This window comes from Theropithecus gelada, chromosome 7b, assembly GCF_003255815.1.
Source record: "Theropithecus gelada isolate Dixy chromosome 7b, Tgel_1.0, whole genome shotgun sequence".
Taxonomy (NCBI): Eukaryota; Metazoa; Chordata; class Mammalia; order Primates; family Cercopithecidae; genus Theropithecus; species Theropithecus gelada.
This window is the reverse complement of record NC_037675.1, coordinates 70,435,005-70,569,811: the sequence shown is the minus strand read 5'-3', so window position 1 is coordinate 70,569,811 and position 134,807 is coordinate 70,435,005. Positions and strand designations below refer to the sequence as shown.

Genomic DNA, 134,807 nt, shown 5'->3' with positions numbered 1-134,807 from the left:
TAGTAGTGCTTCCCCATATTATATTTTTTTGTGCCTAAGGGATGACATCAATATGTTAACTTTTGTAGAAATAAGACTTTTACAAATAGCAGAATCTTTATAATACAGTAGTCTATGATGAAATGGTGATTGATGATGAAGATGTTTGACTTCACTCAAAGGTTTGCTTGGTCTTGTCAAGAGTATTAAAAATAGAATCTATAAATAACTTGCACTTTTCTTTGACAAAAAGACAAGCATTCAAACTGTGTTGCCTTTTTCGATGATACTAAGGTGGCTGTCAGTAGTATGCTATTTATAGATACTAATAAGTAATATTTTAAAATTCCATTTCTTTAATGTAGGGTTGATATTTTCACAAGTGGGGAAACAACTGCTTTTGGGAAAGCTATTGCAAAATTTTTCAAAATATATATTTGGAAATGTGTATTTGGAAATGTTTCCATTTTGGTGTGACTTTTTTTGCTAAAAATTATATAAGTATGTAACTTATAGCAATGCTCATATATAAAAATATAGTGTTTTCTGATTAATCGCAAAGGCAGCTGACTATCATGGAAGATAAAAATTAGCTGAATTTCAGTAAAATCCTTCACAAATTGGTGAATGAAATTGAAAAACTAATTCCATTATTGAGTAAGCCCAGACAATAATTCATCCATTTAGAGTTCATATTTTTGTCAGGTTTTATTTCCATCAAAACCAAGTAATAAGCTAAACAGATCATAGAAACAAGCCTTTGAAATTATTATTATTATTATTATCATCATCATTGAGATTGAGTCTCACTCTGTTGTCCAGGCTGGAGTGCAGTTGTGCAATCTCAGCTCATTGCAACCTCCACCTCCCAGGTTCAAGCAATTCTCCTGCCTCAGCTTCATGAGTAGCTGGGATTACAGGCGCATGCCATCACACCCAGCTAATTTTTTGTATTTTTAGTAGAGATGGGGTTTCACCATGTTGCCCAGGCTGGTCTTGAGCTCCTAACCTCAAGTGATCCGCCTGCCTTGGTCTCCCAAATTGCTGGGATTACAGGCATGAACCACTGTGCCTGGCCTCAAATTATAATATTGTAATGTGCTAAACCACAATATCAGAAATAACGCAGGGTCAATAAAGTTGCTCTTAAAAATAAATTAGTTACAGCAAAAAAAAAAAAAAAGGCTTTTTTTGGTTGGGCAGGTGGCTCACGCCTGTAATCCCAGCACTTTGGGAAGCTGAGGCAGGCAGATCACCTGAGGTTAGGAGCTCAAGATCAACCTGGGCAACATGGTGAAACCCCCGTCTGTACTAAAAATACAAAAAGGAGTTGGGCATCGTGGCACACACCTGTAATCCCAGTTACTCAGGGGGCTGAGGCAGGAGAATTGCTTGAATCTGTTAGACAGAGGTTACAGTGAGTTGAGACCATGCCACTGCACTCCAGCCTGGGCAACAGAATGAGACTCTGTCTCAAAAAAAGAGGTTTTTTTTTTGTACAGATAATAAACATAATTTTTATATGCATACATAAATGTGTATATTTTAAGTAAAGAAACAGGTAACATAAATATATGTATCAACATAGAAATAAAAATTAGAATATGGATGATTTTACATACAATGTTGTAGCACTGTCTGCCAGTCTCTGGTGGTGGTTCTTCACGCAGGCAAGAAGGAAACATATGTGTGTGTGTGTGTGTGTGTGTGTGTGTGTGTATGTTTCACACATAAATCTATCTATATATTCACACACACAAATATATATACTATACAATTACATATATGTGTATATAAAATAATATACATAAATATAAATATATGTATAAAATATAGCCAGGCAGGGTGGCTGGCACCTGTAATACCAGCTACTCAGGAGGCTGAGATGGAAGAATCACTTGAGGCCAGGAGTTCTGCAACAGCCTGAGCAACATAGCAAGACTCTGTCTCTTAAAAAATAGATAAGTAAATAAAATAAACATAATGCAACAAACACCTACACCAACACACATGCAGATGCACTTACATTTATACTAGGGGCTCTCTTGCCACATACTGGCAGGGAAGGGGAACAAAATGGCCATAGGAGTCTTTCTCTGTCAGTTCCATGTGACCCCACACTGCTAGCAAACACGAGGCCACCGCCTTTTAACCAGAACCAGCCCAGGTGGCATCACCCTCCAGTGGGAAAGCGGTTCACTTCTCTCAGATCTGACAGTCAGTACAGGTGGTCTTCTTTGGAACACTTCAGGTGGGGTCCATACAATGGTGTCCCAGTTTGGGTGGGTAGAGAAGAAGCTTTCTGTACAGAGGAAGGAAGGCTAGGTCTGAGCCCTCAGAATGTACTGGGGGCAGAGTGAGTGTGGGTGGGGTAAAATGGTACCAGGCTGGAGAGACAGTCAGGCCAGGGTTTGACTGCCCTGACAGCCACTGGAGGATTTTGGGGGCCAGGAAAATGAACCTCTGACACTGAAGGCTACACAGTCCTTAGTAAGCCTGTTCTGGCCAGTTCCAGCTGGATCTAGAGGACTCTCCAGGGCTTCAGCAGGGCCAAAGAATACCTGGATTACAGAAACCTGAGGAGATAGGTGCCTGAGGCCTCTTCCACAAGTTTGAGAAACACAGAAAACAGGTATTTGGCTTGACAAACACCTATGGACTTCAAAGTAGGTGTCAGACAAAGAAAACTAGTTAGAGGCAGACCACTGGGCCCTGCCACCCCTAGTCAATGGATGACACCTGTTCCCAAAGTAGGGCCTGGCTTGTAGGGCAAGATAGGGCCATCACAAACAAAATGTTATATTTTAAAATGCTGTGTTTATTTCGGCATCATCATCATTTTGTCCTTTAACTTTAAAACATTTTTGTCATTTTAAAAGGTATACAACATATTAGTACTGTATTACATGCTTCTAATGTATGAATAACTTAGGGTGCATGTTGAAAAATATTTAAAGGAAAGTTTGTGATTCAATAATGTAGAGATCATTATTCAAATGCAGGGTTTCTCAGCCTGGGCACTATGTACACTTTGGGCTGGAGAATCTTTTCTTGTGAGGAGTTTTCCAGTGCATTGTAAGATACTTAGTAGCATCTTAGGCCTCAACCCACTAGATGCCAGTAGCAGCACCCCCTCCTCTACAGTTTTGACAACCAAAAATGTCTCCAGACACTGACAAATGTTCCCTTAGGTTAGGAATGCCAGATTTAACAAAATGAAAAAGTGAAAACAAAAAATCAGAACACATTTATAAAAAATTCTTTTTTTTTTTTTTTTTTTTTTTAATTGAGACTGAGTCTCACCCTCTATTACCCAGGCTAGAGTGCAGTGGCGTGATCGCAGCTCACTGCAACCTCCGCCTCCTGGGTTTTAAGCAATTCTCTCTGTCTCAGCCTCCCAAGTAGTTGGGATTATAGGTGCTCACCACCACACTGGGCTAATTTTTGTATTTTTAGTAGAGATGGGTTTTTCCCATGTTGGCCAGGCTGGTCTTGAACTCCTGACCTCAGGTGATCCACCTGCCCTGGCCTCCCAAAGTGCTGGGATTACAGGTGTGAACCACCGCACCTGGCCAAAAACTTCTTTATTCCAATGTAACCGGTTGGTTTATGCCTTATCTGACAACCTTAAAGGAGAGGGGAAGAGGGGCAACATCCTTCCCCAATTGAGAAGCATCATTCTTTTTTCTTTTCGTTTTTTTTTTTTTTTTTGAGACAGAGTCATGCTCTGTCGCCCAGGCTGGAGTGTAGTGGCACAATCTTGGCTCACTGCAACCTCAGCCTCCCAGGTGCAAGTGATTTTCCTGCCTCAGCCTCCTGAGTAGCTGGGATTACAGGTGTGTGCCACCACACCCAGCTAATTTTTGTATTTTTAGTAGAGATGTGGTTTTACCACGTTGGCCAGGCTGGTCTCGAACTCCTGACCTCAAGTGATCCACCCACCTCAGCCTCCCAAAGTGCTAGGATTACAGGCGTAAGCCACCGCACCCAGCCTCTTTTTTCTTTTTTTAAAGCAATGAAGTCTCACTACGTTGCCCAGGTTGAAATGCAATGACTATTCACAGGTGTGGTTATAATGCATTGCAGTCTTGAACTCCTGGGCTCACACAGTCCTCCTGCCTCAGCCTCCCTAGTAGCTGGAGCTACAGGTGTGTACCACATCTGGCTCAAGAACTGCCATCTGAATGAATTATTATGCCTATAATATTCCCTACAACATTACTCCTCTCCCAGCCTCATCCTACGTTCCCTTCCTTCCCCTTCCAAATTCTTCCACTGTGTTCTCTGGAACTAATGATCCATAACCTGCAAAAGTCCCTGCCATTCTCAAGCATTTCCCCCAATTTCTTATCTTTATCAAAATCTGGTGCTCTCTTAAAGATATTTTCCCTTTTGCTCACCTAAATGGTAGCTTTTTGTGCTCTCAATTTGCACATACCTCAAAGATGAGAAGTGTAAGGAAATTTGGAATAAGCAAAAATGTAACTGGTATTTCCAGTGATAAACTATACATTCTTTAGAGCACACCTTTCCAAGGCACCTGATTCTACCCTTTTATTGCTTGTGAGGTATTGTACAACTCTGTAAATTGTAAATAACTGACAGCAGTGCAAGATAATTCTTAACTTTAGACATGCAAGTACATTCTGTCCGGTGGCAGTTGAATTGACTTGCCTCTCCTACAGTGGGATGAAGCCAGTTTTACCTACATTTTCCAGTTCATTTCTGTATGCCTGATCTATCAATGTGGATTCACCTTGGACATTTAACTGGTTCTCTCATTAATAATGAGTTAACTAAAACTTTTAACACATTTCATTTTATATTTTAATGGGAGTCATAATTTTACCTTAAAAAAAGTTTTTCCTTTAACAGTAGTGGGGTTGTTATTCATTTGCTTCCCATTCCTATTTCCAGACTACTGTTCTCTCTGTACTCTAAAAGGAAAAGCCAACTTCTCTGAGGTCTGTGCCACTCACCTGCCCCTCTCTCTTCCTCATCTCATTGCTTTCATCTACTGCCCTTCCTGTAACTCCCTGCTCAGTCAGGCAAAGACGGCGGCCTATGATTCCACTCCACCACAAGCCCTGCCATTATCCTGGGTGACTTCAACAATCAAAAGGATGATCCATCCACCAAGGCCCTTGAGGCTCATTCCCTTGATCTCCTCAACATCCTTCTTATTAACTCCACCTGAGCAGCCCACGCCTTTTCATCATCCTTGGACCTTGTCATCATCTGTAACCATGCCACTTCCAGAATCTCTAATTCAAGCATCTTCTTTGACCACAAACTCCTCTCCCTCCAACTTGTCTGTGATGGGGTTCAGGACGCACTACCCCAAAATATGGCACCATGCCATATTGAATATTTTAAGCTGAAGGAGTTTGAGAAAATGGCAGAAGCAGGAAAGTCACTCTCACTCCCCTACTACCCCTTCTCCCCATGAGGCAAGTAGGCCTTAAAACCTAGAAAGGGGCCAGGCACAGTGGCTTACGCCTGTAATCCCAGCACTTTGGGAGGCCAAGTTGGGTGGATCATGAGGTAAGGAGATCAAGACCATCCTGGCTAACACGGTGAAGCCCCGTCTCTACTAAAAATACAAAAAAATTAGCGGGGCATGCTGGTAGGTGCCTGTAGTCCCAGCTACTCGGGAGGCTGTGGCAGGAGAATGGCATGAACCCGGGAGGTGGAGCTTGCAGTGAGCTGAGATCACACCACTGCACTCCAGCCTGGGTGACAGAGCTAGACTCCATCTCAAAAATAAAAATAAAAATAAAAACCTAGAAAGGATTTTCTGACCATCCCTCAAGGCAGGTCATAAGATCTTCATTGAAAGGTACCCTAACCTGGAGGAAAGGAGCATTTTTATCTCCAAAGATACAGGGTCTGAGAGAAGAATCTGAACAAACAGGCCTTTCTAAGTCCTGTTCTAGTTTATTACCATTAAATAATACTTCCTTTTTCCAACTATATTTCTCTGTGACTATTGTTCATCAAATTTAGCATAAAAATACACCAGTTTAGCCGGGCATGGTGGCTCACGCCTATAATCCCAGCACTTTGGGAGGCCGAGGTGGGCGGATCATGAGGTCAGGAGATCGAGACCATCCTGGCTAACACGGTGAAACCCTGTCTCTACTAAAAATACAGAAAATTAGCTGGGCGTGGTGGTGCGTGCCTGTAGTCCCAGCTACTCGGGAGGCTGAGGCAGGAGAATGGCGTGAACCTAGGAGGCGGAGCTTGCAGTGAGCCAAGATGGTGCCACTGCACTCCAGCCTGGGCGACAAAGCGAGACTCCATCTCAAAAAAAAAAAAAAAAAACAACAAAACAAAACAAAACAATACACCAGTTTAACTGTCTTCATTTCCTTATGTGTGTTTTTCTCTTGCTAATCTGTCTTTTGTTATAGGAGCCTCAGCCACGAACCTAGGATGGGTGAGGGAAATACATTTTTTCCTTCCCTACATTTAACTACTCCTAAAACTTCCTTTGACCTCATTGGGACCCTCATTCATTGACCTTCATCAGTTCTTTCTATTCCTTTCTTATTTTCTTCCCTGATCTAGCTTAGATTCTGTGGTCTATAATTTCACTATTTTGCCAAGACCCTAAATTCTATTGTTCCTCAATTGTTTTTCCATTTAATCCACCTGGAAACTCCCAAACTCTAATGAACCTAATTATCTGCTTTCTATATGACCCTGGTTTTGCGCACTGTTCTAAATCATACATAGAACAGGGCAGATTGGTTCCAGGGAAACTCCAAATGAGCCCTTAAATCACCCAAGCTGGGTCACCTCACTCCCCCAGTTTTCACTGTTTATTCAAACCTTCCTTCTCTCACCAACTGTGGTTCCCCCTTCTCACCCCACACCCTCAATAGAGTACCTTGCCTTCCTTCTTCACAGACAAAATAGAAACCATCACATGGCAGGCCTCATGCTCTTAATACCTTACCATTACCTGCCCCATCCTGTCCTCCTTCCCTCCTGTTTTTTGTTTCATTTTTTGTTTTGAGATGGAGTCTCACTGTCACCGAGGCTGGAGGGCAATGGTGCCATCTCGGCTCACTGCAATCTCTGCCTCCCAGGTTCAAGTGATTTTCCTGCCTCAGCCTCTTCAGTAGCTGGGACTACAGGCACCTGCCACCACACCCAGCTAATTTTTTGTGTTTTCAGTAGAGGCAGGGTTTCCCCATGTTGCCCAGGCTGGTTTTGAACTCCTGACCTCAAGTGATCCACCTGCCTTGGCCTCCCAAAGTGCTGGGATTACAGGCCTGAGCCACCACGCCCGGCTCCCATGTTCTTAATGCCTTTACCTGAGTCATTCTGTCCTCCTTCCCTCCTGTTTTAATGGGGGAGCTGCCCTTCCTCCTAACTGGGGCCAAATTATTTTCCTGTGCTTCAGATCCCATCTTCTTTGTCTTCTCAGAACTCCTCCCTGTAGATGACAGTCATCCTTCAGTATCTGTGGGGGACCAATTCCAAGACCCCCTCAAATAAGTCCCTTATATAGCATGGCATGGTATTTGTATATTATGTACACACATCTCCCTACATACTTTAAATCATTTTTAGATTATTTATAATAGCTAATATAATACAAATGCTATGTAAATAGTTGTAATACTGTGTTTTTTAGGGAATAATGACAAGAAAAAATACTTTGTACATGTTCAGTACAGATAAAAGCATCCTTTTTTTTTTCTTTCAAGTATTTTTGATCCACGGTTGATTAAATACACAAATGTGGAGCCCATGGATATGGAGGGCCAAGTGTATATGATTTGGTTTCATCTATGTATTTTCAACTTTTCCCTCTGAATGAGGTCCTTCTCAATGGTTTTAAAATAGTCTCATTTTCTTCTATTAAACAAAACCCTTCTTGGATCCTACACCCCCTTCAATTTCCTATCCTTCTACTCACTGTTCAGCCAACTCTCCCTGGGGGTCCTGCCCTATCACACTCCTGAAGGAGCTTTGGTTGATATCACTGGTATCTCACTGGTGAGATTTTTGTATAACAAATTCAATATTTTTCAGTCATCTTATTTAACTTGTCAGCAACAACTGACACACTCAACCATTCCCTCTTTCTTGAAATGCTCATTTGTCCCAGCTTCTGAGACACAAGGCTCTCCCAGTTTTTTCTTATACTTCTGGTCACTCCTTCTGACTCCTTGGTAAGTTATCTTCCTATACCCAAGCATCAACCCTAAGCATCCCTGAAAGCTCAGTCCTAGGCCCTCTTTTTTTTTTTCACTTGAGATTTTCCCTGAATATTCTCATCCATGCCTGAGGCCTCACCAACCACCTCTCTATCAACAACTGAAATGCAAGTCTCAATCTTGATTGAGACTTTATATTTGATTGAGAATTTATATTTATATTTTCTGTACCCATAAAATATAAATTTACCTATGTACAAATTTATCTCAGTACCATAGTCTTCCTACTTCTACTTGGTCATATTTTACTTTAGAGAGGGACATTGCCCAATTTTATTATTTTAGTAGTGTTTAACACACAGAAGATGCTCAATAAATATTATATATCCATGGGACCATATCTGGAAAAGAAATCTTTGGTAAATGACTACATACCTGGTACAATAACCAATACTTTTTTTTAACAGTTCCTTGTGCCGTTCACCAGGGGTTATATGTGGAGTCCTAAAATTAAAAATAAATAAAAATAGCTGGGCAAAGTGTATGCTCCTGCAGTCCTAGCTTCTTGGGAGGCTGAGGCAGGAGGATTGCTTGGAGCCCAGGAGTTCAAGGTTGTAGTGCATGGCCATCATGCCTGTGAATAGCAAGTGTACTCTCTAACCTGGGCAACATAGTGAGATCCCATCTCTAAAATAAAACAAATACAATTTTTAAAAGCTGGCTCATGATGATTTTGACAAGAAAACTCCAAATATACCAAATCCAGATGGTTGGCATAGAATAGTATAAGTAAATATTGAATAAGCATCAAATGTGTAATCCTGATCGAGAATTTCTGTCCACTTTCACTCCAAAAAGATAAGTAGATTTCTTCATTCATCATGAAGAAACATGCATGACAAACTGAAACCAAATGTTTGCAAAGTAAGTTGGAATATGATTAGACAATTCTAGTAATTAATAACTTTCCGACCTTAATAACTGAATCCAACTACTTCACAGCTTGGAAATGTACTTTAAGACTTGTGAAAAATGCCTGCTTTAAAAACTAATTAGAAATCATCAACAGAGGAAATGTGAGAAGTTCACAAACAAGAAAATCAATACACTCTTAAATAACCAAAGGGCAAAGGAAAAAAAAATCACAAGGAAGATTAGCAAATACTTTGAGATGAGTGAAAACAAACACATAATATATAAAAACTATTTGGATGCAGTTAAAACAGTGCTTATGAAGAAATTAATGGCCATGAACACCTATTTTTTACATTTTTAATTTTTGTGGGTACACAGTAGGTATATATATATTTTTACAAGGTACATGAGATGTTTTTGATACAGGTATGCAATGTGAAATAATCACATAATGGAGAATGGGGTATCCATCCCCTTAACCATTTATCCTTTGTGTTATAAACAATGTAATTTTTGTATTAACTCTTTTAGTATTTTATTTTATCTTATTTTATTTTATCTTATCTTATTTTATTTTATTTTGATAGAGTCTCACTCTATAACACAGCTGGAGTGCAGTGGCGTGATCTTGGCTCACTGCAACTTATACCTCCTGGGTTCAAGCAGTTCTCCTGCTTCACCCTCTTAGGTAGCTGGGATTACAGTCATGCGCCACCACGTCCAGCTAATTTTTATTTTTTGTTTGTTTTTCAGACTGAGTCTCACTCTGCTGTCCAGGCTGGAGTGCAGTGGCGTGCGTGATCTTGGCTCACTGCAACCTCTGCCTCCTGGGTTCAAGTGAACCCATCCTTGCATCCCAGGGATAAATCCCACTTGGTCATGATGAATGATCTTCCTAATGTATTGTTGAATTCAGTTGGCTAGTATTTTGTTGAGAATTTTTGCATCAATATTCATCAGTGATACTGCTCTATAGTTTTCCCTTTTTAATGTGTCTTTGTCTGGTGTTGGTATCAGGGCAATACTGGCCCTGTAGAATGAATTTGGAAGTATTCCCTCCTCCTCTATTTTTTGGAATAGTTTAAGTGGGATTGGTAATAGTTCTTCTTGAAATGTTTGGTAGAATTCAGCAGTGAAGCCATTGGGTCCTGGGCTTTTCTTTATTGGGATACTTTTTATTATGACTTTAATCCCATTACTTGTTATTGGTCTGTTTAGGTTTTGGATTTCATCATGGTTCAGACTTGGTAGGTTGTGTGTGTATAGGAATCTGTCCATTTCTTCTAGATTTTCCAATTTATTGGCATATAGTTGCTCATAGTAGCCATTAATGATCCTTTGAATTTCTGCAGCATCATTTGTAATGTCTCCTTTTTCATTTTTGAATTTATATCTTGTCTCTTTTTTTCTTGGTGTGGGTAAAGGTTTGTCAACTTTGTTCAACTTTTCAAAAAACCAATTCTTTTTGTTTCATTATCTTTTGAAATGTTTTCTTCCATTCAATTTCATTTATTTCTGCTCTGATTTTTATTATTTTTCTTCTACTAATTTTGGGTTTGGTTTGCTCTTGCCTTTCTAGTTCTTTAAGATGCATCGTTAGATTGTTTAAGTTTATCCTCTTCTTTGATGTAGGAACTTATAGCTACTAACTTCCCTCTTAGTACTGTTTTTACTGTATCCCATAGGTTTTGGTATGTTGTCTTTCCATTATCGTTTGTTTCAAGAATTTTTTATTTTTTATTTTTTTGAGACAGGGTCTCACTCCAATACCCAGGCTAGAGTGCAGTGGCTTGATCTTGGCTCACTGCAACCTCCACCTCCCAGGTTCAAGCAATTCTCCTGCCTCAGCCTCCCGAGTAGCTGGGATTACAGGTGCCTGCCACCATGCCTGGCTAATTTTTGTATTTTTAGTAGAGATTGGTTTTCACTGTGTTGGCCAGGCTGATCTCGAACTTCTTACCTCAAGTGATCTGCTTGCTTTGGCCTCTCAAAATGCTGGGATTACAGGCCTGAACCACCATGCCCAACCCAGTTTCAAGAACTTTTTAAATTTCCTTCTTAATTTCCTCATTGACCCACAGTAATTTGGGAGCATGTTGTTTAATTTCTATGTATTTGTGTAGTTTCCAAAATTATTCTTGTTACTAATTTCTGGTTTTATTCCAATGTGGTCAGGGAAGATGTTTGATCTTATTTCAGTTTTTCTGAATGTTTTAAGACTTGTTTTGTGATCTAACATATGGTCTATCTTTAAGAATAATACATGTGCTAAGGAAAAGAATGTGTATTCTGAAGATGTGGGATGAAATGTTCTGTAAATATCTATTAGATTTGGTTTATAGTACAGGTTAAGTCCAATATTTCTCTGTTGATGTTCTGTCTGGAAGATGTGTCCAAAGCCAAAAGTGGGGTGTTGAAGTCTCCAGTTATTATTGTATTGGGGCTTATCTCTCTCTTTAGCTCTAATAATATTTATGTATATATCTGGGCACTCCAGTGTTGGGTTCATCTATATTTAAATTTGTTATATCCTCAAGCTGAATCAATCCCTTTGTCATTATATAGTGACCTTCTTTGTCTCTTCTTATAGTTTTTGTCTTGAAATCTATTTTGCCTGAGATAAGTTTGGCTACTCCTGCTCTTTTCTGGTTTCTATTGGCATGGAATATCTTTTTCCATCCCCTTAGTGTATCTTTATAGGTGAAGTGTGTTTCTTGTAGGCAACAGAACAATGGGTCTTGTTTTTTCATCCATTCAGCCACTCTGTGTCTTTTGATTGGAAAGTTTACTCCATTTACATTCAAAGTTGTCATTGATGAGTAAGGAAATACTCCTGCCATTTTGGTATTTGCTTTCTAGTTGTTTTTATTTTTTGTGTGTATGCACTGCATGTTTTTTGGTTTGAGGTTACCATGAGACTTGCAAATACTATCTTATAACCCATTATTTTAACATGATAACAACTTAACACTGTTTGCATAAGCAAACAAGCAAAAAGAAAACTACTGAAAATTCTATGCCTTAACTTCATCCCCGTTTTTTAGCTTTTTGTTGTTTCTATTTATATCTTATTATACTATGAATGTCTCAAAAAGTTATTGTAGTTATTATTTTTATTGGTTCATTGTTTAATCTTTGTACTTAGGATAAGGGTAGTTTATACAACACAGTTACAGTGTTAAAATACTCTGTATTTTTCTGTGTACTTACCATTACTAGTGAGTTTTCTACCTTCAGGTGATTACTTGTTGCTAATTATCATCCTTTTCTCTCTGTGTTAAGTAACTCCTTTAGAATTTCTTTGGTTTTTATTTTTGTTTGTTTGTTTGTTTGAGACTGAATCTTGCTCTATCGCCCAGGCTGGAATGCAGTGGCATGATCTCAGCTCACTGCAACCTCCATCTCCTGGGTTCAAGCAATTCTCCTACCTCAGCCTCCTGAATACCTGGGATTACAGGTGCCTGCCATCATGCCCAGCTAATTTTTGCAATTTTAGTAGAAATGGGGTTTCACCACGTTGGCCAGGCTGGTCTCCAACTGCTGACCTCAGGCAATCTGCCCACCTTGGCCTCCCAAAGTGCTGGGATTACAGGATGAGCCACCACACCCAGCCCCCTTTAGCATTTCTTGTAGGATAGGTCTGGTGTTGATGAAATCCCTCAGCTTTTGTTTGCCTGGGAAAGTATTTCTCCTTCATGTTTGAAGGATATTTTACATGGTTATACCACTCTAGGATAAACATAATATTCCAATTTAAGTAATTAGAGAAAGAAGACTAAAACCAAAGCAAGCAGGAGGAAGGAAATAGTGAAGGCCAGAGCAGAAACAAATGAAATAGAGAAAAACAATAGAATCAATAAAACCAAAAGTAAGTTCTTTCAAAATATCTACAAAATTGACAAACCTTTAGCTAGACTGACCAAGAAAAGACAGAAGACTCAAATTACTAAAATTAAGAATAAAAGAGGTGACACCACCACTAACCTTACAGAAATAAAAGGAATTATAAGGGAACACTGTGAACATGATAACAAATTAGATAATCTGGATAAAACGGACAAATTCCTAGAAACACACGAACTACCAAAACAGAATAAAAAGAAATAAAAAATCTGAACAGAAGTATAACAAGAGATTGAATCAACAGTCAAAAACTTTCCCACAAACAAAAGCCCAGGGCAGATAGTTTCCTTTGTGAATTTTACCATGTTTTAAAAAGAATTAACATTAATCCTTCACGAACTCATGCAAAAAATAGAGGATGGACTTCCCAACTCATTCTATGAGGCCAGTATTACCCTAATACCAAAACCACACAAAGACATCACAAGAAACAGACACTATAGACCAAAATTCCTTATAAATATAGTCACAAAAAGTCCTCAACAAAATACTAGCAAAGTGAATCCAGCAACATACAAAAAGGATTATACACCATGATCAAATAGAGTTATTTCAGGAATGAAAAATTAATATATGAAAATCAATCCACAAAATATACTATATTAATAGAATAAAGGATAAAACCATATGATAATTTCATTTCAATACACAAAAACACTTGACAAAATTCAACACCTTTGCATGATAAAAAAAATTCTATAGGGATTGAAGAAAACTTCTGCAACCTAATAAATGGTATCTATGTAAAATCAAAAGCTAACATAATATTTAATGGTAACTAGAAGACTAAAACTTTTCTCCTTAATATCAGAAACAAGGCAAGATGTTTGCTCTTGATACTTCTGTCCAACATTGTGCTGGAGTTTCTAGCCAAGCCAATTAGGTAAGAAAAAGAAGTAGAAGACATCCAGATCGAAAATGAAGTAAAACTGTTTCTATTAACAGATGACATGATCTAGTACATAGGAAATTTAAGGAATTCATAAAAAAATTAAAATTAATAAATGAGTTAAGTTTAAGGGTACAAGATCGATATACAAAAATTTGTTGTATTTCTATACATTTAGCAGTTCAATGGAGTAAAGAATCATCTTCTAAACAAGTGGTGCTGGGATGGCTGGGTGTCCACATGCAAAATAATGAAGTTGGACCTCTACCTCACACCATATACAAAATTAACTGGATCATAGACATAACTGTAAGAGCTAAAAAGTATAAAACTCGTAGAAGAAATATAGAAGTAAGTATTTGTAACCTTGGATTAGGCAGTGGTTTCTTCTTTAAAAAATTGACCATGGATTAGGCATATGATACCACAAGCACAAGTGACAAAATAAAACAACAGATAACTGGAGCTCATCAAAATTGAAAACTTTTGTGCTTCAATGAATACAATCAACAAAGTGAAAAGACAACCCAAAGAATGGGAAAAAAGTATTTGCAAATCAATTATCTGATAAAGGACTTACATCTAGAATATGTAAAAAACTCTTACAACTCAGCAATAAAAAGACAATTCAATTTTTAACGTGGACAAAAGGTCTAAAGAGACATTTCTCCAAAAAAGATACACAAATGGCAATAAGGCTGGGCTTGGTGGCTCACACCTGTAATCCAGCACTCTGGGAAGCCAAGGCAAGTGGATCACTTGAGCTTAAGAGTTCAAAACCAGCCTGGGCAATATAGTGAAACCCCATCTCTACTAAAAATATAAAAAATAGCCGAGTGTGGTGGAACACACCTGTAATTCCAACTACTTGGGAGGCTGAAGCACAAGAATCTCTTGAACCCAGGAGATGGAGGTTGCAGCGAGCTGAGATTGCACCACTGCACTCCAGCCTGGGTGACACAGTGAGACTCTGACTCAAACAAACAAAAACAAATGGCCAATAAGCATGAGAAAAGATGCTCAACATCAATAGACATCAGGGAATTGCAAATCAAAACAATAATAAGAAACTACTTCACCTACTAGTATGGTTATAATTTAAAAAGTTGGACAATAACAATAATTGGCAACAATGTAAAAACACTGGAACCCTAGGCCAGGCATGGTAGCTCACGCCTATACTCCCAACACTTTGAGAGGCTGAAGCAGGGGGATCACAAGGTCGGGAGTTCAAGACCAGCCTGACGGACATGGTGAAACCCCGTCTCTACTAAAAATACAAAAATTAGCCGGACGCAGTGGCGTGCACCTGTAATCCCAGCCACTCAGGAGGCTGAGGCAGGAGGATTGCTTGAACCCAGGAGGTGGAGGTTGCAGTGAGCCAAGATTGCACCACTGCACTCTAGCCTGGGCAACAGGGTGAGACTCTGTCTCAAAAAAAAAAAAAAAAATTAGAACCCTCATACAACCTGTGGAATGTAAAATGGTCAGCTGATATGCAAAATAGTTTGGCACTTCCTCACAAAGTTAAACATAAAGTTACCATATAACCCCAAAATTGTCCTACTACATAAAATACCCAAGAGAAATAAAAACATATGCCCACAAAAAAGTTGTACACACGTTAATAGTTGTATTATTATTCATAATAGCCAAAAATTGGAAGCAGCCCAAAAGCCCATCAACTAATGAACAGATAAAACAAAATGTGGTATATCCATATAGTGGAATACTATTTGGTGTAAAAAAATAATGGAGTACCTTGAAAATATTATGCAGGCTGGGCGCAGTGGCTCAAACCTGTAATCCCAGCACTTTGGGAGGCCAAGATGGGCGGATCACAAGGTCAGGAGATCGAGACCATCCTGGCTAACATGGTGAAACCCCATCTCTACTAAAAAATACAAAAAAAGAAAAAAAAACTAGCTGGGCGAGGTGGTGGGCACCTGTAGTCTCAGCTACTCAGGAGGCTGAGGCAGGAGAATGGCGTAAACCCGGGAGGCGGAGCTTGCAGTGGGCTGAGATCCGGCCACTGCACTCCAGCCCAGGCTACAGAGCGAGACTCCGTCTCAAAAAAAAAAAAAAGAAAAAAAAGAAAAAAAAAGAAAATATTATGCTAAGTGAAAGAAGCCAGATACAAAGACCACATATATTGTATGATTTCATTCCTATGAAATATGCAGAATATGCCAGGCGTGGTGGCCCATGCCTGTAATCCCAGCACTTTGGGAGGCTGAGGCAAGTAGATCACTTGAGGTCAGGAGTTTGAGACCACCCTAACCAATGTGGTGAAACCCCATTTCTACCAAAAATATAAAAAAATTAGCTGGGTGTCAGTGCACGCCTGTAATCCCAGCTACTGGGGAGGCTGAGGCAGGAGAATTGCTTGAACCTGGGAGGTGGAGGTTGCACTGAGCTGAGAGCATGCCACTGCACTCCAGCCTGGGCTACAGAGCCAGACTCTGTCTCAAAAAAAAAAAAAAAGAAAAGCAGAATAGGCAAATCCATCAAGATAGCAATTAGATTAGAGGTTGTCAGCAGCTGAGGGGAGGGAGGAATGGTGAGCGACTGCTAATGTATATGGGGTTTCTTTTTTGGAGCGGTGAAATGTTCTGGAATTAGATGGTCATGGTTATACCACTTTGTGCATACATTAACAACCACTGAATTGTACACTTTAAAAGCATGAATTTTATGTCAATTGTATCTCAATAAAGTTATTAAAAAATAAAAAGATATATGTCCTATGGATCTTGTTGGAAGAATACGAATTTAAGTACATCAGTTTCTTTTCTCCCCAACATTAAAAGTGACCGTTGTCTATTTGAGATGATCAATAAATAATTTACCTTTTAAAATTTAAATGTTGGCAGGCCGAGGTGGCTCATGCCTGTAGTCACAGCACTTTGGGAGGACAAGGAGGATAGCTTGAAGCCAGGAGTTCAAGATCAGCCTGGGCGACAAAATGGTAAAACATTTTTAAAAAAATTAGCCAGGCATGGTGGCATAAACGTGTAGTCCCAACTACTCAGGAGGCTGAGGTGGGAGGATCACTTGAGTCCAGGAGTTCCATGCTGCTGTGAGCTATGATTGCACCACTGTACTCCAGTCTAGGCAACAGAGAGACTGTGTCTTTAAAAAGTTAAAAATAAATGTTACAGTTAAATTATATGTATATTTGAGGCATTGATCTCTGCATGAATTAACATCTCGTATTATGAAGTTATTTTAAAGTTGAAAATATTTTGAATAAAAAATTTCTGAGCATATTAGTGTCCATATGTAGTACTTAATATGCTAAAATTTAATAAAAGTTTCAGAAGGGCTTAGTATTTTCTCAGTTAAAAAAAACAAAACAAACAAAAAAACAGCCAGGCTAGGTGGCTCATGCCTATAATCCCCGTACTTTGGTAAGTGAAGGCTGGAGGATCATTTGAGCCCAGGAGTTTGAGAGCAGCCTGGGCAACATGGAGAAACCCCAGCTACAAAAAATACAGAAATTAGCTGAGTGTGGCGGTGTGAGCCTGTAGTTCCAGCTACTCAGGAGGCTGAGGTAGGAGAATCACTGGAGCCTGGGAGGTCAAGGCTGCACTGAGCAAAGATCATACCACTGCACTCCAGCCTGGGTGACAGAGCCACACCCTGTTTCTAAATAAATATTAAAAACACAGTTTCTAATGTTTGAGCATTTCCTTAGCATTCAATCAGTTTTTAAAGATTCCTTACTCTAGCCGGGCGCGGTGGCTCAAGCCTGTAATCCCAGCACTTTGGGAGGCAGAGACGGGCGGATCACGAGGTCAGGAGATCGAGACCATCCTGGCTAACACGGTGAAACCCCGTCTCTATTAAGAAATACAAAAAACTAGCCGGTCGAGGTGGCGGGCGCCTGTAGTCCCAGCTACTCGGGAGGCTGAGGCCGGAGAATGGCGTAAACCCGGGAGGCGGAGCTTGCAGTGAGCTGAGATCCGGCCACTGCACTCCAGCCTGGGTGACAGAGCGAGACTCCGTCTCAAAAAATAAATAAATAAATAAATAAATAAATAAATAAATAAATAAATAAAGATTCCTTACTCTTTCTTCAGCAATATTGGAGTTAAACAAAATATAAGTCAAAGAGTAAATACATTTCTGGGAATTCTACATTTGACCAGTATTCAACCCATGGTGAAGCAATTAAGAGTTCTTGGGTTAAGCAATTTCCATATCTTTGTTTTTCCAGAATGAATTTCCAAATCAGTGTTTCAAGGCTTCCTGAGCATGAACATTAATACACATAAATTTCTGGGTTTAGGTAAGAAAATTATGAGTTTTTCACTCTTCTCCCTCTTCCTTCACACATTCTCTGCAGTGGTTCAATTTACTCAGAAGTAATTTCATTTGCTATTTTAAAGCTAAGTACGCTGGCCTTTTCACAATAAATGCCTATATGAAAAAGACAAAGCTCATGTGGTCATCAAAGATGATTAAATGTTTGTGGTATTGCAGTTTTGTTACAGGTGTGGTGGAAAAAAAAAGTTTGTGGTATGTAGTTATGTACAATATTATTAGTTTGCAATAAATGACATAAGGGACTATGTTAAATTCTTAATAAAAGCAAATTGATATCATGGAGTTTCATCTTTTGAAGTTGGTTATAAGTAGGTGGCCAGATTGAGCAAATAAAAAATTCAGGATGCCCAATTCGAGTTTCAAATAAACAATAATTAGTATATCTCAAATATTTCATGGGGTATACTTAAACATTCATTGTTTATCTGAAATTCACACCAAACTGGGTATCCTCCATTTTATCCGACAACTCTAATTATAGGAACAGGAAGATATTTCACTCAGGCTTATAAAAAGCTGGCCAGACTAGCAGTAGGATATAAACAGACTAGGTGGTCCTACCTTTCTGTCACGGTTGGTCACCCAACAGTTAAGGAAGTTTCCAGCAAAGTCCTAGATTTGGGCTGGCATGTGACCAGACACTGGTCTATTTTTATGCTGAGGTAAATGGGACAATTTTTCCAGGAATTCAGTAAAAACTGTAGAGAAGGGGGTATGTGCTTAAGAAGGCAGAGGAGGGTACGTATTATATACTGCCACAGTAAAGGCCACTTCAAACAAATCTCCCCCACCCCAAGCAACTAGTGTAGGTATAAATGATGGCCTATTAACTGGAAGAAGTCAGAGAGGGTTTTGAATGTGTGGACTGAGGATGCCAAGCAAAGGAACAGTGAGCAGGGAAACTGGCCTTGGAACGAGTGGATCCCACTGGAATGAAACAAGTCAAACTCAACATATCCAAACCCGAAAGCATGACCTTTCCCTCCAAACTCTTTCCCACTCCCTAAGTTCATTCATGAATTCAGCAAGTATTAAAGTGGTCACTAGTGCCAGCAAGTGCTGGCTCCAGGCATACACCCTTGAGCAGACGTAGTCCCTGCCCCCGGAGAACTTATAGCAGAGTGGGGCAGACTCACATCGTCACAAAAATAAATGATTAATTACACATTTTGACATTTCTATGACAAAAGGATGTTTGGTGCTATACATTTCCTATTTAGGGGAACAATATTCCGTTAAAATTCACATTTTAGGAATTTGATTTTTCTTTAAAAATTTTTTTTGCCCTTTTCCACAAATTCTGATGGAATTTGGTTTCTGTTTAGTAATGCTTGCTAGAATATGTACTTTTATATGAAACACTTGCATATTTGTTATTAGTACGATTAATCTTATTGTCACTGAACAAAAAGTAGAAGTTAATTTTGCTTGACGGGTAAACCTCTTCCATGTCCAGCCGATCCTTTTTTTAAAAAAAAAATTATTATCATCTTCCCCAGATCAGAGATGTACAGCCCATCGTTCAATGATGATTCTACTCAACTGCTCCTGTGCCACCTCTGGTCCAGAGGATGTAATTCCTGCTAACTTGAAAGGGCAGAACTGACAAGTGCCTATTTCAGTAGCTTATTACCACTTAATGACAGAGGATAGCTTCCAGGAAAAGTACTATAATACATCGAAAAGGGGACTTTTAACTGTATCTGGTAGAATTCCAAAGCACTTAACACCCACTAGGGTCAACGCGGTGACTCCCATCCTACTGAAGTGCAGCCACTTCTGGCCTGGAGCGCAGCTGCTGGTTAACAGCTGTCCAACCTCAGCGCTCCCGACTCGAGACCTTTAAGAGGAGCTCACCGCACCCAATTTAATAACATATATCGTTAGTTTCAAATCACGCTTCTTGTGTCCTGCAAATTTATCTGGAACGGAGAGAAGTACCTCGTGCTTCTCGGGACTTCAACAACTCGGTTTTGGCAATTTTCTTCCCACTTCTTTATCCCTTTCTCCCTTTCTCTTTCCCCCCATGTACCACTTTTTAATCTGCCAGACGGAACAATTTAGCCTTTTTCTACTGAAGGACCGGAGGAAGAGAGACTTAGAGAACTGGACTTGGGGAGGAGCGGTGGTGTTAAACATTTACCGGGAGAGGGGAAGGGCCGGGTGCGCGAACAAAACCCCCTGGCAACCTTCCTCCAAGTGTGCAGCCCTAACTCCCGGTTCCCCCGCCTCGGGCAGGGCCGGACTGCCCAAGGCAGAGGCCAGCAGAGGAAGGAGGACCGGAGCCCCCATTCGCACCTTCCCCCACTCCAGCCGCATTTCTCCCGAACTCGCACGGGCGCTGGCCTCCGGGCAGCCGCCGGCCCGCGGATTCCCGCGGGAGGAGGGCGAGCCGAAGCCCAGCGGCCACCCGGATTGTTACGCGCATTCAACTCCACGGAGTGCGAGGCGCTGGGGTGCAGCGGTGTCTCTGCCCGGCGCCACCCGGATCCCCGCGTGGGAAGCGGCTCAACGGCGAAAGCAGCAGGCGCCCGTGGTCTCCCGGCCGGCAGCCCGCGTTCTTCCGGCCAGCCCCCCGCAAGGGGGAGGGGCGCCGACGCCGCGTTCTCGGGGCCCCGCGGCCGGCGGAAGGGCCGCGCATCGCGGAAGCGCGGCAGCAGCTGAAGATCAGCTGCTGGAGGAGGCGGAGAAGCAGAGGGAGGAGCCTCGGGGGGAAGGAGAGGGAGGGGACCGTCAGGAAGCCGCGAACGCCGCCGAGTGTCTGCACACCTCGTTCTGCCTGCCATGGCTGGTTAAAGAACCATCCGGATCGCAGCGCGGGGGGAGGGCCGGGTGGGGGGAGCGGCGGCCGCGCGTGAGGCCGAGGGAGGGGCGGCGGCGCGAGCGGCGGCGGCGGCGGTTCCAGCATGAAGAGGAGAACTGGCCTGGGGGGCAGCATGAGGTCAGTGGTGGGCTTCTTGTCCCAGCGGGGCTTGCATGGGGACCCCCTGCTCACTCAGGACTTTCAGAGGAGACGCCTGCGGGGCTGCAGAAACCTCTACAAGAAGGACCTCCTCGGCCACTTCGGCTGTGTCAATGCCATTGAATTCTCCAACAATGGAGGCCAGTGGCTGGTCTCAGGTAAATCAACCCCCTTCCCCTCCCCGCACCCTCCCAGCCTCCCCCTCTCGCTCTCCCCCGTCACCCTCCTCCTGCCCTCTGTCCCCACCCCCTCCCTTTCTCAACCCCCTTCTGCGGTAGGAAGGTTTGGTGTCAAATTAAAACCATTGCAGGGGGAGGGGAAGGAGAGGATGTCTTCTATAAAAAAGACCTAAAATGGTTGACAGCTCCTTAATTCGCTTTATCCCAAGTGCAAAGTGATCTCTTCTGATGCCTGCCCCGAAAGTGTGGGTCGGGGAGGGGGGCGAGGTTACCGCTCGACAAAGTTTGACGGCAAACTCTTCCTCCGCGTACTTTAAAAGGTGCTGGGGGCATTTTGGGGATGTGGAGGGGGAGGAGGCCGAGGAGCGCCGGAGGCAAGGGGGAGCTGCAGCTCCAGTCGCCGGCATCAAGGAAAAGGGGTCTTGGGGCTGGAAAGCGGGCGGTGACAGACCCGGACGCCGAGGGGCCGGGGGCTGCGACCCGGGGGCTGGCGGGGTCTGCAGAGGGGAGGTGACTGGCGACGGTAGGGCAGCGGTGGGCCGCCCCCCTTGGCACTCTTAGGGGCCCAGCACCATCGCCTTCGTTCGGTTGTGGCCTCTTCTGCGTCTTGTTTTTAATACGGTTTGGAGAGTGGCGAGGGCTGTGGAGGCTAAAGGGCACCAGCCTGAACTTGAATGCGCAACTTGTGAGGCAGGGGGTAGGGGGGGTCCCCGGGAGACTTGTTGGCGGGAGCCCGGCGCCCCGCACCCTGTTTCCCGCGGCCACTGTTGCAAGTGGTCTCTGCTTCTCCTCCCTGTCGCCCAGACCGGCCTGGTTGCCCCCGGGCTCTCCCTCTGGTTTGGGGAAAGTGGCGAAATCGAGGCCGGGGCTCCGGCCGGGCGGTGTAGGCCTCGCTCTCCCGGGGCTCCTAGCGACAGGCAGCTGAATCGATAGCCTATTGCTCCCGGGGAGGCCCGGGCCCCGCGGGCCGCGGCGACAGCTGCCCCCGGGGAGGTGCGCCTGCTGCCGGTGGGGGCGCTCGCCGCCGTTGTCCCCTCCTCCCTGGGGTCGCGGGCCTAGGGCAGGGGCGGGTGGGAATGGGCCTACGTGAGGGCTAGGGGGCGGCTCCCCGAAACCTGGCTCAGGGGAGGGGGATGAAGACGACTGACTGGGCGTTCCTGCTTGGCTGCTGCCCTCTTCTGTCCCTTTTCCTATATTGGGAGGGATGAAGGGGGAGCCCAGCCCTGGACGTGGCGCTTAGCTTCACCCAGGTCGGTCCCCGAGTGGCTTTCTAATTTATGTCAGCAGCTCGCCAGAAACTTCTGGGATCATGGCAAAGCATCCGTCTTCGCGAGTAACCGTCTGAAGTGACACGGGGCGTACAGTCCAATTTGGGGGTAGCAAAGAGAAAGATCTTCTGTGATCATTTTATGATAAACGTTCTGGGGTCTGTCCAGAACTGACGTGACTTTTGTACCCCAGATCGTTTTCTCTTTGACTAGGTAGATTTTGGCCCTAGATCATCTGCTGAAGAAATCTGATCTTTCAGACGAAAGCTTCCTTCCCCCACACCACTATGTAAAATTTTATCAAATAAATTTCAAGAGCAAAAGTGAGGGAAGACTTCTTCTTTAAAGACCTAGCTCCCAGTTTCCCCGCTACTGTTTTTTATGTATTCATAAAACTCCTGATGTATTCCAACAGAGAAGTTCCCAGACATAAGTAAACTTTACCTACTGAGTGAGGGAATTTGGGGGTACTCTTTTGGAGACAACTGAACTAATCATGTTAACGGAATTGTGAGTAGTCACAGGTTGCCCAGCTTGACACGCCTTTATTTATGTATTTATTTGAGACAGGGTCTCACTCTGTTGCCCAGGCTGGAGTGCAGTAGGCTATCACTGCTTACTGCAGCCTTGACCTTCCAGGCTCAAGCTAACCTCCCACCTCAGCCTCCCAAGTAGCTGGGACTACAGGCAGGTGCCATCATGCCCGGCTAATTTTTAAATTTTTTTTTTTGTAAAGGTGGAGTCTCCTTATGTTGCCCAGGCTAGTCTTGAACTCTTGGCCTCAAGTAATTCTCCTGTCTCACCCCATAAAGTGCTGAGATTACAAGCGTGAGCCACCATGCCTAGCTCAAACTTTTTTAAAAATAACAAATTTATTGAGATAATTTCCCTGCCATATAATTTATCTATTTGAAGTTACATTTTGAAAAGCACTAAAAAGTTCCCTCCATTCGCTACCAGTTATTACTCCTTTTATCCTTGGGCAGGACGCTCCCCTATATCTTAAATGAACTCTATTTTCTCTAGTCTTGGCCAGGTCACTTCCTTTATCTTAATTTTAGCTTGTAAAAGAGGAGAGTCCTTTCCACAAGGGAGGCTCCGGCAGACCTTTCGATTCTGGGTATTTATTTCCTTACTTTTCTAGGCTTGTGGTGCCCATCTCCATCAGTACTTCCTGGGTTCCAGCCTTCTTTGCCCCTTGCTCCTCCTCCTTCCCCTCATACTCCCTCTAGCTCAGTTCTTCCTGTTTCCTCTTTATCTACTCCTGTTCCTGTTCTTAATCCTATCAGCAGGCTATTCCACCGCTCCTCCAGTTTGGCTAAGATACACCTAGCTTTTCCTGTTTGTTCCTTGGATATAGAGTTTTTGTTTAAAGCCTTTTTAGCTATTTACCTTCCATTATGAGTATACAGCTGTGTTAACAGAAAGTTCCTCCTGTTTGCTTCAGATAAGGAAGCCCCCTTTGGGAGTCCTAATATACCTTAACTTGTTAAAGCTAATTACATTTTGTTCTGGGAAGTCCTTCGATAATTTTCCCAAGTTTAAAACTAGTGTCATGTTTATATATATTTTTTCTTATCTATCTTTGTCTCTCATTAGCAGTCAACACCTGAGCGGGGGGAGCACAGTATTCTGAGGCTAATGCTATGTATCCCCAATGTTGTAATGTGGTGGGATGCCAGACTCTGGGATGGTAATGAGATTACTTTTATGCATTTTGTTGTTCTTGTGTCTTGTCTGGATTGGAAAGCCCTTAGAGAGCTGTGATTAAAATGATAGATTGTTCATTGTTTTCATTTCATAATTGTTTGGGCAGGCTCACATTTCTGGTAACTGACACATACTACTTGACAGAATTAACTTAGACCCAGAGCAGAAATAATAATTTGCATGATTCCTGTGGCTGGGTAAAGTACTATTAGTTAATAATACATCACTTTTCTGTTCCAACAGTATCCCCTGTTCCAGGGCACAGTGAGGCCAGCAGATATTGAGTAAACCAGAGAAAATCAGGAAGAAGAAAAGGTGCTGTGCTTGGAAGTGAAATTATGACAGCAACAAGTGGAGAAATGGTTATTTGACATGTTAAGATATTTTAACCTAAAAAGTAGTTGATTTTTCTTGTTGATGACCAGAAAAAGGCATCGCTGTGATACTGTGTTAGGCAGTGTGGTATAGCAGACGTGTGGCTAACATCATCGCTGTGTCATTTGTTTATTCTGTGACCTTAGTCAAGTTTCTAAGCCTCTCTGAATGTGTTTTCTGAGGTATACAGTTCGAATATCGGCACCTACCTGAGGGGCTTGTGAGAACTATGTTAGTCAAGGTATAGGTTGGGTGCTGAACAGAGTGCCAGGCCTGTCAGAGAAAATACTGAGTTTGTTTTGTTTCTCTTTTGTATTCGTAACACGTGGTGTCATTAATAACAGACAATTGTTCTTACAGTATTGGTAATAGACCAGTGCAGATTAGGCAGACAGGATAGTTTTGTGACTTTTTGATGTGGAATGAGGAGGCGCAATGTGGTGTGGAAAGTGCTTGGGATTTGATGTCATGTGATTTGAGTTGGAGGCTCCACCAGTCACAAAGTGTTTGAATTTAGGTAAGCCCCTTCACTACTCATCTGTAAAATGAGGATAACGATTGCCCTCAAACTGGTAGATGAATGGGGATAGTGAATGGTCAATGAAATGTTATATGTGAAGGTGCTTTATGAACTTGGTTTTGAGTGAACATTACTTTTTTTTTTCTTTTTGAGATGAAGTCTTGCTCAGTCGCCCAGGCTGGAGTGCAGTGGCACGATCTTGGCTCACTGCAACCTCCGCCTCCTGAGTTCAAGCAATTCTCCTGCCTCAGCCTCCCGAGTAGCTGGGATTATAGGTGCGTGCCACCACACCCGGCTAATTTTTGTATTTTTAGTAGAGACGGGGTTTCACCATGTTGACCAGGCTGGTCTCAAACTCCTGATCTCGTGATTCACCCACCTCGGCCTCCCAAAGTGCTGGGATTACAGGCGTGAGCCACCCTACCCAGCCCGTGAACATTACTTTTTATAAAGACTAACTTATACTTGATGATTGTAGTCTCTTCTTAGAATATTTATGTGTGTTAGTCCTTTGAGGGATGGCGAACAACATTGTATGTTGAAGCGACACAAGAGATCCTAACAACATCAATGAGGTTACAGTAGTACACATATTTAGGGTATATCTCAGGTTTACCTTTTAGGTCTTTGGTTGCATCTAGTACTCTAAATTGCTCTCGTTGCCTCCTCTTATGCTTTTCCTTTTTCCTAGAATGGGATCCTTTATATGTTTGTTTAAAGTTTTTTTTTTTTTTTTTTTTTTTTTTGCGAAGAAAATGAACATCTTTTAGAGCTCTGATTAGATGACCAATCAGAATGTATCTCTATGTGCATTCGACTTGGATTGTTACTCCGCCTTTTTATATGTTGTAAAGGGTTTGTGCAGATCATCTTAGCAGTAAACAAAAACAAAGATTTGGCTGTTTGGAATGAGAGTGGCTATAATATTACTTCCCCTGAATCGAGATTTAAGGCATTGGAACTTGTAGAACTAGCAGAATAACCCGTAAGTATGAAGTTTTGAGTTATAGTGACTAAATATAGGAAAAGTGCCTTCAGAAGTTTTTCAAATAGCATGAGCAACTATGATGTTTCAAGGTATTAATTATGTAGGAGTTGTGAATGGGGAGAGGCATTTAGTTGCTTGGTCGTAATACTTACAAAGGGGGTAACTATTTAGCCTATTTCTAGTTCAAATGGGTTTCTGACCATATTGATCATTTTAAGGATCCATAATATATAGAGAGAGACTTTGGAGTATGAACCCTGAAGTCAGACTGCCTGGGGTGAATACCAACCCAGCTACTTGGTCACTTATCCTCTCTTGTCTGTTTCCTCACCCATGTAATAAGGATAATAATACCCTACAGGGTTGTAGTAAGGATTGAATGAAATAACATTTGTAAAGTTCTTAGCACAAGGGCCTAACCCATGCCGTTGCTGCTGCTGCTGCTGCAACTGTTGTTTCCCTTGAATGTCAGGAAGGGCTTTTAGGAGATTGATACTTTCATTATCTAGCATATACTGCACATGGCACAGTACACCATGAAAAATTGAGAAAGATCTCCATGAGGTGAACTGTTCAAAATACTTTGTGAATAAGCTTAACCAGTACTGTCATCAAAGAGTATTTTTAAGCATTGAATAATAGCTATGATTATACCTATATGCTTAATTTGAACCTGTTAATTAATGGTCATTTCCTGTTTCCCAATCACTAGTTTATATCATGTTTTATGAAATCAGTTTTTTGTAAATAAATTAGTCTAAAAGCACATTATCTGCAGGTAAGGTGTTTGGCTTTAGCCAGTTAAATAAAGCCTGACTTTATTAAAGCTGTTCATTTAATTAGAATGAATTTCTTGGTTCTGTGGTTACATATCAGGAGAAATATGGCCAGTGGTAGAGCCGGTTTCTGACTTTGAAAAGCTTTCATAGTATAGACGTTTTAACAAGGTAATTGAGGAATTAATTTTCAAATTTTCTTCTGGCCTTTTCTATTTACTGATAATTCATTGCTGTGAAGGTATTAAATTTTATTATTTGGTCTATTTATTAGTTCAACAAATAGTTTTTGAGTGCATACTATTTGTAAGACAGGAGCTATGAGAGCAGGAATGATGAATCAGATATAAATTATGTTTTCAAAAAGCTGGCGTTTTAGGAGTGTTCAGTTCTCATTTGTAACCTTTCATGACCTTTTAAAATGTATCCCCTCTACCTTATTATACTTTAATAGATATTTGTTTTTTCTCTGGTTTGCTATACTTAATACAGCAAAAATGCCCATGCCTGTGAGATTTGATGCGAAAGAAAGAAGGCCTGTAGAGATGGCCCTGAGGAACTTTGCTATGAAAAATTGTAAGGATCATGTCATAAGGATAAAGTAATGTGAATATTTATAGATACACATTATTTGTCCTACTTGTTCTTTAGTCAGCTAGTTGATACCTATCAAAGGTTGGCAAATTTAGATTTATGCCAGGGTTTGTTACTTCTGCTTTAAAATAACCTAGTGAGATTTAGCTGATGATCATTAGTCACATTAGACATTATTATTAACACATCAAAAAGTTGTCCTTGTGTTCAGTATTGTTCAAAGGATCATTTTTAATTTGATTTATGCCAATGTGTTTTTGATTGCTAAGATTTCCTAAAGACTCAGTGTTCAGCCTGCTTCCAGACGGGCGAGGAGACTCATGGTCTGGTTCTTGGACTTGCCTAACAGCATGGCTCCTAAACGCCAGTCTCCACTCCTGCCTCAAAAGAAGAAACCAAGACCACCACGTGCTTTGGGACCGGAGGAGACATCGGCCTCTGCAGGCTTGCCAAAGAAGGGAGAAATAGAACAGCAAGAGCAATTGAACACATTGATGAAGTACAAAATGAGATAGACAGACTTAATGAACAAGCCAGTGAGGAGACTTTGAAAGTAGAACAGAAATATAACAAACTCCGCCAACCATTTTTTCAAAAGAGGTCAGAGTTGATCACCAAAATCCTAAATTTTTGGGTAACATTTGTCAACCATCCACAAGTGTCTGCACTGCTTGGGGAGGAAGACGAAGAGGCACTGCATTATTTGACCAGAGTTGAAGTGACAGAATTTGAAGATATTAAATCAGGTTACAGAACAGATTTTTATTTTGATGAAAATCCTTACTTTGAAAATAAAGTTCTCTCCAAAGAATTTCATCTGAATGAGAGTGGTGGTCCATCTTCAAAGTCCACCGAAATCAAATGGAAATCTGGAAAGGATTTGATGAAATGTTCAAGTCAAATGCAGAATAAAGTCAGCAGGAAGAGGCAGCATGAGGAACCAGAGAGCTTCTTTACTTGGTTTACTGACCATTCTGATGCAGGTGCTCATGAGTTAGGAGAGGTCATCAAAGATGATATTTGGCCAAACTCATTACAGTACTACTTGGTTCCTGATATGGATGATGAAGAAGGAGAAGAAGATGATGATGATGAAGAGGAGGAAGGATTAGAAGATATTGATGAGGAAGGGGATGAGGATGAAGGTGATGAAGATGATGATGAAGGGGAGGAAGGAGAGGAAGATGAAGGAGAAGATGACTAATAGAACACTGATGGATTCCAACCTTCCTTTTTTTAAATTTTCTCCAGTCCCTGGGAGCAAGTTGCAGTCTTTTCTTTTTTTTTTTTCCTCTTGTGCTCAGTCACCCAGTTCTTGAGGTCTCTTTTCTGTACTCCATGGTTCTCAACTTATCTGGGGGGAAATACCTTGAGCAGAATACAATGGGAAAAGAGTCTCTACCTCTTTCTCTTCGAAGTTCATTTTTATCCCTTCCTGTCTGAACAAAAACTGTATGGAATCAACACCACCGAGCTCTGTGGGAAGAAAGAAAACCCTGCTCCCTTCGCTCTGCTGGAAGCTGGAGGGTGCTAGGCCCCTGTGTAGTAGTGCATAGAATTCTAGCTTTTTGGCCGGGCGCGGTGGCTTATACCTTTAATCCCAGCACTTTGGGAGGCCGAGGCAGGCAGATCACAAGGTCAGGAGATCAAGACCATCCTGGCGAACACGGTGAAACCCTGTTTCTACTAAAACTACAAAAAATTAGCCAGGCGTGGTGGCGGGCCCCTGTAGTCCCAGCTACTCGAGAGGCTGAAGCAGGAGAATGGTGTGAACCTGGGAGGCGGAGGTTGCAGCGAGCTGAGATTGCGCCACTGCACTCCAGCCTGGGCGACAGAGCCAGACTTTGTCTCAAAAAAAAAAAAAAAAGAATTCTAGCTTTTTTCTGTATGTTTCCTTCTCTGTATGTTGGGCTAAGAGAGTACACTGTGTCTCGATATGAATGTGGACAGTTAGCATTTACCAACGTGTATGTGTCTACTTTCTCTTGTTTAAAAAAAAAAAAAAACTTTAAAAAATGGGGTTATAGAAGGTCAGCAAAGGGTGGATTTGAGATGTTTGGGTGGGTTAAGTGGGCATTTTGACAACATGGCTTCTCCTTTGGCATGTTTAATTGTGATATTTGACAGACATCCTTGCAGTTTAAGATGACATTTTTAAAAATAAATTCTCTCCTAATGATGACTTGAGCCCTGCCACTCAATGGGAGAATCAGCAGAACCTGTAGGATCTTATTTGGAATTGACATTCTTTATTGTAATTTTGTTCCTGTTTATTTTTAAATTTTCTTTTTGTTTCACTGGAAAGGAAAGATGATGCTCAGTTTTAAACATTCAAAGTGTACAAGTTGCTTTGTTACAATAAAACTAAATGTGTACACACACACACACACACACACACACACACACACACAAGATTTCCTAAAGAGAGCAGTAGTCCTCAGTTACGTATTCTGGCCACCACATTGAAAGGAAATGTCAGCCCAGGTACAAGCATGTGCTTATTCACTGATTATTGATGGATTTGGTTGTAAAGTACAGTTGGAGTCATTTAGATCAGGGAAACTTTATTGACTAGTAAAACTTGTCACACAAATACCTACTGCTCTCTGAATTCCAAGTTAAGAAGTAGGTACATTTATTTTCTCATGCATTGATAAGGCAAAGAGAGCATAAGTTTATAAGAGCACTTCCATTGCTAATAAACGTGGCACTTAATTTTGATCTCTGTTTTCTTTTTATGGTCTTAAGAAAGAAGAAACTAATTGCTTTTCTTATTTTAATCTGAATTTAGATACTCAAGGGTGAAATGAAAGTCTTTTAAAGTTAAAGGAAATAAAATCCTAATTCAGATGAAGATTACCTAGGTTAAGAAGGAATCAGTTCTGTTTTCAATTTTTGTTGCCTCACATTATTTAAAAAATATTCTTACATATAAAATAACTGAATATTAATTAGTTTGAATTAACCCTTACATTATTGTGGGAATATGAAATTCTATTTCTTTTCTACTCAATTATCTGTCCTTTAAATTTTTTGATTTTCTTATGTTGCTATAGTATGGGAAAGTAAAATTTTTTTTTAATTTTCAGTTATAAAAATTAGGTTACCATTTGCCAAAGTTTGGGTATGTTAGATGAATTTAGGTAATCTTTGAGTGAATATTTAAAGTTTGGTAATTTATATTAGAAAAATTAACTAAAACCATAAAATACTTTTAACGGTTTTATTACTTAAAGTGAGGTTAAATTTTTAAGTAAATTAAGGCCAGGTGCAGTAGCTCACACCTGTAATCCCAGCACTTTGGGAGGCAGAGGCAGGAGGATCACTTGAGCCCAGGACTTTCAGATCAGCCTGGTCAACATAGCGAGACCCTATCTCTACCAAAAATTTTAAAACTAACTGGGTATGGGGGCATGCGCCTTTAGTCCCAGCTATGCTGGAGGCTGAGGTAGGAGGATTGTTTGAGCCCGGAAGGTCAAGGCTGCAGTGAGCCATCATTATGCAAGTCAATTTAAAGAGAAACAATAAAGGTGTTATGTGGATAGGGCAAAAATGAAAAGATGATCAAGATTGAAGCTTGTGAAATACTGCATTAGGTAACCCTTTTATATCTTCTCTTTTCTGCATGGAATCAGAGAAATGGAAGGATTTTCATTTTACGGGAAAGGGAGCTGAGATCTAGACAAGGTGACTTGCCCAGAGCTGTCTGCATTGTCTTTGGCTCTCAGGACTCTAAGTAGGACTCATTGCTCCCAGGCAGGTGCTGTTTCTCTCTTTTCCCTCTGTAGGCAGGTCACATTTTCTGGATCTGTCCTAAAGAATTGAAAGCTGAATGTTAGCAATTTCTGGAGCACATGTACAACTCTGGTTGCTTCTCTTAAATGATAAATTATATCTCTGTGTTTTGCTGTAAATAAGGGTAACTTGTTTTACTTATGTTTATTTACTCATTAAAATATTTATTGAGTAGCCATTTTGTGCCCCTGTAATCTTTTTTTTGTTTTTTGTTTTTGTTTGTTTGTTTGTTTTGAGACGGAGTCCCGCTCTGTTGCCCAGGCTGGATGAAGTGCAGTGGCGCGGCGAGATCTCGGCTCACTGCAAGCTCCACGTCCCGGGTTCACGCCATTCTTCTGCCTCAGCCTCCCGAGTAGCTGGGACTACAGGCACCCGCCACCACGCCTGGCTAATTTTTTGTATTTTTAGTAGAGACAGAGTTTCACCGTGTTAGCCAGAATGGTCTCAATCTCCTGACGTTGTGATCCACCTGCCTCGGCCTCCTAAAGTGTTGGGATTACAGGCCTAAGCCACCACACCCGGCCTTGTGCCCCTGTAATCTTAATAACAATGAAAATCATTATTTAACTTTTAGCTTGTAACATGTGCCAGGCCTTCTGCTAAGCACTTTACATGTCTCATTTGCCACTTGGAAAATAGCCAGTGTTACCTGTAGTGTAGAAAGGCAAGGAGATTTGAAGGTTTTGTATTAATTGTCGTAAGTGAGTGCTAAAGAATCAAGAAAGGACATTGATAAATTACTGCTGAGAGTTCTATAATCCAGAGAACAAGCAATGCATTATGGAAAAATAGATATTAGAATTCATTATTTGTGGTTAAAATGAAGTGAAATATGGCTGGTCCGAATGCAGTGGTGCTTACAACTAATTGATCACAACCAGTTACGGATTTCTTTGTTCCTTCTCCACTCCTATTCCTTCACTTGACTAGTCATAAAAAAATGAAGTGCAGCCGGGCGCGGTGGCTCAAGCCTGTAATCCCAGCACTTTGGGAGGCCGAGACGGGCGGATCACGAGGTCAGGAGATCGAGACCATCCTGGCTAACCCGGTGAAACCCCGTCTCTACTAAAAAATACAAAAAACTAGCCGGGCGAGGTGGCGGGCGCCTGTAGTCCCAGCTACTCGGGAGGCTGAGGCAGGAGAATGGCATAAACCCGGGAGGCGGAGCTTGCAGTGAACTGAGATCCGGCCACTGCACTCCAGCCTGGGCGACATAGCGAGACTCTGTCTCAAAAAAAAAAAAAAAAAAAAAAAAAATGAAGTGAAATGTAATTCTAGGGGTGAAAAAATGATTTTTTTATTACCATGAGCCATTACTTTATAGAAAATTTGGTTCCGGTAACTGCTTTTCAAGTTTTTGTTTTTCAGTTTTAGTTCTTATTAGTCGCCACTGACATTATAATATAAGCTTCCCAAAATGTAACTAATTGTTTCACATCCCCTGCTGATCTGCAGCACTCCCCAATGCCTACCAAATTAAGGAATGCCTCGCCCAGTGTTCAACTGAGACGTTGCTGTTTGTGAAAAAAAAAAAAAAAAAAAAAAAAATGTTTAACAGATTTTCTAAATAGCTAATATTTGATGTCATTTATTTATCAAATGTTATTTGGGGGCATTTCATGTGCCAGGCATATGTAACACTTAAAAGAATCTTTCGTAAGTTAGGGTAGTATTATTATCCTTATCTTAAATATGAGGGAACTGAGGCTTACAGAAGTTAGGTAACTTATGAAAGTTCCCCTTTATGGTGGAGCTAGATTTCCAGGCTGGGTCTGAATATTTTCTGAGACATGCTAACTGCTTTGAAATTTCTACAATGTTATATACATTTTTAAAGGATCTGATTTTTTTCTCCTTCATTCTCCTCTCTTGATGTTATCACTCTTATATTTTGCTCTCTGCAGTTTTTCGCTTGTATATGTAAATGGAGGAAGATGGGTGGGATTGCGAAGATGGGAGTGGGCTTGGAGCCAGTAAGCAAGGTTCTCATCACAGCCACAGTACTTACTCCTCAAGCAGATCTCTCTTGGTGCTAGCACTCACCCCACCTATATTCTGATGTTTGCAGTCATCTAAAGTCTCCTTCTTCCTCACACTCTGTGTATTCCATACATAAACCATATGAGTAACTCCCACGGGTTTAACTCCCTACTTTAGTCTAATTAGGAGTAGGTATACTCTAGTTATCAAGTTGGTTTCTGTTGTCTACTAGCCCAACTAAAAGTAAAAACAATATATGTGTATTTACTGAGCCTGTAATTTGAGTTTAATATCTGTCCAAGCCATGCTGAATGATTACATTTGGCTGAATTTCAGTCAACAAATAGGTGTCTTTCCTCATATAGTTATACATGGGGAAAAAATACCTGTCTGGGGCACAGATGAATACTGTGCTTCAGGATAAAGTGCTTTTTGGAAGAAAGTGTAAACCTAATATGGGCTGATTTGCCCAGAGAGCGCTAGTGTGGAAGCACTTTTTCATGCACATAGTATCATAAAGGGAAGTGTAACTGCTAGACCAGATGATAAGCCTGTTTAATCCTTAATGAGCTTGAAGCATAGTGTTTTTATAAGTAAGATTTACTTCTGTCACCACAGCTTCACTCTGCTTTTGTGGAAAAGAAGGCATTTCACTTTCATGGTCATTCACTGAATGGGTGAAAAGGAAGGTTGCTGCATTGGTTCTGGTCTTGGACTCAGTTTGCTCTTCCTGTCAGTTTTCTTAAATCAGAGATTTAGGGAAAGACTTGACAATAGTCATTTGTCACTTTAGTTACCTGATCTTCCCATGCCTTCATGTTCACTTTCCCTGCCACTTTATTCATTCCTTGCAGTGTTGAATACCAGATATTTTTTCTTTTCTTTTTCTTTTTTTCTTTCTTTCTTTTTTTTTTTTTTTTTGAGACAGGATCATGCTCTGTTGCTCAGACCAGAGTGCAATGGCAGTTACGGCTCACTGCAACTTCGACCTTCCATGCTTAAGTGATCTTCCCACCTCAGCCTCCCAAGTAGCTGGGACTGCTGGCATGCACCATCGAGCCCAGCTAATTTTTAAATTTTTCTGTAGAGACAGGGTCTCACTATGTTGCCCAGGCTGGTCTTGAATTACTGGGCCCAAGTGATCCTCCTGCCTTAGCCTTCCAAGGTGCTGGGATTACAGATGTGAGCCACCATGCCTGGCCAGAATACCAGAAATTCTATCATATACCTCTCGGGATACAGAGTTGATAATTCATAGATCAAGTCCATGTGTTCTAGTACTGTTTTCCTATTAGGGCCAGTTTAAAAAATGAAAGTTATATTCCAGAGGGCTGGGATTATGTAGGAGTCATTGAGAAAATGGCATCTGAGGAAATTGACAGGTTTATAATGGATCAACATAGCAGAGATAATGTTGGCAGGAGGACTGATTCCCATATTCCCTTCTGCCTCTGCTGGGGCTTCTGCCAGTTGATAAGATGAGGTAAGATTACCTTATAAGGTTCATTAGGTAACTCTATGTCCCCTGCCTGCCTTGTTGACTGTTGGGATCCTTCATAACCAAGCCGATCATATATCCTGATTTACTTGGGATCATCTGAAACTCCCCCATTGTCCCAGTGTAATTATTAGTGTTCCTTTCATTCTTAAAAAGGTCCTAGTTTAAAGGATAAGTTATATGGTCACCTACTTACAATCATTGAACTGTCTGGTGTGCAAGTAAAACCAAAGCCCCAGTCTCTTAGTTCCTCACATTCACCATGGGATGCTTCTAGGAGAAAAGCCTTTAAGCATCCATTCTCCCTACTTCAGGTCTTTCAGCTTCCACTTTTTTCTTTTCTTCTTTTTTTTTTAATTTGAGATGGAGTCTTGCTCTGTGGCCCAGGCTGGAGTGCAGTAGCGTGATCTCAGCTCACTGCAACCTTCACTTCCTGGGTTCAAGTGATTCTCCTGCCTCCATGCCTGGCTAATTTTTGTACTTTTAGTAAAGACGGGGTTTCCCCATGTTGGCCAGGCTGGTCTTTGACGGAGTTCAGTCCCTAGGCGGGGGTGATCCACCCGCCTCGGCCTCCCAAAGTTCTGGGATTACAGGCGTGAACCACCGCTCCTGGCCTCAGTTGCCACTTTTAAGGTACCAGATAGAGGCTGAGAAGCAGAGTGGTTAGTCACTTGCCTTTTTATTAGAAAGGAGACAAAAAAGGCCAAAACCATTATGAACATGCCAGATCCAGAGCCTTATGTTACTCCATCCTTTCTATATACATCATCTTGTAGTTCTTATTATACTGTTTACTTGTACTTTTTTTTTTTTTTTTTTTACAGTCTTCCAATGGGTTTTTGTTCTTTGTAGAGTTGATTTTGAGAAAGGTATTTTGAGGAATGATTCTCCACTGAATTGAAGTTTTTTCTGAGGAGTGTTTAACTAAAAGTAGATGTGATATTGATATTAAGACCATGTTACAATTATCTGTAAAATATGAATGATAAAAAATAAGAATTAAATAAGAGAAAAATGTTATAGGCTTAATTTTTTGGGATAGCTGTCCAGCACCAGAGTATATTTGGAGTAAAAGTTGGTGCCCTCAAGTGGCCTTGAGAAGAATTTTCAGGAATTGCAGTTTTTCAGGTATATGGCTGTCCAATGTCTTTGTCTTCTCTCTTTCTCTCTCTCTCTTTTTTTTTTTTTTTAAAGACAGAGTCTCATTCTGTCTCCTAGGCTCTTGACTCACTGCATCCTCCGCCTCCCGGGTTGAAGCAATTCTGGTGCCTCAGCTTCCCAAGTAGCTGAGATTATAGGTGTGCACCACCATGCCCAGCTAATTTGTTGTAGTTTTAGTAGAGATGGGGTCTCTCTGCATTGCCCAGGCTGGTCTCAAACCCCTGAGCTCGGCCTCCCAATGTGCTGGGATTACAGGCGTGAGCCACTGCACCCGGCCTCTCTATCTCCTTCCTTCCTTCCTTCCTTCCTTCCTTCCTTCCTTCCTTCCTTCCTTCCCTTTTTCTCCCTCCCTCCCTTCTTTCCTTCCTTCCTTCCCTCCTTCCCTTTTTCTCCCTCCCTCCCTTCTTTCCTACCTTCTCTTTCTCCTTTGTTTCCCTTTCCCTCCCTCCCTCCTCCTTCCCTTCCTTCTCCTTTTCTCTTCTCTCTCTTTTTTTTTTTTTTTTTTTTGAGACAGGGTCTTATTCACTCTGTCAGTGGTGCTGACAGGCTGTAGTGCAGTGGCGTGATCTCAGCTCACTGCGACCTCCACCTCCCGGGTTCAAGCCATTCTCCAGCTAATTTTTTAGTGTTTTTAGTAGAGACAGGGTTTCACCATTTTGGTCAGGCTGGTCTTGAACCCCTGGCCTCAAGTGATTCACCTGCCTCAGCGTCCCAAAGTACTGGGATTACAGACATGAGGCACTGTGCCCAAGCCGCCTTTTCTTTTTTTCTTTTCTTTCTTGTAAGACAGAGTCTTGCTTTGTTGTTCAGGATAAAGTGCAGTGGCATAATCATAGCTAACTGAAGCTTCGACCTCCTAGGCTTCATTGATCCTCCTGCCTCAGCCTCCCAAGTAGTTAGGACTATAGATGTGCATCACCACGTCCAGCTAATTTTAATCTCTATGTTGCCCAGGCTGGTCTTGAACTCCTGGCCTCAAGCGATCTTCCCACCCTGCCTCCCAAAGTGTTGGGATTACAAGTGTGAACCACTGCACCTGGATAGAATGTCTTTCTTGTTTTCTTCTTTCTCTCTCTCTCTATTTCTGTTTCTTTCCTTTTTTGAGACAGGGTTATGCTCTGTTGCCCAGGCTGGGGTGCAGTGGTGTGATCACAGCTCACTGCAGCCTCCACCTCCTCGGCTCAAGTGATCCTTCCACCTCAACCTCTGGAGTAGCTGGGACTGCAAGCATGTGCCACCACACCTGACTAATTTTTTAAGTTTATTTTTTCTAAAGACGGGGTCTCACCACGTTGCACAGGCTGATTTTGAACTCTTGGGCTCAAACAATCCACCCACCTCAGTCCCCAGGGTGCTGGGATTACAGGCATGAGCCACTGTGCCTGGCCCTAGAATGTCTTTCATGTTGTGAAATGTTTAAGTGATCTGGTTGGAGTCCTGTTTTCACCACTCTTATTTGTGATCTTATGCTTCTGATGTCTCTGTAGAATCATAGAATTTTGTTGCTGGAAAGGACTAATAATCATCTAATAGAAGTCTTTAATTTTACATCTAAGTAAACAAAGGAGCAAAGAGGTAAAGTGATTTGCTCAGTAGGTTACAGCTAGTGAGTAGTACAATCAGGATTAAGCTCTGGGTCTTCTGACCTTTTCCCTCAAAAGGGAAAGTTACAAGGTTCTGCATTTATAAAGGACTTGCTCAAGTAAAGTGTTAAACTCCTAAGTGGCTTACTCTGCCAGTACATTCTGTCTGCAGTTTCATTGCCTGTGAACATGGTTTTGATTAAATTGGTGATGCCCTATTATTTTACAGATGAGTAGGTAGAAATTTTTCAGGGTGGAGGCCAACTGTCACTCTGGTTGAGTCTCCAGTTTTAATTCTCAGCCTGCTGAGCTATAGTTCCTTACTTTGGAAAGTCTTTGTTTCCTTCCAAGAACATTACTCAGAAGGAGGAATTCTTTGCAAATCCAGATGCCTGTCAAAATCATGTTACACAACTTCCCCCATTCTGAATTTCCATTCAAGTCTTGTATCTAAATTCCAGTTGTATCTTGGTGTTACAAGTTAAAGCTAAGTGACTAATTGGAACCTTTGAGGATTGCTGTGTTCCTTTTTTTTTAAATAGGTGTCTTGACTACGTTGATGGCTTAGCACAGATACCTCATTTATATCACTTGCTGCCACAGATGACTCAAGTGTGTGCTTTGCTTTAGACGTACAGTAGTCCCTCCTCATCTGTGGGGGATGAGTTTCAAGCCCCGCTATGGATGCTTGCAACTGCAGATGGCACTGAACCCTATGTATACTATGTTTTTTCTTATGTATACATACCTATGATAAAATTTAATTTGTAAATTAGGCACAGTAATACATTAACAACAATAGTAATAAAGTAGAACATTTACAATATTATACTGTAATAAAAGTTATGTGAATGTGGTCTCTCTCTCTCAAAATATCTTGACTGTAATATTTTCAGACCCTGGTTGACTTCCGGTAACTGAAACTAGAGAGTGAAATCATGGGCAAAGGGGGTTACTGTACTGGCGAGAAACAAGTGAAGTTTGAGTGTTTGGCAGCTAGCCCCTGATTTAGTCTCAGAGTTGACTACTTTGTTTAAATCTGCTGGTGGGTGGCTGGGTGTAGTGTGCATTCCTAGAAGTGTTAGGGCCTTCACTGATTCAGTCTTTTTAGAATTGCCAAAAAAGAGACAAGAAAGCTTTATTATGTTGTTAATTTTGTGTATACAAGGAATTTTGCAAAAGTCCAGACAGGAAGTGTTCTTATGTACAAAACTAAAAAAGGAATAATCAGAAATTGCTCATAGAATGGATGAAGAGTATTTGATATAATCAGGAGAGCGTAATGTCCAGGTTAGTCCTCTATGGCAGAAGAGGTAAGACTGGAGATGAAAACAATCTGTGATCTGGAAGTACCTGGCAATGCATCGTCCACTAACTTAGTAACTTTCCTTCCTGGTGTTGAGGGCCTAAGAACCCGTTTTTAGTATCACCCAGCTCTATTTAAGGAACTTTTATTCTTGGACATAAGTCACTAATTCCATCCTTTACTATGGAGAATTGCCTGTTGAAATCATACAAGTCATCAGCATATGGTACTTATAAGATAGGCCCCCCACCCATTCCTAATTTAAACAACCGTTATGTATTAACTATAGGAAATTTGGAAAATAGATATTTAAAGGAAAAAAGAAGTAATTCCACTTAGGAAGACCATTGTTAATATTTGGAACATGTTGTAGCCTTTTTGATACACATTTAGTATACATATAGTAGGCCACCTCTGTTATTTTGTAATATTAAAATTAATATTTTAAAACAATATTTTTTCATATATCGTTGCATATTCTTTTAAAGCAGGGTTTCTCAACGTGAACATTACTGACATTTTGGGCTGGATAAGTCTTTGTTATGAGGAGCTGTCCTGTGCACTATAGGATATTTAGTAACATTCCTGGCCTCTACCCAGTATATGCCATTAGCAGTTGTGACAACCAAAAATGTCACATATTGTCAAGGATGATTTTCCCTGGGGGAAAAAAATCACCTGGGTTGAAAACCAGTGTCCTAAAGTAACAGTTCTCAAACTGAAAAAATGCTAGTTTTCATAAGCGAAAAAACATTAAATAGTAAAAACAGTATATTTTCCAAAATTAAAAAAATAGCGAGGAGAGTGTCATTGTTACATTTTCCCAAATTTCTGTGTATCTGTCATAATAAAAGGCATTCACATTTAATCTGTTGCAAAATATTGCTTTAGCTGAAGTATATAAAGAAAATTATAGGCTGGGTGCTATGCCTCATGCCTGTAATCCTAGCAGTTTGGGAGGCTGAGGCAGGAGGATTTCTCTAGTCCAGGAGTTCGAGACCAGCTTGAGCAACATAGCAAGACTCTATCTCTACAAAAAAGAAAAAAATTAGCCAGGCATGGTGATGTGCACCTGTAGTCTCTCAACTACTCTGGAGGCTGAGGTAGGAGGATCACTTAAGCCTGGGAGGTTGAGGCTGCAGTGAGCTATGATAGCCCCACTGCACTCCAGCCTGGGTAACAGAGTGGGACCCTGTATCCAAAAAGAAAAAGCTTTACACATCAGTATTTATAAAAGGGAAGAGCATGTTAATGACTTAGATAACTGTATTCTTCCTTAATACTGTATCAAAACTCAACAAGTGGAAGTTTCTTAAAGATTAGTTGCAATGTAGAATATAAAACCATATCAAATAATTTGTCATAGCCTGTTACATTGTTACATTAAAATCCATTAATCTGTCTTAAACTTTGGGTCTTTCCTCCCATGCATCGTTTTATAATGTCATACATTGATCATTTGGAAAATACTGGTTCACTGAGTTTTTCAGATTTTCCAAATCTTGACACATTTCATTGTATATTTTAAAAAGTCACATCTGTTGACATTACCACCAGCCTCATCAGAAGAGCCTCTATGTATTGGGAAGTGGTTACATTCACCATGGTGAATACAATTTTTCCAAAATTTTTATTTTTACTTGAAAGCTTGAATTTTATCATTGGCCGCAAATACTGCCAATTATTTTCCTTGAAGTGACAGGCTCGTCTTACTCATTTTTGAGAAAATATTACCAAATACCCAATTCTGAATAACCATAGTTTTTCAGTAATTTCAAGTAAAATGTTATTCGTGAAAAAAGCAGCCAGTTCAGTTCACAATGCAAACTATCTCATACATACGTTTTCACAAAATAGGTATTGTTTTTCAGTGTGCAGTAGAAGTGTTTTATGTGTACTTTCCATTTTGTCATACAAAGTATTTAGATGTGTACTCTGGTTGAAATTTGATACAATTATTTTTACTGCTTCATAAAGGCACTCCTGAGTGAATGTGGCATTTGTGTCTTATTGTGAACGAGTGGCAGTTAAAGAATACACTGATGAATAGTACACTTTGCTGTCACTGCCGTAGTGCCAAGGCACCAGTGGTTTTACCCACCATTGCTTTTGCATTGTCAGTACAGTTTCAACACAGTGAAAAAGGCAGATAACATTGTAGTGTTGTTGCGAAAAGAGTTTTGACTTTGCAGACCTTCTGGGATCCATGGAACACACTTTGAGAACAACTGTTCTGAAGCATATTATGACATCGTATCCTTTCAAGTGTCTATATCAGAATTTAACCAATTCTGTCTTGTTTCTTCTATTTTTTTTTTTTGCTTTTATCACAATCCTTGTAGCTAAATTCAAGGGCAAAAATATTTTCCCTTAGAATAATATCTTTAGAAGTGGAATTCTGAGTCAATGGGTATGAATATTTTTTATATTTTTAAGATACATTTGATATATATCACCCAATCACCCAATTGTCCTCCAAGATGGTTAAACCAACTTATTTACACTTGTACCAATGTATTATGAGACTGCATCGTGGCTACAGATGGGCATTATTTTATCTTAACCAATTCAGTCAGAATATTGGCATCATCTAAAAAGCGTATTATGACTTCTTATACAACTGGCCTTGATTACTAGTGAGTCTGAATATTTTAAAGTTTTGGCCATTTTGTAGTCTTCCTTTAGACCGATTACAGTGCAACTGATTAGGTTGTAACTTTCTTTGTTAAAACAGTCACATTCTCCTAATTCCTTTTGAGATTATTCCCTAGTTAACCCTGTTTGTATTTGGGTGTATATCAAATTGCAGCCTCTGATTTAGAGTCCCTCTCTTAAGGAGGTCGTAAATGTGCCTTTCTCTAAATTTCAGAAGTTTGAGCCCCACGTTTTTGACTTTTGTTATATTTAAGGAGTATCACCTGTGCTATTAACATTTTTTTCTAAGTTGATTTTCCTTATAAACAGTATTTGAAAGGAAACTTGATATTACTATAAAGTCTACTAAGTCACAGTTTTATGTGCTAGTTTTTTTTTCTAGTACACCTTAAAATACATAATTATTAAAATCATTCCTGTCTAAAATCATCCAGTGGCCTTTGTTTACCACACTTTAGGAAGAGCAGGGGCTTTGGACTCAAACATCTTGGATTTGAATCCCACTCTGCTTGTAACTAGTGGTGTGCTCTTGGGCAGGTGAGTCTAACCTCTTTGTGCTTCAGTTTCCTCACTGGCAAAATGGGGATGTTCAAAGATGAACTCTTAGGTGCCTTACATCTCTACTCTGTGACTCTGGTATAAGAAGAAAGGGATATTTGAATATTTGTGGATTTCTTTCTCTGTTTCTGATCAGGAATTAGAGACATTGTCTAGGGTTAGTATTTCAAAACCCTAACTTGATTAAATTCCTCTGCTATTAGTCATCTGATTTTGGAGAAACCATTTCATTTTATGGGGCTCTAACTGTCTAGTTAGGGTATTACTGCTGCTTTAATACTTCCTATTTATTGTAAAGTACTTCTAGCTAGGAGCTAAGGCAAGCCAGGACCTCACTTTTAACATGTTTAAAATGGGGATAATGTTTCTGTTCTACTTACCTCATTAGAGACATGGAAAAATGAGATAATAGGTAGATAAGTGGACTCAGCTTTTAGCAGAAGGGTACTAGGTAAAGATAGGGTGTCAGCAAAAGTAATGCCTGTAGATGTTATCCCTTCTGTAGATACTTCTGTAGTGAAGAGCAACATACGTGTGACACCACCTCTCCTGTCTCTCCAGACCTGCCTGTACCCCTCCCTCTTCCCTGCCTACTGGTTTCGATTTGGGAAGTGCCATTGAACAGCAGTTTTGTGACCTTGGGCAAATCACTCAACCTTAACTATCCGTGGGCCAAAAATTGGGAGATCTGACAACCTTGAGTCTGTATTTCTCTATGGCAACAACTGGCTAGAGCTGAATGGTGGCTTATCTTTTAAAAATACAGATATATTCTTCAGTCTGTCACTTAATCTGGCAAGTCTGACTCATTTACTTTGCTGCCTGGCCTCTTTGTGAGGCTGGATTGCATTATGGTAAGGAGCATGGTTTCTGGAGCCACATTACCTAGATTCAGATCCCAACAATGACTGTTGGTAGCTGTGTACCCCTTCATATTATGTAGCTTTTCTGTAGTTTCATGTGAATTCCTACTTCGTGGGGTTGTTTAAAGGATTGGAAGAGCCACTACATATAAGACCCTTAGGATAGTCCCTGACCCAGAGTAAACTTAACTGATGTTAGTTGTTTGAGTTCAAATAGCATAATAATTAGCTGACATTTATCTAGCTCTTAATATGTATCAGGCACTGGTCCAAGTCTTTCACACAGATCTCTCATTAATCCTAAAGGTAATACTGTGAAATAGGTAGTGTTGTTTTCTCAGTTTTACAGATGGAAAGACTATAATTTAGAGAAGTTAAGTAACCTATTTAAAGGCACACAGCTAGTAGGTGCCGGCAACTTTGAGAATTGACCCTGTGTTTGTATATCCTAATCCTGTGGGTTTTTTCTTATTATTCTTTCCTGTGTCTTACTACATGGAGACTAAGCCTGTGGGTTTGAATGCTGTGCTGTGCTATGCTGCCCCACATTATATCCACCTCTAAAATAGGTCTAATCACAGAAGTGGCTGACTTGAGTAAATAGAGCTTAGCGCTCTTAATGTTTTTGTAAGTGATTTGAGGAGAGAATGAATATAAAATTTCCAAAATTTATATATGATGTTAGTTCCTTCAGGCAGTGAAATGCAAAACAATAGGAGATAAATAAACTACAGAAAACTTTTTTAGGCTGGATGGGGTGAGTGAATAGAAAAATGGTAACTGAATTTCAGGGTAGGTACTCATGAAGAAAGATAAACTGTTTGTAGAATGATGTGCTCCGAGATACTTAATAAGGACTTGAGAGTTATTTTAGGCTACTATTTGAAGGTTAAAAAGGCCAGCAAACATTTCACACCCATTAGGATGCTATTATCCAAAAAAGCAAAGAATAAAAAGAGTTGGCAAGGATATGGAGAAATTGGAACTCTTGTACATTGTTGGTGAGAATATAAAATGGGACAGCCACTGTGGAAAACAGTATGGCAATTCCTCAGAAAGTTAAAAACAGAATTACCATATGGATCCAGCAATTTCACTTCTGGTTATATACTCAAAAGAATTTAAAGTAGGGGCTCAAACAGATATTTGTACACTAATGTTCAGAGTGGCATTATTCACGATAACTGAAAGGTAGAAGCAACCCAAGGGTCCATCAGTGGATGAATAGATAAACAAAGTGTAGTCTATACATACAATGAAATATTATTATTCAGCCTTACAAAGGAATGAAATTGACACACACTACAGCGTGGATAAACCTTGAAGACATTGTGCTAAGTGAATGGTGTCTAGAGGGAGAATGGCAGTTGTCAGCGGGAAGGGGTAGTTCTGGAAATAAAGTATGGTGAGGGTTGCACAACAATGTGAAAATGTGAATGTAGTTAATGCCACAAAACTCTATACTTAAAAACAGGTAAATCATTAAAATGAAAAAAAAAAAAAAAAAAAGACTGGAAAGTGCTTTTCTTCCTTGTGTAAAGCTCCAGAACATTCCTTATTTGGAATGCTAGCTGCTGTTCTGTCCTCTGCATGTTGGTAGAATGGATACAACTTAGTTTTAGGCTCCAGGCCCAGCTCTTTGGATTATTAGCAAGTCATTTTATAATCTCTGATATGTGTCTAGAAAAAGGGCCCACATAATCCTTACCTCACAAGCGAGGATAAAATGGATATGTATGTGACTGAATTTCTATACAAATGTCAATTATTTTCAACTTTGGAAAAATAACAAAACAGACTTATTTTCCATCCACTGACGTAGCTGGGCTGTGTGTCATACAGACTGTGCCTCTGTAATGCGCTGCAGCTTCTTGGAGCTTAGGAGAGGTATAGTTAACACAAAAGGAGGTTTGGTCTTACACAGTACACTCACTGAAGAGGAATAAATGGGCTGAGAAGAAAGCCAGGCTGAATGATTTTCCTTTAGTCTTCACAGTTGTTAAAAAAAAAGAAAAGAAAGAAAAAACTTCAGCAATATAAAAGGGTATTAAGTAAAATTGCTATCTGCAAGAGATGACCTCTGCTAACCATTTTGCATCTGTCTTTGTATGTATAAATTTGTGCATGTTTTTGTGTAATTGTATCATACTATTCATATTCTTAATGCTACCTAAAACAAGGTTTGAAAAATTAGGACAAATTCATGGGTGATACTTTAGGGACACAAGGACATTTTGAGAGCTGTGTGCACCTAATGTATATCACACTAGGCTAAATGTTTTTGCAGACGTTATCTCACAACACACAACAAGCCTGGGAAATATTTGGTATTTTCTCCATTTTACAATAAAAAAATTAGGGTAGAGGAGTAGAATAACCAGGACACATAAATGGTGAAACCAAGATTTGAATCAGGTACTTTTATTCCAGGGCTTGCACTTCCTGTATCCTTCTATAGCACCATCTTTGCTGCCTCTCGAAGATGAAACCCCAAGCTCTGTATCTAATCCCATTGTGTTACTTGTTAAAAGAATGTTTTGAACAATTAATACAGTCACTAATACTTTATATTTTAGAAATTGTTCCATGTGAGTATAAACAGAGCTGCCTCATGCTTTTATTTATTTAGGCTGCGTTGTACATATATAAATAGTAAACTTTCTTGCATTTTTTTTATTGTGAAATATATACAACATAAAATTTACCATTTTAACCATTTTTAAGTGTACTTACTGTTCAGTAGTATTAATTACATTCATGTTGTGCAACCATCACCACATCCATCTTTAGAATTTTTCATTTTGCACAACAGAAACTACCCATTAAACTAATAACTCCCCATTCCTCTTTTCTCCAGCCCCTGGCCACTGCCGTTCTACTTTGTCTCTGATTTGAGTATTCCTCATGCAAGTGGAATCATACAATATTTGTCCTTTTGTGTCTGGCTTATTTTATTAAACAATAATTTTAACCAGACTTCTATTGATGGACATTTAAATTATTATTCTTTTGCTCTTCAAACAATTATCAGTTCCAGGAGCATTTGATCCAGAATTTCAGACTGCTTTCTCAGTCCTATGCTTGGCGGGCTTTTGAGGAAACCCAAAGCAAGTCCTTACCTCAGCTTTTCTGAGCAATAAAATAAGAAGAATGTTAAATAATTACTTTTGTTATAGTGTGTTGTAAGGGCTTGCTTAGTTTCTGCTTATAGCTTGGGACCCTTTGGGAAAGGGTACTCTTTAAGGATACAGGTTTTCTATAACTACAAAGCTGCTGCCACAATGTGATTATGGTACATTTTTTGATGAATTAGTGATTTTAGTGCAGAATGAAACCAACCCGAAAAACCAAAATCAGAGTATGTAGTTGTATTTTCTTGGGGTTCTCAGATGAGTTGAAGGTAAGCAATTGTTTGTGAGAAAACCAGGCTTAGAAGGCCTGGCCTCTGCTTGTCTTTGCCTGACACTGGCACTGAGAAGAAAGGGAAGGTCTAGCCTTCCCAAGAAGTCTCTGTGCTCCACCTCCGGTGCCCCAGAGAGGCTGGGGCTGGGCTCTCTCTCCTGAGGCTGACCCCATTCTCATACAACTGCCAGGCCCATGGGGCTGGCTTAAATGGTCTGAAATGATCCTAAATATTCTTCACTTGGATTATTTGCAGGTCACTCTCTCTCTGTGGAACTAAACAATAAATCTCTGCCTTTCTGAACTGATAAGGTGATTAAGGGAGACAACTGTAGAGCTTCTTTTGCGTCTGAACTGACTTTCCCTTGCTTCACCAGCCCTCCTTTGCTTTGTTGAGTCAGAGGCTTGGGCACAGCTGTTTGTTTAGCTCCCTCTGCTGGCTGAAAAGCAGCCTAACGGTTTCACATTATGGCTCAATTTGTACTGGCTGTTTTTCTGCCAACGCGTACTTGAAAAGTGCCGTCTTTGCATAGGGATCTTAATACCTTGCCTAAAGGAATGAGAAGTTGAGTGGGGTAAGGGGGTGTGTTTAGCTTACATCTTCTGATGCTAACCTTGAGGGCAAAGTCAAGAAGCAGGCCCCATCACAGCGATAATTTTTGCCTCAGTGATTCCAATCTCCCATGGACTTTGACTGTCATCATCATGTTCGTTACTAAGGACACATCATTTAAAATGATCCCAAGACATTTAACAAATAGCCATGAATTTTAAATTACTGAGTACTTGGCAAAATGAAATCATCCTATAAATGCCTAGAATGAACATCAAAGATTATTGCTGTCTGGGTGATGGGGGGAGACCTTAGGCTGAGAATGGTTATGAGTTGGACACAAACATATAGATATTCTGGTTTCTTTTTTTCTTCTTTTAGTAGAGACAAGGTCTCACTATGTTGCCCAGGCTGATCTCCAACTCCTGAGCTCAGGTGATCCTCCCACCTCGACCTTTGAAAGTGCTGAGATTACAGATCCTCCTACCTCGACCTCCCAAAGTGCTGGCATGAGACACTGGGCCTGGCAGATATTCTGTTTTTGTTTTCGTTGTTGTTGTTTGTTTTGAGATCAAGTCTTGCTCTTTCACCCAGGTTGGAGTGCCGTGGCACGATCTCTGCTCACTGCAACCTCTGCCTCCAGGGTTCAAGTGATTCTCCTGCCTCATGCTCCCCAGTAGCTGGGACTACAGGCGCACAATATTCTGCTTTTACTTAAGCTGCTTCAATTTAGGAGAGACTGTGCTGTGGGTCGTAGTGAGCCATGAGTATCCCAGCCCATCCTGCAGAGTCTTGTTTTCTTTTGTCTTTTTCTATCATGAACATTAAACGTAATCCAAAACTCTTTATTATGGAAATGTTCAGCTGGGCTCACGCCTGTAATCCCAGCACTTTGGGAGGCCAAGGCAGGCAGATCACTTGAAGTCAGGAGTTGGAGACCAACCTGGGCAACATGGTGAAACCCTGTCTTTTGAAAAAAATACAAAAATTAGCTGGGTGTCATGGTGCTCACCGGTAGTCCCAGCTACTCAGGAGCCGAGGCAGGATAATCAGTTGAACCTGGGAGGTGGAGGCTGCAGTGAGCTGAGATCGTGCCACTGCACTCCAGCCTGGGCGACAGAGTGAGACTCTCTCAAAAAAAAAAAATTTTGTTCAAGCATACACAAAAGTAGAATAGTATAGTGTATGTATCTACAGCAGTTTTCCATATTTTATTAATAATCTATCCCTCTACTTTTTTTTTCTGGAATGTTTATAGGAAATTCCAGACATACTCCATTTCACCCACCTCAGTATGCATCTCTAATTGATGAGGATTTTTTTCTTTTTTAACATAACCATAGTAGCATTAATAATACCTAAGAGATGTAACAATACTTCCTTAATATCATGAAATATTTAAACAAAGTAGAGAGATACCAATCGGATTTGACAAAATGTTGATAATTTGTTAAATTTACTTCCAATCTATCATTATTACTGGTAGAAGGATTTACTTATGATCTTTTGTTTTTAAGAGTTTATTTATTTTAGAGAAGTTTTCAGGTTCACAGCAAAATTAAGAGAAAGGTACGGAGGTTTTCCATGTTCCCCTTATTCCCACACCTGCATAGCCTCCCCCATTGTCAACATCTTCCACCAGAGTGGTAAATTTGTTAAAATTGATAAACATATACTGACACATCATAAACACCCAGAGTCCCAATGTTCAAAAAATGAAACTTAGGGTTCACTTTTGGTGTATATTCTATGGGTTTGGACAAATGTAATGACATGCATCCATCATTACAATATCATACAGAGGATTTTTACTGCCCTAAAAATCTTCTCTGCTCCATATATTCAACCCCTGCCTCCAAGCCCTGGCAATTACTGATCTTTTTGTTGTCTCCATGATTTTGTCTTTTCCAGAGTATCATAAAGTTGAAGTCATACAGTCTGTAGCCTTTTCAGTTTGGCTTTTTTCATTTTGTAATGTGTACTTAAGGTTTCTCCATGTCTTTTCACTGCTTGATATTTCATTTCTTTTTGTCACTGAATAAGTTTCTGTTGTCTGATTGTACCACAGTTGATTTATCCATTTACCTACTGAAGGACATCTTGGTTGCTTACAAGTTTTGGCAATTGTGAATAAAGCTGTCGTAAAATAAATCCTTGTACAGGTCTTTGTGTAGATAGTAAGTTTCAACTCCTCTGGTTAAATACCAAGGAGCATGATTGCTGGATTGCATGATAAGAGTACATTTAGTTTTGTATGAAACTGCCAAACTATCTTCAAAGGTGGCTGTACCATTTTGCAATCCCACCAGCAATGAATGAGATTGCCTGTTGTTCCACATCGTGACCCGCGTTTGGTGTCATCTAGGTTTTCTCCTACTATCTTCTAGGAGTTTTATAGTTTTGTGTTTTACATTTAGATTTATGATCAATCTTGAGTTAATTTTTATGAAGGGTGTAAAGTCTATCTAAATTCATTTTTATGCATGTGGATATTGAGATGTTTCAGCACCATTTGTTGAAAAGACCCTTTTTGCTCCATTGTTTTGTCTTTGCTCTGTGGTCAAAGATCAATTGATTATACCTATGTGGGTCTATTTTTGGCCTCTCTATTTTGTTCCATTGATCTATTTGTGTATTTGTTTGACAGTATTATACTGTCTTGATTACTGTATCTTTGTAGTAACCTGAAGTCAGGTAATGTCAGTCCTCCAACTTTGTTCTTCAAAATTGTGTTGACTGTTGTGGGCCTTTTGCCTCCCCTATAAATGTTAGAATCATTTTGTTGATATGCATAAAATGATTTGCTGAGAATTTAAGTGGGATTGCATTGAATCCATAGATGAAGTTGGGAAGAACTGATATCTTAAAAATATTGAGCCTTGGCCGGGCACAGTGGCCCAAGCTTGTAATCCCAGCATTTTGGGAGGCCTAGGTGGGCAGATCACCTGAGGTCAGGAGTTCGAGACCAGCCTGGCCAACATGGTGAAACCCTGTCTCTACTAAAAATACAAAATTAGCCGGGCGTGGTGGCATGTGCCTGTAATCCCAGCTACTCAGGAGGCTGAGGCAGGAGAAGTGCTTGAACCCAGAAGGCAGAAGCTGCAGTGAGCTGAGATTGCACCATTGCACTCCAGCCTGAGCAAAAAAAAAAAAAAAAAAGCAAAACTCCGTCTTAAAAAAAAAAAAAAAGGAATATCTGGCCATTTATTTAGTTCTTTGATTTTGTTCATCAGAGTTTTAAAATTTTTCTTATATATTATAAAACTTTGTTAAATTTATACCTAAATATTTTATATTTCAAATTCCACTTATTCATTGCTAGTATATAGGAAAGTGATGAACTTCTGTATATTAACCTTATATCTCCCAATCTTGCTAAAATCACTTCTGTATTTTTTTTAAAGAAACACTACAGATACACTTAAAAGCCTCTTTTACTATGTGTGTTTATCCATAAACAATATGAAGTATTGTTTTTGATATTTAAAAATACATGCTTAAATATTATCCCTTTCATATCCTTTTGAAACTTGCTTTTATTACCATTAGGTTTTCAATATTTATTCATGTTTGTATACATGTTTCTTGTTCATTTTAACTGCTGTATAATATTCCATTGTGTTTAGACTCCATCTATTTTATATTCCAGTGGAATTTATCCATTCCTGAATTGTTAGGTATTTATGTTGTATATAGGTTTTCTTTATATTATGACCAGTGCTTCAGTGAACTTTCTTGTACATTCCCTTGTGCCACTTTGTGAGAATCTGTCTACATTATAATGTACATTTCCCTGATAACATATAGAATTTGAGATCTATAAAATCTGTTTGGTATTTGGGTTTCCTTTTCTGAATGGTTATATTCTTTGCCGCTTTTCCTATTGGAGTTTTAAGAATTATTTGTAGAAATTCTTTGCATCTTCTAGATATTAAGCCATTACCAGTATCATGCGCTGCAAGAATTCTTATAAACTCAGGCAGTCCTGTCCTGGTCCTTCAGTTTACTCCACGGGCCAGTTTGCTGGAGTTAAGTCAGCTTCTGTTTTTACTCCTGGGGTCCCTTTATTCTTACTTAACAGTTGAGTTATGCTACTAAGGCGGACAATCCCTTCAACTGTCCATCAGAATGAATTTGCTTTGTCAGTTATGGTTCATTTTTTGTTCAATAAGGCAGTATAGAATAGTGGTTAAGAGTTGGGGCTACAGAGTCTTTACTGCTTGTGTTTGAATCTTAGCTCGATGACTTTATTATGTGATGTTGGCAAATTACTCTTTTGTACTTGGCTTTATCATCTATAAAACCAATGAGGGTAGAACCATTATGATGACCATTTTATGTTTGGTGAAACTGAGGCTAAGGGAGATTAGGTCAGAAACATGAGCAAGTAGAAAAAACATGTGTGCCTCTCTTTTAACTTTTTGCTTTCACTAGAGGCATGAGTATAGAGAAGTATTTATTTAACTTAAAAAAATATAGTAGCAGAAGCAGTGATAAGTCCCTGACTCACAGCCTCAGTGTTGGGAGAAAACCATAGGAGTGAAGACTATAGAGAACTGAAGTGTCCATACCTAAGTCTGTTTGTAGTGTGGAAAACCATTAGTTTCATTTTTCATGAAAATAAAGTGACAGAAACCCAAACCATGATTTTCATGACCTTAGCTTGATGTTTTACAGAGTGGTAAATTTGTAAGAAATACATAATTTTGATACCATCCTAGGCCAGAGAACTCATAGTTGAAATAGGCCTATCATAAAGAGAACACTGTGGGCCACACTTAGGGCATCAGTCTGGTATACAACTTGATTTGGACTGACAATGGAAGGAAGAAGAAACTCAAGAAACAAAGGAATTTGGCCAGGCGCGGTGTCTCAAGCCTGTAATCCCAGCACTTTGGGAGGCCGAGACGGGCGGATCACGAGGTCAGGAGATCGAGACCATCCTGGCTAACACAGTGAAACCCCATCTCTACTAAAAAAATACAAAAAACTAGCCAGGCGAGGTGGTGGGCGCCTGTAGTCCCAGCTACTCGGGAGGCTGAGGCAGGAGAATTTCTTTCTAGGAGAAGGAGAATAAGTAGAATAAGTATGATTTGGCTTCTGTATCTTCTTCTATTTTTTTATTATAAAAAGAAATCTGCTGTGGCAAAAAGTGAAGCAGTATAGGAAGGTATAAAGTAAAAATTAAAACATAAAAGTTTTCCAATAGTATATACCCAAATTAAAAGGAGGGATTCAAAAAGTTATTTGTACACTCGTGTTCATAGCAACATTATTCACAATAGCCAAAAGATGGAAATAACCCAAATGGTCATCGATGGATTAGTGGAGAAACAAAATATGCATACAAATATATATACGATAGAATACTATTCAGCCTTAGAAAGCAAAGAAATTCTGATACATGTCACAGCCTGGATGCACTTTGAAGACATTATGCTAAGGGAGTGAACCAGACCTAGGAGGAGAAATATTGTGTGATTCAACTTATATGAGGTTCCTAGAGTAGACAAATCCTTAGAGGCAGAAAGTAGAATAGTGACTACTTGCCCAGGTGCAGTGGTTCGCGCCTGTCATCCCAGCACTTTGGGAGGAACGAGGCGGGTGGATCACAAGGTCAGGAGTTTGAGAACAGCCTGGTCGGTCAACATAGTGAAACCCCTTCTCTATTAAAAATACAAAAAATTAGCTGGGCGTGGTGGCGGGCACCTGTAATCCCAGCTACTCGGGAGACTGAGGCAGGAGAATCACTTGAACCCAGGAGGTGGAGGTTGCAGTGAGCCAAGATTGCGCCACTGCACTCCGTATTCCAGCCTGGGCAACAGTGCGAGACTCCATCTCAAAAAAAAAGAAAAGAAAAGAAAAGAACAGAACAGTGACTACTAGGCGCTGGGAGGAGTTATTGTTTGTTGGGTATAGAGTTTCAGTTTGGGGTGATGAAAAAGTTCTGAAGGTGAATAATGGCAATGGCTGTACAACAGCACAAATGTACTTAAAGGCACTGAATTGTACACTTGAAAATGGGTAAAATGGTAAGTTACATGTATATATATTTTACCACCATAAAAAGTCTCCCAACACCAGCCTACCAGTTATAGTTGGCACTGTAAACAACTTCTTTTATAGCCATCTAGATAGGGCTATGCAAATACAAGCACAGATACAAGATTATAAGCATACTCTCAATGCTCATTCTTTGGAACACTCATTTATGTGCCAGGTATTTCCCAGTGAACAAAACTGACAAGGTTCCTGCTGTCATGGAGCTTTTAAAGATTTTGTTTTATACAAATGGATATTGATGTACATACTGTTTTATACCTCATTTTCCCCCTTAACAAGTATCTTTGGACATCTTTCTGCATTAGCTCTTGTATAGATCTAACAACTTAATGGCTTCATAGTATACCCTTGTATGGATGTGCTATCATTTGTGGCTGCATTTTTCATTGAATGGAGGAGGCGAAGAGGAGGTATAGAGCTTGCTATGGTTTGCTGCTGTTGTAAATTAAATTTTTATTAGGAAAATAGTATAGCCTTCTTATAAAAAGTGCAAGAAAAGTAAAAGTAAAAAGTAAAAGTGAGAAAAAAAAAAAACAACAACAACCCACCCAGACCCAAAGTTAAACAGAGTTAAGAGCTGTGCTGAGCCGTATTCTGTCTAGATCCTATTACTGTAAGAGTCAGGTGATTTCTTAGTTACCATTTGTATGATGTTCCACAGTCAATGAGATCACATTAAGAAGATTGCTTTGAAAACCATTATGCTAGAAATATTATGGAAGTCATCTCAGGTTCTATTAAACAAATAAAAAGGACTTCCATGAAGGGATTCTGGGTAGCAAATGAAGAAATATTTAAACAACTCTGGAAAGACAGGAACAGGGTGGCTTTAGGAGTCTCAATATCAGTGCTTATCCCTTTCATTTTCTATGTCTGCTTAAGATGCAGTTCCTGGGAGAAGATGAATGGCCTAGAAAACATGTACCTATTGATGGTGAAGTAGGGAGAGTTCTGGGTTTTTGTGCTCCATGTGAATCTTATGGAGTTGGGGAAGTGCAGTTTTGGAAAGGATGGGATTCGAGGCTGGCAAAACCATCTGTCAGCCTTGCGATGTCAGCTGTTATAACCACAGATTCTTACTTCCTTCTTAAGGAGGAGATGACCGCCGGGTTCTGCTATGGCACATGGAACAAGCCATCCACTCCAGGGTCAAGCCCATACAGCTGAAAGGAGAGCACCATTCCAACATTTTTTGCCTGGCTTTCAACAGTGGGAACACTAAAGTGTTCTCTGGAGGTAAAAAGGAAGATTCTACCTTGGGAACGTCACTGTGGTTGGGATTTTAGAGAAGAGAGTGTGAAAATAACTCCTTATTTTTCTTCCTGTATTTCACTGAGCTGTGGAATTACTGGTTTCTCATAGCTTGTCTTTTCTGCATTACAGCAGTCTATTAGGATAGTATGTGTCTTTTCTCTCTCTCTCTTTTTTTTTTCTTTTCTTCACCTGTCTTTTTCTTTATTTCTCTCTGGCAGAAAACTTTTCACATTGCCATCTGGTACACAGAAACCCACACAGACACACACACACACACACACACATATTTGAAACAATACTTAACCTTTCTATATGTGGCATACTCTGATTTTGTTTTTTATTCTATTCTATTTCATTTTTAAAGATTATGCTGGCCATAACTCAAATGGATGTCATAACCCACAGATGGCTTCTGTTTGAAAAGTGTTGTGTTAGGTACAATTGAAATGGCTGGTGCTCACACCAACCTCTTGGTGATGGCTTCCATCAGCCATACTCCTTCTCACCCCCACATTTCTAGTTCTGACCTCTTTTCTAAGCTGCAGATTTTCCCACTGAATATCTACCTGTGTTCCAAAAGCAACTTAAATACAATAGCTCTAAAACCAAGATCATTAGTCCTCCCTTGAGGGAAAATTTCTTCTTGTCTGCTGGATTTTCTTTCTCAGTTATTACCATTCACCCAATTATATAAGCTATTAAGTTTAAGAAATTGCTGACAATTAACCATTTTCAACTTAAAAAAGTAGCAGTTTCACATGGTTCATTCTACCTATGATCTTGGAGTCATCCTCAAACCTGTCTTTCTTACATTTCCACATCTAGTCTGTCACCAAATCCTGTCGGGTCTATCTTGAAAGCCTCTCATATTCATCCTTTAGTTTGGCCTGTTTTTTTGCAATGGCTTTCTGTGATTTCTGTTACCACTGTCCATCCTCCTTTGAATTCATTTCATATACAAGTTTACTTTTAAAAATAAAGACTGGACCATGTGAACCATTGAGTCTACAGTGCCTAAAAAATAAAGTCTAAACCCACATCTGTCTGGCCTGACCTCCCTTCCCTGAGTTATATACTCTAGCCCATCAAACTATTTGTCATTTGAAGAATGCACTGCACGGTACTATTTTGTCCTATGCCTTTTGTTCATGGTGTTCTTCCACCTTAATTGTCCAGTCCCCACCAATTCCCCTAAGCCTTTCATTGGTAGGAGTTTTGAGTTATTTGAGTTTCTCTTCAAATATCTCCTTCTCCATGTACTTTCACCCTGCTTATGAAGGAAATAATTGACCCCATAGCTAGATCATATTGCTACAAAGCAAACCCTCTTGTTGCTATTAGTTGTTTGTCCAATTGGACTGTGAGTTCTCAAGGACAGAGTAGAATCTTATTCTTTTTATATACCCAGGACCTAGCACTGTGCCTGATATCTAGAAGGCATTAGTATGGGTTTACTGATTTCATTGGTTTGCACCCACAATAGAATTTACAGCCAGGCCTTTGTTTAAGATGCCCTGGGCCATATCTTTACTGCTACTTTTGCTTTCTATTTAAGTGACTGTTGGTTGTGCATTTTAGCATAGAGTGGGGCTTTTTTTATGTTTTGTCTTTTTATATTCAGGTTTTAATTTTTTTGCTATACAAACCATTTGAAGGCAGGACTACACATATCATGAATATAATTTATATCCTTTGACAGAATAAGGAGAAATACAAGATTAAAACTTTCACATCATTTGGAATCACAGTCATCAAGTTTTAATGCTGTGAAAGATGATGTGGCTAGGTATGGTGGCTCACACTTGTAATAATCCCAGCACTTTGAAAGGCCAAGGCAGGAGGACTGCTTGAATCCAGGAGTTTGAGACCAGCCTGGGCAACATAGTTAGACCCAAACATGTTAGATCTCTACAAAAAAAAATTTTTTTTTTTAAATTAGCCAAGCATAGTGACACATGCCTGTAGTTCCAGCTACTAGGGAGGCTGAAGTGGGAAGATTGCTTGAGCACAGGAGGTCAAGACTGCAGTGAACCATGATTGCACCACTGCACTCCAGCCTGGGCAACAGAGCAAGATCCTGTCTCAAAAGAAAGAAAAAAATTTTTAAAAGAGCATGAGGATAGAAATATTAGCAAACATTTATTGGGGGCTTATTAAGCGCTCAGCCCTATTCTGAATGCTTTTACAGTTGTACTCTTACGCTCACAATTACTCTGTGATGTTATTATCACTATTCTGTAGGTTACAAAGCTGGGTCATAGAAATGTTAAAGATTTTATTGCAGGTCTCATAATTAGTGAGTGTTCTGCTGAAAAAAAAAAAAAGCTAGTGAATTAATTTGCCAATGATCATTTAGTGTTTTCCTTGATGGCCACAGTTTTGTTTTGTGGTGTTTCCCCAACATTTTTTTTTTTTTTTTTTTTTTTTGAGACAGTCTCTCTCTCTTGCCCAGGCTGGAGTGCGATCATAGCTCACTGCAGCCTTGAACTCCTGGCCTCAAGCGATTTCCCCCACCTCAGCCTCCCTAGTAGCTGGGACTTCAAGGGTGTGCCACCACCTGGCTAATTTTTTAATTTTTATTTTCATAGTGATAGGGTCTAGCTATGTTGCCCAGGCTGTAGCCACAGTTGTTTTTTTTACATCATCCACTGGATAATACATGTTGGGAACTGTTACTATGTTATACTTGGCTGCTATTATTTTTTAAAAATTCTCTGTAAGAGTGTCCTATCCTTCTTAAATGATTTCTATAAATCTTTTTTCTAGCTAACACTTCTAATTTGTATTAGCATTGGCTTTGTTCATATTTTTTCCCTGAAAACTTAATAATACTAAATTGTAATGTGGACAGGGACCACCTTGCAGGAATGATCAAATGTCTGCTTTTTTCTTTTGCAGGAAATGATGAGCAAGTTATCCTCCATGATGTTGAAAGGTAAATAGATTGGTGGTATGTGAAGGTGATTGACTTTGTTTTTCATATATGAAGAGGCAAATATTTCTTTAGACTAAAATTGGATTTTGTTTTTTGAAGAAAACAGCGTGAAACCAGCTGTTCTTTTCTAAAATATATTCCTACAATAGTTTGAAATAAAGTTTTGATTTAAAAAGGAAAAAGGGATTTGAAAGTTGGCATGAAAGTATACGTTTTAGATGAAAATTTAAAACAAGAGTTTAGAAGAGAAGGAACCATAATATTTAAGAACAGTAATAGCTAATATTGATTGAGTTCTTACTATGTGCCAGACACCATTGTAAATGCTTCGTACATATTAATTTGTTTAATCCTCACACTTACTTTCTAAGGAGATACTATTGTGATCTCCATTCTAGATGAGGAAACGGAGGCACAGACATGTTAGATAACAGAAGGTCAAGTGACGAGAACCTGAACTTAGGCTACCTGGCGTCAGAGCCATGCTCTTCATCAGATTGCTAGGGGACCCCTCTTCCACCCTGTTGGCATCAGACTTGGCTGCTCTAAAGCTTTCCCTTGCTCTTTGAAAATCAAGTACAGGCCGGGCGCTATGGCTCACGCCTGTAATCCCAGCACTTTGGGAGGCTGAGGCAGGCGGATCACAAGATCAGGAGATCGAGACAATCCTGGCTAACATGGTGAAACCCCGTCTCTACTAAAAATACAAAAAAAAAAAAAAATTAGCCGGGTGTGGTGGTGGGCGCCTATAGTCACAGGTACTTGGGAGGCTGAGGCAGAGAATGGCATGAACCTGGGAGGCGGAGCTTGCAGTAAGCCGAGATTGCGCCACTGCACTCCACATTGGGTGACAGAGCAAGACTCCATCTCAAAAAAAAAAAAAAAAAGGAAAATCAAGTACGACCTCCAAATCTGTACACAAGCAGAAGAATTCTGTAATAAATGAAAATACTAAACTCAGCTATTGAGTCACTTTTAAATATGCTTATTTAACACAAAAATTATAAAATCTCTAAAAAGACTCCTTAATAGTACCTTTTCTTAAACCTGAAAGTTGACTACCTACCTTTCAGGAAATATAATATTTTTCAGGTTTAGCTGGGTTGACTTTCTCCTAGAAATGGAGAAGATGGCACCCTCGGTACTGAAGTGCTGGGACTCTGCACTATGCTTGTGTGTATGTGTGTGCCTCTGTCTTGCTCTCTATCTCCCAGCAGTGAGACATTGGACGTGTTTGCTCATGAAGATGCGGTATATGGCTTGTCTGTGAGCCCAGTGAATGACAACATTTTTGCCAGTTCCTCAGATGATGGCCGGGTTCTCATTTGGGACATCCGGGAATCTCCCCATGGAGGTAGGGTCACTATGCAAAAGACTGTTGGACTGTGTTGAGCAGTTTGGTGTCAGATTCATTGAAGATCCAATTTATGACCTCAGTATCTATGTGCAAGTGATGTCAAGGGAAAGGAAATGTGAAACACTCACATGGGGGCATAAGAGGTCTTTGGAGGCCTTATCCTCCACCTAAGTACTCAGGAGTGAGGCACCTTTGCCAGTCCTTCTCTACCCTCCTGTGGCTCTCCACAGACCCTTGTACCTTGCTGTTTAGTGCCCCAAGGAGCAGAAGTTGTGGTGCTGACATGGAACTATGCTTGATTATTTACAGAGAATGGGGGTGTTATCCGCTTTCCTGCATCCTAGTTTCAGGCTTGTTATTTTGTTGAACCACAGAATCTCAAATTACCTGTGTATAGGATCTTAAAATGATGGCAAGTAAACTCTATTTAAAGGGGATTGTCTGTGTGAGTGCCTCCTCTGAATGGCCCTTTGACTCTGATGTGTAAAATGAAGAAGTTGCTTTGTTGACTTTCTCTGAAGTTCTTCAGGAAATGCATCTTCTCAGCTCATTTCCTACGGAGAGATTTCTGTAATTCTACCTGTCTTCAGAAGACCCCTTCCTCTAGTACCAGCCTTAGTGCCACTGCCATACTCACCCTGTCCTTTAGTGCAGATTGTAATGATCACAGCTGTGTACCTAAATTTACTATCCTGCCTGCTTTGTCTGGCAGGATCTGGGTCTTTTAATTTTTTTATATTCTAAACATTTTACATTCTGGGCCGTGCTCATTATTTAGGTTCAGGCTATAAGAGAAGCTTGTTTTTAGGGTTGGGTAGGTAAGGTAGCAGGAAGTAGCAGCTGTGGTCAAGTCACTGTGGGCTTGGTAGGTGAAATTCTCCTTAGTCTGAACTGCCTGATGGCGGAGATGACTGAGTGCTTTACCTGCTCAAAGACCTGTGAAGTACTGCATATGGAGGTCATAGACTGAGAAGTGCTTTGTTTGTATTACTCTAACAGGTCCCATAGGAGTATATCCTGCTAGGTAACTAAGTGGTTTCTTCTTCACTTGGAACCTGCTACTTTTTGTAAAATGATGCAGGGTTTCTAGGTGAAGTTGATTACAGACTGGCTAGATGTTAGGGAGCATTGTGAAGCAGAAGAGAAAAACCACACCATTATTTCACCATGTCTTAATTTTGTCGTGTTTTGTTTTATCTTCATCAAATCTGTGTGCAGTTTAAAAACCTTTAATTTCTAAAACTAATACAATTGGATTAAAAGCATAAGAATCCTACCAGTAATTGGTTGTGAATTTTTTCAGCTCCTGCGGAATTCAGTTTTACTTACTGTAAAATGGTTTGTTTTCCCATTTTTAGTAACCATTTCTGTTTTGTCTCAAGATCTGATAGCTACTATATATATTTCTGGGTGTTATAGCTTAAAATGTGGTTAAATGTGTTTACCTTGCTATGTATAGGACTCATGGGGACCTCGTGAGTAGGGGTGACTGGTGAAATTATGTACTGTTTTGGGGCACCAGTGGTTATTAAAGAGTGCTCCGACCTGCATTCACATTTCTGCTTATCTGCCTGCCAGTGGCCCAAAGGTACCTGGAATGAACTGGTTGTAATTTTTCTTTCCACAGAACCCTTCTGCCTGGCAAACTATCCATCAGCCTTTCATAGTGTCATGTTTAACCCTGTGGAGCCCAGGTTGTTGGCCACAGCCAATTCAAAGGAAGGAGTGGGACTCTGGGACATTCGCAAACCTCAGAGGTGAGTCCCCTTTATTCATAAGGTGTTAAAACTTTCCCCTGCCTCATTTCTCAGGTAATGTGACCAGCCAGTAAGTGTTGTAAGGACCTCTTTGGCAGTTATCTCTGCTGGGCGTTTCTTAAGATAAATAGTGTGTCTCAAGCCAGGAGAGCCTGTTTCCAAGGAATAGACAGTGAAAAATCCATACTCCTTGCTGAGGAGGAATCATAAACAGTAATCTGGACTGTAGACAGGGTCAGTTTTAGGCAATTATCTGAAGTAGTCAGAGCATCCCTTTAATATTGCCTTCTCTCTTCAGGCCCAGTGTTCCCCAGATGCATAGGAGCTCTTGGTGTGGGGTGGGTGGAGGGGAGGAGGTGGAGGTGGAGATTTGCCAAACTTGTTGCTGCTGAGCCAGAGGTTCTTAAGCCTAGGTTGGAGGGGATCCCTAAGAGGGCTTAAAAAATAATGGAACTGCCAAAATTATATGAAAATTATATATTATATTTTCAAATAAGTGCATTTTCTGTTTATCAAAAGGACTAATGACCTTTATAGTGACAACAACAAAAGGTTGAGAGCCATTGCACTGTGGTGTTCACAACCTCATGTGTTCCTCCACATGGCACTATGAAAAGAGCATACTTAAGACAATCCTGAATGATGGCATGAATCACTAATAGGGGAATCTCAGGCATCATTAAAGGATGTGGGAATGGGGGTGAGTAGCAGGCTCTTTTATGTTCCTTAAGTCCCATGGGGGAGGGACTACTTTTTATGGCACCTGTACATAAAGCTGGCCATGCTTTATTTAAAAACTTCCATGCATTGCTAGCTAGCTCCTCTGGAAATTCTGCATAGATGTAATTTCCCACTTCGTAAAGCAGTGTTGCAAAAGAGTATCATGGAAACTAAGTGATGTTATAATTTATTTCATGGGCCTCAGATGAAAGGAATAGTTAAGTACAGAAGATTATCTTCCTTGATGATTTTTACTCCTAGCTGATTCTCTCCATGGGGCAGTAAGAGATGGTTGGAACTATTGTGGCAGATACGTGTAGCCTGGAGGGTTGTCCCTGGCATTGAGCAGGGCTCCCTAAGCTTCCTGAGGGCAACAGAGATTTCTCCTGCCCCCTCTTGCATAGGCACCTGGCTCTTGCTTTTACAGTCTATTGAAATGTGTGTAGTGGCAGGACCCCTAATGTGCTTTTGCACTGTGTACTTTAGGAGGCTTGCTGTCTGCCAAGAAGACAATTGCATTTAGCTGCAGTGTTCTCTACTACTTCAGGCTCTTTAGGAACAACTGTTGTACCTCATCCATATTACGAAAGGCAGGATTTGGACGAACTGCGCCAGCCTTCTCCCAACCTACTATCTCCCCTACTTAAAATTGCAGTGAATAGCTGGCAACTGGAGTAGGGCACTGAGCTATTCATCTCCAGTGGAAAGCTTGAGTAATTCATGGTGTCTGCAGTGTCTTGAGAGAGGAGGAGTGTGTGGATATTTTAATTCTCCCAATTCTCTCCCATTCTCTTCCACCAGTTTCTTACTGTGCATTATATGGGCCCTCCTCTGCTTTCCACTTGTCTCCTCACTAATAAATATAGTTTCTTTCTTGTTAAAAGAATTGTAAGTGATGATGATTATTTTATTTTTACAGTGACATTTATTGGTTTGGGGTTTTTATGCAGAAAAAAATAAAAACAAAATCATCTCCAGATTATCCCTGACACTTGTATGTTTTTAAAATGTTTGTCTGTCAGTACAGTTCTACTCCTTTCTAGTGTCTGTAGTCATTCCAGAGGTAACTACAGTAAACAGTTTATCTTTCCAGAACTTAATATAATATGTATACTACTATGCATATGCATCCTTTAAAAAATTTGAGACAGAAGGAAGCATGTAGTAATACTCACTGTTCTCGATTTCTTTTTTAAATTAATATGTTTTGGAGCCTTTTTTCATACCAATACTAACAGATCTAGCCCCTTCTTTTAATGCCTATATGGCATTCAATTTATATGATGTACCCAACAACCAGGAGGACTTCTTGTTTCCAGTTTTTGGTCATTATAAACAATGTTACATTTAACCTGGTTGTATGTCTATCTTGGCCTACTTTTGCAAAAATATCTGTACGGACTTGCTGCATCAAAGGATGCATGTTTTTAAATTTTTGATAAAAACTGTCAACTTGTAGCGCCACCACCAAAGGCTGCACTGACTTACAAATCTACCAGCTGTGTATGAGATTGCATGCGTCTCCAGACCTTCACCAACACTTGAACTACTGCTAGTATTATGGGGGAAAATGATACCTTGTTTTGAGTTCTTCAATTATGGGTAAGGTTTTATAGTTTCTTTGATAACCTACAGTTTTCAGAGTCCATGTGGGAGAAAAGTTGCCTAGTAAGGCTAATTGGCAATCGTGACTAATTTCTTTTTGGAATAAAAGAAGGAGCATAGTGCCATGGGGACTAGGATGTTATTGCATTTATTTCAACTCTTCTAAGGTTCTACAAGGTTTTATGGGTGTCAGGCAGAAAAGGGGCATGAAATATCTTTGGAACTCTTCTTAACTTTGCATCCACTGGAGTTTGGGGATGAAATTACAGATCTTTTCTGTTAGAATTCCTCCAGTACAAGTTGGTCTGGGGGAAGAGAGCGCCCTTTTTCTTTTCCATGTAGGATTAGTTATGCTGAGTTGCAATAGATGATTTGTCTCTTGAGCACTACTGCCTAGAAACGCCAACCTAGATTTTGGGGCAACTCTGTATCTGTTGGGAGGACAAGCCTGGAACATGATAGAATTTTTCAGGGATACTTCAAGTGTAGGGAGAGATTTTAAGGAATTTGTGAATCTCTTACAACTGCAGGTAAAATTGTGTGGCTTATGTATCTGAGTGAACACACGTCATATTTTCTCTAGGGATGGTAGAAAGCTTTTACCAAGTTCTCATAGAGACCCTTGACTCCAAAAGGGTAAGATTGCTTGGTGTTCTCATTACCCTAGATTTTAAACCTGTTGTGGTTCCTTATCAGGATTTTAGATGACTTCTAGCTTGTAATTGCATGGGCATGTGGGTGAATCAGGGCCTGCTGTCCTAGAAACAGATAATCTCCTTGGAGCAGTGATGAGGGTCTCACCCTGAACACCTTCTCCTTCCTGGCTTAACCTATGTATTAGTCAACGTTTGAATGATTTCCCTGGCTTACCCCAAGCCTACACTATACCTCTCCACTTGGTAGCCTGAAGGTATAGGAGCAGAGTCACTTTTGTCCCACTGCTGCCCTGAAATAAGCTGATTAGAGGGCTGGCTGGCAGGAAAAAAAAAAAGTCAGCTCTAAAGAAGACTTTAATTATAATATGATCTGACTTCCTCATTGTACAGATTAAGAATAAGAAACTAGCCCAGTGAGGTAAGGGGAGGCAGAAGAGCTGCCTTTAGTATAGGAAGAATAGGCTCTGAAGCCATACTTCCTGGGTACAAATCCAGGTAGTACACCTTTATAGGCATGTGATCTTGAATAAGTTACTTCACCACTTGGTGTCTCATAATAATAACTAATAACTAACATTTATTAAGCATTACTTGCCCTCTGGGTATTGACCATCATATGAATAATTACCTTATTTAATCCTTACGATAACCCTATGAGGTAGCTTCTATTATTTTATGATAAGAAAATCAAGGCACAGAGAGGTGAAATAACTTGTATGTTATATTTGTGTGTGTGTGTGTGTGTGTGTGTGTGTGTGTGTGTGCATATCATCCTTCCCCTTTCCCCTGTTTTTCTTTTTCTTTTTTTAGTTTTTATTTTTAGAGACAGGATCTCACTGTGTTGCCCAGGCCTCAGGCTCCCAAGTAGCTGGGATTATAGGCATGAGCCACCACATCCAATTCCCTCTCTTACTAAATCAGATAGGGTCCCTGTACATTCTAGTTTTCTTTCATCCATGCCTCCTTACAATAGAACTTTTTCAGAATTCCTCTCAAATTTTTCCAATACCGACCTGTCATATTCTGAAGTCTGAGTCCTTTAGACTTTCTGTCCCTGAAAGTTAAACCTTATTTCACTGTCTCATGGCCCAGAACCTGTTCAAACTTCTTACCTTTTATAACCCTGGAAATCTGTATATACTAGTTATTTTGCTGCAACACTTTAGATCAGAGGTTGTAAACTAGCTGCCTGTAGGCCAAATTCAACCCATAGAGATATTTTGGTCTACCTGATATGCTAGAATTTGAAAAATTATAAAGTAAAATTGCAGTTTCTTACATCTCTTGAAAAAGACGAAAGATGTGCTCTCGTTGGGCCTTTATTCTCATACGGCAAAAGTCAGCCAAAGCCTCTGTGATGTTCGTTCAGGGTCCCACCACATCTTGATGTCTTAATACTGGTGTGTCCCTCATTTACATCACTTGCCTGGCCCTGTAGACATTGGAGTTGGAAAGTTCTGCTTTAGGGATTTTAGTGGTGATGAGTGGGCACTGGGGAGGAGAGGCTTGAGTGTAAGTGACTGGATAAGAGAACATTTCACACTTGCAAGTGTACATTGCATGTTTTGTCAAGGTTTCATTTATTTCATTTAGATGATTTCTGCTGTTTTTTTCACAACCAACCTCCTTTCTTACTGCCAGTGTTGCATTTATATCTATCTTGGGCTGTTGCAGTGCCTCTGAACAGTTTTCAGAACTGAGATCTTCTAATGTCTAGAGAATTCAGGAAAAGCAAAAGTTTCCCCTGCTCTCACTCTGTCGTCCTTTTCATTGCCTGTTTTAGCTGTCTGCTTACTCACCACCTCTCTCCCTTCTAATCTCTTTAGTTTCTGCCAGGAACTGTTAGTTCTATGATAGATAACAGTGTCTTGCTTTGACAAGGATAATAAAGAGAGTGGTTTTTTTTCCCACTCAATAATAAAACTGGGGCAAGCCAAGAATCCCTATGAAGACTTGCCTTATAAGATGGTGTTTTCACTTGTGTAAATGACGCATCTGAAAATGGGCAATGAACGCAAGTTTCTACTATCAGAGGAGATTGCTTTTAGGTCCTCTCTGGGTTTGGGGACCTCTCAGTTAAACGTCTGTTTTTGGGGGCCTGTGACAATCCTACTTCTATAGAGACCACATTAAATGAAACTCTGCCTTCTGAACAAGCCAGACAATCTCTACCACATTGCATTTGAGGGTTGCTCATACCATTATAGGAAAATAAAGCCCAGGGGCTTAATGTCAAAGACTGGAAAAGGCACTCATGTGCTGATGTATGTTGAAACTTCAATGAATGAGACTGCCCTGAATTTAGCCTCCTTCTTTCAGAATGCAAGGCAATCAGGGTAGACAAAGATTTCTTAAATTTCTTAAAACCTCTGAAGCACTATGCATCAAAGAAAAAATTGACACATTGGATTTCATTAAAATTAAGAGCTTTTGCTCAGCAGACACCACTTTTTTTTTTTTTTTTGAGACAGAGTCTTGGTCTGTTGCCTAGGCTGGAGTGCAGTGGAATGATCATGGCTACAGCAGCGTTGACCTCCAAGGCTCAAGCAGTCTTCCTGCTTCAGCCTCCCAAGTAGCTGAGACCACAGGCTCATGCTATCATGCCTGGCTAATTTTAAAATGTTTTTGGTAGAGACAGGGTCTCTTTGTGTTACCCAGGCTGGTCTCGATCTCCTGGGTGCAAGCAATCCTCCTGTCTCATCCTACCAAAGTGCTAGCATTACAGGTGTGAGCCACCACACCTGGCCAAAGACACCATTAAGTAAGTAAAAAGGGCGGGGCACAGTGGCTCACGCCTGTAATCCCAGTACTTTGGGAGGCCGAGGCAGGTGGATCACGAGGTCAGGAGTTTGAGACCAGCATGGCCAACATGGTGAAACCCTGTCTCTACTAAAAAAATGTATATGAAAATTAGTGGGGTGTGGTGTCGTGCACCTGTAATCCCAGCTACTCGGGAAGCTGAGGCAGGAGAATAGCTTGAACCCAGAAGGCGGAGGTTGCAGTGAGCTGAGGTCGCACCACTGCACTCCAGCCTGGTGACAGAGTGAGAGTCTGTCTCAAAAAAAAAATAAAAATAAGTGAAAGCGTGAGCCAAGAACAGATCTGGAAAAAAAAAAAAGCATAATACATATATTGAGTAAGAATATCCAGAATTTATGAAGAAGTACAAATCAGTAAGTAAAAAACAAAAAAAAAATCAATTTAAAAAATGAGCAGAAATGTTGAACAGGTACTTTACCAAAGAAAATATCCAAATACCCAATAAACGTTTGAAAAGTACTGAACTTTATCACTCATGAGAGCAATGCAAGTTAAAACTACAGTGAGTGTCAGTATACACCTAGAGTGTTTAAAATTAAAAAGACTTATAGTATCAGGTGTTAACAAGGGTATGGACCAACTGAAACACTCATACATTTTAGGTGAGTGTTCAGGAGAAAGCAAGCTTTTTATTAAGGAGTTCAGAGGACAGAACACTAGCATGAGTATTGGAAACCTACATATGGCAAAGATGGGTGAGTAGAAGACAGAAAGAAGGGAGTAGCTTAATAACCAGAAGGCATGCCCCCGACTAAAGCTAATCATTGTGACAAGCAAATCCCAGTGATCTCCAGCTTTTCTGTTGCAGCTTTCTATAATACCATCAAAATTTCTAGGTCCCCCTGACTCTTCTGTCTCTTTTGTCCCTTTAAGGCACCTCTGTAAAGAGCCAGTGTACAACCATTAGGGAAACCTATTTGTCAGTATCTACTAAAACTAAACACCGTAACTCTATGACACGGCAATCTCGCTCTTAAGTATATCTAAGAGAAATGAGTACCTATTTCCACCAAAGACATGTGCAAGAACATTTACAGCTGCTTTATTTGTAATAGCCAAAAGCTAGGAACAACCTAAATATCCATCAAAAGAAAATGGAAAATGGGTAAATAAACTGTGGAATAGCCATACAATAGAATATTACACAAACATAAATAAACAACAAACTATAAATATACACATTGACATGGATGAATCTCACAGTCATAGTGTTGAATAAAAGAATTCAAATACAAAAGAATCTCTACTGTGTGATTCCATTTGCATGATGCTCAAGAACAGGCAAGTTATGGAAGTCAGAATAGTGGTTACCTCTGGGTAAGGTATTGACTAAGGAAGGCATGAGGGAAACTTCTGGGGTTCTGTATCTTGATCTGGGTGGCAGTTTCATGGTTGTATACCTATATACATTTTTACTGAGCAATGCCCTTAGAATTAGTGCACGTTACTGTATCATGTTGTATCTTTTTATTTATTTATTTATTTATTTATTTTGAGATGGAGTCTTGCTCTGTCGCCCAGACTGGAGTGCAGTGGCGCAATCTCGACTCACTGCAAGCTCCGCCTCCTGGGTTCACACCATTCTCCTGCCTCAGCCTCCCAAGTAGCTGGGACTACAGGCGCCCACCACCTCACCCAGCTAGTTTTTGTATTTTTAGCAGAGACGGGGTTTCACCATGTTAGCCAGGATGGTCTCGATCTCCTGACCTCGTGATCCACCCGCCTTGGCCTCCCAAAGTGCTGGGATTACAGGTGTGAGCCACCACTCCTGGCCTGTATTATGTTGTATCTTAAAATTTAAAAAAAGAATCCAAGGCCACTATTGTCTTCAAATGGGTATTTATCTTCTTCCTTATGATTCCAGTGGCTGTGGCAATAACACTGGCTCTTTACAGAGCTGCCTTAAAGGGACAAAAGAGAGAGACAGAAGAGTCAGGGGGACCTAGAAATTTTGATGGTATTATAGAAAACTGCAACAGAAAAGCTGGAGATCACTGGGATTTGCTTGTCACAATGATTAGCTTTAGTCGGGGGCATGCCTTCTGGTTATTAAGCTACTCCCTTCTTTCTGTCTTCTACTCACCCATCTTTGCCATATGTAGGTTTACAATACTCATGCTAGTGTTCCGTCCTCTGAACTCCTTAATAAAAAGCTTGCTTTCTCCTGAGCACTGTATTCCTTTCTTAAACTTCTTTGTTTTTTATTAATGTCATCGTCTCTCTTATAATCATCCTGGCTGAAATCTCAAAATCTATTTGCCTCTTCTGTCTCTCCCTCCCTCTGCCATAAACATCTTTGCTCTGTGTTAGTGCTTGGCCACTCTTTTCATTCCTTAAACCCCTACCCCACTTCGGACCCATTTCACTCTCTCCATAAGGTTCTGACTTCACTGGCTCCTTAGCTTACTTATGTCTCTTCTCCCTTTGCACCACCCCCCAAAACACATACACATAGAGGATACGTTCTCCTTTTTTCTTGATTTTTCTTTACGTATTCATGTCATAGTTACCAAGATCAAATGGTGATCATCAGGGAAAACTTCCTTGCTAGATCTCCCTGTTACATACTCTTAAAAATGATTTTACTCACCATGTCCCCCAGCACCTGGCACTATTTTGGCACAGAGTGTATGTTGAATGAGTGTAGCTGTCCCTAACTTCTGGAGGAAAGGATCTCTTCATTCAGAATTTCTGTAATGTTTATGGACCTGTTAATCCCTGAGTATAATGATATGAATCCAAATGCCGTATTTCAGGAATAAATCCTTAGAGGAGGTTGTAAGATTTCTTGCTGGGCTTTGAATGTCACCATCAGTTATGGGGCAGAGAGCCAGGTAGTCTGGTGAAGTTGCTTTGTAGCTTTTAGGCCACAGGGTGGAGTTGTAGAATCAGTTTTGCCCGCTGGAGGACACCAGGTCGCTGGTTTCCTAACCCAGTGATTCTCAAACTTTAAGGGGCATCAGAATCACCTGAGGAGCTTGTCAAAGCACTCCTTCCCGGCTCCCATACCTACAGACTGAATTGTTGGTCCGGGGTGGGATCTTTGATTCTGCCATTATTTAACATACACCCAAGGTGATTTAGCAATTTTGCTGATCTTACAAGATGGAAGCTGTGGTTAACCAGAGAGGTCCATGTTGAATTTGCTCAAGTTCACTCAGACCCCAGGTCTTTGGGGTTTAGGCCAGAGATTCCTTGTGTCCATTCTTTCTCACCAAACACAAATGTCTTTCATGACAAGAGACTTTACTTCAGACCAGAGCATCTGGGGGAATGCCTGGTAAATGGAGGGGAGCTCTGCAAACACGTATCATTTCATATTCTTCCTTTCGTATTCCACAAGTCCAGTTATTCAGAAGTAGATGATATCAAAACCTAAATTAAATGGACTTTCTTGTTTTATTTTTTAATTTTTTTTTTTTTTTTTGAGACAAAGTCTTGCTTTGTTACCCAGGCTGGAATGCAGTGGTGTGATCTCAGCTCACTGCAGCTTCCACCTCTTGGGTTCAGGCAATTCCTCTGCCTTAGCCTCCCGAGTAGCTGGGACTGCAGGCATGTGCCACCATGCCTGGCTAATTTTTTTGTACTTTTAGTAGAGATGGGGTTTCACCATGCTGGCCAGGTTGGTCTTGAACTCCTGACTTCAAGTGATCCACCCATCTCAGCCTCCCAATGTGCTGGGATTACAGGCATGAGCCACTGCGCCTGGCCAACTTTCTTATTTTAAAATCATATGTTGACCTTTTCTTCTTAAAAATTTTTATGGTAAGGCTTTTTTTCAAATATATGTAAAAGTAGGCTGGGTGTGGTGACTCACGCCTGTAATCCCAGCAATTTGGGAGCCCCAGGCAAGAGGATTGCTTGAGGCTAGGAGTTCAAGACAAGCCTGGGTAACATACATCCTAGCTCTACAAAAATATTTTTTTAAATTAGTCAGGTGGGGTAGTGGCAGAACCTGCAGTCCTAGATACTGGGGAGGCTGAGGCAGGGGGATCGCTTGAGCCCAGGAGGTTGAGGCTGTAGTGAGCCATGACTGCACCACTGCGCTCCATCCTATGTGACAGAATGAGACCCTATCACTAAAAATAAAATAAAAAATTAAAAAAAAAAACAGATAGGGCTAGGCGTGATAGCTCACACCTGTAATCCCAGCACTTTGGGAGGCCAAGGCGGGTGGATCACCTGAGGTCAGGAGTTCGAGACCAGCCTGGCCAACATGGTGAAACCCTGTCTCTACTAGAAATACAAAATTAGCTGGGCATGGTGGTGGGCGCCTGTAATTCCAGCTACTCAGGAGGCTGAGGCAGGAGAATCACTTGAACCTGGGAGGCGGAGGTTGCAGTGAGCTGAGATCATGCCATTGCACTCCATCCTGGGCAAAAAGAACAAAACTCCGTCTCAAAAAAAGCAAAACAAAACAAAACAAAAAAACAGATAAAAGTAGAATAGTAAAAATAAGATTTACCTATTCTGGGTATTTCACACTATGTATAATTATTCAGGGTTCTCCGGAGGAACAGAACCAATAGGATATATGTATATATGAAAGGGAGTTCATTAGGGAGAATTGGCTCATACTGTTACAAAGGTAAATGATAGGCTGTCTGCAAGGTGAAGAATGGGAAATGCCAGTAGAGTGATCAGTTCAAGTGTGAAAGCCTCAAAAGCAGGGAAGCCGACAGTACAGGCTTCAGTCTGATGCCAAAGGCCCAAAAGCCCCCAGGAGGCCACTGGTGCAAGTCCCAGAGTCCAAAGGCAGAAGAACTTGGAGTCTTATGTCCAAGGGCAGGAGGAGAGGAAGCAAAGCATCAGGCTTGGAAAGAGAACAATGAATGTCAACAAGCTGAACATCCCCCTTTTTCTGCTAGCTTTGTTCTAGTCACACTGGAACAATGCCTGCCCACATTAAAGGCGGGTCATCTCCCTGCCCACTGACTGACATCTCAGTCTGCTCTGGAAACAGCCTCACAGACACACACAGCAACAATGCTTCAGCAGCCATGTAGGCATGCCTGAATCCAGTCAAGCTGACACCTAATATTGGCCATCACAATTTGTGACCTTCTGTCTGGCTTCTTTCACTTAGCATCATGTTTTTGAGATTCATCCACATGTATTAGTGTCTCATTCCTTTTTATGGCTTAAATAATATTCTATTATATATACATTACACAGATATGGATATACACATTTTGTTTATCCATTCACCTAATGATGGCCATTTGGATTGTCCCATCTCCTGGCTATTGTGAATGATACTATCATTAACATTCATGAAAAAAATTTTTTTGAGAACCTGTTTTCAATTATTTTGGGTATATTACACCTAGGAGTAGAATTACTGGATCATATGGTGATCTATATTAAACTTTTTGAGAAACTACCAAACTGCTTTCCATAAAAAGATAATTAAAAAAGAAACATAACCACAAGATTATTCTACCTAAAAAATAACGGTAATTCCTTAATACCATCTCATATCTAGTTGTTACAATGGTTTTTATGAAGCAGGACTCAAACTCCTTACGAAGCAATTAGATGATTTGACTTATAAGTCTGTCTTTGTTTGTAGGTACCCCTGTCTCTCACATTTTTCTTTTTCTTTTTTTTTTTTAAGACAGAGTTTCACTTTTATTGCCCAGGCTGGAGTGCAATGGTGCAATCTTGGCTCTCTGCAACCTCCACCTCCCGGGTTCAAGCAATTCTCCTGCCTCAGCCTCCTGAGTAGCTGGGATTACAGGTGCCTGCCACTACACTCAGCTAATTTTTGGTATTTTTAGTAGAGATGGGGTTTCACCATGTTGGCCAGGCTGGTCTTGAACTGCTGGCCTCAGGTGATCCACCCACCTCGGCCTCCCAAAGTGCTGGGATTATAGGCGTGAGCCACCCCGCCCGGCCATCTCTCACTTCCTTTGCTTGCAACTTATGTGTTGAAGAAACTGGATTATTTGTCTTAGGAATTTCTTATATTCTAGCTTATGCTGATTGCATTCTTATACTGCAGTTTCGCATGTTCTTCTGACTCTGGTTTTTCCCATAATTTGATATTAGATCTAGAAGCTTGAACAAATTCAGGTTTGATTTTTTTTAAATGGGTACAAAAATATTTCATTGATGATGTGTATGTCCATAAAGAAGTTAAAAATACCTAGTTATCTCTCCTTTTGTTTTGAAATACTTTGACAGACTTCTTAGTTTAGCTTTTTAAAATACAAGCAATACTGGTGAAGATGTAGAGAAACTCAGTCACTCATATATTGCTGGTGGGAGTATATGATGGTACATCCTCTTTGGAAAACAGTTTGTAGTTACTTTATAAATTAAAGATGAGCTTATAACCCAGCAATTTCATTCTTGGATCTATGTCTAGGAGAGATGAAATTTATTTCTACACAGAAACTTGTACATGAATGTTCATAGCAGCTTTACTCCTTATAACCAAAAGCTGGAAACTACCCACATATCCTTCATTAGGTGAATGTGGTACATTCATACCACAGACTATGACTCAGTGATGAAAAGGAACTAACTGTGTTGATACAACTTGGATGAACTTTAAGGAAATTTTGTTGACTGAAAAAAGCCAATCTCAAAAGAATACATGCTGCGTAATTCCACTTATGTAATCCTCATTAATGATACAATTCTCAAGATAAGTACAGATTATTGATTGCCAGGAGTTAGGCATGAGAGTAGAGGACAGAGTTGCATGAGGGAGTCTTGTGATGGTACCGATAAATATCTTAATTGCAGTGATTGTTACATGAAGCTATGCATGATGTACATATACAAGCTATACAAGTGAGTTTCCATAGCATAGTGGTTATCACATTCACCTAATGCAAATGAATGCATGTGTAACTGATAAAATCTGAATAAAGTCTGTGGATTGTACCAATGTAATTTTCCTGTTTGTGATACTGTACTATGGCTATGCAAGATGATGATAACATTGGAAGAGACTAGGTAAAGGATGCACAGGACATTCTTGTACATTTCTCATGTCTTGCTCTGAATCTGTAATTATTTCAAAAGGAAAAGAAAAAACCAGCAACAGGTAATAATGTTCTCCTTTTAAAACTGTCCACAAGCTAAAGCCCCCTCTGACTACCTCTTCTAGTCCTGGTCCTTCATGTTTTCTCCTGGGGGTAGTGAGTATTATGAGTTTATAACATATGCTTCCAGAACTTTTTCTTGGTTTTTATATGCTTATACATGTACCTGTTGAAAAATATATGGCATTATTTCCATATGCTTGTATGTTTTTCACACAAATAATATGCTGCTATATAATCATTCTACAACTGGACTTTTTCGCTCATTGGTATGTGTTGAGAATTTATCCATATACATGTGCGTTCTGCATAACAATTTTCAGTCAGTAATGGACCCACATATATGACAGAAGTCCCATAAGATTATAATGGAGCTGAAAACTTCCTGTCATCTGGTGATGTAGCTGTCATAACATTGTAGCACAACACATTATTCATGTGTTTGTGGTGATGCTGGTGTAAACAAACATACTGTGCTGCCAGTCATATAAAAGTGCAGTACATACAATTTGATGTACAGTACATAACACTTGATAAGAAACAGCTATGTTACTGGTTTACCTATTTACTATACTGTGTTTCTTACAGTTATTTTAGTGTATATTCCTACTTATTTAAAAAAGTTAACTCTAAAGCAGCCTCAGGCAGGTCCTTCAGGAGGTATTCCAGAAGGAAGTATTATCGTAAGAGATGACAGCTCCACCTGTATCATCAGCCCTGAAGACATTAGTAGGACAGATGTGAAGGTAGAAGATAGCGATACTGATGATCCTGACCCTGTGTAGGTCTAGGCTAATTGTGTGTGTGTGTGTGTGTGTCTTAGTTTTTAACAAAAAAAAAGTTTAAAAAGTAAAAAAAATAATAATAATAGGAAAAAGCTTATAGAATAAGGATATAAAGAAGGAAAATGTTTTTGTACAGCTGTACAATGTGCCTGTTTTAAGCTAAGTATTACAACAAGAGTCAAAAAGTTAAAACAGTAAAAAAGTATTATAAAGTAGAAAAGTTATAGTAAACTAATGGCCAGGCGCGGTGGCTCATGCCCGTAATCCCAGCACTTTGGGAGGCTGAGGCAGGGATCACTTGAGGTCAAGAGTTTGAGACCAGCCTGACCAACATGGTGAAACCCTGTCTCTACTAAAAATACAAAGATTAGCTGGGCATGGTGACGTTGCCTGTAATCCCAGCTACTAAGGAAGCTGAAGCAGAAGAATCACTTGAACTCGGGAGGCAGAGGTTGCAGTAAGCTGAAATCACACCACCGTACTCCAGTCCGGGTGACAGAATGAGACTTTGTCTCAAAAAAAAAAAAAAAAAAAAGTTATAGTAAACTAAGGCTAATTATTGCAGAAAGAAAAATATTTTAAAATAAATGTAGTGTAGCCTAAGTGTATAATATTCATATAGTCTGTGGTGGTAGTTTACAGTAATGTCCTAGGCCTTCACATTCACTCATCACTCACTCACAGACTCACCCAGAGCAACTTCCAGTCCTGCAAGCTCTGTTCATGGTGGATACCCTATACAGGTGTACCATTTTAAAAAATCTTTTATACTGTATTTTTACTGTGCCTTTTAAATGTTTAGATATGTTTAGATACACAAATACTTACCCATTGTGTTACAGTTGCCTATGGCATTCGGTGTTCTGTATAACAACATATGTTAACATGCTGTACAGGTTTGTAGCCTAGGTTATATCACATAGCTAGGATGTATAGTAGGCTATACCATCTAGGTTTGTGTAAATACTCTCTATAATGTTTATACAACAAAATTGCCTAACAACACATTTCGTAGAACATATTCCTGTCATTAAGCTGATGCATGACTGTATTAACATATCCAGATTTATCTTCTTTTGCCAGTTAAGAATTTGAGTCAATCCTTTGACTCTCTGTTGCGTCAGCTCAGGTTTTTCTTCCAGGAAGTCTTTTGTGACTACTGCCACTCCTGTCTCCCCAGTAGAGGGCAGTTATTCTGCCTCTGTCTTCTCATGGCACATCTTCTCCTTATTACAGCACTGTTCATGGAAACTGTAACATCTTTGAATCCATGCGCCTGTTGCAGTGCCTAAGATAGTCAGCAGGCATTCAGTAAATATTTAAATGAATGTATGCATGAATAAATGAATTACTGAATCGTAGGGAAGGGTGTAAGGTGAATGACTTACATGAATCCCTCTGGCCCTGATGCCTTGCGCTCTGATGCTGTTCTTTTTAATGGGTGGAATAATCCATCTCCACAGCGTATTCTGTGAAATCTTGTTGAACCAAGAAGCAGAAAAAACTTGCTTCTCCTATTTTGACTGCTTGATTGTGTGGTCAGGGCCAAGTCATATAATTACTCAGGACCTTGGTCTCCTCCAGTGTAACATAGGTTGATGTTACCCACACTATTTTATAGGTTTATTTTAAGGATTAGATGATACGATATACATGAAAACATTTTGGAAATTAAATTTAATGAAGAACTTGTTGCTTCTTCAGGGGTATCTATCTTGATATAGTCCCTTCAGTGAATTCTTTGTAGTTTGAACTTTCTATTTTGTGATTCCAGGTTTGACCTTACGTTTTATGTGTTGGGAGTCACATATTTTAGATAGGGACTTCTTAGTATACTCTCAATAATAATCTTGGCTTCTTTTACCCATGAATTTGCCCATGTATAGAAGACTTTCCAAGAACACTGCTAATGTTTCTGGATTATGCATAAAATACTTGTGTGTTTTTAATCTGTTTTCTATTCTGATCACTTAACTTTGCCGTTTATTTATGGATACTTTGGAAGTGGGATGGTGGATCGGTAGAAAGAAATAAAACAGTGTAGTTGCAGACCTGACTTGGTGACTATGTCCAATGCTAACCAAGGGAAGCTTGTTTAGTATCTAGAAACCTACCAAAGGAGGGATATTATTTGCCCTCATTGAGAAGGTGGTAAGGGACACTAAGATTTTCAGAATCCTTTGAAAATTTTCGTTTGATTTAATTAATATTTAATTAGTATTATATGGATTTAAAATAACGACTGAATTTCAAGTTTAGCATTTGTACCAGAATCCTATGGGTCAGTTTATTATGTGAAGTTTCCATTAAGAGGCTCTCTAAATTCCCTATTCTCATACTTTTCTCAAAGCTTTCTTCCATGGACCCTTTTTAAAAGAGGGAGTATATGTGAGAAGACATTTCCTTCTGATTATAGAAGAAGTTTATATTCATTGTAGAAAAACTTGGAAAATAAAATGAAAGCTATAAGGAAAATAAAAATGACCGAAGTTCTATAGTCTAGTTAATATATCTTCTTATTAATATCTGTATATCCATCAACATGTACAGTATATCACTACCTATTTTTGAACATAATTGTGTGGGACATATATTTAATACCTGCTGAATTCTCTGGTCACTTTCTGAAATATTATAGATGAATCTACTTTCTTTTAACTTGTAATTGACTTCCTTTTAAAGCTTAATTATTAATTTTTTTTTGAACTTCTTTTCTGCAAATATCAGAAACTTGGTTTTGTTTTGTTTTTTTTAATGTTATTTTATTCTTTGAGACAGTGTCTTATTCTGCTACCCAGGCTGCAGTGCAGTGGCTCAGTTGATCCTCCCACCTCAGCCTCCTGAGTAGCTGGGACTACAGGCATGTGCCAGCATGCTCGGCTAATTTTTGTATGGTTTTTTTGTAGAGACAGGGTTTCACTTTGTTGCCCAGGCTGGCCTCGAACCCCTGAGCTCAAGCAGTTATCTTGCTTGAGCCTCCCAAAGTGTTGGGATTACAGGCATGAGCCACCATGCCCAGCCAGGAACTGCTTTAAAGTCTAAGATATAATTAATATACTTGTTTACCTGTTAAATTATCTTGTTGGATCCTTACATGATTAGCACATGGATGAATTTAACTCATTTAAAGGATGTATGGTGGCATCATGGCTTCATGTGAGATGTAGAGACCTGGATGGTCATTGACAAATCACTGTGGACCACAGATCTGCACCTATGCGCCTATGTAGGAGGACTTTGACTCAGATGCTTTCCAAGCCTCCTGCTATTTATCTGATTTTATGCTGCTCTGCTGCTTGCCTCTCAAGATCAGGTTTCATGGGTAGACAAATGTCAAGAGCCATGTGAATCTCAATGGAGCCTGTTTTTACTTTGTTAGTGTGTGTGTGTATGTGTGTGTTTGTTTTGAGACAGAATCTCACTCTGTCGCCAGGCTGGAGTGCCGTGGTGCAATCTCTACTCACTGCAACCTCCGCCTCCCGGGTTCAAGTGATTCTTCTGCCTCAGCCTCCCAAGTAGCTGATACTACAGGTGCGCACCACCACGCCCAGCTAATTTTTTTAATTTTTAGTAGAGACTGGGTTTCACCATGTTGGCCAGGATGATCTCGATCTCTTGACCTCATGATCTGTGTGCCTCGGCCTCCCAAAGTGCTGGGATTACAGGCATGAGCCACTGCACCAGGCCTGTTAGTTTCGTTTTAAAAATGTTTTAAGTCAGTGTTTTTCAAACTGCTTCTTATGATCTATTACATTGTTCATTCAACAGCTGATTATCAAATGCCTATTGTCTGGCACTGTTTAAGCATGAGATACACAAAGAAAAGATATAAAAGCTAATCATCTAGTGGGAAAAGACAAACAGGAAACAAAATAAATATGTAAAAATACATGGTATATAAGATGGTGATTGATGCAGTAGAGGAAAATGAAGTGGATCAGGGAGGAAGCATTGGAGAAGTTGTATTTCTGCATAAGGTGTCAGGAAAGGCGTAACTGAGGATACTTGAATAAAGAGCTAATGAATGAACCATGCTCAGACCTAGGGAGGAACATTCTAGGCTGCAGGATCTGTAAGTACTACAGCTCTGCAGCAGAAGCATGCCTGGCATGTTCTAGGAGCAGTTAAGAGGCACCATGTGGTTGAAGTTGAATAAGGTCCTAGGAGGTGGGGTCAGAGACATAAAGGATGAGGGTAGGGGGTATTGTCTAGGGCCTTGCTGGCATTGTAAGGAATTTGGTTTTTACTCTAGTTGAAATGGGGAGCCACTGGAGGGTTTTCAGCAAAGGAATGATAGGATTAGATTCATGGTTCAGCATCTCCTCTGCCTGCTTTGTTAAGGATAAACTGAAGCATGGGCCAAAATGAAAGCAGAGATAAGCAGGAAGCTCTTTCAATAATCCAGTGGGTGGCCAGGCATGGTGGCTCATGCCTGAAATCCCAGCACTTTGGGAGACTGAGGCGGGCAGATCACTTGAGGTCAGTAGAGTTCAAGACCAGCTTGGTCAACATGGCAAAATGCTATCTTTACTAAAAATACAAAAATTAGCTAGGCATGGTGGTGCCGCCTGTAATCCCAGCTACTCGGGAGGCTGAGACAGGACAGTCACTTGAACCCGGGAGGCAGAACTTGCAGTGAGCCAAGATTGCACCATTGCACTCCAGCCTGGGCGACAAAGTGAGACCCTGTCTCCAAAAATAATAATGATAATAATCCAGTGGGTGATGAAATCAATTTAGGTGGTCACAAGTACTTCTTAAATAAAAAGTACACAATAGAGGCCAGGCACGGTGGCTCACACCTGTAATCCCGGCACTTTGGGAGACCGAGGCAGGCAGATCACGAGGTCAGGAGATCGAGACCATCCTAACACGGTGAAACCCCCTCTCTAATAAAAATACAAAACAATTAGCCGGGCGTGGTGGCCGGCACCTGTAGTCCCAGCTACTCGGGAGGCTGAGGCAGGAGAATGGCGTGAACCCAGGAGGTGGAGCTTGCAGTGAGCCGAGATCGCACCACTGCACTCCAGCCTGGGCGACAGAGCAAGACTCTGTCTCAAAAAAAAAAAAGAAAGTGCATTGCATATAGTAGCTGCTAAGTATTGTTTAATGAATTTATGCTAAATTAATGTGGGTGTAGGAGAATACAGTATAAAATGTACTTATTATGAAAGGTTACTATAAAAAATTTTTAAAGCTGTTGTTCTGAGGCATTCATATTATTGCCAACTAGAGGTGATTTTGGTTTTTGGACATGTTCTCAATGAGTGGCTCCTGTATGAAACAAGCTGTTTTCCTGTAATCGTGTCTCATCAGTCAGCAGGTGGAGGGAAGGAGTCTTTCCTTGACCTTTCTCTCTTCTCTTGTTTTCGATTGTTTTTATAAGAGTTCTTTTTAGAAAGTACCAAATCATAATTTTTGTTTTCAGACTCTCTTCTGCTTAGGAATTTTTTCCAGACTTTTCTTCTTTCCTCTTCAGCATTCCTGTAGCTTTGTGGCCTTGTCACCTAATACTCAGTGCACCCACCCCAACTTCTTGTCTTGCCATCACAGACTGTCCGTTTACCTGCATATCTTCCCACTCCCTCCTTCTGCACTGTTACTGTTGCTGTAGCCACTGCCATCTCAGTGTCCCTCCTTCCCCTTGCTTTTTTCCTTCTTGCCAACCACTGTTCATTGAACTCTTCCCAGTTTTATGCACTGTGAGGTCAGGGCTGATACTACGTAAGATGAAGATTAAATGGCTGTTTATGAAAATCGTTATTTCACCAGCTTTTGGGTAGAGAGGGGTTTTGAATAAACCAGGCCATCCGATAAATGACGAAATGTTGAGTCCCTTATTTTGTGGAAAGTCATGATAATAAATCTGTTATTATACTGCTTCTTAATTCACTTTGAGATCTTGGTTGGTTCTGTGGGGCTTTTGGAACCTGTGGGCCAAAAAAGTTGAAGCGTTCTGGGCTCTAGAACACTTCTTCTCTGGGCACGTTCCTGTTCTGGAAGATGATGATTAGAAACACTGCAAGGCCCACCATCCATGTGTGCTTCTGAAAGGGCTGGATACGCCATTTGATTATATAAAGATTTCTTTACAGGAATTTAGTCAAGCTTTTCTGCCAACTTCAGTCAAATTTCTGGAGATTCAAAAAGTATACTGAATTCATCTATATATCAAGCCAGAGAAGCCTAGCAGTGAATCATGTTCTGGGGAAGATAAACATGTTTATTCACAGATCGCAATGTGTCTTTCTTAGGCTGGTTGTCTGACAGTTCTGGGTCTCTAGAGAAGTTTCAGTCTTGGGACTGAGGAGTGCATTAGGAAAACAAAAGAGAAAGCCCAGGTTTTTCATCCCCCTTCCAACTCACATAAAATAAATGGTTAAGGGATTACTGGGGCTCTAAGCATACTTGAATGCGACCAGTGTGGACTGTGACTCCCAGAACTTGCTCACTCTTTACCTAGTTCTAGTATCTTCTAGGATTTATCATATTCTATGGGTTGTGTTATAGGAAATACAAAACATCCCATATTCCTTATAGGTCATCCTGTCTTAAATCAGAAACTGGTGGGGAGAGACTTTCTCCCATAGAAAAGACCTTGGTTTTCCCTCTCTGCTTATGGTATGACACCAGCTCTGATGTCTGTGAGTTAGGACAGTAGTGCCTTGACTCCAAGCATTCCACCGGTCTTATAGAACTTTTACATGCAAACAATGAGGAAATTCATGCCAGTGGCCTTTGGAAAAATCTTGTTGGCACCACCAGGTGTACCGTATGGATTAATCATGGATTTATAGTAATCTAGGTCCACAGAGCCTGATCTTGGAAGCTTTTTCAATTCCCTGTGTTGTGCTAGAAGTGATACTCTCAATCACTTTCCCTGGAAACAGCCTTGGCCTGTTTCTCTTGTGTTCCAAGTCTTGCCTTGGTCAAGGACTTTTTTAAATGTTCTTTTTACCCCACCAGAGCAATAAAGAAGTCCAATTGAGTGGACTTAAAAAAAAAAAAAAAAACAACCCCGCAGGAGAGAGCTTGTGAGGAACGTTTTCCTGATGTTCTGAGGCGTTCTTGCTTTTTGCCCTGGGTCTTTTGGATCACCTTGGATCACCTTCTACCCTGTTCTTGTTGTGTTTTATAGCAAATCCTTGGATGAAGATAGGTTGGGATAGATGTATTTCATTAATTTTTCTTATAAAGATATTTTTATTTGAACTCGTTGTTAACATGTTTTGCTAGTTCTTGCAATATATTGCTCATCTCATTTGAATGTATTGGTAGCCACTTCTCTGAAGGAGTAGAGACAGTGGCATTTTCATTATCAAGATAAGTGTCCAGAAAGCAAGTCAGGATTGAGGCATTCTTGTTTGTATAGAGGCACCCCTATTTCTTTAAGAGAAAATGAGAAATTAATTCTTCAGGGAATGTGTTGAGGACAGGAATAGAACTCTGATCTGAAAAGGAATTGGAGATCCTTCTGCAAACAGACATGATAATAATCCAGTGGGTGATGAAATCAATTTAGATGGTCACAAGTACTTCTTAAATAAAAAGTACACAATAGAGGCCAGGCACGGTGGCTCACACCTGTAATCCCGGCACTTTGGGAGACCGAGGCAGGCAGATCACGAGGTCAGGAGATCGAGACCATCCTGACTAACACGGTGAAAAAGTGCCTTATGATATGGTTAGCTTTTCATTGACTTTGATAATTTATCTTTTGTCCACCTTGTTTTCTCTCCACCCCCAACCCCACAAATTCCAAAATGGAATCATGTTTCTCACAGTGTGGTTTGAAAGTCACCTGTATTACAATTAACTAGTGTTGCTGGTAAAATTCAGATACCTGAGCCCACTTTCCAGATTGAATTAGAATATTGTGGGGGGCAGGGGGTGGGAATCCTGAGAATCTACGTTCTTTAAAGTCCTTGATGATTTTTCATGCATCTTACACTTGAAACCAGAATCTTTGACATCATCTTTGTATCTTGACTATGAGGGCAAACTGCTTCCAAGCTCTGCCTTTCTAGCAAACCAGATCATCCTTATCATTCTCACCAGGAGTGGCCAGCTGCAGACCCCTGCTGATAAATTACAGCAGGTAATGTATGATAATGTAATGATAATGTAACTTACTTTCTGGATTTCAGGTGTCATTCCATCCCTCTGGAAGGAATGGAATTTTGTGACAAAACATGAAGTTTTCAGTGTTGGTGGCTGCTGCTCTTTAAATAGCACCCCTGAACAATCTAGGAGCAAGATTCCTCTGTACTTTCTTTGTGTGAGAGGTTAGAGTTCCCTGCCCAGAAGCATAGGCAAGAGAAAAGTTAGTTACTATCCTGGAGCCCACAACCTAATTCCTGTAGTGTAATCAGACTGCAGATGGTGGGTCAGGGAGCTTGGGTGGGGTTGGGATGGTCCATATGCCATCCTGGGCAGACTCCTCTACAGGCCTGACTAGACTGGGCAGAGGAAGTTCCTGATAACAGATGGAATGGGTATTTGCCAGAGGCTCTAGCTTTCCTCTCAAGGATGCCTGAGCTGCTGCAAACCCCTGCTGCTATGGCTGGTGAGGCTGGCCAAGTCTCTTTCTGTTGACTCTTGTTTCCACCCCCAACTCCTAGTCAGTCCTACAAATGCTGGTTTATTTGCACACTCCATGCTGATTTTGGATTGAAAGCCTCTCATTGTTTTTGAGTTCAGTGTTTAGATAACACCACATGCCTATCGCAGCCAGGGCACCCTGTAAAGGAAATGCCTGGTCTCTAACAGTCCTGTCATTCATTTTATGTATGCGAGTGAGTGTGGTCTGTGTTTCGGACCATTATAAGAGCATTTCTCTGCAGGGATTACTACTTGGGGCCTGCAGGGATACGGGGCCCCTCCTTGATGTCTGGAATTCTAGGGGTGGTTTTCTAAGTCTTCCCTCTTTCCTTTCATTCCAATCCTAAAAGGGTTACAGGTTGTTTTGCCCAAGGCTTGTTTCCACACATAGCTGCAGTACCAGAGCATTCCTTCCTTTGGTGAGAAGACTGCTTTGGGGGACACAGGACTGACTGGGGCTGGTGTTGGTACAGGCTGTTTTTGTGACCAAGCTAGGTTGGCAGCTGCCTCTGTACTGTGGTTTCAGGGCTTCCCTTCCCATAGGATAGGATAGCTCTTTTCTTGTCCACTTAATTTTCCCCACCATTCTCTTGGCAAAAAAAGAAAATATGTTATCTTCATTCAGTATTAACTTTCTTCTGGTAATATATAGCTCTTTTTTTCATTTGGTACAATGCAATTAAAACTTCTTTAAAATGTTTCAAATAAATCTGTTAGGCTCTAATTTAGTTGTCTTGAGGCCCTTTTCAGGTCTGTGATTCTCTAGAATTTATAAACTTTTTTCTCTGAATCTACTGGGATCACTACCTATCCATGACAGTAATGTCTGCATGAGACAGAGTGAGTTCTAATGTGGCACTTGTTCTACAGTGTCTCCAACATATATACTTAACTTCACTTTCCTACCAGTAATTCAGTGCTCCAAAAATTAACCCAAAATACAAAAGAAAACTTGGTTTTGACATGGACTATGAGCATTCATCCCTCTGTAATAAAATAGTGATCCTGACTGCCTGAAAGATCGCACTTACCACTCCCCACAACCTTTAAAAGTTAGTACTGTATATACTTGTTAATGTTCATGGCCATCCTGGTTCACTGTAATATTGAAAGTACGTTCTGAGTCATCAAAAGAAATTATTTAGAACCATACTGTTTGAAACTTTTTTAAAAATGTGAATCTTATGAAACTATGGAAGAATATTAGGTGAACCAGAACATAGTACTCTTTAGTGAAGCTAGATAAATGAAGTTCTATGTATTAACCAAAGTATGTTTTAACGCTACATATCAATTTGTGGGGAATTGTAAGGAAAACAAGTCATTTTCCTTTTCTAATTGTTGCACTCCTTGCTCTGCATTTAAATTTAAGAATTGTCTGTAATACTTATTCTCTAATCATGCTATATAGAATATAAAAATTCTCCATGAACAGATTAAAAATTCAAAATAAAGTAATAAAATGATTATGATTGAAAAATTATCCATTATAAACAATAAAGTTTCTATTGTTCATTTTTTTTAGACAGGGTCTTGTTCTCTCACCCAGGCTGGAGTGCAGTGGCGTGACCATGGCTCACTGCAGCTTCAGCCCCCTAGGCTCAAGTGACACTCCCTCCTCAGCCTCCTGAGCAGCTGGGACTACAGGCACATGCCACCATGCCTGGCTAATTTTTTTATTTTTTTGTAGAGACAAAGTCTCATTATGTTGCCAGGGCTGGTCTCAAACTCTTGGGCTCAAGTGATCCTCCTGCCTCAGACTCCCAAAGTGCTGGGATTATAGGCATGAACCACTGTACCCAGCCTATTGTTTTTGCTGATGGTTCTTGTATCTCTAATATGAAGGATGAATATATTGCTTAAACACCATCCGTGACTACCCAGTTAGAGTGGATGCAACCCACTTCTCAGGGTCTTGACGACTATGTTTTCAGTTGTGCAGTTAGCTTGGGTAAACAAAGTCATTATTTTAATATGTCTCTTCTTTCAAGATGTTTGTTATCCTTTTCTTGTAAATTTACTGGTAATTCATCTTTTGGAGACTGAGAAAGAGAACTGACAATTGAAGTAAATTGTTTTAAAGTAACCAAGGAAGCGTTGCTACCCTCATTTTTCTAGCCACTGCATAGAAATATCCTTTTGCTGAAATTCAGCTGTACAAGCTTGACAGGAGGTCCTAGGCAAATGTGTTTTTCAGATTCTTGTCTGGTCTATCTCATGCCTGATTTCTGTGCCTTGTGCCTTCCAGTTCTCTCCTGCGCTATGGTGGAAACCTGTCCCTCCAAAGTGCCATGAGTGTACGATTCAACAGCAACGGGACGCAGCTCTTGGCCCTGAGGCGGCGCCTGCCCCCTGTGCTCTATGACATCCATTCCCGCCTACCTGTGTTTCAGTTTGACAATCAGGGTTACTTCAATTCATGCACCATGAAAAGCTGCTGTTTTGCAGGAGATCGTGACCAGGTAAGTGCTGTCTGCCTCCTGCATCTCACACTCATGCTTTTCTCTCTGATTGTTCTTTCTATACTAGTCTTTATTTCTCATTAGCATTATGTCAGGTAGAAACAATTAAGGGGAAATAGTGAGTGCCTGACTTAATAATAGTGAGGTGTTCTGACTTAATAATAGTGAGTTTCTTCATCAAGGCTGCCACTGGGTATATACAAGGCACACACCATAAACCAAGGCTGGCCACGATATGGTTCTGAGCCACCTAGCTCTGCCAAGTTTGTGAACAGATTTTAAGATTCTGAGAATGTGCCATTTCAGAAGAAAGGAGGGAATCCATGGAAAATTAGCCTGCTGGGGAGAGAGACATTAAAAAAAAGAAACCAATAAAACACAATGATGAATGAAACACCCTAAGTACCATCCAAAAGACATGTATCTTGAATGGCCTCTTGGGATGGCATCTTTTTGTTGGATGAAATGGGGTAAGCAGCTTTGTTTGAGAGGGAGCCAGATGCTGACTCTTTTTCTTTTTACTGCCAGCATCACAACTGGAAATGGAGAGCCCAAGCTGTGAGTTTCCAGCCTTTTCTCAGTCTCACTAGGAATGGAGATGCTGATGTTGACTTAAAGCTGGCAGCTTAAGAATACACTTGGCATTCTTGCACCTTTCTGTCTTGGCCATAGAAGTTCTGAATTGTCAGTGACCAGTTGGGCTGGTCTGGGTCACAAGCCAAGGAAAGACAAATGCGAAGAAAGACAAATCTAAGGAAAGGTTGATCAAATAAACAAACAGGATTTTTTATTCTCAAGCACAACAAATCTTATTGCTACTTCACGTATAGATTGGGAAAAAGAAAAACCTTAGTCTCTTGCTAATGCTTAGTGTTCTTATCTTTGGGTCAATGAACTATGTCAAATTTTGAGTTAACAATTCTTATATGTTGTACCCCACCTCTTTAGAGCTATTTTTGGCATAAAAGAAATATAAAAGAGGCATAAAAGAAAAATTTCTTTGAGAAACTGGCAAAACCTTGCTTTTTGAAGTAAAAGCTAGGATTTTTCTCCCTAGATGGGGGTTGCTGGAGTCTTCCTAATGTCATAGTTTAAGGATTAGTAGATGTAGTAGGAACCGAATAAATGCCTGTCTTGCGTGTAGATAGATGAGAATGTTCTTTTAAGTTTTCTGAACTAGAGATTTCCCCTCTTTATATAAATAGAGACCATATATCCAAATTCAGAATTTATACTCATGTTGGAGTCTTAGGGCCTACTTAGCTGAGATCCATACTGGAGACCACTGGGTGGCCTCACTGATGTCTCCTTGGGGAGGCCACAGTACCTGAATGACTTAATTTGTATATGCCTGTATGGCACTGCAGGGAATTTGTTTCTTGGGTGGGAAGAAACAGTTTCTAGAGGCGATCAGACTCACGATAGAACAGATATGCAGAATGGTTGATTTAGCTTTGTCTGGCTGTGGAAATGACAACACATCTCTCCCTCTCTTCCTTTTTTCCTTCCTTCTTCTTTGCTTTTGTTGATTTTCCATATTTTATCAACAACTTATGCATGTAATTCTTGTTTTGTTGAATAATAGAACATGCAGTGAAGATGATATTCATAGTTTATTAGGCTTTATTTCCAAAAACTAGAGGCTGAGGGAAAGGTGATTTTCTTCAGGTTGTATTTAGCAGCCAAAGCCTGTCTTCATGGACCTTAGAAGACCCAGAACAAAGACCTCTAGCCAACATGTAAGCACCTAGACCATGGTTTCCCATCCTTATCATTGTTAACATTTTGGCTAGATAGTTCTTTGTTGTGTGGGGCTGTCCTATGCATTACGAGATGGTTAGCAGTATCACTAGCCTGTCTCTACTAGATGCCAGTAATATCATCCTAAGTTATCCTCCAGGCAACCAAAAATGTCTCCGGACATTGTCCCCTGGGGGGAAAATTGCCCCTGGTTGAGAACCTGTGATCTGGATTATAATTACCTATTTTGCTCAGAGGCATTGGGGCAGGTATTGTCATAGGCAGAGCCACAGAAGGTATTTTGTGATAGTCCTAGGTATATACATCAAATATATCATTGTTTCTGCCTTTCAGTTTATATATAATCATAAAAATATTGAATGGCTTTTGATTTTTCTCTATTTAGATTTGACTAATTTATTATTTGTGACTTATGTCCTGTGGGAAGAGTTTATGGGTATTTTATTCTCTCTGACAAACAAGACTTCTTTTTGGCTGGGGTAAGTGGTTTTTCTTGAAAGAAGATGCGAAGTCATTGAATCTAACTTTGGATCAGTTAACAGAGTTAAAGTCTTAAAAGTCTGTTCATATTCCCAAAATAGTTAGAGGTATATAAAATACAGAGATTTGTGCTTGGCTTTTTTGTTGACTCCTTAGGGACTAAGAAATGTGGCTAATTCATCATTGTCTTGTCTCCAAATCCTGGCACACAGTGAGAACACAATAAAAATTTGTTGAAGTAAATATTGAATACTTTTGTCAATGTGTGGTATTTAGCTTTGTGGGCCTAAGTCTTCTCTAACTGTAAATCAGGATTGATAAGTATGATTTTTCCTGTTCAACTTCCAGGGGCCTGGAAAGATGGATGAATTAAATAATTCATCCAATTAGGAGGATGAATTAAATAATGGATTTATAGTGAAACTAATCTGCTGAACTTATAGTTTTTTCAAGTGTTGAACAAGAGGTCAGTCTTACTGTCCCAGTCCTAGAACATGTCTCAAAGGTGATTTTTAGACTCTGACTTTCCACACTCAGGGATAAGGCAGCAGTTGTCACAGTTACAGTATGACCTGCAGGACTGACATGTATATTGTTTGATGAGTCTAGACAGAATCTTGTTTTCTGCTTTCAATTTCCAAAGCCTGCCTTTTCCTTATATTGGGCTTTATATTTGACCTCATTCCTGTATGCTCTGAGAACACCCACAGCCTGAGGCTCTGTGTTCTGGAACTCTTCATTTAGTCATAGGCTGGGTAACCATCCCAGACAGGAATCTGAGAATTTCCATAATAGGAATGAACGTGGATAAGAAAAGCAGTAAGAGATCCTATTTATCTGAGACAGTCATCTGGCTTTTAATTACGAGATTATTCAGTCCATACAGATGGACACAGATATTGTTCAGAGTATGTGTACTTCTTTTTAAACTACCATTAGTCTCAAAATAAAATTAATGTTTCAAGAAATTAGACTTGTGGAATAAAGTGTGAAATATCTGGGCCTCCTTTGTGTCTCCCTAATGCTCACTGCCACCCCTGTAGATGAATTCTAATTATAGAGCTATTAGAGATCATATTGTACAAACCTTTTCTTTTACAGATGAGTAAACTGAGTCTCAGAGAGGTCACAAGTCACAACACATGTAAGTTTGTAGGCAAACCAGGGCTAGAACCCAGATTTTTGGGCTCTCAGTAGAGACCCCTTTTCGCTGTACAAATGATCACAACTTGTTGCAGACAGGAGCAAGACAGGCAGCAAAAAATAAGTGAATTGGGCTGGGAGTAAACATTAAAGAGTGGCGGGGACTATGGAGAGCCCACATCCCATCTAAATGGGTCAACTTCTACATAGCTTTAGCCCATTGTTGCCAGGGTTTCTGATTTTTTTCAAGAGAAGACAGAAATAAGGATTTTTACGTGAGGTCTCTTGGTTTTAAAATATTACAACAAATTCATGCTTTATTGTATAGATGAAACAAATCTGTACACCATACCTATTCTGCTGTAGATCCACCAGTTTGAAACCTTTGTGCTTCATTCAGCAAGACATTTTTTCTCATGTTTAGTGCCATGGACTGTCACTAACTCACCGAGACAAGTTCCTTTTTCCTGCTTCCTACCGAAGGCTTCCTAACTTCATGTCTTTTTTCTCGCTCCATCTTTTAAATTATGAGAGCATATATTTACTGAGCATTTACTGTGTGCCTGATGCTCTGATAGATACATTCACATAACATTGCCAGATGGTACCCTCTTTGAGATTTGCACTCAAAGCCCTGTATACAATCTGTCTTCCCCCCCTTTTGACTACAAATACATAGTTTGTTTCTTTCTAGTGTATTATAATTATTCAAGTTTGATAACTTCTAGCATCAGATCAGGTGACCATAGTGACATCAAGTTGGCTGGGTATCCACAGAAGTAATTAGCCTTAACTAAAGGCTTACATTTTTTTTTTATTTTATTTTATTTTTTTAAAGCAAGCCTACCTTCTAGTCTTGCAATATAGTGGGAAATCTTGCAGTAAAACAGCATTCCTTTCCTTGGAGGCTGCCTGAGCCCAAAGGTGGTTCTTGTTTTCACTTCCTACTTGGATTTTTGTTTTGTTTTCTCCTGGAAGCCTGACTGGGTACATTCTGTCTTCTAAGCTTCATACACTTCTCTACATACTCAGTGAGCCAGTCTCTCAATAGGGTTAAAAAAGAATGCCAGTGTTCTACCTGCTGGCTTTTCTGGCATGCACGTATAAGACAGCACTTGGCTGTTGTTCCTTCTCTTTCACAATTCCTTAAATGGCTCTTGTCCTAGATTGTGAGTCCAGTAGAATGGCTGAGGCTTCTGGTAGGCAAGTCTTTCAGGCTAGCAGGCTTGTTTGCCTGGAAATGGACAGTTTGATCATTTAAAATATTTCTTGCTTTAGTCTCATATGATGCCTGGTCTAATAGTCCCTACATCTTGCTGAAAGTAGGATGTACACGAAAGGAGAAAGTATAGTAAGATTTTCTTGAAATGACTGAGCACTGGAGTACCTGAGCACTAGGATCTCTTATACTGGTCTTTTGAACTTGATAGATGGCAAGGCCCCAAAAATCGTGATCATGAAATCATCTTGTCCCATCCCCTGGAGGAAAGAGCTGACTTGTACCCTATGAGTCCAACAAAACGGCCTTGGATAAATGGCCTCCCTCAGACATTACATCACCACTCAACCTCTCTGTGTTGATATTATACGGGTATAGCCGAGGTGTGGAATGCACCAGTAAGTACTCTCTAGGCCAGAGAGGCCCTGTAAAGTTATAACTTTGCCTTTTTTTTTTTTTTTTAATAACTCCATGCACCCCTGATTAAGCCCACTTTTGGGCCTGGCATGCCATATGTTCTCCTTTATCTGAGATAAAGATATACTTTTAATGAGGGAAATTCAACCCTTGGTTTCTATCCTTTGATTCGTTGTGATTTTAGGCTACTCTTTTTTTTTTTTTCATCTCCTTGCCATTTATATCTTACATATTTTTAGCCCTTTAACTTGTAAAGCATGTTCACGTCCACTGTTATATTTTTTGTTGTTGTTGTTTGTTTGTTTTTAGACGGAATCTTGCTCTGTCACCCAGACTGGAGTGCAGTGGCTCCACCTAGGCTCACCGCAACCTCCGCCTCCCAGGTTCAAGCAATTCTCGTGCCTCAGCCTCCGGAGTAAATGGAATTACAGGCACACGCCACCATGCCTGGCTCATTTTTTGTGTTTTTAGTAGAAACGGGGTTTCACCATGTTGGCCAGACTGGTCTCGAACTCCTGACCTCAAGTGATCCACCCGCCTCAGCCTCCCAAAGTGCTGGGACTACAGGCATGAACCACAACACCCGGCCCACTATTACATTTGAATGCTCCCAGCAACCTTTGGGTGCAATTGGACAGGTTTTATCCTCACATGAAACTGAGGCCAACAGTAGTGTGAAACGGCAAATTGAATTGTTAGCAAAACCAGGACTAGACTCAGTTTCTTGTTTTTGACTGTACCCTCTTGCTCATAGGCATGCTGCCCGCTGTGTTATAGAGATCAAGCAATGATATGGTCTGGTGAGGAAGAACTGAACACAGAATGTGGCAGAAGAATTCCTTGTATGTCTTGTTTAGAGAGTGAATGTTTTAGGAAACTTTTTTTGAGGAAGAGGGCAGACTTTCTGTTTTGTAAAGAGAAGGTAGAGGGAATATAACTTTTTTTTAAAAGGTGCAAAAATAATTAAAACAGTAACATACATTTGTGTGTATGAGGGAGGGATATTTAAAATTAAAATATTATATCGTCACAAGAAAGACCAGATATTCCTTACTCTGCCCTTGGGCAACCAAGAAAATTAAAGCCTGTTTTATATCCCAAAAATAAAAGAGAAACTTGATAGAAGTAACAGTGCTCAGTGCTTGCAACCAAAGTCAATTTATACTCTTGTTAGATGAGTCCAAATTCTAAAGGCTACAAAAATCCTATTAAATCAAGGGGGGAAAAGAATCATTTTAGGACAAAGTTATTCAAGATGAAAGAAAGGCATATCTTCAGTGAGAGAACTGCCTACTGTTGGATACTTTCTTGCTAATGTGTTTAAAGATTTTGGACTTCTCAACTTTCTTGGTTTTCTGGTAGCCAAATCCACCACTGCCTACTCACTTTTTCTGCTCGCCTTCATTGCTGTTGACATTCAGATCAGCAAAGGGAGGCACCTTGAAACCAAATGATAGAGTAACTTGAGGCAAATTGAAGTTATTAACATTAAAGATCTGTTTCAGAGAATGGGAATCATAGGCTTGTATGTATGATTTTTATGTTTCCTGGGCTGACTTGTGAAGAAAGTAGTTCTTTTCAAGCTGAGACTGAATGTCAGAAATTTTAGACCAGGAAAAGTCAAATTCACTTGACGGAACCTTGGATTGTTTCAAGTAGTGAAGAAAACCCAATTCTTCTGGGTGCAAAATGAGCAAGGCATGCCCTCTCCCATTTAGGCCTCTGGCTGTTCTACCCACATGGTGAGTATTATTCCTTAGGGTCATCCAGAGGGTCATACTGAGCAATCCAATCGACTTCAGTAATGTCCAGTCCTCTTGCTGTCACATCTGTACACAATAGTGTTCCCGAATCTGCATTGCAGAACTGGAAGAATGTGGTTGTATGCTTATTTTGCTTTTGCTTTCCATGAATGGCCAAGATGGGCAAATCAATGTAGTTCAGCAACTCATAGTGGTATTTCACGGACATACAAGATGAAAAGAAGGCCATCAGCTTATTTTTTTTGGTTCTTCTTAAGGAATGTAAAGAGCAGAAGGAATCTCTTTTCAGAAGGACAAACAACATATCCCTGCCCAAGACCATCCACTGTTGCATTAGCTGTGTTATCAACACCAACATACAATGGCTCCTTTTTCAGAGAAATCCTTGCCAGGCATTCAACTTTTTGAGTTTGGGTGGCAGAAATAAGCATCGTCTATCTACGTGTTGGCAAAAGTTTAATAATTTGCTTTAATTCCTCTTCAAACTCAACATCCAAGATACGATCAGCTTCATCGATGACCAGACACTTCAGATTTTTATACATAAACCCTGGGATATTCTGCATATGGTCCAGCAGATGGCCTGGTGTGACCACAAGGATGTTGATCCTGTTAGCAAGTTTCTATGCTTCAGCAGGTCTGTTACTGCCACCCATTATCAGCCCATAGGTATGCACGTGGTGAGTCATTAGCTCCTTAAGAACACCAAAAGTTGGCATGGCTAGTTCTCTAGTAGATGAGAGAATAAGGACCCCCGTTCCATTCCTGGGCATGAACTTAAATTTAACAATGAGTTCAGCTGCAGGGATGAGAAAAGCCGGGGGTTTACCACTGACGGTTTTTGTAGCTGCAAGAAGATCCATGCCTTCCAGAAGTGGTCTGATACTTTTATGCTGAATTTCAGTCATGTTTGTAAAACCCATTTCTTTTATTGCCTTCAGAGTATTTTCATTGACAAGATTACATAGAGAAGCAAATGAAGTATCCTCAAAAGCTCCTGTCAGTCCCAGGGGCAGACTGGGCACCTCACTGTCATCTTCATCATTATCTGGCTTCTCCACATTATTTTCTGTTTCTTTAGGAGTCTTGGCACTTTCTTCTTCAGATTCCCCTTTGTTTTCAGTTTTTGCTTTTTTTGTATCCGGTCCAGCATTATTCACCATTTTTCTCTTTTTCTTTTTTGATTCTGAATTAGGAGACTGCATTGCTGCTTCTCCATTGGTTAATACAGTGGATTTCAGGGGAGATGTTTTAACTTTTATATTTTCCACTGCTTCTTGAGACACGTCTCCATTTTGAGCATCTGATAAGCCCACGTTCATAGAATGTTTTGATTTTTTAACCTTTCCACCTCCCATTGTTTCTTCAGACACATCTCTAATTTGAGTTTCTGACAGGGTCAGATTTGAGGCCCCCTGAAACTTTAGGTTCCGCTGCCGCAATTTGAAGTTCCGCTTCTCGATCTTCTTGCGTAGGAGTTTCATCGGCAGGTGAGACATGCTGTCCAAGTAGTGTCTAGACCATGGTGCTACACAGTACAGCTACTCAGTTCCAGAATACAACTTTATTAAATCAGCCGTTTATAACTCTTTTTGAATCCTGTACCTTTTTGAAACTCTAAAAGCTATAAACAGTCATCTCTGAAAAATGTACACATCTACATTGTTTTCCATATAATAATAAAGTGTTTATGGAACTCTTGAAACCTAGAGGCTCAGGTATTATCAATCCTGGATTAAGATTTTACCTTTGGGTTATGTTGTCTTTTAGTCCGTTTACTGATGCAACTTTAGAACTTAGAAGCTTAAAAGGTTTTGGACTATGTGAGGCCTGCTAGGTATGGTCTGGTTTATAATCGTTCAGGAACACAAGGTGACCTGGATTCTTCTTAGGAACAAGTGGAATTGATGTGATCTGGTGACAGGACATGGCAGTTCTTTAATGCATGGCTCCTGGCTAAGAGTCTGGGCCCCACTAGGAAATCCTTGGTAGATGTTAATGAAGAGGAACAGAGTATAACCTGTCTCATCCTCCTTAGAGATTTTACTTTTAGTAGAAGAGCTTTGCCTCTTTTTGAGGTATCTTCAAGCTTTGGAGAAAAAAGGAAATAATGTTACTTCCTCAGAATGCTGGGACACCTTTTCTTGAATGAAGAGTATAAATACTCATATATGGACTGAAGTGAGTGCTACCATCTCCTCACTCCCCAGTCCTCACATACAAAAACTGAAGCCCATGGAAGGGGGCTAATGGTTAATGGCCCCTCATCTTGCTCAGGTTTCCAAAATGGTTGGCCAAATAAAGATTCATGTTTCTGGTCACTTTGTTATAACCACCTGTTGGTAATTTACAGCATTTTTTTCCTTTTCTGTTGATTATTTGACTGTTATTGGCTGCCTTTATGGAATATTCCTTTATTAATAGAATTTTTTCTACACAGAACCCATAAAGGTTGGTTATTTTAATAAACTGAAAGATTCCAGAAGCCTAATGGAGCTGAAATGGCAAATGGCTCAAAGCAGCAAGAATAATGTAACTTCACATGCAAAAATAGTGTTAAGCTTATGGGTATGCATATTTGTATGCTTTTATTGGGAGGCAATGAAATTTCTCTTACCACAAATAAAATAAATCTATGGCTTTGCCCGTTTCCAAAGAAAATTTGCTCTGATTGCTTTGTATTTGTGGCAAGCACTGGTTATAAATGGTATGATCAAAGGTATATTATATGCCAATTAGCAAACCTTTTTCTGGAAATAGTCATCTAGAGAGCATATCACAGAGTTTTCAATCACATTGTTTTTCCCCTTCTGACAGAAGGTCAGGGGAAAATAAGAACTATGTTTGATTTAAATTTAAATAGCAGTTTCTGTGATGTTACTGATCCAGGCTAGCGAGCCATCTGGTTTTTCTGTCCTAGTCAATACAGCTAATTAGACAGGCATGCCATTTACTGGAGAATAATTAATCAATTACTATGGAAGGAGCCTTTGGAGAGAACTGGGTAAATTGATCAGTACTCAATGAATAGTAACTGATTGATATGTTTCCTTCGTCATCAACAGATGTTGGAGAAGATCAAATCCTGTGTAAGCATGCACCACAAACACACACAAACACACACACACACACATTTTCTATAAAGGTCAATGGATTGACAGAGGACATTTGGGTCAGTGAGACAGTGACAGATACCAATCAGTAATCTTTTTCAATGTTGTTCTTGGTGGTGGTCGTGATGGTGGTTCCTTCCTGAAATCTATTGAGAGGGGGTTGTTGATCTGTTCCTATGCTTGAGCAAGTTAGTATCTCCATACTGACAGTGGATTGGATGAAACCCCACCATGCACTGGCCTCAGGTTAACCCTACTTAAAATGTCTAGATCAGTAAACATTCAGATCAGTAAATAGCTTGCCCTCTTGGACCACAGAATGAATGAAAAGTGAGGTGAATCAGAATGTGGCCAACTTTTAACCTTTGTGGCCAGCTGGGAAGGATTAGGGATAATGTGTGTCCACACAACAACTCACGTTCATTTTAGCATTGATATTTCCCGCCTTACCCACAAAACCAAACAAAAATTAAATATATCTTCCACTCTGATCTAATTATAGTCTGTGGATCTCCTACTTCCCCCTCAACTCAGGGTGTTTTGGGAAATGGAGACTTTATTGCCTAGATAATGAAGTATCTAAAACATTCTTTCTTCCTCTTGGAGCCCCGCCCTGTTCTTCTCAATAGAATATAAGATAAAAGGCTCTGTGAAGTGAGTTTCGTTTTTTTGTTTTTTATTTTCTCTTATATTCTTTTAAATCTTATTATTTATTTTTTCCTCTTACATTTGTTATTGCCTTTTTTTTTTTTTTTTTTAAGCACAGAAGCAGAACATGAAATGAGTTTTTAATTTGTGGTTTCCCCCTCAATGTTTAGAATGATGTTAAAAAAATAACTTAGAGAAGGCAATGAATTCTTCATATTCATGTCCCCATTTGGCCACAAACTTCTTATCACTTTATTTAGTTTTTGCCTTTCCAAAGTTGAATAGTAATTTTTAGTTTTTTTCACAGTAGTGTATGAAATATGAACGTTGGTTGTGAAGTCATAAAAAATATGAAACGTAGGAATTTGGGGTAACCAACTTTTCTATTAAGTTTCTATAGCTTGCCTATTTATATAGAAGTGTCTGCTGCTGAGCCTTTCTGTTATCTAGGCCAGAAGCACTTTACTCCAGGTCAGCTTCAGACCCCAAACACCAGATTTCCTGGGTGAGAATGAGCAGGTACTGTTTGAAATTAGATCATCAAGATAAAGAAAAGACAGAGAGAAAAACCTGTGCCTCCAATTTCACCTCCTGAGGTGAAGTCCAGTTTTCTGGTTAATTGAAATAATTACTGTGTTTCTTAAGTTTTAATATAATGAAGTACTTTGGGTTTGTTTCTTTTGGTAGTGAAGCAGTGCCATGGGCACTGTTTGATCTTTGTTTTCTTGCTTATATTTCCTTGTATCCTTCAGCAAATATTTGTAAGATGGCCCACCTAGACCTGCAGTGTCCTGGTGGTCCTTTTAAGCACTAACCATCAGCAAGGCCCCACTCGGTGGCCCTAGCCAGCCTGAGTCCGGGAGGGGATGACCCTTTCAACATAGCTTTAGAAGACAGGAATGTTTCTAGCTGCTCTTATGATAGTAAATGTATCTCTGTACTCAGCTCACTTGAAATAATCTTTATTTCCACAAAACTTAAAAAAAAAAAGACAAAAGAGCTCTTAATGGCTACCTTATATTTTAAAATAGCCAGAACTCTGTCCGCTCTCCTGGAATACTCTTCTCCCAGATATCCACATAACTTGCTCCCTCATTTCCTTCAAGGCTCTATTCAAAATACCATTTTATCAAAGAGGCCTTCTGTGACCACCCTCTGTAAAACGGAAACTAACACACCAACCCCCAGCACCCCCTATATGCGCTAACCTGCTGTTTAATTTTTCTCTATAATACTTGTCACCACTGGATACATTATATATGTTTTTTTGTGTTTAACTTTTTTTGCTCTCCCCGTATTATATATGTCTATAATATTTTCCCCCTCCCATCAATAGAATGTAAGCTTCATGAGACAGGAACAGGGTCTCTTTTGATCAACTCTGCCTTCCCTTCCCTGGAACAATGCCTAACATGTATTAGACATTCAATAAATATTTGTTTAATGAATAAAGGAATGACCTCACTTTTATTTCTGTCCTTATAGTCAGCAGTACCCAGGCAGCCAACTTTTAATGCTAGAAGGCATCCAGCAGACAACTGTGAAATGCCATAATGAATTCCGCAGGACAGTTTTGTGATTCCAGAGTGTGTGAACACTTAAATGCCCTCACTAGATGGCAGTGAGGCAAGACGCGCCCCCTTAAAAATCATCCCGAGCTGTTCTCTTGTGGTGGGTGGAAGAACAGTTCCAAGAGGAAGAGAGGTCAGGAGTTGCCTTTATCCCTAAGAGGAAGCCTGTACATTTTATGCATTTTCTGCATATTTTAGGAGCTGTCATATTAAACCCAACAGGCCTTAACTCTGGGAGAGTTTTCTTCCTTCTAAGGCAGTCTTCTGAGTCAGCATTCTGTCTGGGAATCCCGTTTTCCCTTCTCATGGCTTTGTCCTGGTGAATAGCTGAACAACTAGGAAAGCGCTGATGCTTCACAATGAAATAGTAAAACCCCTGATAAGCCCACTGGGCTCAATCTTTTTAAGTACTATTTTTTGTTTGTTTAGTTTGCAGTGGTATGGGGGGCAGGGTAGCAGGAATTCCACATGAAGTTCATAGCCTCTTTTAAACACGTAACAGGTAACAGGAAATGGTGGTGCCCGCCTGTAGTCCCAGCCGCTGGGGAGGCTGAGGCATGAGAATCGCTTGAATCCGGGAGGTGAAGGTTGCAGTGAGCTGAGGTTGCACCACTGTACTCCAGCCTGGGCGGCAGAAACTCTGTCTCCAAAAAAAAAAAGTGTACATTAAATATATACATTTACATTGTTGTGTAACCATCACCACCATCCATCTCTAGAACTTCTTCATCTCAAACTGAAACTCTGTGCCCACTAAACATCAACTCCCCATTTCCCCTCCCACTAGGCCCTGTCAACCACCTTTCTACTTTGTGTCTGAATTTTCATGACTACTGTGGTAGGATCATATAGTATTTGTCTTTTTGTGACTGGCTTATTTCGGTTAGCATGATGTGATGTCCTCAGAGTTGATCCATGTTGTAGCATGTGTCTGAATATCCTTCCTTGTTAAGGCTGAATGATGTTGATGGACACATAGGGGATGATTCCACCTCTTGGCCGTTGTAAACAGTGCTGCTATGAACATAGGTTGCAAGTATCTCTAATCTTGTTTTCAGTACTTTTGGATGTATACCCAGAATTGGAATTGCTGGATCATATGATAATTCTATCTTTGATTTTGGGGGGAACTATTTTGTGGGTCTTTGTTTTGTTTTTGATAGTAACCATTCTAATGGATATGAGGTGGTATCTCATTGTTTTGATTTGCATTTCCCTAATGATCGGTGATGTTGAACATCTTTTCATGTGCTTATTGGCCATTTGTATATGGCCATGTTCTACTTCTTTGGAGAAATGTCTATTCAAGTCCTTGGCCCATTTTTTAAATCATGTTTTTTCGTTGTTGTTGTTGTTTAGGAAGCTTTTAAATTAAAGTTTAACAAGATGAGCCTTATGAGTTTCCTTGTCTTGAGCATGTTTGTGGAGTGACTTATGAAATCACTTGGGCTAGCAGCTTAGGGACTTTTTGGGTCTAATCCAGCTTCCAACATTCCTTCACAGAGTAATCATAGAATCTTAGAATTAAATGAGCCTCACAGAGCCACCAGTCCAGTTCTCTCCTTTTGCAGATAAAGAAACTGAGCCTACTGCTTTTTCCACTGTGCCCTTATTACCTAATCCCTATAGACAGCATTTTCTTCATCTTTAAGCCTACCTGTCTTTGCCTTTTTTCTCATGTTCCTACAAGTGTTTTGAAGGCTAGAAAATTGATTTTAAATGATTGCACAGTATTTAGTAATTTATGTTAGGTAGGAGGTTGTGTGTATGTTGGACTTACACTTTTTGGGGATTGTTTGATGTCGTTTTCAAGTATGATATTTTCTTTAGAAAACTCTAGACCTGGCCAGGCACTGTAGCCTATGCCTATAATCCCGACACATTGGGAGGCTGAGGCAGGAGGATCACTTGAGCCCAGAAGTTTGAGACCAGCCTGGGCAATGAAAGTGAGACCCCTGTCTCCACAAAATATTAGCTGGGTGTGGTGGTGCCTGCCTGTAGTCCCAGCTACTCTGGAGGCTAAGACAGGACAATCATTTGAGCCTAGGAGGTCGAGGCTGCAATGAGCAATGATTGTGCCACTGCACTCCAGCCTGGGTGACAGAGCGAGACCCTGTCTCATAAATAAATAAATGAATAAATAGGCTACGTGTCGTGGTGCGTGCCTGTTATCCATCTACTGGGGAGGCTGAGGCGGGAGGATCACTTGAGCCCAGGAAGTGGAGACTGCAGTGAGCCATGATCATGCCACTGCACTCTAGCATGGGCAACACAGCAAGACGCTGTCACATACACACACACACAAAAGGAAAACAGTAGACCTTTCTTTTTCAGGGAAATGAGCAGATGGGGGCAAAAGACAGGAAGAAGTAATGCTGACCTCAGCTTAAAGTAAAACACTTATGTTAATCTTTGGAAATAAATGAACTCTCAGAATTACTCTCTGGTTGCTATTAGACAATGTTAGAGAATGCTTTTGTGAGTTCACATTAGAGTAGATCTGGTACAGTGTCCTTTTTGAGATCAAGCAGTTTGGAGCTGCCACATAAAAGACCACTACTTATGCCCAGGCACTAATTCATGGCTATGTTGGTGATGGCTTCCTGCTCAAAGGTATCAGCTGGCAGTAGAGAAGTTCAGGATACTTGGCCTTATGTAAAAGATCTCTGGGAAGCTCCTAGTTTTTACATTCTGCATTAAAATTTTTTTAAATTGTGGTAAAATATACATAACATGAGATTTACCATTAGAAATCCACAGCTCAGTGGCATTAAGTACAATCACATTGCTGTGCAGCCATCACCACTATCCACCTTCAGAACTTCTTCATCATCCCAGACTGAAACTCCCCAACAAACAATAACTCTTTATTCTCCCTCCTCCCAGCCCCTGGCAACCACTTGCTCTTTCTGTGAATTTTACTACTCTCAGTGCCTCATATAAGTGGAGTCATACAGTATCTGTCTTTTTGTTTCTGCCTTATTTCATTTAGTATAATGTCATGGTTTATCCCTGTTGTAGCATGTGTCAGAATTTCCTTCCTTTTAAAGGCTGAATAATATTCCATTGTATGTATTACCACATTTTGTTTATCCATTCGTCTCTCAGTAGATCCTTGGGTTGTTTCCACCTTTTAGCTATTATGAATAATGCTGCTATGAAAATGGGTATACAGATATCTCTTAGAGTCCCGGCTTTCAATTCTTGGATATATACCTAGGATTGTAATTGCTGCATCATATGGTAGTTCTATATTTAACTTGTTGAGGAATTGCCATATTGTTTTCTACAGTAGCTGCACTTACTCATTCCCACCAGCAATGCACAAGAGTTCCCACTTTCTCCACATCCTTGCCAATACTTGCCTTTTTTTTTTTTTTTTTGGTAATAGTCATCCTAATGGGTGTGAAATAGTATTTCATTGTGGTTTTGATTTGCATTTTTCTAATTATTAGTGATGTTGAGCATCTTTTCATGTACTTACTAGCCATTTGTATATTTCTTTGGAGAACTGTCTAATTTGCACCTTTTTGAATTAGGTCATTTTTTTGTTGTTGCTGAGTTTAGCTAACATGCCTTTTGATTTGCAGGTATTTTTAAGAGGGTGTTTACTGTGTGGTGCCCTATAAATATATGCCCATTTATGTTGTTTATTTAAAGGAAATCTCTGTACAGATAGATATATTAAAAATCAATATGTTTAGGCCAATTGTGGTGACTCACACCTGTAATCCCAGCACTTTGGGAGGCCAAGGTGGGCGGATCACCTGAGATCAGGAGTTTGAGACCAGCCTGGCCAACATGGTGAAACCCCATCTTTACTGAAAAATACAAAAAATTAGCTGGGCGTGGTGGCACGCACCTGTAGTCCCAGCTACTCGGGAAGTTGAGGCAGGAGAATCACTTGAGCCCAGGAGTCAGAGGTTGCAGTGAGCCGAGATTGCACCACTGCATTCCAGTCTGGACAACAGAGCAAGACTCCATCTCAAAAAAAATTAATATGTTTATTATTATATTATATATTGTATTTATTCTATGTTATATAATGTTATCTATATATTTTTTTGTTCCAACAGTATATCCTTTCAGGCTCTGATGACTTCAACCTGTACATGTGGAGAATTCCTGCAGATCCAGAAGCAGGTGAGTATATCCTTCACATGAACATACTGCTATTGCTGGCTCTGTTGACCTTTGATATGCTGTGCCCTGAGGGGACAGATCTTTAGCAGTAGAGGACAACACTTCTCTTCTGACATAAGCTGTGACCAAAGGAAATTTAAAAATAAAAATTATAAACCAGATTAAACTATATCCCTCAGACATAGCTTTATCTGACATAAATGATGCTTAGATTTTTTTTTTCCTCCTAAGAACCTTTCTTCAGACTTCATAGATCTCCTTTATGTCCTTTATTTCCAATCTCCTCCTATTTCAAACCTGGATTTTTTTTTTTTTTTTTTTTGAGATGGAGTTTCTCTCTTGTTGCCCAAGCCAGAGTGCATTGGTGGTATCTCGGCTCACTGCAACCTCTGCCTCCCAGATTCAAGTGATTCTCCTGCCTCAGGCCTCCTGAGCAGCTGGGATTACAGGCACACGCCACCACACTGGCTAATTTTTTGTATTTTTAGTAGAAACAGGGTTTCACCATGTTGGCCAGGCTGGTCTCGAACTCCTGACCTCAGATGATCTCCCCTCCTCAGCCTCCCAAAGTGTTGGAATTACAGGCGTGAGCCACCACGCCCAGCCCACACCTGGAATGTTTTTGTCTTGCTTTTACGTGCTTTGCTTGTATTATCCATCTTCATATTCTTGCTTATTACTCTACAAACAGTTGGTAAGGCTCTTTCTTTCCTTTGTCCTCCCTGGTCATGTTAACTAAAGGGAGGCTTTCTCTGTTGATGGACAGGTATGTTCCCTGGGGCTTTGTTGACCCAGGATGTCAGAGAAATTAGAAAGAAATATTTCTACATTTTTTTGTAGTTGTATTCTGAAAAAAGCCTACAGCTTTCCATAAATTTGTATTTAAGCCATCTGAGCTTTCAAAAGTGTAGATCATACCTCTTCGTTCTTTTTACTTACTGTTTTTTTTTCTTTTTTTTACCTTTTTTTTCTTAGGATGGTTTGTTTCTTAATCTTCATTCTTGATAATAGTGTCTTCATGTGCTCAATGAGTGTTACCTAATGGTAGAAAAATGTCTGTTTTTAATACTCAAACAGCTCAATATAGCCATCTGTTCCAGGTGATACATGACATTAAGCTGAAAAATGGCCTTTAGGAAAATTAGAGGACTATGCCCAGTATATTACACAAAGCATGTCTATAGTAGTGCTCAGAGTTTAGGGAAGTTCTTGGCTGTTGCTGAATTAACAATATTCTTACCAAATATCTGCCTTTCAAAACCTGTTGAGGCCCACTTTTGGCATAACTCAACATTTGCTGCGGTCTAGTTACTAAAGAAGTTACAAAAGGGTTTTTCCCCTTCTAGAATTTAGAAAGCATGAGTGAAATAGCTTACCTTTGAAGCACAAGCAAATGGAACAGCCAGTAGTCTACCTGAACAAAAAGTGAAGTTCTAGCACTTGAGGTGGTTGTAGATACAAGTCTCTCACCCCTGTAAATCCTAGCTTGATTCGTTGAGAAGTAATCTTTGGGTTTAATTGTATCTTTTACCTGATCTTGGAAAGCTTTTAATTATTAAGTTAGTATGACTTTAAAAATAGAATGTGGATAATCCTTCTTCTCCTCAGGACTATTCTCTGGAATCTTTTTCAAGTTTGAATAGAGACAATAGGAAAGAATTAGCAATAGTATCGTAGGTTTTCTTCTTCTCCCTGCTGCTTTCTTTTTTTTTTTTTTTTTTTTGGTAAGAGATAGGGTCTCACTCTCTTGCCCAGGCTGGAGTGGAGTGGCATGACCTTGGTTCACTGTAGCCTCAAACTCTGGGCTTAAGTGATCATCCCACCTTGGCCTCCCAAAGTGCTGGAAGTATAGGCATGAGCCACTGTGGCTGGCCCCCTGCTGCTTTCTTTACTGATTTAGGATATGGACCATCTAGTCTGCCAGAGCTGCAGTAACAAAGTATCACAGACTGGGTGGCTTAACAGAAATTTATTTTCTCACAGTTCTGCAGGCTAGAAGTCCACGATCAAGGTGCTGGCAGGTTTGATTTCTCTCGATGTCTCTCTCCTTGGCCACCTTCTCACTATGTTCTCACTTTTCTCTGTGCACATGCATCCCTAGTGTCCCTTGCCCTTCTTATAAGGAAGTTCTCATGTCACCTAGATGTTCTCCAGAGATAGTACCCCTAAGTTTAGTTAGTAGTTCCTTTAAAAATAATTATGTCAATTCCTCTGCTGTACTGATTTTCTCTCCTGAATTTGTTCTACCCCTGTTTATGGATTAATGGAATACATCTAGCAGATTTAGTCTGACCAGGCCAGATAAGAATCTTTGGCTGCTTTATTCTAAAGTGCACTATGCAGTGTTTCAGAAAGTACACCCAGTGTCACATAAGCTTTTTTAGAGGCCACAGAACCCATGATCTATTAATACTTTCCACATGGGCTGTGGTTGGTTCTGCATCCCCATCCTTTACTTGGTACTTGGGCTTCTTTGTGCACAAGGACAAGACCTTATGACTATCCCTGTTGTTGGATTCACTAACTGTAATTGAGGGTTTGTTTTCTCTGTATCGCTCTTCAGCTCACATCGTCAATCACAGCAAGTCTGTCCCTTTGATCATCATCTTGCTCTGTATGTATCTAAAGTATCTTTTAAGATTATTTTTTGCATGTCTTGACTCATTTGGGGATTCAGCCCTTCTGCCACTATTCTGACAGATCCCACCCACATTTTTTTTTCTTTTCTCTCTCTTTAAAAAAGAAAAAAGTCAGGGTCTCACTATGTTGCCCAGGCTGGAGTGCAGTGGCTATTCACAGGCACAATCATAGCATACTACATACAGCCTTGAGCTCCTGGGCTGAAGCAATCCTCCTGCCTAAGCCTCCCAAGTATCTGGGACTACAGGTGCGCATCACTGTGCCTGGTCTCTTTTATTTTTTCGTATTCATGGATCTTCTCTTTTTCTTTCTATTCTTCCTTCTTGTTCTTTTTTATTACCTCCACTATTTTTGTAATTAAATACTTTTTTTATCAAAGTAATAGAGCTATATAATTTTTAAATCAAATATTATAAAGCTTATTTTTTAAAAGCACAGCAGTCCCTTTCTCTACCTTTGCCTATAACATGCTTATATTTTTGGATTTTCAATATTAGACATTCTGTGTTGACTTTCTACTATTGAAATCAGTCAGTTTCCCAAGAGAGGAATCTTCATTCTCCTACCTAGAGAGTATTTGCCTGGTAATTAAACTATGGCTCTAAGAGCCAAATAGGGAAATAAGGCTGTGGGTCTTACAGATCTATATGAAGACTTTTGTTTAATCCTACCCCCCAACTGTACCTTGTATCCCCAGTCTAAAACCTCCTTTGGGTCAGTGTCAGTTGGCAACCCCCAGACTTCTGCTTATGTGGGGAAAGGATGGTTTCCTGGCCATGTGGACTCAAGGGAAGAGTTTTACCCATGCTTTATACATGGTTTTAACTTCTCCTGTTTTCACCCGTACTCTTCAACCTGGCTTCAGGAATATTGGTACCTCTCATTTTTATATGTAATGCCTCAATTTTTAAATGTTGGCAATTAATGCATAGCTATAAAAAATATTTAGCAAAGTTCAGTAAGCCTAACAAGGTATCTGTGGGCTGGATGCATCCCTTGAGTTCTAACTTTGAATGCTTAGATGAGGAAAATCTTGTCAGAAACTCTTAATCCAATCTAATGTATTTTTGACTTAAATAATCATGGGCCAACGATAAGTGTGTACACATTCATTCATTCATTCATTTTCTCTCTCCTTCCCTCTTTCTCTCACCTATTGGATATATGATTCTAAGACAGGCTAGTAAGGGAAAGCTGACTTGCCATTGTATACCTAATGACATAATCAGAACTAGACTCTAGATGACAAGCAGTCAGCATTTATTTGATGCCTGCTGTGTGTTTCATGTGCGTGCCAAGTGCTGAGAGAACGAGATGGAGAGCAGTCCTGAGTGTTAGCCAAAGTCAAGGCCATCTTTTTCTTCTGCACGCTCCTGCTCAGGAAGACTGTTAATCAGTCTTTGTTTTTTTGCTATACAAACTCCAAAGAGATTAAATTTATTTGCAGTATAAACAGTACTATATAGGTCTTTCCTACGGGACTTCCTAGTGGGCTGAGGAGATCATTTCAGTATATAAGACTTATATCTACTATAAAACTTGCTACCAGGGAAGATCAGGTCCAATTTTTTAGTTGATTTTAAATAACTCATTCTAAAAATCCCTTTAAAAATTAGAGGAAGGGGCCAGGTGCAGTGGCTCATGCCTATAATCCTGGCACTTTGGGAGGCTGAGGGGGGCGGATCACTTGAGGTCAGGAGTTTGAGACCAACCTGGCCGACATAGTGAAACACTGTCTTTACTAAAAATTCAAAAATTAGCCGGGCATAGTGGTGCACACCCATCATCCCAGCTACTTGGGAGGCTGTGGCAGGAGAATCGCTTGAACCCGGGAGGGAGAGGTTGCAATGAGCCGAGATCGCACCACTGCACTCCAGCCTGGGTGACAGAAGAGACTCCAGCTCAAAAAATAAAAATAAAAATAAGAATTAGAGGAAGGAATAGAACTAGAACTGGGAACTTTGCTGTGGCAAAGAAAAAGTCCATTGGAATATGTCTGTGACCTCTAAAGTAGGTAGGAAGGACACCTGTTTTTATGTGGCAATTCTGAAAATAAAATAAATAGACTAGCAGTTACATATAGAGCCAGTGTTACATATTGAAAGGAGCATTAGACTTAAAATCATACCTGAATTCAAGTCCTCTAACTTGAACTTAACTACCACTAACTACATGACTGATTTTTAGCAAGTTACATAATAGTATTTGTCTGAGCCTAAGTTTCTTATATAAAATGTCTCCCTCCCCTGCCTTATATTGTGTGATGATTTAATAATCTTGGAAGCTTTCTGAAAACAATGCATATTCAAATATAAGACATTGTTACTGCTATGTATAGTAAGATCAGTGTAGATCCATCATTTCCAAAGCATTTTTTCCCTAGTAAGTTAAGTATGGAAGTAATGGATTTGGCAATGTGGGGGGAAGGTTGGTAGGTGTCTCTTAAAAATATTTATTTTGCCTTTCCCTTCTCTTTCCCTGAATTCTTGTTAGAAAGGGCTTTAGGGTTTTCACAGGTCAAGTTGCTTTTCTTGAGCTACCTGTTACTCTTAAGACCTTCTTATTTATGGAAAGAAGCATAATGTGATAGAGTTGTTAGGACTGGCTTTAAATTCCTGATCCATTTATCTTCCAACTGGGGGCTTTGGAAAAATTTCCTAATCTTACCAAACTCCTGTGAAATAAGGATTTTAACACCACCACCAATAATAGTACTTTCTTAGGAGTATTGTGAGAGTACTTAGTAGCTACTGAATGACTGTTATTCCTCACTAAGAAAACCTTCTCGGCTGGGCACAGTGGCACATGCCTGTAATCCCAGCACTTTGGGAGGCTGAGGTGGGAGGATCGCTTGATGCCTCAGGATTTTGAGACCATCCTGAGCAACATAGTGGAACCCTGTCTTCACAAAATTTTTTTTTAAAACTAACTGCTACTGGGCACAATGGCTTGTACCTGTAATCCTGGCACTTTGGGAGGCTGAGGCAGGAAGATTAGTTGAGCCCATGAGTTTGAGACCAGCCTGAGCAACACAGCAAGACTGCGTTTCTAATAATAAAAAGAAAGAAAGAAAGAAAACTGGGCATGGTGGCATATGCCTGTAGTCCCAGTTGCTCAGGAGGCTGAGGCAGGAGTATTGCTTGAGCCCAGGAGTTTGAGGCTGCACACTTCAACAACAGAATGAAAGAATGAGACTCTGTGTCTACACTCTCACCTTTTAATAACTCCTTAGAGATCAAGACATTGTCCTTCCTTGCTGCCCTCCTGGAATGGCTGACTGAGTTGTTCTTGCATGAAGGCTGCCCTTGACTCATCAGTAGTTCAAGAAGGTTATCTTATGTGACAAATTTTTCCCTGAATGGAAGGGAAAGACATGTATTTTTACTGCCAAGTCACTGCAACCGCCCCCACTGGCAGTAGGCTGATGAAGTAGGCTGGAAACAGCTGTAAATGCATTTTTATGAGCCTGCATATGTTTGTGTGCTCTGTCCTCTTTTTCTAGACATGTATTTACTCTCAGTGACTTAGGCCTAGGTATCTGCTTTTTCCTCCCATGTAATTGGAAAAAACAGCTGTTTTTAACTGGTTGCAAGTAGTTGGTTATAAACACATGTGAGGCACATATGATGAAAGAAGAACTCAGCATAACTGACTTTTTTGTGCAACTAAGCATTGATGCCTGTGGAGCTCTTTGAGCTGTACTGACAGCATTGGCTATCCCCATCTGGCTTTTCTCATCTCTTAAGTGGTTATGTGGTCTCCAGGAGGCAGTCACTGCTCTGTCTGTATTGTCAGTATCCTTGATTGTCCTTCTCTTTATGGTTTGAGACTAGAAGACCCTGCAGCTGTTAACTTGGGCCTTTTTGAAATGCTAAGAGGCTTGGTTACCTTTTCTCGATGTACCAGGAAAAGAAGTAGTCTCTTGTCTTGCCGTAAACTTTTTTTTTTTTTTTTTTTTTTTTGAGATAGAGTTTCGTTCTTGTTGCCCAGGCTGGAGTGCAATGGCATGATCTCGGCTCACTGCAACCTCTGCCTCCGGGGTTCAAGCGATTCTCCTGCCTTAGCCTCCTGAATAGCTGGGTTTACAGGCATGTGCCACCACACCCAGCTAATTTTGTATTTTTAATAGAGACGGGGTTTCTCCATGTTGGTGAGGCTGATCTCGAACTCCCGACCTCGGGTGATCCACCTGTCTTGGCCTCCCAAAGTGTTGGGATTACAGGCATGAGCTACCATGTCTGGCCCTTGCAGTAAACTCTTAATTCTGCCAGTGGAGTCAAGAATGAAACAGATTGTCTTAAATCTGCTTACCAAACCCCTTTTTTGCAGATAGCTTTAAGCTTCAAGCTTTATTGCAGAGAGGATGATGAGGGCTTTAATTTCAATTTGTTCACTTACTGAGTATCCTTAGATAAGACATCATGTAAAGCTCTATGGGCCACTGAAAAATGAACATTTTTTTGCCTTCAAAGAGCTTCCAGTATAACAGAGACGACAAAAAGGATGTGCATGAGCACACACACAGACACATACACTCAATGTAAAAGTGGCTTCTGAGCCCTATAAAAAAGGTAATGAAGGAGGTCTTGAAGAGACTTGGGGAGACTGGTAAAGTTTTCATGCAGTTAGCATTTCAGAGGACCCTGAAGGATAGGTAGGATTTCAGCCCCTTTATTTCTCTGCTCCTACTTACTACATTATAGTAAAAATGCTGTAAAAATATCTGGGCCAGGCGCAGTGGCTCCATGCCTGTAATCCCAGCACTTTGGGAGGCCAAGGCGGGCGGATCACGAGGTTGAGAGATTGAGACCATGCTGGCCAACATGGTGAAACCCCATCTCTACTAAAAATACAAAAATTAGCTGGGCATGGTGGTGCATGCCAGTAGTCCCAGCTACTTGGGAGGCTGAGGCAGGAGAATCGCTTGAACCCCCGGTAGGCAGAGGTTGCAGTGAGCCGAGATCGCACCACTGCACTCCAGCCTGGTGAGACTCCATCTTAAAAAAAAAAAGAAAAAAAAGAATATCTGTGCTGGATTAGGTGGCTCACACCTGTAATCCCAACATTTCGGGGGGCCAAGGCAGGAGGATTGTTTGAGCCCGAGAGTTTGAGACCAGCCTGAGCAACATGGCGAAACCCCATCTCTACAAAAAATACAAAACATTAGCCAGGCGTGGCGCCATGTCCCTATAGTCCCAGCTACTAGGGAGGCTGAGGTAGGAAGATTGCTTGAGCCTGGGAGGTGGGATTACTGTGAGCCAAAATCATGCCACTGCACTCCAGCCTGGGGAACAAAATGAGACCCTGTCTCAAAAAAAAAAAAAAAAAAAAAAAAGATATGAAATCGGCTGCAGGAAGATTGGAAAAAAAGAAACACTTATTGGGTGATGGAACCCATATGTGGAGATTTTTTTTTTCCTACATGCTTGTGTTCCACCATCTAATACACTCACATCTTTTCATTTCGTCATATATTTATTAAAAACCTTACTCTGTGCTAGGCACAGTTCTAGAGACTAGGGATACAGTGGAGACAGAAGCCCTGCTATCGTGGAGCTTATGTTCTAGCAGGGGAAACAGTGAACAATAAACATAGTAAATTATGTAGTATGTTTAAAAGGTTAGAAGTGCTATAGAAAAAGTAGAACAGAGTAAGGAAGATAGGAAGTGGTATTGGGCGGCCTGGGGTGGTATTGGGGGCCCGCGGTGTTGTGGTTGTATACAGAATATTTAGTATAGGCCTTATTGAGAAGTTCATATCTGAGTAAAAGCCTCAAAGTGCTTAAGGAGCTGGCCATGCAGAAATTTGGTAGAAGAGCATTTCAGGGAGAGCCAGCATGAAGGTCCTGAAGTAAGAGTATACCTAGTGTATTTGATAAACAGCAAGGAAGTCAAGGTGTTAAGGCAGAGTGGGGGATGGGGATAATAGTGGGAGATGAAGTCAGTGATGGGTGAAGCAAGGCGGGTGTGCAATCATGTAAGCTCTTACTGAGGAAATGGGGTGACATTAGAGGATTTCGAGCAGAGGAATGGTATGATCTGACTTGTTTTAAAAGGATCACTCTGGCTGCTGAGTTGAGGATAGATGGTAGGAATGGGGCTGCCAAGAATAGAAATGAGAACTAGTAGGGGTCTCATTTGATACAGGTGAATGGTGATGATGGCTTGAACCAGGGTAATAGAGGTTGGATTCTAGATATATTTTGAAGGTAAAACCATCAGGATTTTCTCAAAGATCAGGGAAGAGGGCAGTGCAGGTAGTTCAAGATGTTTCTTAAACATCCAGGTAGAAATGTTGAATGGTTTGAAGGTCTAGAGTTCAAGAGAAAGGTCTGGACTAGAAATAACAATTTTAAGTTTGGATAGCATGTAGATAGTATAAAGCCATAAGACTGGGTGAGCTTACCAAATAAGTGTGTATAGTTAGTCAGGATTGAGCCCTTAAGATATTCCAATCTTTAGAAGTCAAGGGGAGGAAGCTGGGTATGGTGGCATGCACCTGTAGTCCAGCTACTTAAGAGACTGAGGTGGGAGGATCACTTGAACCTATTAGTTCAGGGCTGTAATGTGCTGTGATTCCAACTGTGAGTAGCCACTGCACTCCAGCCTGGGCAGCATAGCAAGAAAACAAAAAGGAATCAAGGAGAGTATCCAAAAAGGAGATCAAGAAGGAGTGACCAATTGAGGTAGAAGGAAAACCAAGAGAGGGTGATCCTAGGAAATCAGGTGAAGAAGCAACTAACTAGGTTGAATGTTGCTGATAAATCAAATAAGAAGAGTTCAGATGAAGACTGAATTAACCATTGGATTTTTTGGTGAATAGCATATGCTGTCATATACTAAATTTTCCCAAGTCCAAATCATTCATATTGCTCAGGGAAGGACTAGGTAATCAACAGAGATTTGATGTCCATTTTATCATTTGAATAACTACTGTTATCTGGTTTTCAACTTCTCCCTACAAAGTACTACTACCCTTTTAGGTATCTGTTCACAGTCTTGCCTTATCAGTATGTTGTTCAGGATGGTTTGATAACCCCAGCCTAGAGCTGCCAGATAAGGTTCTTCATGAAGTACTGAAAGCATTTCCTATACCATAATCTGTCTTTTTAGCCTGATGATAGAGTTGTTGTTTGTTTGTTTGTTTTTTGAGACGGAGTCTCCCTCTGTTGCCAGGCTGGAGTGCAGTGGCACAATCTCGGCTCACTGCAACCTCTGCCTCCCGGGTTCAAGTGATTCTCCTGCCTCAGCCTCCCACATAGCTGGAACTACAGGCATGCGCCACCACACCCCACTAATTTTTGTATTGTTATTAACATAGAGATGGGGTTTCACCATATTGGCCAGGATGGTCTTGATCTCTTGACCTCATGATCCGCCTGCCGTGGCCTCCCAAAGTATTGGGATTAGAGGCATGAGCCACTGGATGATAGAGTTTTTTTAATAGCACTTTTAACAGTGTTCTTCACTAATTTCCATTTAGCAATCATTTATCACATCTCCTTCTTACATACCTTGCTCTATTCTTACTATCTTGTATATATCAACATCTAAATGTCAGAAGACCAAGGTTCTTTACTTCTTCATGAAGGTCATTGCTCTATTGTTTACAAATGCAAGCTTTATCTCCTGCTGTCATAAGTTTTTGTTTTCTGTCAGCCCCTTCCAGTCTTTTGGCCCCTGTTCTAAGTTCCTCACTATTGCCTGCACACTTAATTTCTTCCCACTCTTACAAAGGTATTTGTTCCACCTATTATAGTCATTAGGCACTTAACAATGAGGATGCATTCTGAGAAATGTGTCATTAGGTGATTTGTTGTGCAAAATTCATAGGGTGTATTTACACAAATCTAGATGGTAAAGCATATACACACCTAGGCTGTGTGGTATAGCCTATTGCTTCTAGGCTACAAACCTGTATAGCATGTGACTATACTGAATACTGTAGGCAATTGGACACAATGGTAAGTGTTTGTGTATCTAAACATAACTAAACATAGAAAAGATACAGTGAAGATACAAGGTTGTTTTTTGGATTTTTGTTGTTTCTGTGGTCTTGTGTGTGTGTGTGTGTGTGTGTGTGTGTGTGTGTGTTTGAGACAGTCTTGCTTTGTCACCTAGGCGTACAGTGGTGTGATCTAAGCTCACTGCAACCTCCAACTTCCGGATTCAAGCGATTCTCATGCTTCAGCCTCCCGAGTAGCTGGGATTACAGACGTGCACCACCACACCTGGCTAATTTTTGTATGTTTAGTAAAGACAGGGTTTTGCCATGTTGACCAGGCTGGTCAAAAACTCCTGGCCTCTGAAGTGATATGCCCACTTTGGCCTCCGAAAGTGCTGGGATTACAGGCGTGAGCCACTGCTTCTGGCCAATATACAGTATTATAATCTTATGGGACCACTGTCATTGACTGAAACATCATTATGCAGTACATGACCATAATGGGGTTGCAAGGAAAGGGCAAAAAGTCCAAGGACTCTGGCAAGAAAATTAATCCTGGTGTTTTGTCCAGGTTGCATTTGGGATTGATTTCAGTACAGAGTACTTAAGTGGTGTCTTTTATAGCCCAAAGTGCCATGATTGATAAGTTGCTATTAGACCAAGACATCAAGAAATCTTGACCACATTGCTTTCAGCGTTTGAGTCAAAAACATACTCATTCTTGGAGGACTTCATGAAGCAAATGAACTTGACACTAAACAAAAGCAACTGAAATTGGCTAGAAATGGGAATAGTATACTGACTCTTCAAAGGCCTGAGGCAGTAAACCCCTGGCTGAATGTGATGAAAGTGGGCCATAAGTAGAGAAGGGAGGGAAATTAGGACATACACATTTCCCTTGGTTTTCTCTAAGGAGACATTTGGCCTTGGCATTTAGAAAGATCTTTATCTGAATTTTGAGCAAGTTGTTTTCCCCTGGGATCCTGGGGTCTCCTAAGGTAGTAAGTGGATCACTGATACTGAAATTCTGTGAGATACCTTGTTCTAATTTTCCTTTCTGAGATCTTGCAATAGATATGGTTATAGTCTTCCCCACCCCCCTACCACCTCTTCTAAATCAAAGAAAGATTAATATATGGGGACTTTGGCCTCAGCTTAGGAACTAAACTTAAAAAGGGGTATCAGCTGGTTGGGCGCGGTGGCTCATGCCTGTAATCCCAGCACTTTGGGAGGCCAAGGTGGACAGATTATGAGGTCAGGAGTTGGAGACCAGCCTGACCAACATGGTGAAACCGCATCTCTACCAAAAATACAAAAAAATTAGCTGAGTGTGGTGGCATGCGCCTGTAATCCTAGCTATTCAGGAGGCTGAGGCAGGAGAATTGCTTGAACCCAGGAGGTGGAGGTTGCAGAGAGCCAAGATTGTGCCACTGCACTCCAGCCTGGGCAACAGAGCAAGAGTCCATCTCAAAAAAAAAAAAAAAAAAAAAAAGTGTCAGCACATTTGGCTAAGCCTACCAAAGCAGATAGCCCAGAGAAATGACTATTGGTTTATACAGAATTTTATAAACAAATGGAAGCTCAGGAATGAGGCAGATTCTTTTTCCTGGGTATGTGGTATTTTATTTATTGGTACCCATTATTAGCGATTCAGTCAGGACAGTTCAACAACCAAGGGGGTGAGGTTGATCCTTACCTGGGCCCTTACCCACAGTCTTAAGAGATGACCCTGAAGGGAGATTATATGGGTTATATAGTTCTTGGATTAAAATATGCCCTTCCTAACTCCTTCCCATTTGATCCTACTATCGACCAGCACAGTCTGGTTAGATGACAGAGGAAAGGAGACCCTAGACTCTTTCTGATATTGGCATTTTGACTTTAGCTATTTCAGATTAAAGGAGAAGCTATCTGGCTTATACAGATTTCTAGGATGAATCTCAAAAAATTATTGTATGTAAACTGTTCAGTAGCAGTTGTATTCAATCATCTCAAACCTGGGAACCAGGAAAGAAACTATTGAAAAACCTCTCTGAAGCCATTTATTGCTATGATTGTACACAGTCTTGGTTACCTTAAACAAATGGCCACTATAATTCTGCCTGTACCTGTTTTCACCATCAGTCTCTGGGTTTATTGATTTCCTCTTTTTTTTTCAGATTTCCTAGGTACCAGCGTGGGTGGAAAGAAGGAAAAAAAAGACCTTGTGTTAAAATTGCTACCAAGAAGAGAAATCAGGGCTGGGCGTGGTGGCTCACGCCTGTAATCCCAGCACTTTGGGAGGCCGAGGCGGGTGGATCACGAGGTCAGGAGTTCAAGGCCAGCCTGGCCAAGATGGTGAAACCCCGTCTCTACTGAAAATACAAAAATTAGCCAGGCATGGTGGTGGGCACCTGTAATCCCCGCTACTCAGGAGGCTGAGGCAGAGAATTGCTTGAACCTGGGAGGTGGAGGTTGCAGTGAGCCCTGATCGAGCCACTGCACTCCAGCCTGGGCAACAGAGCGAGACTCCATCTCAAAAAAAAAAAAAAAAGAGGTCATATTGCCTGAAAGTGCAATAGAAACAGTTTTTCCATGGTCTGAATTTTCAGACATTGATACCCTTCAACTATTCTTTAGATCTGAAAGTTACTTTAATTGTGTTCCAAGTCAGAAAGATTGTTTTGGTTGATGCACTTTAGTTCTATGATAGCTGATTCTTTATGAGACCTTCCATCTGCCCTCTTTTGACATACTTACTCTAAAATTGCTCTCTTTTCAAACACTATTCATTCAGCAAGTATTTATGCACCTGGTGGACTTTGGACATTGCACAGGTTCTAGGTACGCAAGAGTAAGTAAGACAGATCCAGTTCTACTCTCATCGTGTACTCAGTGTCAGTGACGTGATGAAATGGCTTATGGTAATGCTATAGAGCTTGTGCTTGGGATACCATTGAATACAGTGCCCCTTCTTTTAATTTAGGACTTCAGAAGAAAACCACCTGTCTAATAACTGCCAGAAAGATTTAGTAATCTAAATCTTCTGAATGTAAGCTTCTGACTCCATTCCTGTTCAAACTTTTCCATCTTCCAAAGGCAGCTGATATGGTGGAAAGCATATTAGGCACTGTAGCCAGACTTTGGTTGAAATCTCGGCTCTGCCATTTTCTAGCTTTGTGACTTGGGATAAGTCACTTAAATCCCCCTACATCCCTCCCCCCCCCTTTTTTTTTTTTTTTGAGACAGAGTCTTGCTCTGTCGCCTGGGCTGGAGTACAGTGGCTGGATCTCAGCTCACTGCAAGCTCTGCGTCCCGAGTTTACGCCATTCTCTTGCCTCAGCCTCCCGAGTAGCTGGGACTACAGGCACCCGCCACCTCGCCCAGCTAGTTTTTTTGTCTTTTTCAGTAGAGACAGGGTTTCACCGTGTTAGCCAGGATGGTCTCGATCTCCTGACCTCATGATCCGCCCGTCTCAGCCTCCCAAAGTGCTGGGATTACAGGCTTGAGCCACCGTGCCCAGCCCATCCCCCCTTTTTATGAGGCAGTAGGATTAAACAAGAGACTGTTGCTAGATTTAAATCAAAGTTTCTTTGCTAACCACCCTAGTGGGAGTAGAGGTAGAAGTAGGATGTTAAAAAAGTAAAATTCAGAGGAGACCCATGAGCAGAAACACTACTTGTCATAATTAACCTTATCTAGAAGAAATAGACCCAAAGGAACTTTTGGGGGATGGTAGGATCTCTGTCAAGACAACTATTTTGGGGTTCTTTAGATTCCTATTTATCCCTCTTCCCTAATTCTCTCTAGTTTGTTTTCATTTTGACTAGGCCCAGCTTCCCTTTCATCCCACCTTAGGAACCCAGTGCACTCAGACTGCCTAGAGGTTCCCACAATGGCAGTGTACGTCAGTGCCTAACTTTTCCTCATCCTCTTTCTCCATGAAAAATACGCTAATCCTGTGTCCTAGTCCCTTTCTTTTTTTATGGTTTATTAGCAAACTTGATGTTGGGCTGAGATATGAATATGATAAATATATTTTCCATTCTGGACAATTCAAATATTATTAATGTCAAATATGGAGAAAAGTTTTGTCACCCACCAAATAGATTGAGCACCTAAAGCTGGCTGAGTGAGCAGATGGGTGCAGTCTGGAACCTTTTGCTGTCATAAAAAAGATACATACATGGCAATAAGGAGGTATCTCTTCCATGAGAAAAAGGAGAGTTGTGTTAGAGGACCAAAAGCAGAAAGTACCCCTAGAGCCATATTATTTTTGGGGAAGGGATATTGTTGTAGTCTTTTTCCCTCTAAACACAGACATTGAGAAATATTTGGAATGAGTATTTGTATAAGGAGTTGGGAGTGGAGGGAGGCACTTGGAGCACAGACTGTCTAATGATACTTTGTGGCCTAGTGGAGCCATGCTCCTGGTAGGGACTAAGAGGTGATTTCTTGAGTAGATGAATGAACACTCATTTGTTTGTGTCTGGATGCATCACATTTTGCCAGTTAGCCAAGGGCACATGTTTTTCTGTGTGTACTGAGTTGTCTCATTGCTCAGAAGGAACTTGATCAGAATTTATGTGCATGTGTTCTGGATGGGTATGATACCATTATCAGTGCAGTGGAACCTTTGAATTTATCCCAAGTTCATAAATGATAACATGTTTATCTGTGTTATAAGTTCCAGGCCTCTGGCACTTTTCTCATTCACTGAAGAAGGAAGCCTACAGGATGGTCCTTAAAATGCAGCTTCTATCGATGTCCTCTTGACTTTAATCTATACATGGTATCTTTAAGGTCCACTCTCTAATTCTAATTTTCAGCACTTGGACCCTGCTTATTATGAAAGTGATCCAAATCTTCTTTCTTTCTGTATCCTTAGTTCTCCCTGCTATTGGCGGGGTGGGGGGGAAGTATTCTCTCTATTATTTCCCCCAGTGGTTTTGGTTTTTATGGGGTTTTTTGTTTTGTTTTGTTTGCTGTCTTCATCATAGAAACTGAGGGCAAATGGATTAGCGATGTTTTTTGTACGTTTAAGTCATTATATGCTTCTGGTTCTGCATGTCCCTGGTTCAGCTGCCTACCTATTCCCAAGCAGTTCAGTCTCGTTTTGCTCGTGATTGGCCTTTTCTAAGGTAGCACTTGGATTCTATCTTGGGGATCAAAAATTTGAGAAGTGTTTTAAGTGGCTTTGGTTTCATTGACAATGGAATTGTGGTGGGTGGGTGTGGGCAATGCTTAAAGGCTAAATAAAGGCTCTTCATAAGAGCACATATGCTGAGAGGTGTTTCGTCTTCTCTCTTTCCATAGCAACTTATCTGTAAGATTAAGCATTCTGCTGGTGGTATAATAAAAAATCTTAGCTCCCATTCAGAGCTGTTTATCTGCTGTTACTGGAACCTGTTTACTTTCATTCATTTCATCATCTGATTTTTGTTTCCTTCTGTTTTCCCAGGTGGCATTGGTAGGGTGGTCAACGGAGCCTTCATGGTGCTGAAAGGGCATCGATCTATTGTTAACCAAGTCCGATTTAATCCCCACACCTACATGATCTGTTCTTCTGGTGTAGAAAAGATTATCAAGGTGAGGCACCTTCCCCTTCTGTCCTTTTAGAGAAATTCTCGCAATTTATAATTAGAAGAAACTAGAACAATATATGTAGGACCTCATATCTAAACATACTAAAGGTCTATCAGAATTCTCAGATTTTGACATATTACAAAATATTAGAAAGCTGATATTAAAAAAGTGATGCCAGGCATACTGACAGTACCTGTAGTCCCAGCTACTTGGGAGGCTAAGGCAGGAGGATCACTTCGACCTAAGAGTTTGAGGCCAGCCTGGGAAGCATAGCAAAACACCATCTTAAAAAATAAAAAAATAAAATAAAAAATAAAAAAAGAAGAAGAAAGAAAGAAAGGTGATTTAAAATGCTCTTTTCAGAACCATTTAGTTTTTCATTTTAAAAAGTTTTTTTAGAGACAGGGTGTTGCTATGTTGCCCAGGCTGGACTTAAACTTCTGGGCTCAACCAGTCCTTCTGCCTGAGTCCCCCAAAGTAGCTGGAACTACAGGCATACACCACTGTACCTGGCTTGGAACCATTTTTTTTTTAAAACTAATCACTAGGCTTTGAAACAGACATTGTCTTCTAGACACTACCTTGTATGCTGCAACATTTTCAAAGGCGTTTGGCCTTGAGTATAATGAATTCTGTTTTCCAGACCTCATCTGGAGGTTAGGAGAGCCACTCTCCCCTCAGTTACTTTGTATGTACTTTGCATTAATTGCCGTCCTAATATGGCATGGATAAAACTAATGATTACCAGAATCATAATTAAATTGTCTCAGAAGATATCAAAAAAAGTACTGCGTGTGGTTGTAATTGAGGCTACTTGGGTCTGAATACTGAATACTTGCATCATTTGCACATTGGCTGAATGAACTCACCTCTGCTAAGAAATGTTTTTATAGCTGCAAAAGTGGGTCCTAGCCTGGCCTGTGTCCACAAAAGGATGACCCACTGCCTATCACTTGTATTCAAGTTGCTAGTACCATTTTTTCCACATCTGAGAAAATGAGAATTCAGGGTAAATGATTAATTCTGGAGGTCCCTGAGATAATGACTCTTAAGTAAGGATAGGTGATGTTCCTGCCAAAAGCTAAAAACACTTCGATTTTGGCTGGGTGTAGTGCATCACACCTGTAATCCCAGTACTTTGGGAGGCTGAGGCAGGAGGATCACTTGAGCCCAGGAGTTTGAGACCAGCCTGGGCAATATAGTGGGACCCAGTCTCTACAAAAAATTTAAAAATTGGCCGGGCGCGGTGGCTCAAGCCTGTGGTCCCAGCACTTTGGGAGGCCGAGATGGGCGGATCACGAGGTCAGGAGATCGAGACCATCCTGGCGAACACGGTGAAACCCCGTCTCTACTAAGAAATACAAAAAAGAATAGCCGGGCGAGATGGCGGGCGCCTGTGGTCCCAGCTGCTCGGGAGGCTGAGGCCGGAGAATGGCGTGAACCCGGGAGGCGGAGCTTGCAGTGAGCTGAGATCCGGCCACTGCACTCCAGCCTGGGCTACAGAGCGAGACTCCGTCTCAAAAAAAAAAAAAAAAAAAAAAAAAAAAAATTTAAAAATTAGTGTATACCTGTAGTCTTAGCTACTCGGGAGGCTGAGGCTAAGGGATTGCTTGAACCTAGGAGGTCGTGCTATAGTGAACCATATTCCCACCACTGCACTCCAGCTTAGGCAACAGAGTGAGACCCTATTTCAAAAAAAAAAAAAAATTCCTCAATTTTTTTATTAAAATGACTTTGAAAACCTGAGAGTTTTCAGAGAAAAACGTAAAAATTGACTTGTGATTATTCATAATTTTTCATTTTCTTTTGTTCTTAAAAAATAACTATCCAGAGCTAAATCAATTTGTACTTGATGGCAGGGGGCAGCTGTCAGAAATAAATTATTGAGGCCAGGTGTGGTGGCTCATGCCTGTAATCCCAACACTTTGGGAGGCCGAGGCAAGTGGATCACCTGAGGCCAGGAGTTCGAGACCAGCCTGGCCCAAACAGTGAACCCCTGTCTCTACTACAAATAACAAAAATTAGTCAGGTGTGGTGGTGTGTGCCTGTAGTCTCAGGTACTCAGGAGGCTGAGGCAGGAGGATTGCTTGAACCCAGGAGGCAGAGGTTGTAGTGAGCCAAGATTGTGCCACTGCACTCCAGCCTGAGTGACAAAGCGAGACTCTGTCTCCAAAAAATATATATACACACACACATATATATACACACACATATATATATACACACACATATATACATATATATATATATATAAAAATATTGGCATGTAGGTCAGTATTTTTATTTGCCCTTAGTCTAACTTCTTTGATTTAGGCTTTGCTGGTCCTGTGGATCAGAGCTGACTTTCATGGCAGCACACATTTCCCTGTGGGGCTAGAATGAGGAAATCATTTTTACTGACTTTTTCTTTTTACAGATGATGAGATTTAAATTATAAATTAACTGTCCAAGGTCACACAGCTAATTGGTGGCAAAGCTAGGATAGAGCCCCCTGCCCTTTGTTCTTCCCAGTATACCACCACATTTGCCATGCTGGTGGGAAGGCAGCAAGCAGCCCAATTCCCCTGCTGGATTCGATCTTTTCAACAGGGCAGTCATTGAAATGGCCCAGTTCCTTGCATTGCTTTCCCCTTTCCTTTGGCTGATGAGTGATAGGTTGTAATGTGTCCTCTCTGGGCCTGTTGATGTCATTCTCTTTCTCAGAGAGCTTTCTGCTTGGCCATCTCCTTTACAAGAGGAATTCCTGTTTGAGTGTGCACTCTGGGATGCTTCTATGATAAGTCTCCCTATTTATTGTTTAGTCAACTGAAGTCCTTACCCTAAATGTCGTATGTCGCAAACTAGCCAGGTTCTCAGAGGAAAAAGAAAAAAGTGTTTTCTCTGTGAGGTTATCCAGACTGAACTATGGAGCTCACCGCTCCCTGGTTTGCATGGGATCTGAACCCTGTTCCACCAGGAGGCACATTTAGCCCTTTGAAACGTTAAGTATGTACAGATGATCATAGTGAGAAGGAAAGCAGAAAGCTCTGGAGTCCTCAGCTTTGCTGTCTCATAGGTGTCATCCCCATTCACAGTCTGGCTGGGAATGACATAGCACTAAGCACTGCAGGAAGGGAGGTGGTAAGGAGAAGGATGAGACCAACAGCCATGCCGGCCTCATCTCAGTTGGAATTACTGCCTCACCCTGCACTTACATTATCCTGAAAGGCCACTGAGTCTTGACCCTTGGTTCTGTCTCCCATCTGGAAAATGAGGGTGCTGACAGTGACTTGCCACCCAGGAATGCCTTATAAATTACCTGTGCCTAACTCCTATTTTAATAAATGTCACTTTCGTGCCTGCTATTTCTGAGAGGATCAGTGGCTCACAGAGCATTAGCCAACACGTTCTGGTCCAGCCTGAGACCTGCTTTTCTCTCTCTACTCACCCTTCTCTCTGTCCTTGTCCTTTACTGCCACCTTCCTGGCTAGGAGAAGAGTCCCATTGTCAGGAACAACACAGGGAAACCCCATCTCTACGAAAAATTTAAAACTTAGCCAGGTGTGGTAGTGCCTGCTATGGTCCCAGTTACTCGGGAAGCTGAGGTGGGAGGATCACTTGGGCCCAGGATTGAAGTTGCAGTGAGCCGTGTTCATGCACTGCATTCCAGCATAGGTGACAGAACGAGACCCTTTCCCAAAGATAAAAGTGTGTCGTGATCACTTGTGTAACTCAAACACTTGTCACTTAATTGTTTTCCATGTTTATGAAGTTTGAATAAGAATTGAACTGCATCCTTTTTCTCAGCAGCCCCTTAAGCTAAACTTCACTGTGCATGGAGAGGAAAATATTTGCCTCATCTCTCCTCTTGCCTCTTCACTTCTTTCTTTCTTTTCCTTCTTTTCTTTTCTTTTCTTTCTTTTTTTTTTTTTTTTTTTTTTATTGAGACAGGATCTTACTGTGTTGCCCAGCAGGCTGGAGTACAGTGGCACGGTCATAGTTCACTGCAGCCTCAACCTCCCCAGGCTTAGGTGATCCTCCCACCTCAGGCTCCTGAGTAGCTGGGACTTCAGGTGCACACCACCACTCCTGGCTAATTTTTGTATTCTTGTGTAGAGATGGGGTTTTGCTATGTTGCGCAGGTTGGTCTGAAATTTCTGGGCTCAAGCGATCCTCCTGCCTTGGCTTCCCAAAGTGCTGGGATTACAGGTGTGAGCCACCACGCCTGGCTCTTTTTTTTTTTTTTGAGACGGAGTCTCTCTCTGTCGCCCAGGCTGGAGTGCAGTGGCGCGATTTTGGCTCACTGCAAGCTCCGCCGGGTTCACGTCATTCTCCTGCCTCAGCCTCCAGAGTAGCTGGGACTACAGGTGCCCACCACCATGCCCGGCTAATTTTTTGTATTTTTAGTAGAGACGGGGTTTCACTGAGTTAGCCAGGATGGTCTCAATCTCCTGACCTTGTGATCCGCGTGCCTCGGCCTCCCAAAGTGCTGGGATTACAGGCGTGAGCCACTGCGCCTGGCCAACGCCTGGCTCTTTCTCATGAACTTTGCCCCATGATGAGACATGTCTAGCCATATATATATATATATATATATAAAATATATATATATATATATTTTTTTTAAGACAGGGTTTTGCTCTTGTCGCCCAGGCTGGAGTACAGTGGCGCGATCTCAGCTCACTGCAACCTCCTCCTCCTGGGTTCAAGCAATTCTCCTGCCTCAGCCTCCCGAGTAGCTGGAACTACAGGCACCTGTCATCACGCTCAGCTAATTTTTGTGTTTTTGGTAGAGACAGGGTTTTACCATGTTGGTCAGGCTGATCTTGAACTCCTGACCTCAAGTGATCCACCCACCTCAGCCTCCCAAAGTGCTGGGATTACAAGGTTGAGCCACCGCGCCTGACTGCCACATTTAACATGTAACGGGAAGTTGGTTTTTTCATTGATTCCCTTCTGAGTTGTTAACTTTCCAGTGTAAAGAAATTACCAATTTCACAAATGGTTGGAATTGATATATTAATATTAAGCATTAGAACCAAGATAATAGGGAGGGTCAGTACTTATAATGTTCAGAAGCCTCCCTGAGGGTGGGTTTTAACATTCTGGTTGAGGCGTTCAATTGCCAAATGAAAGAGAAGACATCACATTTATTGGTGTTGGGTATAGGCTTTGGTATCATTCTCATTTACACATATGAGAAACAGGCTTTCAAGTGTGAGGTCATTTGCTCAGAGCCACAGGAAATGACAGGGCTGGGGTTCCTACCTGCTCCCCTTACTCCTGAAGCACTGTGAGTCCCTTGAGGATTGAAGACTGGCAGTCTGGAGTGAAGGTTTTGTTTTGCTCTGAATCTTAGGATTGCATGAGACCCATCTAATCTACTGTTTAGAGGGAGGAGCTGAGCATCACCCACTAACTAGGAGTGAGTGGGAATCCACACTCAAGACTCCTGCCTCTTAATCCTGCGTTTCACTCCATTACTCCAGGCTTCAGGAATGAACAGTCTACCTCAGCTTAATACATTCCAGAGCCCAAACACAAACTAACTTTCAGTGTTAAGACTTTCATTCCTGAAGGGAAAAATGTGGAGCTGGGGTAATAATACATTGGAACTTAAAAATGGGCTTGGTGAGGGGTTAAGCCAGCATCTCACTGTTGTGATTTTGTACTTTTGTTAACAAATTCTGAGTTTCTGTGAGGTACAAATAGATTTATCTTTATATTAGAGAACATGGTTAATGACATTTTACCACTTTTAAACTGGAGAGGTGAGAGATTTGGCTCAGAATTATGAATAAGATGCAAAAAAAAAAAAATCCTAAAAGCTTTCCCTTTTGGACCCCTCAGCTTCCTTTCTAAGCCACCAATCTCTTTTATTCCCTTAGACATCTGTTTGCAGAGATAGTAATAATAGCTTAAGCCACATGCTGGAGACCGTGTGTAAACCTTCAGATAAACCCTTTATTTTATTCTACTTATTTTATGGTAACTGTAGTCTAGTGTTTCTCAAAAGTTGGTCTTCCTACTTATTCATCCCTTGAGTGGTTAAAAATGCATGGTCCTGATACCTGTTCATGACTTACTGAATCAGAACCTCTAAGAGTAGGACTCAGGATTCAACATTATAATTGCTCTTCTGGTGATTCTTGTGTACTCCAAAGTGAAAACCAATCCCTTAAAATTCTCTAGGGTGAGATTATGAAGCTGGAGAGGAGAGAACATCTGAGCAACATCTAGAGTTATGGGTAGGGAAAAAAGTTGAAGGAGGAATGAATCTGAGTTGGGAACTGGTGGAGAGATGCTAATCTAGAAGGTTTCTTCAGCCTCTTTGGAACTGGGGGGTCCTCTGCAGAGACACTACCTCTCAGGAATTGCCAAGTAAAGCATGGCAGGAATGGGACTCAGGAGAATTCCCACAGGGAGGTGCATTTGTCCTTAGATAGCATTTGGGGAAACGAAGTCTTGGTCTAGATGAAGGATGGGGAATGAGGGGCCACTGTTTTCTGGGTTGGATGCCATCTAAAGATAGACACCAGCCTGTCAGGCAAGAAGATTGCCTGGGATTTCATCTGAGTTGCCATGACTACAGGCTGATGTAACTGGGCTGCTTTGTGCTGCTGTGAACCAGTCTGGCAGTCAGGTGGAGCTAATCGTTCTCATTTGCAGTGACAGCTTAATTACCTTGCACTTGAATTTTGCATAACAGTAAAGTTGAGCCTTTAAGTCAGGCAGACCTGAGTTTGAGTCCTAGCTCTGCTGCCTTTTATCGATGAGTCCATGTCCCTGACCATGGAGTAGAGGGGTATTATGAGTGGGGCTGCAGTTACCTGTCCTTGGGGCATGTGTCCTACCTACTCCTATAGCTAACAGACTTGTTGGGGAGCAAGCCAGCAGCTCCCTGGTTAAGAGAACCCAGTTTCCTGGGTAACTGGTGCCTGTATATCCAAGAGGGAACTGCAGTGTAGGCAGTTGGCTATTCTTATCAAGCTCCAGTGAGCAATTCCCATCAGTTAAAAATAGGAATGTTGCAGTTGGGCAGAAGTGGAGCCATAGGCTCAGATATTAACTACCATAGAGGGCTGAGTGCTGGGTCTGTTTACATTTCGGAAAAGTGGTACCTCTCTGTGCACAGCTTCGGTCTTCTGAAAGTCTTTAACACCTTGGCCAGTCTTCAAGTCATCCTCTATCCTCCAGGATTGTTATTATAATGTCCAACTACTAATAGATGAAACTAAAAGGGAGGAAGATTCTGGTGGAGAAAGTATGTGATTACCCTGGGCCTAGAGACAAGACTTAGGTAGGTCTCTTGACACTAGACTAATACTGTGTTCTAGACCATGCTTTTCCCCACATCTGATTCTAAAAGCCTCAGTTTTCATACACAGCCCACATGATCCAGTCTAGTAAAGAACATATTTTTAAGTTGGTTAGCAAGTCCTAACTAAATTACAAGGAGGGTCTGGGGAAGTTCTGCCTTGGTGTTCTTTATTACCACCAGTGAAAGAATACTTTCCAGTTACTCCTTGTTGCTTTTGTTTTTCATTTTCTGTACAGATCTGGAGCCCATACAAGCAGCCAGGATGTACTGGAGACCTCGATGGTCGGATTGAGGACGATTCCCGCTGCCTCTATACCCATGAAGAGTACATCAGCCTTGTGCTGAACAGTGGGAGTGGCCTGTCACATGACTACGCCAACCAGTCGGTCCAGGAAGACCCGCGGATGATGGCCTTCTTTGACTCCCTGGTACGCCGAGAGATCGAGGGCTGGAGCTCTGACTCAGACAGTGACCTCAGTGAGAGTACTATCCTGCAACTGCACGCAGGGGTCAGCGAGCGCTCAGGCTACACTGACTCAGAGTCTTCGGCCTCACTGCCTCGCTCCCCGCCTCCCACAGTAGATGAGTCTGCCGACAACGCCTTCCACCTGGGGCCCCTGCGGGTCACCACCACAAACGCAGTAGCCTCAACTCCACCAACACCCACGTGTGAGGACGCAGCCTCTCGCCAGCAGCGTCTGTCTGCTCTGCGGCGCTACCAAGACAAACGCCTCCTGGCCCTTTCCAATGAGTCCGATTCTGAGGAGAATGTCTGTGAGGTGGAACTAGACACAGATCTCTTTCCCCGGCCACGGTCACCCAGCCCCGAAGATGAATCCAGCAGTTCCAGCAGCTCTAGCAGCTCCGAGGATGAGGAGGAGCTGAATGAACGCCGAGCCTCTACCTGGCAGCGGAATGCCATGCGGCGTCGACAGAAGACAACCCGAGAAGACAGGCCCAGTGCCCCAGTCAAGCCCACCAACACTTACATTGGAGAAGACAACTATGATTACCCCCAGATCAAAGTGGATGACCTCTCCTCCTCCCCCACCTCATCTCCTGAGCGGAGCACTTCCACACTAGAGATTCAGCCAAGCCGGGCCTCACCGACTTCTGACATAGAATCAGTTGAGCGAAAAATTTATAAAGCTTACAAGTGGCTCCGCTACTCTTATATCTCCTACTCAAATAACAAAGATGGAGAGACCTCCTTGGTGACCGGGGAGGCAGATGAAGGGAGAGCAGGAACCAGCCACAAAGACAACCCAGCCCCTTCTTCCAGTAAGGAAGCCTGTCTAAACATAGCAATGGCCCAGAGGAAACAGGACCTGCCCCCTGAAGGCTGCAGCAAGGATGCTTTTAAAGAAGAGACTCCTAGAAATCCCAGCAATGGCCCAGGCCATGAGCACAGCAGCCATGCTTGGGCAGAGGTGCCAGAAGGTACCTCTCAGGACACTGGCAATAGCGGCTCTGTAGAGCACCCTTTTGAAGCCAAGAAGCTCAATGGAAAGGCCCTGAGTAGTCGGGCTGAGGAGCCGCCTTCTCCTTCTGTCCCCAAGGCATCTGGCTCCACTCTCAACATCGGGTCTGGCAACTGTCCCAGGACCCAGTCTGATGACAGTGAGGAGAGGAGCCTCGAAACCATCTGTGCCAACCATAACAATGGACGCTTACACCCTCGTCCCATTCACCCTCACAATAACGGGCAGAACTTGGGGGAGCTGGAGGCAGTGGCCTACTCTTCCCCAGGACACTCAGACACTGACCGTGATAACTTGTCCCTGACGGGGACACTCCTACACAAAGATTGTTGCGGGTCTGAAATGGCCTGTGAGACCCCCAATGCTGGAACAAGAGAGGACCCCACTGACACCCCAGCCATAGATAGCAGCAGGGCTGTTCATGGCCACAGTGGCCTCAAAAGGCACCGAATTGAATTGGAAGATACAGATTCAGAGAATTCCTCCTCAGAGAAGAAATTAAAAACATGATAAATACAAAGGGAAAACAAAAAGCTACAAAAGTAGCCTTACCAAAAAAAAAAAAAAAAAAAAAAAAAATCTGTTTAGTGAATACAGAGGAAAGGAAACAAAGTATTAAAGGCACATGAAACCAGGGCCTGAAATTTTGTGTCTGATGCTGCTCCCTTCTATCCAACATTCAACAACGGGTCTGAATGTCTAGCTGGCCGTTGGCTTGTGCTGTGTTAAGAAAGGGAAAAAAAAACACCCCAAGTGATTCCTTTCTAGTGAGGCGTGAGCGTAGTGTGCCGTGCAAGGCTCTGTGGAAGTAATTCTTTGTTGAGACGTTCAACTTGTTCTTGTGTACGCACACTGGCACGTGTGCGCTCATTGTCTCATAAGACCTTTCTTTCAGTTCTCCATCAGAAAGGACTTTGTGAATTTGTACTTTTTGCCATCTCACCCTGTTTACATGCCATAGGTGTTCTGGTCTGGATGATGGGTGCCTGTTAAATCAGGTTGTGCTGCCAGTGAGTTGTAGATTTATGCTGGAAGAATGGAGAATGGAAACAGGCCTTCAGCCCATTGGCTGCACTGGAGAGGAAAGCATGGTTCCTTTCTTAAAGAAATCTTCCGTGTTTTCTCTAAGTAACACTTCTTTATTGAGCATTTAATGTGGACATACTATAAAAAAGGAGAAATTTTAATGCTAATGAGGGGTTTAGCACTTCAGATTCAAGAGAATATAGATTCCTGATAAATTTCACTGTTTGCAAATTGAGCAGTGCTGCAACATGTACTGTATGAAGGCCATAAAATAGAGCTAGTCATGGATAACAGACTTTAACCAGTTAGGTGCTAGATCCTAAGAGGCACTCACAAGGCCAGCAGGTGCTTCCTTGGCTCCCGTGATGGATCGAGGCATAGTGAAAGAAGGGCAAAGACAGCTTTCCAGAGCTTTGTGCTCAGACTACTAAAGTAGTTGTTATAGGTGTGTTAATGAAGAAGCTTAGTGAGGAGCAGAATGTGGTACTATATTCATTTAACTCAACCCAGGACTATTGGTCAGAAGTGATGGGACTGGCATCTTCCCTCAGACTTGCAGTTGATAGAGGCTGTGGTGTTCTCACTAGACTTTGCAAAGCAGTAGGCGTCTCAAGGTAACAGATTCTTATTGAGTAGGTCTATTAAGAGTCAGAGGGTGAGGGAGAGGAGTCTCCGGCTTATGACTGCTGGTTCCCATGAGTCTTAAGTCTTCTGGTTCCCATAAAAGACTCAGTTTTATTGAGGTAGATACAGGTTTAGAAGAGAAAAGAGCAACAGATTTTCAGCGTTGCAGTCACTCGGTTATCTGTGAAGGGTTGTGCAAAACAGGAAGGTCTAGGAATGACTAGATATCTTGTTGGCATAAATGTTATGAAAAGGCAGAATACTGGCAAGAAATGAGGAAGAGAGAGAAAAACAATATAACTTTCTTGAGTGCAAAGGTGCTAGACAATTAGGAGCCCAGCTGGGACTGGTGCAGGAAGGGCCGAACGCTGACTAGTGTGGCCTCACTGCCCCAGCCTTCCTTTTAGAGGAAGGCCTGACCTGCTGGAACTGGGGCCAAGGGGAGGCTGCCTATGAAGGCAGAAGACGTGGATGAATTCAGGCACTGGGGGTGGGGGGGTTATTTATAAACACAAGGTGGTTGATTTAAGCCAAAAGGAGATACCATCCTGATAAGCTCTGTGAAAGAGAAGATGTGCCTGGTGTGTGTGATGCGGCTGGGGTATGAAAACACTGAGAAGGAGATGAAGGAGTGTGCGTAGCATGGGGGTGTGTACAACTTAACACCTGGACTTTTACTGGGGGAATGGGAAAGTGATTCTGTAACCAACATTAGAATTGCTTTGGATTTGTAATCAAATTGGTTCTATGATTTGTCTTTGACTATTCACAGATAATTGTAAATGCTGGTTTTATAAGCCCAAGTCATTTTACATTTGCTTTTCCAAAATGTATTAAATTTGAATTTTTTAATCCTTTATATACAAAAAAAAATATATGATCACTCAGTGTGTGTTTCTCTTCCCCTTCTTAGTCAGCACACCCAGTCCTTCATTTTATTCTATTCTATTTTATTTTCATCAGCACATAGCCTCTTCTGACTTCTCAAAGGACAATCCACAAATCTTCCTGAAGAGAAGTAGTTAAAGTTCCCTTAGGAACTAGCTGCTTGGTAGTTACAATTCCCAAATGCAGAATTTGGTCTTTTCATGTTAAAAGCCTTAATCTCATTTGGGTACTCAAAAGAGAAGTCAGAGTTTATTCTGGTTAACTTGAGAAGCCAAGAAAGATCATTTTTAGTAAGTATGCCTTCCATCCTTGGCAAAGGCTTCCCAGCATCCTAGGCTCAGCTCACCGGGTGATAGGCCCCATAAAACACACACATGAGCAGGGTGAGAAATGCTTGCTTTATAGCTGCTCCACCCTCATCTCCAGAGATTTTTGTGTCTGTGGTTGTGGGTCTGGACACCTGGCAGGAACCACTTTTAGAGTACCTTTGCCTAAACTCTTTTAGAATTGAGGCCCCAACTTTGACGGCGCATTTAATACCCAATTTCTTCCATAATAGATATTTTTAATAGCAGAACAGATGGCACTGATTAGATCAAGAACTATTTGGAAGTGCCTCTTAAGTTTTTTTCCTGCATCCTGTACATAAAGTTTTAAGTGGCAGGTCCAGATATGTAAAATCATTTCTCTCTATTTTCCAGCTGGTTGTATTAGTGATTCTCTAGGACAGCAGGTAAATGAGTTAAATAAGTTGTTGGCTTGGGGCAAGTGAAGTTTGTGACTATGCTTGATTTAATAAGCTGAGAGTCTCTTGTTTGTCTGTCAAGGTGCCTTCCTCTGCTGAAGCCTTACCTCCTTCTCACCCAGCAACAGTTAACTCTTCTCTTGTGTATATGCAAATAAACCTATTATTCACTTCTCACGTCTTCCTCTTCTCTTCCAGGGAAGACTTGGTTGCTTAGACACATCTCCTTTATTTCTTTTCTGTTTTAATTCTTACCTAGTTGGAAACTTGATTGAAAGCTATGCTGAAAACTAGAAGGAAAACTGCAGTGTTCCACATCCATGACAATGGTCATTGTCACTTTTAGGTATTGGGACAAAGGTCACATCTGGACAACAAAATGCAGGGTAGGAGGAGGTATTTATTTGGTCTCCTTTACTGTGTTTAAAGGGACGTAAGATGGCGAGACCCTGGAATTGATAATTTTATTAGTTGGAACAGAGGGAACAATGCAGTGAAGTGACATTACAAACGGCTTCCAGAGAAATATTTTCTGATGTTTCCAAATACCAAATTGCATTTCCTGCCTTGCCCCAGGCATGCACTGCAAACTTTTTCAAAAAAAAAAAAAAAAAAAAAAAAACCAAGCTCATATCTCTTGTCTGTAAAGCTGCCTGCTACAGTTAACTGAAAAATTCTTGTCAACCAAGGCTTGTCAGGAAAACATGCTTCCAAAGGAAGACTGTCCTTCCCCCATGACCTAAGCAAGACAGCATGCCACGATTGAAACACTAAGGTGAAGTAAGGCTCAGTGAGTCCCAGCCTTGCAGCAGCAGGATAGTGGTTTTGAACAAACTGTGTGGTTCTCAGGTGGGATATTCGGATCTGAGTGCTCATTTGTCCTTGAGCACTCATACTGGAATGAAATTACATGAATTCAAATAGTTAAAAGTAATTTTGAATTTCTTAATGATGCTTCTCACATGCAATAGTGCACGTGGATCGAAAACCTGTCTGAATCCTAACTGCATTTCATTGTTAGAACAATGGTGGTAAGATGCTTCTCAGAATGGAGGCTTAGAGGCAAAACTTAAACTTCCCTGTGCCCTGCACTAACATGGCCCAGATAAGCAACAGCAGTTACTCTGTTCAGTTCACAACAGGATTTACTCGAATGTGCAGAGGATCTAGCGGTGCTTATCTGCAAGACAGTTATGTATTAAGAAAATAGGATATCTAATGTTTCAAAGTACTGAAGTTGGGAAATGACTCCTTTGGGCTTATGGAGTCTCTACTTAAATCCAATTCCTTCTGTTCCAGCTCCTCTGTGTGTCTCTCCTAGGGATCAGAAGGCTCTCTAGCTCTCACTCTGATAAGCTCTCATTTTTAAAACGTCTCTGTAGTGCCCACCAGAACCAGCGAGCCAAGATCTTTGGCAAGTGTACAGCTGCTCAGAGCCTCAAGTTTTACCTCTGTAAAATGGGTTCAGCACATTGTCAAGAGATCAAATGAGCAGATATGTATATATATGCTATCTATATGTTATATAATATACAAACTATGATAGAATAATATACAATGATTATATAATAATTATATATAAGCTATACATAGCTTGGAACAATGTCTGTTTAGAAAGCACTGAAATGTTTGCTATCATTAGTACATTCTCTCTTTTTGGCTTTCATTGCTTGTTGATGCCAGTGTGCACACCACGTAGAAGACTTTTTTGGATGGAGTCTGCTGAGAAAGTAACCTCTCCTTCCGAGAAAGAATGTACTGTACCTCAGTAAGTCTTAACCTGAAAACACACAAAAAAGAGTAAATTATTCCCATTATAGTGGACCTGACTAAAGCAGAGTTTGGGGCCTTGGACACCACCTCCAACTTGGGAAGCCAACTGTCTAGAAGCTCCACCTGAAATCTGGGAGCTTAAAACAAAGCGAGGCCTGGCTGACAGAGACCTCTCAGCTCCTTGCTTATGACCACCCTTACCATGAGTGCCTGACCTCCTGACAGCCTCACTGATTCCTGGAATTTGGTACCAGCTCTCCACTTTCTGCAAGTCTGCAGGGGTTGGGGTGAGTAGTGGCAGATTTTATTAAACTATAGTCTTAATATGGTGGTGCTGAAGATGACAGGCCTCGGGAGCTGGGACAGCAAACTTCTCTCCGGCCTTCAGAGCTAAAAGTTTCCTATCTGGCATTGGGCCAGCCCTAAGAGAATCAGGAAAGTGGCAAGCCATGGAAATGCTCTGCGTCTCTGCCAAAGAAAAGTTTTGACCAGAGTTTTCCATGCAGGATTGGTGTGTGGGTGTGCATGCACACGTATGCATTTGGTAACATCTGATTCAAGAAGAAGCCAAACCATAAAACAAAAACAAGAGAAGTCTGACTAGTCCAAGGGGAAGGAGGGTCAGAGTGCAATCCTGGCCCACTAAACCCTCGGGACAGATGTAGATGGAACCTGAATCCCAGGAGCACATGCGTGGCACTTGGAAAGGCAGTGGAGTGAGAGAGGAAGGTTTTGAATTGCTGGTGGAAAAAAGGCGATGGAATTATACTTAGGGAAAAAAGCTTTTCAAATAAGACACATCTGCCAGAAGAGAAGCCAGAGCAAGGGTGGGGATATGGGGAGGGCAGAGAAGAGTCCAGGCCGAAGTAAGCATTTCTGAGCTTATCCTGAAGGAGAGGGAGTGGTTAGCTGCATCACCCAGTTCAGCTCCCTCATTTTAGAGGTTGAGAGGCAAGGCCAGTGAGAGGCTGGGCTTGACTTTTGAGGCTATGCTCTCTTCACGTCTTGCTGCTTCCTTCACTAAGATGTGGTTCTTGATTGGTGAAGTGCTTACCTTGACCTCCCCACCCTCACCCAGCACGACTCCAGTGGGGACTCTGATGACAACATGCAGCAGTAGCAAGGAACTGAATATGGTCTGTGAGGAGGCAGGGTGAGGATGGAGCCTTTGGCAAAGGAAAACACAGGGTCAGCTGTGCTTGGATCACCATCACCGCTAGAAAATCATCACTCAGACTAACGTGACTTGTCTCTGCACCTCGCTTAGCAACTCTAACCACTCCCAGGTTACTGAATGCTGTCCTGGTGTTTCAGCCCCCTGGAGATGTAAATGAATCCTTTGGATGACTTTTAGAGAAGAGCAATAAACGTGTTAGGGTACTGGAAGAAAAGCAAAAGGGACCAGAGGGTAGGAGCTGAATCATTAGGTTGTAGGTATGCAGAGGCTTTAGAATGGGAGAAGACCTTTCAGGTTGTAAGCACCCAAGGGCCAGAAGAGGAAAGGACAAGTTTTAAATGGAATATGCCCAGTTGCAGGCCCAAGAAGACTGGCTCAAATTGCTGTTCTCTTCTCGTCTGTTGGGTCCTGGTATGGTCTTTTTCCTAAACTGGCTGTGATAAGCAGCTTATAGCTCATATCCTGTTATCTTTATCCTAGTTTTAAACATCCCTGCTCAAAGCAAACTCAAGCACTTTGTTTCTCAAGCAGCTGCCTAGGTTGGAATTCTATGGGCCGGAGCTGCCAAGTTCAGCCTCAGTGGGGAAGGCTGGTCAATGCCAATAGGTGGAACAACTGGCCATTCCACCCAGCTGTTCCACCCCACAGTCCCAGACTGTCTCATTCCAGGTCTTGCTGACTGTGGGGGCGAGAGTTGCCACAAAGATGAATTTTTCCTTCTGCTCAGGCCGGTGTCCAAATCCTGAAACTCCCCCAACTTGTCCTTTGGAGAGACCCGCGGAGATGTCCCAGGCTTGGGGCCCCGCTGAACCAGGGTGTGTGGCGTAATTTCTCATGAGGCTGGCTGAGTCCGCAGTTACATTTGATTTACTGACCCTCCCTCTCCTCTCCTGACTTGGGATCCAGTAGGCAACCTCACTCCCTACTAAGACCAGCAGACATGCTTGAGGGATCACTGAGGGGTAGGAGTGTGGACCCTCTGTCTGTTACACACGACACTGTTTCTGCCGCTTCATCCCTTGGGTCAATATGGGTGGCTTAAAGAATTCAGGAAAAGGTGAGTTCTTGGATTTCACTTGGAAGGAAGGAAAGAGTTGACTGGACTGATTCTAACGCTGGTGCACTAGGGAGAAGGGGAGCCCGGAAGAAGGCTGGGGGCCCTGAAAAGGTGGAGGACCAAAGGCGAACGTGCCTCTAGGGTCTGCTTGGAAAAGAAGTCAAACTTACTGGATAAACTGGAATTGCCAGGACAGCAGGTCTAACAGGCCAAGCTAGGTCTTCATTCAAGAGGATTAACTCATTTGTGTCAAATCAGATAATTTAGGCTCTCTATTCTAATTGGAATTGACTCTTGTGATTACTAATCCAGGAATGGATCAAGGACTCTGCACTTCAGCCGTGGGTTCCTACAGGGCCAGGGACAAGTCCTTGACAGGCAGAAGGAAGATCTGTTGGCCAGGCCCTTACCATGAGGACCTGACCTCACAGCAGGTGACAGCCTCTTGGATTCCTGGAATTCCTGATGCCAGGTCTCCACTTTCCTCAAGCTCCAGGGTTCCCACTTTCAATGTTTAGAATAACAGGAAGCTCTAAGATAATCTATGGGTAACCAAGGGCAAAACTGCTCTGTGTGTCTGCAGTCCGTAGAGGCCTGTTGCTATCACACTGTGGCCCACAGGAATGGTGCCTCCTCACCTGTGTGCCACCATCCTGCAAGCTCCATCCAATGGAGCAGCCAGTCCAGGAAAGGGAGGTTCTTGAGCACTGCAGTTTTCCTTCCCTTCATTCACTCCCTGCTGCCCATGCTGAGGACACTGCGGGCTCTCCTGGCAGGCTTGCATCCTCCCCTGCCCAGCCGCCCTCTTTCCCCTCTTCGCCTCAGGCCAGCTAGCCCCAAACAGCAGGCGCGGGAGCCCAGGTTGTTGCAAAGTTGGAGTGGAGGGAAAATCTGAGCCCAGCACACATCCCTGGACCCTTGCGGAGCCCACAGTACACGGTCTTTCTTCTTCTCAGCCCCCACTGTGACTTTAGGGGTCAAGAGGGGTTCAGCTGCCCAGTTTCCCAGACTGCTTCAAACTTACTCCCCTGAGGAAGCATTGCCGGGGTGAGGATGCCACACTCTCCCAGAGGCAGTGGGATCAGAGGGCAAGAATAAGAAGTGTCTTCCCATCATCCCTGCTTTCTCGTGACCTAATGAGCTTATTCTGACTCTAAGCTGTCTCCCTGAGCCCTGAATTCTTTCCTGGTGCCAAGAAACCTCCTCCCCTCATGCTCTGGGTCACAGCTCAGTTTTCTTAGAAGAGCAGAAGTAGGAAGTCAGGGAAATATGAGGGCCTCAGTGAGGTGGAAAGTGGGGGTCCCGGATAGCATGGTGTAGTAGGAAGAATGTGATGTTTAAAGCCA

The 134,807-nt window shown here is 41.1% G+C and overlaps 1 protein-coding gene and 2 pseudogenes across 6 annotated transcripts; 2 read left to right on the top strand and 1 right to left on the bottom strand.

Moving 5' to 3' along the window:
- The first annotated feature begins 20,648 nt into the window (after positions 1 to 20,648).
- Positions 20,649 to 129,628, top strand: DCAF5 (DDB1 and CUL4 associated factor 5). Of its 5 annotated transcripts, none has more exons than XM_025391604.1 (9): positions 20,649 to 21,306; positions 54,068 to 54,211; positions 57,128 to 57,164; positions 58,382 to 58,518; positions 60,149 to 60,278; positions 84,769 to 84,982; positions 101,174 to 101,240; positions 117,266 to 117,393; positions 124,927 to 129,628. In XM_025391604.1, the coding sequence occupies exons 1-9, from the start codon at positions 21,093 to 21,095 to the stop codon at positions 126,679 to 126,681; spliced, it is 2,826 nt and encodes a 941-aa protein (XP_025247389.1). In that variant the 5' UTR covers positions 20,649 to 21,092; the 3' UTR covers positions 126,682 to 129,628. The 5 variants fall into 5 exon arrangements, with proteins under 5 accessions (XP_025247389.1, XP_025247388.1, XP_025247392.1 ...); XM_025391603.1 differs by having other exon boundaries at positions 58,379 to 58,518; XM_025391605.1 differs by having other exon boundaries at positions 21,055 to 21,127; positions 58,379 to 58,518.
- LOC112628613 lies at positions 27,879 to 28,828 on the top strand (annotated as a pseudogene).
- On the bottom strand, positions 91,277 to 93,311 carry LOC112628612 (annotated as a pseudogene). Its single transcript, XR_003120450.1, has one exon. The product of XR_003120450.1 is annotated as an ATP-dependent RNA helicase DDX18 pseudogene (transcript).
- Positions 129,629 to 134,807: the final 5,179 nt, after the last annotated feature.

Excerpts from the sequence above, each read along its gene's own strand:
- DCAF5 (XM_025391603.1), top strand. The coding sequence starts at position 21,093 with ATGAAGAGGAGAACTGGCCTGGGGGGCAGCATGAGGTCAGTGGTGGGC. Across the intron at positions 58,519-60,148 it reads CCGGGAATCTCCCCATGGAG|AACCCTTCTGCCTGGCAAAC; the intron begins GTAGGGTCACTA and ends TTCTTTCCACAG. Across the intron at positions 117,394-124,926 it reads GTGTAGAAAAGATTATCAAG|ATCTGGAGCCCATACAAGCA; the intron begins GTGAGGCACCTT and ends TTTTCTGTACAG.